Raw genomic sequence first — 144,179 nt, 5'->3', positions numbered from 1 at the left:
GAAAATAATATTCTTACAAGTATTATTGAGTGGTTTTCTAGAAATGAACTCAAATCTCAATTTAAAGAATACACAACATATTAAGTTCTGATACTTCACCAATTATAAGTGTACCATATGTTGAGGAAATAATAACTAGCATAGAAGCTTCAAAATTTTGAGATGTCTCTGTTGGTGACAATTTGAATTGGAAAAAACAGGGTTGTGGGATTCCTAAAACAACTTAGTTGATACGTTTTGCACCTAGAATCACCACAATTCTTGGAGAGAGACAAATCAGCAAATTGACTCATTTTGTATAGTATCGTTCCATTATGGAATAATGTTCTAGGGTAATTCATCTGTGAGAAATAAAGTCTTCATAGCTGAAAAACACAAATATGCAGTTCTTATCCAACAGCAACTTGTAGACATCTGTTTAAGGAGTTTGAGATTTTGATTACTGGTTCACAGTATATTAATTTCCTGGTAAAATTTGTTGTAAATAATCCGCTGCATTTCAAAAGGAATAATGAGGTACATAATTAAAAACCAGAAGAAAAATGACGTTAGTTATGTCAAATTACGGCTGTCTTTAGCACAAAAAGAGGTACATTACGCCGTCACCAAGTTTTGTGACCCCTTAGCCGTTGAAATAAAATGTCGGACAGGCAGTACAGGTAGATATGAAAATGAACTGAAAAAGACTGTTGTCGATAACTCCTTCTGTTTCGTAAAAGAGTTTCTATTTTTATAATGTGTAAAAGGTTGTGTACAGGAATTACTAACTCACAAGTGTATTAAAAAAGTCTTTTAAGTGGTCAGCATGTAGCTGAATTTACATACAGACATGTAACATGAATGTAAAATGAAATAAACTAATACTAATAAAACTAATATTAAACTCCTACTTTATTTTCAACTAATAATAATAATGATTTTGTATGGCTGAATGGCCTATTGGAAATCTTTCAATTCACCCCACTTCAGCGACTTGTCTGTCCATAAAATAGCCCTGTTCTCCAACTGAAAACCATGTGTCATTTCTGACTAATTTCCATATCATTGAGAGCTGACTATTAGATTGCAAGGCTGACTAAAAATGGTTGGTCCAACAGTGATTCGATCCCATTACATTTTGGTTTCCAGGCACACACTTTTCCACTAGATTGCCAAGCCCAAATTCTTTTCAAGTCGTATTTGACACTGTTACAATCTCTACAGACAACATGTGCATTATGTCGTCTTTATGACTGTTATTGTAAAGGCATTACAATATTTTTCCCAGCAGACAACAGTATGGTGGCATATTAACGACTTTTTAAGGCTTCAAACAATATATAAAAGTCATAAAAGTAAAGCAGCTCTTAGACCACATTGAATAATCTTGCTTCGTTACTTCTCCGGATTTTTGCAAATTACTTGGCCGACATATTGCATCTGGTGTAATACAATTCTTATTGTAAGGAAACTAATGGGTAAGTGAAGAGGCTGCAAACTCTGTTGGATACAGCATTGTACAGCTCTAGCCATGTCTAATTGTGACCTCCTTTTTCCTCCCCACTCCTCTTCTACACTCCCCTCTGTGCTTGGTGCACTAGACAGAAATGCTGTCAGAGTGCTCAAATCAACAGAGCCCAGTGTGAAGAGGCATGCAATAGTGGGGACTATTCACAGATATAATAAAAATATGGTAATTTGACAATTCAGTCTGGCATATTTCTTTTTAATGATATTTGTGGCTAACAGTAAACATTAATTTCACATGAACCAAGTTATAAGGTACCCAGAGTAGATATATACAGTATGACTTTTGATGTGTGTGCTACTAGTTTTATGTAGCTCACAAATGACAAGTTGGAAGAATGTAAAACTAATTTGTACATGAAATGATCAACTATAAAATTTTGTGGAGTTGTTTAATCTAAACAAAACACTTCGGTCCCAAGAAACACAAACACTTTTGTTAGAGAACCAAGAGAAAGGACGGCATAACTTGGGAAATACTCTACTACCACTAGGCCTGGAAAGAAGTGGTTCTTGGTGAATGTCATCGAGGGAATGTGGTATAGTTTCCATTGTATGTATCTTACATGTATTGTAAATACAATTCATGAAGTCTTCTGCCTGGGGCCTTGTTCTGAAGTTTTTATTTTAATTACCATCTAAATCGTTACCCAAATAAATAAATGAAAGATGAATTTCCATGTACATATTATATGTACATTCTGCAGGCGACATTTCTATATCTATCAAAAAAGCTCTGTAAAACTATGTGCAAACAGGCAACATGTATAATGCTGGAAATATAGTCATAGAGATATTAAAAGCCACATTAGGGTGTATTCATTAATAGTTGCTGTTGTTACTGAGTTTAAGTTACAGGTAACTGAAAATCGTTATCAATAATATATACAATGATCTATGCAGCAAAATAATAATATTTTTATAAACAAAATGTACCTAATGAGTTGAGTAAAATGAGTCAGATAACAGGTGGTCTAACAGATTCATATTAAACAGGAACTGCTTATAGGCAACGTGGATGTGGCTCAGGGGATTGCAGTAGGAGAACAGAATTTTTAAAATTGCAACAATCTAATCTACTTATTTTTCACATCAAATAGAAACATAGCTATCCCTTGCACAACTAACACAACTGCTGCTTCATGCTATATTACAAACATTAAGGGCCCATCCTGTGAGTGTCTCTGAAAAAAAAAACACTACTTCAAGTGGTAATACTCAAAAATAAAGTAAAATTTGGGGTAACTGCTGAAAATGGCCAACGCTAATCTCAGTAGCTGCATTACACCATGGTAACAGAAACGTCCCAAGGTCTCAAATGTGAAAGGATCTGATGTACAAAAAAACACATATATAGGGCTGTAATATGCAAACACACTTCAGTATCAACAGACATTCAATCAAAAGTTTCTTGATGTACCGCTGTGGAAGAAACTGGAGAGCAGTTAAATCAGTCAGTTACATGTACACTAAGCTCTGAATCATATTGTTATACCAATCGAGAGTTATGGTAGGAGCCTCACAAGAAGTGTCAATGTTTTACTTTGAGATGGGCAGACATCTTACTATGTTACAAGCACATCATCTAGTTAATGACTACAGTCACATATTCTAACAATTAGAGCAGCACATTGTGAAGGCAGATACAATTATCAATTCAAGTATGGCACAAGATGTAAGACTGGCTCCCTTGTATGTTTTGCATGTACACAACATTTTTAAGAAGATACTATGTGATAAGACTGTGAGATGATGCTTAGTGAAGCTAGGTAATAAACAAATAAAATTTAAATGAAGCAGAAATAACATGAAAAGATGTTTATAATTAAAAATAAGGACCATTTCCAAAATCATATTGAAAAAATCACAGTGGAGTAATTTTTGGAATGAGAGATTTCCTTTGAATCAAGAGACGTTTTTGAGGCAATCAGTCCTCTATCCCTATGTATTTCCCGACGAATTCGACAGTGCAAGAGTAAATAAACAAGTTGTTTATTCTAACAAAGTACAAGTGATTACCCTAGAGAGAAATAAGATTATTTAGTTTGAATTCGGGTAAGTGATGTATGTGGACATTAATCAGAGTCAGTAGTAAACACAAAGGATTCACTAATGAAGTGAAGACAGTTCCTGAATTATGGCATATCAGCATAGCTGATGTGAAAGAGCTATTACTTAGTAAATGAAACAGTGTGGTTATTGTATATTTAAAGTGAAGTGTTGAACACTCCATTTCCAGGCTCTCTTCTACACAAACCATAGCAGGGTTCCAGGTGTACTCCAGTTGGATTGCAATAGGCTGGAGCTCAGTGCATTGACACGTCACTGTCCAGCAAGTGCAGTCAACAGCGAACATGTCCTGCTTACTGCATGCCAGCTTTATAATGCGAAGGGGTGTGGTCTAGTTATTATCTGATGTGGCTTACTGATAAGCCATATCTCTAGTGTCAATTAAGGTGTGAATAGGAAACTCTCTTCTTAGCTTCCTTTGGCTATCTGTTATCACTGGCTGATGTGTTCTTGTTATATGTGCCACGGAGACTCGTGTTTTCCATATCTGCTGTTTCCATGACGTTATGCTCGGAGAAAAAATAACACTCTCCCTTCCCAGAACATGGCTCATATGGCTGGGACTACATTCGACGCTGTCAGCAGCTGTGGTATCCAGACAGGGTTGGGGAGAGATGTCTTCAGTGACTCGATCCATGAGGCTTCACTCTCGCCCATTCCAGTTATAGGCTTGTCGAGAAAAACCACTGGAGAAAGACTTGGCTCTGAGAGCTTGGCCGAAGGTAGATCCATTTCTTCATCTTTGGATGATGGCACCACTAATTTCTTCGAGTCGAGAGGGAGCTGCAGATGGGCATCAGCGAGATCAGTCATTCAATAATGAGCTCCCACCATCGACTTCAAAGTCAAATCCTCGGGGTGAGGGTTTGAAAAAAAGTCTACAAGAATCTGTGGATAGGCCTCAAAATCGGCTCAAATGCTAATACTCTCATGAGTTACAATAATTTGGATACTTGATTATCTGGACATTAACTAGAGTTACTAGAATAACTAGTAAACACAAAGGATTCACTAACACAGTGAAGACAGTGCACAGCACAGTTTCTGAATTGGGACATGTCAGCACAGCTAAAGTGAAAAAGTTATCACTTGGTACTGTCTTCCAATGAATCTTGTCTAGTAATCATAACTGCATTGTATTTAATATGATCTATTTCGTTTATTAGACATTCAATTCCCAATTAATTTTCTCCATTTTTCAGCTGAGTATTATAATATTGTTTTAAATTTAATTAAAAATTGGTAACATTTTACACTTTATTCTAATGCATGAACAGAGATCAAAATGTTCATTTGCATCTCACTTGTAAAGTATTATAGTCTCTAAGAACCAAATAAAACATTGTATTATGTTCAGAGTCGAGTAATATTTTTGGAGGAACTGGTTTCGTCTTTGACTGCCAGCTTTACATAAAAAATTACAACGAATATTTATGTAAGGTATCCATAAATACTATATGAAAATTCTTATTGTAAATTAGTTCAGACAGGAGTTTGTATTGTGGTAAGATATATTACCGTTTCCATCTTTGTTTCACAAAACTCAAATTCCAAGCAGAGCTATAACATGTACATTTGGTATATTTTCAGTTTCTCATGATCACTTTCTCTGGTACCACATAAGTTAAATGTTACGTGATTGTTGAGCAGCACTTGATACTGCATTGAGCTCAATGATGTGCGGAGGAAACTGATGTTCCTTCCAACCTCAGTAATTGTTTGCCCAGCCCTAGTATAATGGATCACGTTCTTTACTTTTTCAACAACAATAAACTGCAGGCAATTTTGAGATCAAAAATGTCTTAAGCTAAAACTGTGATATGTACTTACAAACTAAAACACCGAAAACATGAATTTTCAATATTGCAGTACTGCAGTGACTTATTTAGTAAACATAGCATTTGATATCAAAATCTACTGAGTAGTTCTAGAAACTCATTTTGAACTAATTCTTACCCAAATTAATTTTCATGTTGCTTGTCATCAAGGAAGTACACCAATGTGATTGTGTTGTATCAATGACATTTTGTAGGTGTACCTCTATTTCTGTGTTATCATTGTCTTTTATATGTGTTGTACATCTAAAGTTTATTTAGTTGAGTATGCTATGGTCTGTTTATACTAAAATGTATGTTTCAATTTGTACTGTGAATTATTGTGCCGAGTCCAGCAAAGATTCTGTTTTTTTTTTTAAACTGAAGTTGATTTTTATTGAAAAATATAGTTTTGTATGTTACATGATTCTGTATCATAATTATAACTCTACTATATAAGTATTCATTAGCAATTTAGAACGTTTCCACATGACAATATGAAATTCCCATAGTTGTGCCAATAAGTAACTTGTACAATATTATAATGAATTCATTTATACTCTCTACTTTATTATAAGAACATCTGTGCAAAAAAAAGTAATGTTGTGCTACTGATATTGCGATATCCAAACTAGGCTGAAAGACACCATGCTGATACATAGTCACCACATTCATTATGTCACAGGTTGAACAAGACATCCTGTATTACATCTCCAACTGACTCAGCTTTTATGTGAATCATCATGGTGCAGCATATTCAGAGATATTCAAAATAAAATGATGCTTATACCTGATGCATCAACTTTGGTTTTCACTAGCAGTCCAGATAAATACTGGAATGATAGTGTGAGCAATTTCCAGTCCCCTTCTCAATGAATCTAAGTGTGTTCTTTATCTCTATGTAAATATATTAAAAATCAACAATCATGACATTATTCAGCTAGTTACCTTAAAAGTAATTCACCAGACATGAGTGTTAGTGACTTCAGAAGATGTATCATGCTGTATTACTTGGAGGCAAGCCACTATATTGGGGGAGTGTGGCCGAGTGATTTTGCTCCTCTTATGGAGATAGGCTGTGTATAGGAACATATTTATGAGACTGGCATAGAGACAGCCAGTCACGTGTCAGTTGGTAGTGTGTATTTTCCATCATGTTCCACAAGGAGCACATTTCGAGAAGCAGCTTTTTCTTGTGAAAATTTTGGGAGAATTCGTTTGGGAATGCTGATTACGAGAATTGGTCCTTGGACGGTTTCGAGAGAGGATCGAAATAGCAGCAGACACCTAGGATGTAATGATAGTAGCAGAGTCCATTGCTCGAATCCATCTAGGGTGTACTAGGCATACACTTGCAGATTTCCGTTCCGCGAGTATGGAGTTACACACAAGAAGCAGATGTGTATCTTTGCAGCCTGGCATATTTGGAATTTTCCAGATATTCTATCACTCTCTGTAGCGTGTCCTTTTTTTCATTTGACGCTGTTTAGTTAATGCATGTAGTGTACTCTTACAGTTTAATGGTTCACACTCGCTGACACTCAGTACAGAATGAACAAGATAGTATTAATATTGATACTCAAAAAAGGGACAGCATCATGCAGAGAGTTCTAACCCTTCATGGAAACTTTGGGTTGGGTTGTTTGGGGAAGGAGACCCGACAGCGAGGTCATCAGTCTATGAAAACTTTACTAACCTCCTTAGTGCTTACCCGATTTTTGAGATAGCCATATCCATATGTGTTTTTGCTTCTGTGTTTAAAGTCAAATTAAATCCATTATTTATTCAATAAATCCATTGCCATGACAAATGACCTTTCATTTCGTATAAACTAGTATACCTTGATCAATTAACAGATTTTTTCTATGGGATATTAAACGTTATTTATTGCTTTCTCACAAGCATGCCAACAGTTGTGTTTCTTAAGGATGATTCTATGTCAAGGGTCATTCTGGGGCGGTACACTTACAAATGCATCGCAACTCATCTGCCCCACCTCTCACTCTCTCTTTGCGCCAATGGATAAACAGCAAAATTCTTACCAAAAAATTTTTCAGGCGACTGTCAAGAGCATTGATATACTGGAGAAATGCATGATACCAATGTGATGCCTTACAATAGATTTATTTATTCATAACCGTTTCCGATCATGGATCATCTTCGCAGTGCTGCACATGAATGAAAACAAAGTGAAAACTGTGAATATCAACATAAATTACATTTTCATGAGAATTATTGGTCAGAAGGATTAAGTGCTTGTTTAAACAGGTATTATAGCGTTAAGTATGTTTTTCTGATGTTTGCAAGTCGGCTATGGCATATAATTTTCTGATAAGAGTATATGACATGTGAAGTCGTCATAATACTGTAGATATTTTGGAAGTGCAGTTTATTTGTCTGAGTACTGACTCTCATGAAAATGTAATTTATATTGATATTCACAGTGTTCACTTTGTTTCCATTTTTGTGCCAGCACTGTGAAGATGATCGATGATCGAAAATGGTTGTGAATAAATATAGTTTAAGACAGCACAGTGTGCATCATGAATTTCTCCAATAAAATTCTTAGCCTCAGTGACAGTGGCCAGTCGTCCTATTTTCGGAAGTAGTTTCTGCAAGTATTTGCTTAGGTGTTTATAAGAGAATGAAAGCTAATGCACATTTATTGCTTCAGATCGCTTGAGCAAGATAATTTCAGCAATTTGCTGCAAGTACTTGCAGAAGTCTTTTCACAGGAGTCGCTTCGTGAGATGGAAAGCTTACAATGGCATGCGTAAAAACCACAGCAGCCACCAACATTGTTGCAATTATCATTAATATTCGAAAACAGTGAAGAAAAACAAAAAGTTCAGAAAAAATAAAAGTTTGGGTAATGAAATGCATACAGAGGCATATACATGTTTAAGTTTTCAAGAAGCACTATTGAATTAATTAACATCTGGGAACTTTAGTCAGATTAAAAACTCTCTGAATAGGAACCTCGTGAGTGTGAAGCCGCTAATGGCCAATAATGTCTACAGCATTTGGTGTCCCACACATTGTCTGACACACAACCACAATGTTGGCTGCTAATGGCAACGGGGGCTTAACTGGGGTATCCAATGGTGAATACAGCATGAGAATATGCAACGTAATTCAGCTGCCTAGTCGACGTATAACCCACAATAGCGCTAGTGAACTAGTGATGTTGATACAAAACAGAGGAATGGAAACGTTAAACAAAGAAAACATTACATAAAATCTACGACAGCAGGTTTCAAGCTGAAGTTTCGTTAGGAAGAAACCCAAGGACTTTTTCAGATTGAAAAAGATGTGGCAGATGAAACATTAGCGTTTCTGCAAGATGAGTCAGTGGAATGTGTGGTGTCGTATACGCTCGATCGTGCAAGCAATGTATATGAGGTGTAAAGTGATGACGATATGTGCTTAACAAATGAAAGTGATGTTGAAACAGGTGTGAAGCCACGTAGTTCATCATTCTTATCGGATAGGGAGCCACAAATCCCATCTCCATTGAAATGTAGTAAAGGCCAATCGTTGTTCAAGGAGTAGGTACTAAATATAATTACGTACACGGAAGATAGTCCACAGCATAGCAAAAAAACAACTATGAACAAATTTCAATAAGCCCACAGCAATTTGAGCGATAGTACATTAAAAAACCTACAGCTATTCAAGTGAGGTCAAGGTGCACTTGTTACAAAAACCGCTGTCTGTGCGTTTCAAATATACTCGATACAATTTACAGGAAATCCACGATAGTGACCTACTACATTATGGACATCAAACTGCGCACGACATAGATTACAGTGATTCCAAGGGAAGCAGAGTCAATACATAATTTCAAACAGTGCTACAGAATTGGAAGACATAAGATAACGAAATTTCAAAGAAAGAGTCAACTTGATACTGCACAGGAAACTGTGGAATTGGCCCGAAAATTATAGCTGGGATAAACAAATTTAAGCTATCGTTCAGTAAGGAATTTGTTTTCAATTCCGACCAATCTGGATTTGAAGAAGAAATACATATAAAAAGAACCCTGGAGATTAGAGGTTCCAAGAGAGTTGTATCAAGATCAGCTAACATCAATGCCTCTACATATTCAGGTACAATTTTGGCGACTGCTAATCTGGATGGTAAATTGGCCGGAAAGCTGTTTACTGTGCTGCAAGAAGTTGAAGGTCCTCTGCCCTTTACGTTTCTTTCTCGTGTGCGTGATTTTTCAAGGGCAGTGCGGCATATTTACGTCACAGCAAGCAAGAGTGGGGAAATGAGGGTCAGAGAACTACAACTGTGATATATGTACTGCTTTTGGCCGACAGCTGGTCAAAATAACTTGCTTTTGGTTGATTCCTGGTTTGCATATAAAAATTATACTCCTTTAGAGGAAACTGTCTGTCCTGAAAAGTGTGTGAATCTGCAGTTCATACCATCTGAAACCACTGGACAAATTCAGCCTCTGGATGTCTGGTTTTTTTTTCAGATTCTGTCAAACATATCGTTGCATTATCTGCAGTTGCACCTTACAGGTTAGCCAATTTAACAATAAACTTACGTCAGACTGTTTCGCATTTGGTTGGATGCCATCACATTCCATTAGTTCTCATCACCCCGTTACATTTATACGATTCTATATGCATGGTTTAAGAGTGGATACCTAGCTGCACATCCTGCACAGTTTGTAATTCTCATGAAGTTTGCCTTCTATCTTTATGCTGCAAAGCTTTGTGATCACTATGACGCGCCATTTTTTATTTGGTGTTCACGGTGCAAGATAACGGTTTGTTTTGAACTTTCTTGAGTGTCGACAATTTCCATTTTTTGAAATGTAATACATACATCACATAGAAGGTTGATCTCTACACCTACCTGACACTCATTTTCTGCCACCCTCCTGATGTTCACGCTGAGTCATTAGCAGCTAATATTTATCCTGTCATGTTTGGCAACACAATGTTTTCAAGCGAGCCTTATTGAAGATTGAACTTACAACCTTGCACCAAAGGGGTTTCTTATGATAATCTCATATGCACATTTGAACAAATCCATTGTAGAATCAAATATTCCAAAACAGTATAGAAAAATGTGGCAAGCTGCATCACCAAATAATCATTTTTTACTTCTTTTTGATTTTTAGTCATAAGTGAGAGAATAAGACAGTTATATATCACATAAGAGAAATATTTACTATACATAGTTGTGGGGTTGAGACAGTTCTGGGCCAATCTGAATTGTTGTTAAATTTTGCCACTCCCCATCATTAACAACATCATGCATTGTTGCCATATTTTTCCAATCCCCAATAGCCTAATTGTGATAGAGGTTTTTCATCCACACTGAGGAAGCAGAATATTTGCCCTATATTTAAATTTGGGGGAAATTAAAATATCCAAGACAGATAATTATCCTATTAAGAAACATATTTACAGAATGTGAATTTGAATTATTGACAGCCATTTGGTTTACTAGTCACATATGAAAATTTGTGTTGAGCTGGGACTAGAACCCTGATTTCCCAACATACGTGAGCAGTCTCTTAACTGCTTCAGCCTCAAACATCCATATTTCCTATTGTCAACATCCCACAGTGCTCACACGCCAATCATGTGATTCTCGCACAGGGAGAGACATTATTTTACTTGTCAAATTGGCTTGCTGTGGCATGAAATACAGTACGGTGGTGTCTCTATTTTACGGTGTCTGTGTAGTTCGATAAAATGCACCTTTGAACATCCGTATATGTCCAAAGGAACATGAAATCAAACTATAACCCATAACTCTGTTATACAGCCACAGAAGCCTTACTCTTGAATTCTTTTTTTATTTGCACAGCAATCATACCAAATGATACTTGGCAGTAGTAAAAGGACTGGTTGATTGGACACACACCCCTCCATTTATTTCCTTGCTTCCCTTGGCATAATGCCTCACTCCAGTCCTCATTTGGCAGAAATAGAGAGGAATTGGATGCTTTCAGTCAAATAGTATGTCTGATTCAGCACCTGCTTACCATCCTTTGAGATCCTACAGTAACCATTGCCGGTTTGAGAACTTTTCCCACACAGGCAATAGTAGCTGCCTTTTCTTCAGCTCTTTGCAGAAAATTTAAAAATAAATCTAAATGTAATGATTGTGTAAATGGGTTGTTTTTCTTTTATAATAAGTACTACATACGCAATCCTCTGTAACAAAAATAAATTTCTTAATCTTCTTCCATTGTTAAACAGCCCATTAAATAAGGAACAATTTCAATTTTAGGTAATTCATGAAATTATTAAAAGCTTTTAATGAAAGCAGAAAGAACTAGACTCGTCATATTGTTGGAGCTTCAGTAAACCCATCTATCTATCCAACTGAGTGTAAAGAATGCAAATAGAAATTTATATAATTTTTTTAGTTTAATAATGAAACTTTATAATCGTTCTGGCTTAGAGCTCATTGCTTTGCTCATGTAGATTGTATGGTATGCACAGCCTTTTCAGTTTTCCGTAATGCTCATGTGTAAATATACACATTATAAAAGAGTTAGTGATCCTCTACATGGCTTTGCATAATTAAAGTGTCCCAACGAGTTTAATAGGATTTCATAAAGCGAATTAAAGGATGAAAGACACAAATCAGATAAGAGGTTCTATAGTTATTAGTGCCAATCTTACACCTGGTACTGAATTCCTTCATCTCAAACAGATGCACATGAAATCGCATTTAAAAATGGTATCTATTTTAGCATCAGTAATGATTAGTTTTCATAGTAATTACAACAAAAATAGCTTTACAAACATATATTAGGTCTACTGAAAAATTAATGTATGAAAGATCTGTTTCTTTATAGTGCAGTTCCAACAAGGCTGACTTGTCATTGTCACTGTTAAGTAGCTTTCTTTGATTTAAATCACGAATTTCAACAACTTCACACTTTTCTTACTAATTAAGACCATAGAAATATGGTCTTTTGCAAATGTACTTCTGACCAGAAAGCGATTCTGCTTCCATAATGAAATATTTTAGTTTGGCACAAGCTACAACCACTTGCTGTCCACCCTACTGCAGCACCAGTACAACATAGTCTGCCCAACCATAATGGCGTTTGGCATGAAGCATGGCCACTAACTGGCCATCATACTGTAGCACCAGTAGAGTGTGGTCTACCTGACCACAATGGATTTTGGCATGAGCTATGGCCACTTGCTGGCTACCCTACTGCAGCGCCAGTACAATGCAGACTGCCCGAACACAATGGAGCTCACCACATGCTATAACCACTTTCTGGCCACACTACTAAAGCACCAATAGAACATGGTCTACCTGACTGCAATGGAATTCAGCACGAGCTATTACCACTTGCTGATCTTCTCACTACAGTACTCATCTGGTGTGAGCTACATTTTTTGTGTGACCTTTTCTCATATTTCCTGTCATATCCCTTAAACGTTAAATCTGTACCAAAAATGTGTTCCTATCGACTTAATATGTGTTACAGCTGGCATTACACATAATTAAGGAAGAGTACAGTGACTCGCATTGGCCTCCTTGTAACAGTTGCTTGTGCCAGTGTGGTGCTGCAGTTGGGGCCTTACATCTGTCCCTTGTGCCATGAAGCAGGTTATTAGCTTTCCTTTTGCCTTTAGATGTGTCGATAATAGCTATGGAGTTGTGCACCATTTGTCAAACTATACTTTATTTTAAAGACAACTTACAAGTCGACTATGTCCTAGCATATATTGACTGAATGAGTGCTCTACAATCTCTTAGTTAGCTGGTTAGTTACATGTTCCATCAGTCGAGCTCACAGTAACCATTATGATGTGGAACATGCCAAAAGCATAAGAAATGCACACATGAATCAACATTTTTTAAAAAAAAACGCAGAAAATTTTTATTACCTACCTCATTCCCTTAACTGGCACAAAATGCATAAATTATACAGGCATTTTATTTCATCTGGCAATTTATCAAAAATTTTTACAGCATCATATTTTATTTATTTCTGTGCCAAAGATAGGTTAAGTAGAGAATAGTATAAGCCTTTTGTTCTTCTGGTGTTATAATCATGAATCATGAATCATGAAGATAACTTATCTTTCCCCTTCCTGTTTAGGTGCAGGCCATGTGTAGTGTATCCCCACTTACCAACAGCATCAACTGGAACAACACTTATGTGAGATTTTGTCCATGTCTGGAGCATCCCATTCAGCTCAGTATTAACATGCTTTACAGCAGAGTTGACCCAGGGCCGATCATGGCGCTGAAAGACCTCCAAAAAAACCCACATTCGTATGGTCTGTTTCTGCTCCTATTTTATCCTATACCTAGGATTCATAGCCAGGCTGTTTCATGCTGCCCCAGTTATAATTACCTGATCTTCCTTCTCAAAGGCCCTGCATAGCTGAGCTAAGTTTTCTGTCACTTGGCTAAGGCTACCACTTCGTTTCACTAAACTTGTGACCTGGTACCATGCACCTAATTTCTCTACTGGCCTATAGCCCTCCCATGACTGCCACCTAGAAGCAGAATTCTTCTTTCCCTATTCTGATTTGATTACGACCTGCCTTATCAGGGCAGCTGAAGCAATAACTGACACTCGACATACGGGGAAGTCCCAGCCGAGCAAATGGGCTGCGTCAACGTATTCATCTTCAGTGGTTACTAGGATATAGAATTGAGGACAGCGAAAGTGCAGATCAGTTGACAAAAATGGTGCAGTATCTACTTCCCATCGACATACCTCTAACATTCAGTGATTTTCGTAGAAGACTCACCGGATAAGCAAAAACGGTATGGACAATGTTATTGTATATTGACTGTAACATCAAATCATGGAATCATGGAATTGAGCGATTCAGCAACAGATTCCATCCGCGCTCACGAGAAGAGAAATAGTTATGACTAACATCTGTTCATGGGAAGAGCACTAAAACGAGATATTTGTTAAAATTCATCCCTTCTTCAAACTGTGATTCGTGTCTCATTAACGAGGTCATTATACATGTATTCATACAATGTGATAAATACCATCACCCAAGAACAATTACACTATTTAAAAAATTAGGGTTATTTTTCTCTTAGCTTCCACTACTTCCATGAATACGACTGTTGCCAAATGTGTTTGCCATTTCACACGTCTTTGTAAAAGGAAGCTTAATATTTGAGGGTATATTTAGTGTTTCATTATTTACGTATAAATTTTATTTAATGATAAAATTTCATTGCTTTTGTTATAATGGCGCAGTCGGACTTACCTACTCTGTCGACTCATTATCTCATTTAATTATTTTTTATATTATGCAATGAAATCCGACCAATGCCTTGTTTGTGTCATTATGTGCAGTAATTGTATCTGATGAATCGGACTCTGCCTGAAACCAAATAAAATAAAAAAGTAAATTACCTGTATTTCGCGTGGGCAATGATTTCATCCGCAAAGCAAACGATGTGTCCAGCTTCAGCGAGATGTCCTAACAGTCATCAGGGAGTGTTTCAGATATCAGCGAAGAACCGTGATTGCTATTTCAGTTCGTAAGGACGAACGATAAATGATCATTTAGTACCGTTATTTCTCAGTCTTCTAGTATGTCTGGTGAATATAACAACATATTCATATGGTTTCTTCGGCAAATACCCAATCATTGTTCGGTCTGTCTGCGTGGAAAACAAAGTCTGATGAGCATGTGGACCGACTAAACCTATTCTTTGTCGCAAATTCACATATTGGTTGGAACATGATACTACGGTCCGCATTCTCCTAATCAATCTTAGCTCAATGCTTGTAATATTTCCGCAACTTTGCCGATTTTATGTTGGTTACTTATTTAGACCCTCACATATTTTTATTTTTGCTTATTAAAATGCAAGCATTCATAAACAAACTCTGAATTAATTTATTAAAAGCGTGGGCGCAAACAAAGAAACGGAGAAATCGTACTGGCGCGAGGATAAATCGCTTGTACGGACGGCCGGAATGTGCTGGCCTCTGTCGGGAAAAGCTGCAAGCGTTAGCTGACTCGCTCGTCGTGTCTTACCGGCCAACAAGGCAGTGTATTTAGTTTCTCTATAGGACTTTTCGGCCGAGAGGAACAGCACAGCATTCGTCAGGAACGACCTGAAGATGGCAGCGTGTATGTCTGCCGAAATATTGTGGAGAAATTACGACGGTACCCGGTCGGATACCTGAGAACTGTTCAAATTAGCACTCTACAAATGCTAGCAAGCCCTGAGTGGAAGGCGTTGATGCAGTCTAACAATAAAACTGTTGATGGCTAGAGAAATGCAGCAATTTTCTCGTCGTTCATGAGTTCGCCACCACAGTTACATGGCTTTACAATATGCTGTGAGTGACAGACAGCAGCAAGTTGACACCTTTATCAATCCAATATCTTTCTCACCACCACTACACAGGTCACTGACAATATCGTGTTCACAAATTAAACAATTATTAGCCATTGCTTATAGGAATGTATTTTATATAAAAGCTCACTTAACAGATGTAAATAAGCACTCACTTGATAAACTGAAAATAATAGCAGGAGCTCAGTGAAGTTATTTTGTTTAGTTACATAAGGGAACTGGCCAGGAAATGCTGGGGTGATACTGCCAGCCTGTAAACTGAACATCGACAGGTGCTCGTGGTGGGGTAAGTCGTCCGTCCCTGAAGAAAGCTGAAGTAGCCGAACAGGACGACTGAAAATCAATTTCTCCTGTTTTTCTTGTGTTCGTTTTGTTAGTAACTCGTATCTCTCTGCACTGTAGTGTTAACATACCGGGTGATCAAAAAGTCAGTATAAATTTGAAAACTTAATAAAGTTGACACACATGCTTGAAATGACATGGGGTTTTATTAGAACAAAAAAAAAAAAAAAAAAAAAAAAACACTCCATATTGCTAGACGCGTGAAAGATCTCTTGCGCGCCTCGTTTGGTGATGATCGTGTGCTCAGCCACCACTTTCGTCATGCTTGGCCTCCCAGGTCCCCAGACCTCAGTCTGCGTGATTATTGGCTTTGGGGTTACCTGAAGTCGCATAGAAGAATGCTGAGAAATAAACAATTACAATACAGAGAAAACAGATTGTGGGCATAATCACGTAAACCCATATTTCGAACGCAACCGTACATTATCACTTTTTTCACAACAGAAATGCCTAGAATCCTATTCTTCAGTTGACCTATATAGGTTAATGGAAGGGTACGGTACTGTGCTAACGAAAGCAAAAAAAGCGACGTACGTAATATTGGCATGGAGTGCGTCAGTTGACAAATACACAAACTTTACGTATCTCGGATTTTTCGCGTTCGATAGTACTAGTATCAGCTGAAGGATAGGATAATAGTACTAGCGGAGGCGGCAAAAGCGACGAAAGTGTAATGTAGGTCAACTGAAGTATAGGATACAACCATCGTACTTCAGCTGAGGTACGGGATGTCACTGTTACATACGTGTTTTTTTTTTCTTTTACTTTCATTAGTACTAGTATGTCCGGCACCACGTGACTATTGACGAGAGCCCCCCATGAACCATGGACGTTGCCGTTGGTGGGGAGGCTTGCGTGCCTCAGCGATACAGATAGCCGTACCGTAGGTGCAACCACAACGGAGGGGTATCTGTTGAGAGGCCAGACGAACGTGTGGTTCCTGAAGAGGGGCAGCAGCCTTTTCAGTAGTTGCAGGGGCAACAGTCTGGATGATTGACTGATTTGGCCTTGTAACACTAACCAAAACGGCCTTGCTGTGCTGGTACTGCGAACGGCTGAAAGCAAGGGGAAACTACGTCCGTAATTTTTCCCGAGGGCATGCAGCTTTACTGTATGGTTAAAGATGATGGCATCCTCTCGGGTAAAATATTCCGGAGGTAAAAAAGTCCCCCATTCGGATCTCCGGGCGGGGACTACTCAAGAGGACGTCGTTATCAAGAGAAAGAAAACCGGCATTCTACGGATCGGAGCGTGGAATGTCAGATCTCTTAATCGGACAGGTAGGTTAGAAAATATAAAAAGGGAAATGGATAGGTTAAAGTTAGATATAGTGGGAATTAGTGAAGTTCGGTGGCAGGAACAAAAAGACTTCTGGTCAGGTGAATACAGGGTTATAAATACAAAATCAAATAGGGGTAATGCAGGAGTAGGTTTAATAATGAATAAAAAATAGGAGTGCGGGTAAGCTACTACAAACAGCATAGTGAACGCATTATTGTGGCCACGATAGACACGAAGCCCACGCCTACTACAGTAGTACAAAATTATATGCCAACTAGCTCTGCAGATGACGAAATAATTGAAGAAATGTTTGATGAGATAAAAGAAATTATTCAGGTAGTGAAGGGAGACGAAAGTTTGATAGTCATGGGTGACTGGAATTCGACAGTAGGAAAAGGGAGAGAAGGAAATACAGTGGGTGAATATGGATTGGGGGAGGGAAATAAAGAGGAAGCTGTCTGGTAAAATTTTGCACAGAGCATAATTTAATCATAGCTAACACTTGCTTCAAGAATCATAAAAGAAGGTTGTATACACGGAAGAAGCTTGGAGATACTGGAAGGTATCAGATAGATTATATAATGGTAAGACAGAGATTTAGGAACCACGTTTTAAATTGTAAGACATTTCCAGGGGCAGATGTGGACTCTGACCACAATCTATTGGTTATGATCTGTAGATTAAAACTGATGAAACTGCAAAAAGGTGGGAATTTAAGGAGATGGGACCTGGCTAAACTGACTAAGCCAGTGGTTGTACAGAGTTTCAGGGAGAGCATAAGGGAACAGTTGACCGGAATGGGGGAAAGAAATACAGTAGAAGAATGGGTAGCTTTGAGGAATGAAATAGTGAAAGCAGCAGAGGATCAAGTAGGTAAAAAGACGAGGGCTAGTAGAAATCCTTGGGTCACAGAAGAGATACTGAATTTAATTGATGAAAGGAGAAAATACAAAAATGCAGTAGGTGAAGCAGGCAAAAGGAAATACAAACGTCTCAAAAATGAGATCGACAGGAAGTGCAAAATGGCTAAGCAGGGATGGCTACAGGACAAATGTAAGGATGTAGAGGCGTATCTCACTAGGGGTGAGATAGGTACTGCCCACAGGAAAATTAAAGAGACCTTTGGAGAAAAGAGAACCACTTGTATGAATATCAAGAGCTCAGATGGAAACCCAGTTCTAAGCAAGGAAGGGAAAGCAGAAAGGTGGAAGGAGTATATAGAGGGTCTATACTAGGCCGATGTACTTAAGGACATTATTATGGAAATGGAAGAGGATGTAGATGAAGATGAAATGGGAGATACGATACTGCGTGAAGAGTTTGACAGAGCACTGAAAGGCCTGAGTCGAACAAGGACACGGGAGTAGACAACATTCCATTGGAACTACTGACGGCCTTGGGAGAGCCAGTCCTGACAAAACTCCACCATCTGGTGAGCAAGATGTATGAGACAGGCGAAATTCCCTCAGACTTCAAGAAGAATATAATAATTCCAATCCCAAAGAAAGCAGGTATTAACAGATGTGAAAATTACCGAACTATCAGTTTAATAAATCACAGCTGCAAAATACTAGCGCGAATTCTTTACAGACAAATGGAAAAACTGTTAGAAGCCGACCTCGGCGAAGATCAGTTTGGATTCCGTAGAAATGTTGGAACACGTGAGGCAATACCGACCATACGACTTATCTTAGAAGAAAGATTAAGGAAATGCAAACCTACGTTTCTAGCATTTGTAGACTTAGAGAAAGCTTTTGACAATATTTACTGGAATACTCTCTTTCAAATTCTAAAGGTGTTAGGGATAAAATACAGGGAGCGAAACGGTATTTACAGTTTGTACAGAAACCAGATGGCAGTTATAAGAGTCGAGGGGCATGAAAGGGAAGCAGCGGTTGGGAAGGGAGTGAGACAGGGTTGTAGCCTATCCACCATGTTATTCAATCTGTATATTGAGCAAGCAGTAAAGAAAACGAAAGAAAAATTCGGAGTAGGTATTAAAGTCCATGGAGAAGAAATAAAAACGTTGAGGTTCGCCGATGACATTGTAATTCTGTGAGAGACAGCAAAGGACTTGGAAGAGCAGTTGAACGGAATGGACAGTGTCTTGAAAGGAGGATATAAGATGAACATCAACAAAAGCAAAACGAGGATAATGGAATGTAGTCGAATTAAGTCGGGTGATGCTGAGGGAATTAGATTAGGAAATGAGACACTTAAAGTAGTAAAGGAGATTTGCTATTTGGGGAGCAAAATAACTGATGGTGGTCGAAGTAGAGAGGATATAAAATGTAGACTGGCAACGGCAAGGAAAGTGTTTCTGAAGAAGAGAAATTTGTTAACATCGAGTATAGATTTAAGTGTCAGGTAGTCATTTCTGAAAGTATTTGTATGGAGTGTAGCCATGTATGGAAGTGAAACATGGACGATAAATAGTTTGGACAAGAAGAGAATAGAAACTTTCGAAATGTGGTGCTACAGAAGAATGCTGAAGATTAGGTGGGTAGATCATGTAACTAATGAGGATGTTTGAATAGAATTGGGGAGAAGAGGTGTTTGTGGCAGAACTTGAGAAGAAGAAGGGACCGGTTGGTAGGACATGTTCTGAGGCATCAAGAGATCACAAATTTAGCATTGGAGGCCAAAGTGGAGGGTAAAAATCGTACAGGGAGACCAAGAGGTGAATACACTAAGCAGATTCAGAAGGATGTAGGTTGCAGTAAGTACTGGGAGATGAAGAAGCTTGCACAGGATAGAGTAGCATGGAGAGCTGCATCAAACCAGTCTCAGGACTGAAGACCACAACGACAACTACAAGAACAACAGTACTAGTATCCTATTCTTCAGCTGACAGTACGAGATCAATTGCAGTGTGAACAGCAACTGGAACGAATCCATATGAGACAAAGATATAATTCACAACATGTGCACATATGATTTAAAATTACCACAAGCGACAAAAAGCGTACATATCTGTCTCGTAAGAACACATTCATTTATTTCTGTTTACGATACCTACTCTTCGATACGGAAGATAACCGAAAATAAACAAATTAATGTCTATGACTAAAATACATCACTGGTCAAAGCCGACGAATTGTATCCCATTCTACAGCTGACCCGTATTTTTGTTAAGTTGTTCATGACACTCCCCCTACCACTGTACAAGAATTTGTGACTTCATGAACTTTTTTCCCCCAATAGCCCTTTTTTGGTCCTTGTTAATCGCAGTAGTTGTGCACTAACCCGGATGGCCAATGTCGGCGAGTATGGCGGCTATCTGGGGAGAGCTCTCTGAACAACGTTTCAGAAAAGCAGAGCGGAGCTAGTCCTGCTGTCACGGTGTGGTGAATGATCGGGTATGACTTCAGGTCCCGTGTTCTCATGTGTTGTCTCTCACACGACTGTATCGTCGTGGCATTTGTTACCCGTACAATCCTCGCCCAGACATGGCACGTGGCTCTAACAGGCAGACCTCCAGATCTAAGGCTCTCTGGTCGGTACCAAACGCTGTATATCGATAGAGCATCAACAAAAACTGAGATTTAGTTCGAGCTGTGTGCTGTGGTCCAGCAGAACGAGCGTAAAGGTTAATTGAAAGTAACACCACAACCACGGAGCATATCAAAAGCGTAACTGTGAGTAGCTAACGCTTGTTGTCCCCGTGGGGAGGTTGGTAGAGCGTTAGATTCCCCCGCCCCTGGTCACGAGTTCAAGTGTCAATGACGACAAATTTTTTACCGTATGATGCTTGAAAGTACTTTATGGGACAACGTCTTTATGACATTTACAAGGGATGTTTGGAGTTTGCAACAATGTTCTCTTGACAGTGTGCTTTCACTTCGTTTATTTGAAAGTAGCAAACTTATATAGTACAAAAAATTTCAGTTTCACAGAATATACAACAGAACAGAAAATAAAGAAACAGCCAGGCCACATGCGCGGAAGTAATAGTGATAAAAATGATTAATAATAAACAAAATAATAAGATCAATGGGTACATAACGTTCAACTAACGAAGGGAAACCAGACTGCCAAAGGAACATTGTTACAAACTCCGGAAAGTCCTTTTACATGTCTGGAAAATGTTCTCCCGTATAACAGTTTCACGCGCGATTGGTTAAAAAAAATTGTCTGAACGCGGGGCCTTTATTACCTCACTGTAAGGCAGTCACTCACAGATACACTTTTCCTGTGCTCCGTAGCTCTGGTGGTAATTGTAATTACAGCTTACGCATGTTTTAAGGGGAGGTTTACTATCTTTTGGTTCAAAAAATAGAATTTTTTTTAAACAAATTGCAGTTTTGGATCCATAAAAGTGTTTGGAATCCACCCCTGTAACGATTTTTCCAAATACGGAACGGAAATGTTTGTTATTCGCGGTTGAACAAAAAAAAATGCACCTGCCTGAAATCGGCCTTTTTCACGCACCAGTTTTTTTCTTTCGGAGGACGAGTTATTGTACCGGTGCTCGGGAGGAAGCACACAAAATTCAAACGAAAGTCTGAAGGCGCGTGTTTGGAAGTTAAGCGTTTGCATTCTGGTGCGGAGACTGTGGAGACTGCGACTGCTGGACGCAGTTCGCCAAGCACTCGGACGAGCACCGGATTCAAGCGGCAGAAAACCGCTCGTCACCGGCCGTACGAGCGGCCCTGGAGCAGCACGGAACGGCCCAGATCGAGTAGAACGCCCGGAATAGCAGATTGAACGTAAATTGCATAATATTGCATTTATATGTAGTCAAAACTTCAAACGCACTTTTCTCGAAATGAGTTTCTTTTTATCGCGCGGTGTGGTAAATCTACTGAACCGACTGGCATGATTCTTTCTTTCTGACGGAGCTAACTAAATTCTCTAGTACCACTTTTATTCCGATCCATCAACTATAAATATTTTTACTTGGCCGACGAAGTCGAAAAATCGATGAAGAAAACCCTATTTTTCTTCAAATGGCCGTCATTTTGTTTCCTATGGTCCAAATAACTTAAGCGAGGCACAACTCCTAAAGAATCTTATATACTTCGCTAACGTCAACTCAATTTTGATTTCAGGCGAGCCGGCTGATCTGTGACATACCGCGCGTGGAGGTCTACATCGAAATTTTGTTTCGTTCCGACGGCACTTCCGCCTTTGCTCTTCGACATTTCCGGTCAAAAAAACTTCAGTTTGTAGAGAAAATACCGATAAACATTTTGACCAAATTTGACATTGATATCGAGGCCGGCCGCGGTGGTCTCGCGCTTCTAGGCGCTCAGTCCGGAACCGCGCGACTGCTACGGTCGCAGGTTCGAATCCTGTCTCGGGCATGGATGTGTATGATGTCCTTAGGTTAGTTAGGTTTACGTAGTTCTAAGTTCTAGGGGACTGATGACCACAGATGTTAAGTCCCATAGTGCTCAGAGCCATTTGAACCATTTTTGAACATTGACATCTGTAACACATTCCGAGAAAAAAGTTCTCAAAAAGCATGCCTTTTTCGGGCCAAAGATAGTAAAGGTCCCCTTAATGGACGACAACACACAGAACGAACTAAATCGGTGTTTTGGTTCATAGTCTACCGACATTGAATCTTTGATACCGATATGAGTGTCTGACATCTGGAGGTTTGGGTGTAAGAACTGCCTGCGTGTTGTTGACCGGCTAGATCGGCAGCCGAGGCCCCAATAGACCGTGTGCGGGACGTCAGCTCCGTCGCAGTGGCAGTACCCACGGCGTTAAGGACCAGTTACAGGAGTTATGGGCCAGTGTGTCTCAGGGGAGGACAGGACTTAGCATGAATCCAGGCCAGACGGCTTGCGTGTCGTTACGTTGATAAGTGGCCTCATACTGTAATCACTGAAATAACTTCACGCACCGTCTCAGTCCGTGAATCAAGTCTCCTCTTCTGGGTGTTTCATTCTTTTTTGTCAGGGAGTATACGCTGCTACCTTTGTTGTTCGTCCACCCCAAGGAAAGTTCATAATTTGGGAAAACAAGAAGTGAAAACTAACATAAAATGTATCGTAACGTTAACTAGCCGTCTGAAGGCGAACCTATAGGTCCGGAACCGGTAGCGGCGCTATTTAAATAAATAAATAGCATTGTCAAAAGTGGCTGGGTGCTGTTGTCTTCTGTGTAAGAGTCAACCTGTATTTTGTACACAGCCACGGGCTCAGAATGTCTGTTTCCGACAAATTAGAATTTCTCATTTTAATGTGACTGTCCCTTGTATATTCAGTCAACTTTTGTGACAAAGCAGGTTTGGCCCCCACCATCCTATCGTGTCTTTTATACTGCTAATTGCAATAGTTAGGATCTATACTACTTTTCTTCTTTTCTTGCTGTTATTATTTCCAAAATTGTTCACGATAGAATCTGTTATCGAAGCAAACATTACATGAATTTACTAACTAACGTAAATTAATTTCCCCTGTGAAACCTGTCTATTCAGATTATACAACTCGCTGTTCTGAACGTTTTGTATTAATTAGTTTTGCTTGAAATGATGTATTTCAAAAGTTATTGTACTTCAAGTTTTCGGTCTAGAAGGCACCTATAAAAGTCCAGTGAGCTAATAAGTAGATTGAGAAAAGTAGATTATCTATAAACTCTGGACCAAATTTTGCTCATGACAAAGACATGTTTATTTTAGCTCAAACATAATTAAGTCAGATGTAATTAATTTAAAATTTCAAGCAACTCAAACTCTCAACTCTTATTTTGACCAAACCATTATAAATTTCTGGAATATGTTAACATACTATTGATGGGCTAAATTTTCTGAACCCAACGACGCCAAGAACGAATATGTAAATGTCATAATTAAGAAGTGCGTAATATTTAATATCCAAATTTTAGTAATCAATATATCCCTGAAAGTCAGGAATTCCAAAAGCGTAAGCATAATTTGGTTCTGAATATTTTAATAGCTACTGCTCATGTAAGTAATCAGGTAAACAAAATCTGACGATAATTATTACATTTATTTAAAAAGGAATAATCTGACCATTTAAATAATAATCGAAAAACCAAAATCACATAATGTCCTAGCGCCCGTCTAATGACGAAACTCTCTCAGTTCCATTATTACGCTTCTAACTTTTCTTGGTGTTAAGACCTGGTCAGTATGTAACTTTCTCGCGATTTCAATATTCTGTACACTGTGTGCTTTAGTATCGTTGTTTGAACTAGCCTCGGGATTATTCGAAGATATGAGCAGTGACTTTTAGAATCACTTAACAAGTAGCATTAGTAAAAATTCTACTGTACTTTAGACAACTACTATCATCATTCCGTGTGCTTTGTAGACAATTTGTTGATATGCTATAGGAAAAATTACTTTGTGTGTCAATCAATTCGTGATTCTCATCCTTTTGACAGAATGTAATTTAAAGTTATCCATTAAATGTGAGAACAAGGAGAACTGCGTAAATATTTTTGATCTGTAGGAATCAAATTCAGAAATAAATATGCGAAGCGAGTTCGTGTGAAGGTTTGAAAAGAACTACTGAACTTGTATTTTTATTTATTAAGAGATACAGTTCTATCACGAACATTTTAAGCTAAAGGGCCAGTGACACAGCTACCGAGAGCCAGCATTAATGAGCAGGTGGGCCCCTCTTGTATTCTTACACTTTCTGCCTATCCGTTATGTGTTTATGGCTTTCCCCTTCTCCCTCATTCTTTACCGCTATTTAGCTGAGACACGGCTGCAGTTTAGATCTCCAATACTGCCACGCTCCAGGAGACAAAAGGTCTTCAGGTAAGCCGACTTCTAGCTGGAGAGAGGCATTGGCGAACAGTTAGTGAGGCAGTTTCAATTAATTCAACGTTTAATTTGGTTATCTGATTGAAGGCATTCTAATCAGACACATGTTTGTTATTTACATTAGTGAAGATAAATCTCTTTGCCAAGATCGCGAATAATAACCTTTATACTCGATAACGGGTTTCTATAATCAAAGTTCTTCTTTAGATGTCGACAGATAGGTTATTGCATGTGTCTTAAAATAGCAGTAAAAGTATTCTTTCTCATGAACTGACAGGTATGTAACAGACTAGAAGACCGATAAATCGATACATCAGAATTAAGACAACTAAATACACAGCTATTCACCACATACGCATATAGTTCTTTTAATTTTAACACGCTGTTGCGTCCATCAGTCTTCTAGTCTTTCACGTACCTGCCGATCTATGAGAAAGCGTACTTTTCCTGCTCTTTTAAGACATACGCATTAACCTGTCTATCCACATTTTGACTATCGAGATCGGTTATCGAGAGTAACCGTTATTATTGGCGATCTTGGCAAAGAAGTTTATTTTCACTAATGTGTTATCACATATCGCCCCTTGCTTCTCATACTGAGAAAACTAAAATTCTTATTTAGATATACATTTCTACATCCAAGTTTACCACGTCACAACACAAAAGCATACTTTTCGTTTGTTTTTGACATATATGTATAGGAGATTTTTTCTGGTTTTAATCAGTAGTAACTTCTGTAGTTTCATATTCCGTGGATCATTTTGCATGATACATCGTAATGATGTGGAACGAGTCATTTTACATTCCCTTCGCAAATGAATTTCTCCATATAGTTACTTTCTAAATATTGCTAAGTTTTTTATTACAAAAAGAAGAAAATGATGTACACATGTTGTCAGTAATTCCTATCCACCACCTTTCACATATTAAAGTAACAGAAATTCTTCTACGGAATAGAAAAAACACAGGAGAAACTTTCTCAGTTTGTTTTCAGATTTTACTTTGCTGTCTGTCAGATATTTTATAGCACGATGTCTAAGAGAAATTTTCTCCCCACCGGGTAAGTGACCAATTTTTGTTGTTGTTGAGGCATTGCACACCCCTTTTTGTGCTAAAGACAACCTTAATGTGGAGTAATGAATGCCGTTTTGCTTATGGTATTGTAATTATGTACATCATTGTTCCTTTTGACTGTAGTGAATTATTTACAACGAACTTCATGAGGGAATAAGCATACTGTGAAGCAGTAGTTAGAACGCCGAACTCCTTAAATAGATGTCTACAACATGATCGTGGGTGAGCACCCCATATTATACTCACAACACGTTTTTCGCAATGAAGACTTCCTTTCTTAAACATAAATAACCCAGAAGTTTATCCATATGACATTATTGAATGAAAATATGCTACAAACGTCAACACGGTGGAGAGAAATAATTACCTATTGATAATTGGTTATAAATTTTTGATAGTTAACTAATTTTCACAAAACAGAGATTCGGAGTTCGAATAGGACTCACGCATCGGGTGTTCTATACAAACTTAATTATGTACACAGATAGTTCATCCACCAAGAGAATCAAGAATTTCGGTAATTTTTGCATGTTACCGAATCGATGTTGGGAAGATGTCAGTATATGTCACATACGTAGCAGTATCTTCTGACTGAATTGACGTAGAAGCCTAAATTTTTTACAGCACTAAAGGTCCGTCGAATTTAGTATGTGACATAAATTCCAACTTGATATGGCAACCAGTTCCTGAGAGAAAGTGGTCTTAGAAGATGGAAGATAACAGTTGAGTAAGATGATGAAAAAAAGTGTTTTTTTGTGATATTATAAATCAACAATTTTCGGATTTTTTTCCTTTATTTGTGATGCAAAATCTTGCTTCTTGCAAAATTTCACGATTCTATATCAAAGGGAGCTGCCCTATGAGTTTCAGTGAGAGAGTTTCCAAACGTGACACCTCTGCCTGTTCATGAGGAAAAGGTGTCTTAACAGACGAGTGGACTGCAATGACGTAGAAAGCTTAAATCTTCTACATCGCCATGAGATCATAGACCTTAGTATGTAACAGAATTTTCAACTTAATATGTCCACCCGTTCCTGACAAAAAAGTGTCAAGAGACGGACTATAAAGTGATCCTACATGAGTTCATTTTTCACCGAGTGATGTACGGAAGCCAAAAAAAAATTTTTTGTTGCCTACCATGGTAGAATTTATTACATTACGTTCCATTTATGTCACTGCGCATATCAGTGGTGAACTATGGCGCAACCTTGAGTGAATTGGGCTCAGCTGGCATCTCAGTACGAAGTGTGGCGATCCGTGGTACAAGTACAGAGATGGTGACGAAGTGTGAAAGGACCTCATGCTTCGGTAGATTCAAAGACCATAGAGAGGTGCCAGTCGGACCTAATGGACATTGGTCGTGTATCAAATGTTAGGAGAATGGGTCGGAATTCAACATCCAGGACGGGGGAAATGTGCAAGCGGTCCAGGAAATGTTCACTCGAAGCCACCAGAAATCACAGAGACAGGCTTCTCGCGGAAGTGGCTTAACCCAAACCACAACCCGCACTGTTCTGAAGATAGAGCTGAATTGGCGTCCATGGAAATCACATTACTGCCGGGAATTATCGTCGGAAGACTCCTGAAATTTGAGGAGATGATGCTTGCTTGGTTTGAGGACTGGTCCCATATTTTCGCAAATATCCTGTGGTCAGATGAAGCCGAGTTTCATGTTGGGGTATTTGTTAACCGGAGCAGTTATTATTGTGTGAGTCCGTATCTTATTCACGGCGCAGTGAAAACAGAACGGTATCTCCATATGCTTGAAAACTATGTTTATGGAATTATATCGACATGAGGCCATTACTGAGACATAATCGCTATGCGAGATTGCGCCCCGCCTCACTTCGTAAATCCTGTGCGCGAGAAACTCGACACCAGTTTCCCAGGACACTGGTTGGGACGCCGAGGTTCCCTCGAATGGACAGCGAGGATCGCTGACCTAACACCCTGCGATTTCTTCCTCTGGACGTGAGCAAATGAGGCAGTTTATCGCACAGAACCAAAAACTCTCGATGGATTATAAGAGCGAACGAATTCGCCAAGTTCTTGGAGAAGTTCCGCCGAATTATCTGCAGAAGAGTGTGACAAACATACACATCCGTTTATGGAAACTAGTAGACAACTGTGTTGCTTATGTTGAATTTTAGCACTGCATACCAATTCTAACACCGTAAGGAACAAAATGTTTTTTTGTTTCGTGAAAATTGTTTAAATATTAAAAATTTTATAAACAATTTTTAATAGAGAGTTAATTCTCTCGAACTCTGCAGTGCTCAATATTGTAGTGCTTCTTTAGTTTTTAATCACCCTCATGTACGAGTATGTACACTGCTGGCCATCCAAAATGCAGTACCAGTAAGGACCGAAGGTGTCACAGCCAAACTGATTTGTGAGATAACACGTCGTACAAAGGTGACGTGATTGCAAATACAGCCCAATGTGAGCTGAGGAAATTGATGAAATCAGTACTGCTGGCTGCAAGTGCTGCTACAAGCCACCGCATTCTGTGAAAGAGGCTCTGGCTGCATCGCTGGGGTGCAGCAGCCCACGCTGCTCCCACATACTGCCAAAGATGATCTGCTGCAGCATCCCGGACCAGTCTTTCCGCAGTCACGGCACAGTGGTTGTCGGTAGGCGAGAGACAGGGAGAACAGGACCGGCGAAGAAGTCTTGAACATTGCGTGCCAGGTGTGGTCGCGCGTTGTACTGCTTCAATTTGGCCATCGTGACGCTCTGAAGTTATGGGAGGGCAGCGGGCTCCATTACTTCAGGGACATATCGCTGGCGTGTTAGTGTACCGGCCAAACGCACTAGGTGGGTGCGGCAATGGGAATCCAATACCACCCCAATCATAATACCGGGTGCAGGACCAGTATGGCGAGGCATAGGGCACAGTTTAACAGTCTCTCACCACTGTATCTCCAGACTCTAATCCGACGATAGTGGTAATGCAGGCAGGTTGGGGACTCGTCAGTAAAAAAAAAAAGGTAGTTGCGTTGGTTGTCCATGTCCGTCGTCCATCGTACCAATGCCGGCACAGACGCCTGTGGCGTTCACTCGGTGGTAACCGTAGCAATGGACGCCTGGCGGACAGTCCACTATACTGCAAACGACGTCGGATGGTCCGCGCGGACACTGCTTGTTGCGCGACAGACCGAATTTGTTGCGGTGTGGTTCGTGATATGGCAGACCGATCCATCACTGTCACTCGCACAGCAAGCCTGCCGCAACGAGGTGGGTGCAGCTGGTCCCGCCGGTCCGTCGTTCCCTCCCGCATCCAGCGATTACAGACCGGCATCACAGTTGCTTGGTTCCGTCCGACACGATCGCCGGTTTCTCTGAAGGATAATAAGCAATCGCTATGGGCAACCATTCTTCCTCGGTCGAACTCCGAAATGAGCTCGAAAGACTCTCTCTGTCTTCTACAAGACAAACTGAAGCTGCTTACGCAAAACAAACGCACGAAAGTTCAACGACAGTACGTCCACACGGCCGTCTGTTTCCCCTTTATACAGCGCTTGCAGGAGCCGCTACTGTTGGCCGCGATGAGCGCCTGCGCTGATATGCTAATCACGTGTATCTCTCGTCGCCGCAAAGGCATGCTGCACATGTCGCCCGATTTGAATGCTTCCTTGGGTATGCTGTATTTAGGGTGGCCAGCAGTGTAGATGTGCTTTTTGGAAATCTAGGAATATGGTACTTGCCTGTTGCTCTTCATCCGTAGTTTGCAGGATGTCACGTGAGGAAAGGGCAAGCTGAGTTCCGCACCAACGATGCTTTATAATGCCGTGCTGATTCGCGAACGGGAGCTTTTCCTTCTCAAAGAAATTTTTATATTCGAACTAGGAATATGTTCAAGACTTCTGCAGAAACCGATGTTAATGATTTTGTATGAAGGTGGTATCTGTTCTTCCGGACATGTCCGAAAGAACAGATTCCATATTCACATATGCCCTCATGCTCATAAATTAGGGATAATTGGAGAATGTTGTGCCACACAACGTGGCACTACACAAAACTGGCGCTAATAGCATAGGCACATAGGGAACACACACGACACAGATCTGTGGTATTGGCGATTAGTTGACAAAACCGTCCCGAAGCACTGTTTCCTGCGCACGTACTCCGACATCAATATGGGATATGATCACCATGCACACGTACACAGGCCGCGCAAAGGGTTGGCATACTCTGGATCAGTTGGTCGAGCAGCCGCTCGGGTATAGCCTCCCATTCTTGCACCACTGCATGTCGGAGCTCCTGAAGTGTCGTAGAGGTTTGAAGACGTCCAGCGATTCGTAGAACGAGAGCATCCCAGACGTGCTCGATGGGGTTTAGGTCTGGAGAACAGGCAGGCCACTCCACTCGCCTGGTATCTTCTGTTTTAAGGTACTCCTCCACGATGGCAGATCGGTGGGGCCGTGCGTTATCTTCCATCAGGAGGAAAGTGGACCCACTGCACCCCTGGAAAGGCGGACATACTGGTGCAAAATCACGTCCCGATACACCTGACCTGTTACAGTTCTTGTGTCAAAGACATGCAGGGGTGTACGTGCACCAATCATAATCCCACCCCATACCATCAAACCACGACCACCATACAGGTCCCTTTCAAGAACATTAAGGGGTTGGTCTCTGGTTCCTGGTTCACGCCAGATGAAAACCCGGCATGAACCACTGTTCAGACTTTACCTGGACTCGTCCGTGAACACATCCCGGGACCAGTGTTACAATGACCACTTACTGTGTTCTTGCCGAGCGGTTCTAGGCGCTTCAGTCCGGAACCGCGCTGCTGCTACGGTCGCAGGTTCGAATCCTGCTTGGGGCATGGATGTGTGTGAGCACCTTCGGTTCGTTAGGTTTAAGTAGTTCTAAGTCTAGGGGACTGATAACCTCAGATGTTAAGTCCCATAGTGCCCAGAGCCATTTTTGAACTGTGTTCTTGACACCAAGCTTTACGGGCTCTCCTGTGACCAGAAGCAAATGGATTGCACCTTGCAAGTCTCCGGGCGACGAAACCATGTCTGTTAAGTCATCTGTAGACTGTGTGTCTGGAGAGAACTGTTCCAGTGGCTGCAGCAAGGTCGCGAGCAAGGCTACCTGCAGTACTCCGTGGCCGTCTGCAGCCACTGATGGTGAGACATCTGTCTTCTTGTGGTGTTGTACACTGTGGACGTCCCGTACTGTAGCGCTTGGACACGTTTCCTGTCTGCTGGAATCGTTGCCGTAATCGTGAGATCACACTTTGTGGCACACGGAGGGCCCGTGCTGTGACCTGCTGTGTTTGACCAGCCTCCAGTCGCCCTAGAATTCTACCTGTCATAACACCATCAAAGTGTTCTTTGAGCCATTTTCAACACACAGCCACCATTAGCACGTCTGAAAACGTGTGCACACTTACTCGCTGCACCGTACTCTGACATGCACCAACACACCTCTGCGTATGTGGACTGCTGCCAGCGCCATCGTGCGACTACTGCAGGTCAAATGCACCGCTTGGTCATACCCCGAGGTGATTTAAGCCCGCAAACCGCCCACCAGAGCATTGTTTCACCATGTATCAGCATTATCGTTAATTTATGAGCATGAGTACAGTTAAGGCTAAGCGGCCATTTGCCTTCTTCTTCTGTGCTGGATGCACACGCATTGCCCTATCTCTTACGGGACTCGGTAAGACTGCTTGCAGCGAGTAATGAATGTAATGGGCAAGGCCACTACGAATGTAGTGTGTGGACATTAAGTTGGGAATGTGGGTCTCACGGGGAGCGTGCAAGGGATGAATCCCTGCAGTCGCGCTGTTCTCTGTGCTCTCCGTGGCTCAGATGGATAACCGGCACGGTAGCCCAGCGTGTTCGGTCAGAGAGCTGATTGGCCTCTGCAATAAAAAAAACTGAGTGGAAGGATCAACAAACGAACTTGAACGGATAAATGGTTCAAATGGCTCTGAGCACTATGGGACTTAACTTCTGAGGTCATCAGTCCCCTAGAACTTAGAACTACTTAAACCTAACCAACCTAAGGACATCACACACATCCATGCCCGAGGCAGAATTCGAACCTGCGACCGTAGTGGTAACGCGGTTCCAGACTGTAGCTCCTAGAACCGCTCGGTCACCCCGGCCGGCTGAACGGATATCATGTGACTTCCGTAACGACCAAACTCAACGATCAACAACGAACAAAATGAAAAAAAAGGAATGGATAGAGCGTCTGCCATCTAAGTAGGATATCCCGGGTTCGAGTCCCGGTCTGGGCACACATTTTCAGCTACCCCTTTGATGTATGTCAACGACTGTCGACAGCTTAGGGTTTTGATTTAATTATCACTTCGTTAATGATTTTGGTCTGTAATTTTGCGGTTTCATTCTTTTACACTTGTTACATACAACTGTCACTTCCGCTTTTTTGCAGTCGCTTGGGACACTGAACTTGGCAAGAGATTAGCGATGAATGCAAGATAAGGAAGGAGTCAGTGTCGTAGAGCAGTCTTTTGTAAACCGAATTGGGATCCCACCCGGACCGGGTGAATTATTTGTTTTCAGCTCTTTCAATTGGTTCTCTAAGTCAGGGATGCCTACTAGTACCCCTGTTATGTCCTCGTAATAGCGTCATATGAGTGAAGGGACAAATTAACAATAACGATTAATAATTGTTGCTTGAATAATTAAAAAATGAATCGATGAAATAATTGAAAGAAATTGGACGGTAATTTATAAATCTGTACACATATCCAGGGTGAAACTTTAACTGGTACTAATATCAACAGACCTTCAGCGTTAATACAATTAAGATCAATGTCCAGATTTTGGCGTTACGTACTGCTTCACATTAGTTCCATCGTGCGTAATGCCGATTGTGACATCGTCACTCCGCTGCTCGCGCAGACTCCTCTTGTCTTATAAATCACAAAGTGCAGCAATCAGTCGTCCTTTTGAGATCTTATTACGCAGATCCAGATTTCGGCTAGTAACTAGCCATTTTCAGTGCACTATTTTCTATTGTCAATGCATGTGTCTCTGTTGTTCGCGCGTCAGTCACAGTTCTTTCCTCTTGTCTGTTTCGAACATCCTGATGCAGGGTTCTCGTCGCGGGAGAAATGATGAACAGACAGGTAAATATATGAATAAACTTCAACTTCCTAATAACTTTTGTAGCACTTCTTAATATACCGTTGGAATACATATTTTTAAACAATACTGATGCGACGGGGCTAGTCATACATTTGCCCGCTACCACTTACAGCAATAAACAGTTGAAGATACTGCAACTGGGTTGTTTTTGGGGGAAGAGACCAAAAGCTAGGTCATCGGTCTCATCGGATTAGGGAAGGATGGGGAAGGAAGTCGGCCGTGCCCTTTCAAAGGAACCATCCCGGCACTTGCCTCGAGCTATTTAGGGAAATCACGGAAAACCTAAGTCAGGATGGTCGGAAAGATACTGGAACTAATCAACTGAAGGGCGTATCTCCTCCTTTTTGTATCAAAACATTATCTTGGCCACAAAATAACTTTACCGTTGACTTTACATATGTATATAACTTACACGTATAAAAAGAAAAGAACGAAGAAGGAAAGAAACAATAAATCGAGGTCATCAGATCGTCATACTTGAGTCTGTGCCACTGCCGAGCGTCGGTATTTCTTACGATCCTCCTGCGTGAACGATTTTTTAAACGAGAAATTCAAAACTTCAGCTTTCCCTTTGCTATCTTCTATTGCCACTCCAGATTGCTCAACGAGTGACTGGATTAAGGCCTTCCTTCGATCAGCTTAATGATTTTACGTGAGAGCAGGATTAACTCGGGTATTTGGCAAGATCTTTTACGGTGGTGGTAGTTGTTGCAAGCTTCGCGCATCGATATTTTTACAGACAGACGTATTCCTACTAATTTTTGCCTGTCGTCATTTGGGCTTTCTATTTCGAACGGAAGGTACAACAGTCTTTGCTTCCTCAGCATTTTCCGAATGTGATTGTTAAACCACAGTGAATTCCGTCCTCAGTCCACTATCTCGGTACGTACTTCCCCGTAGCGCAATTTACAATCCGTTTAAAGTCTGTCCATAATTGCTCTATGTCCATCGTCCTAGTACTAAATAATGTCCATTCATTGTGTAACTGGGATGATAACAACTGCTTACCTCCTGCTTATGCAATGGTTCTCTCTTAACCTTATTGACTGGCTTACTAACTGTATGCATCGTCGTTACTATAGTGACACACTGACGTCGTCATAAGGTCAGGCCTGCTTGCAGCTAGAAGGTCTAAAATATTTCCGTTGCGTGTAAGCTGACGACCTACCTGCTGAAGACAGTTTTCAGAAAAAGTGTTCAAGAGTGCTCGCAAGACTAGCTGCCCGCACCCACTCCAGTAAATCCGTACACATCCCAGTCTGTACTCGGCAGGTTAAAGTCGCCTCCAGCTAACATGGATGATCTCGGCACTTCAGAGCTACTGAGCGTAGGTTTTCTTTGAACGACTCTAAGACTCTCACAGCGGAATCACGTGCCCGGTAAAAAGATCTAGGAGTTAATCTGATTTCACCTAGACCTGTTACACGCTTCCGCGTAACTTCACAGTCGTATTCAAGTTCGACCTCAGTAGAGATAATATTTTTGTCGACTGTAATGAACATTCCTCCTCTTTCGGCGTCTTATCTGTGTTTCCATTTACGTTCCATGAGTGACACTTCAGGGCTGTCTACTACGGGTTTCAGCCGTGCCGTCTAGTCCAACCCAAGAGATTTGTGCAGCTACTTTGTTTAAAATGTCTCCGAGAGGTCCAGAAATATGCTGGAAGCACGCGTGAGAACTCGGTGCGCGTTTCAAAGCGCAGCGCATAAAAGTGGGGTTTTCCGGAGCCTATACCTCAAGTCCTGTTGGTGATACAAAGATAGGTTCAAGTGTTTGAATACTGAACATTTTCTCCAACTTTGTCAAATTGAGCAAATCGATTGGTTCTTTTTCTTTAGATGTTGTCTACGTGGGCGTTAAGGGGCTTATGGAGGCAGGATATAGTTCATGGGCGCTTCCTGAGGAAACCCGAAAACAGAATTTCTGCACCAGTTTTTGACCGTCAACAGTGTATGTCAAAAAAACTAACGCCAAAAAATTGCCCACATTTTAACAGTATATTCACTATGCCTTTGTGTATAGGTACCATCTTCTCGTTTCCAAAAATCTAACACGATATCAAGAAACACTCCAATAACATGGTTTTTGGGTACCAAACCCGAGCAGCGGACTCCATTCCTAAGATCGTGATCTCGAACAACCTTCAAAATTTTCTTGATATCTTAGTCATTCCCGTTATAAAGAGTTTCGAAGTTATACTTCTTGTACACGTAAAATACGAAAGTAAAATCAGTTGTGAAGCGAAAATGTGGTTTATAAAGTGACATAACATGCAGAAATATGCTGTAAAGTGTCTCTATTATCATCAGAAGGGTTATGGAACACCATATTATAGTACTAAAGCACATGCAACATTTTTGTGCACGCAATATCCCGTCTGAGGTGTAAAGTTAGTTTTAAGTTATTTCAGTTTCACATCAGTGAAGTATCAACATTTTGCCGACTCACGGAGTTCTTTTCATGTAAGTGACATGACGTCCTGCAGCAAGTAAAAGAAAGGAACCAGAGGAAAAACGTTGCTTTCGGAGCACAAGAAAGGCAAATATGCTCGGTTTTATTAAAAGACTGTAACTGAAAAGTGCGGTACTAGCTGTCTCATAGTTCCTTAGTCAGCACATCAAAAAAAATTTCCAAAAGTATTGAGTGTGAACTTTTTGCGCTTTTTTTTATAGTGAGAGAGAAGCAGACAGTGACAGCGCGAAAGAGACGGAAAAGTAATAAATACTGGAAGATATTAGATAGTGGTTGTCATATAAAAGGACTGAAAGAGACAGTGGCAGTGTGATAGAGGGACGCAGTGGCAGTGGGAGATGGTTGATAGCGACAGAACAGTGCTAGGAAAAAAGTGAAGGAGACAATAGCAATGGGAGGGGAATAAAGCAACGAGAAAGTGGAAGTGAGTGAGAACAAGTGATAATGAGAGGCAGAGTGTATGGTGTATGACATTGGCAACGAGGAAGAAAGGAACAGTGATAGAATAGACAGCCGCAGTGGGAAGGAAGGAATGAGATAGTAGTGGTAAGAGAGAGCAAGAGGGAGACAGTGAGAGCGAGAAGAGAGAATAGTAGTAGGACGGAACTCACAAGGGAACCTCCCCATTGTACCCCCATCAGATTTAGTTATAAGTTGGCACAGTGGATAGGCCTTGAAAAACTGAACACAGATCAATGGAGAAAACAGGAAGAAGTTGTGTGGGACCATGAAAAAAATAAGCAAAATATACAAACTGAGTAGTCCATGCGTAAGATAGGCAACACTGAGGACAATGTCAGCTCAGGAGCGCCGTGGTCTCGTGATTAGCGTGAGCAGCTGCAGATCGATAGGTGCTTGGTTCAAGTCTTCCCTCGAGTGAAAAGTTTGCTTTCTTTTTTTTTTTTGGGGGGGGGGGGGGGGGGGGAGGGCAAAGTTATGATCTGTCCGATCGTTCATTGACGTCTCTGTTCACTGTAATAAGTTTAGTGTTTGTGTTTTGCGACCGCACCGCAAAACCGTGCGATTAGTAGATGAAAGGACGTGCCTCTCCAATGGGAACCGAAAACATTTGATCGCAAGGTCATAGGTCAACCGATTCCTCCACAGGAAAACGCGTCTAATATATTCTATACGACAATGGTGCAATGGTGACTGCATGTGCGTCACATGATAGGAATATGTTGTCGACCCAGCTAACTTGTACACTTGGCGAATGGGTAAAAAGATTCTTCTACCTTGCCCGGTTTAGGTTTTCTTGTGGATGTGATAATCACTCCCAAATAAGTGATGAAACTCTCGTCCAAAGTAGCGGACAGTCAACTGCTAGCCAGGGAGCCTCGTTAGCAAGAATGTGCGCTGTAGTCGACTGACGTCGTCTGTTTAGATGTTTGTTTAGGTGTAGCGTCCTCATACTATGACGCAGTTACCTTGTAAGTAGGCTGTTTAGGTTTTTTTTTATTGGTAACGCACGTAGCGCTTAGTATGAAAATCACTGGCTGTGCTGTGTGCAGTCTGTGGCTGGTTTGCAATGTTGTTGCCTATTGTAGTGTTGGGCAGTTGGCTGTTAAGAGCGCGTAGCGTTGCGCAGTTGGAGGCGAGCCGCCAGCAGTGTTGGATGTGGGGAACTGAGATGGCGGATTTTTGAGAATGGATAATCTGCAGGTGTGTCCATCAGAGACAGTACATTTGTAAGAATGGATGTCATGAACTGCTATATATATTATGACTATTAAGGTAAGTACATTGTTTGTTCTCTATCAAAATCTTTCATTTGCTAACTATGCCTATCAGTAGTTAGTGACTTCCGTAGTTTGAATCTTTTATTTAGGTGGCAGTAGTGGCGCTCGCTGTATTGCAGTAGTTCGAGTAAAGAAGATTTTTGTGAGGTAAGTGATTTGTGAAACGTATAGGTTAATTTAGTCAGGGCCATTCTCTTGTAGGGATTACTGAAAAAAAAAACTTTACGCGAGGGAAGACTTGAACCAAGGACCTATCGATCCGCCGCTGCTCACGCTAACCACGGGACCACGGCGCTTCGACGCACACACTGTCCGTGATATTGCTTACATTTCGCATGGACTACTCAGTTTGAATATTTTGCTTATTTTTTTCATAGTTCCACACAACTTCTTCCTGTTTTCTCGATTGATGTGTGTTCAGTTTTTCAAGGCCTATCCACTGTGCCAACTTACAACTAAATCTGAGGGGGGTGCGATGGGGAGGTTCCTGTGGTGTCACCGCCAGACATCACACTTGCTAGGTGGTAGCCTTTCAATCGGCCGCAGTCCGTTAGTATACGTCGGACCCGCGTGTCGCCACTATCAGTGATTGCAGACCGAGCGCCGCCACACGGCACGTCTAGAGACACTTCTAGCACTCGCCCCAGTTGTACAGCCGACTTTCCTAGCGATGGTTCACTGACAAATTACGCTCTCATTTGCCGAGACGATAGTTAGCATAGCCTTCAGCTACGTCATTTGCTACGACCTAGCAAGCGGCCAGTATAGATACTATTGATATTGTGAATCATGTACCACAAAGAGCGAAGTTCTCCATTAATGGATTAAAGTTAAGTATTCCACCAGCTACGTCCGTTTTTCTCAATTCTAATTCCTTTGTCGTGTTCCAGATCTCACGCCAACCTGCGTGAGCTAAAACGCGTGCATTTCGGCCTCCTTTAGTAACCCTGTGTTGGCTCTCCTGCCAACCACAACATCGGCGACGAGAGTAAAAGTGTTCTTATCGATATTGCCCTGATTTACTTGTGTAATGGTTTCGCCACAATCTCCAGATATACTGTCCGAATTTTATCGCTTACAGAATCAGCAGACGCAGGCCTTACTGGATGCCCTTGGACAGCTCGTCCAGCGTCAACGTGCAATGCAAAACGATGCGGGAGAAGTCGCTTCACCGCTAACGCAGCCGCAACACGCTGTTGCATCCACTTTTCGACCTTTTGATGCTGCACTGGAAAGCTGGACGGAGTGGTCACGCCAATTTGGATTCCATCTCGCCGCCTACAGAATTCAAGGTAACGAGCGGCAGCCTTTTCTCCTTTCTTCAGTAGGTTTGACTACGTACCGTGTGATAGTCAAATTTTTTCCCCGACGCGACGTCGCAACTCTGCCCTACGAAGAAATTTTGTCTGCATTAGATGCATATTTCAAAGAATCAGTCAATGTACACTCCTGGAAATTGAAATAAGAACACCGTGAATTCATTGTCCCAGGAAGGGGAAACTTTATTGGCACATTCCTGGGGTCAGATACATCACATGATCACACTGACAGAACCACAGGCACATAGACACAGGCAACAGAGCATGCACAATGTCGGCACTAGTACAGTGTATATCCATCTTTCGCAGCAATGCAGGCTGCTATTCTCCCATGGAGACGATCGTAGAGATGCTGGATGTAGTCCTGTGGAACGGCTTGCCATGCCATTTCCACCTGGCGCCTCAGTTGGACCAGCGTTCGTGCTGGACGTGCAGACCGCGTGAGACGACGCTTCATCCAGTCCCAAACATGCTCAATGGGGGACAGATCCGGAGATCTTGCTGGCCAGGGTAGTTGACTTACACCTTCTAGAGCACGTTGGGTGGCACGGGATACATGCGGACGTGCATTGTCCTGTTGGAACAGCAAGTTCCCTTGCCGGTCTAGGAATGGTAGAACGATGGGTTCGATGACGGTTTGGATGTACTGTGCACTATTCAGTGTCCCCTCGACGATCACCAGAGGTGTACGGCCAGTGTAGGAGATCGCTCCCCACACCATGATGCCGGGTGTTGGCCCTGTGTGCCTCGGTCGTATGCAGTCCTGATTGTGGCGCTCACCTGCACGGCGCCAAACACGCATACGACCATCATTGGCACCAAGGCAGAAGCGACTCTCATCGCTGAAGACGACACGTCTCCATTCGTCCCTCCATTCACGCCTGTCGCGACACCACTGGAGGCGGGTTGCACGATGTTGGGGCGTGAGCGGAAGACGGCCTAACGGTGTGCGGGACCGTAGCCCAGCTTCATGGAGACGGTTGCGAATGGTCCTCGCCGATACCCCAGGAGCAACAGTGTTGCTGGGAAGTGGCGGTGCGGTCCCCTACGGCACTGCGTAGGATTCTACGGTCTTGGCGTCATCCGTGCGTCGCTGCGGTCCGGTCCCAGGTCGACGGGCACGTGCACCTTCGGCCGACCACTGGCGACAACATCGATGTACTGTGGAGACCTCACGCCCCACGTGTTGAGCAATTCGGCGGTACGTCCACCCGGCCTCCCGCATGCCCACTATACGCCCTCGCTCAAAGTCCGTCAACTGCACATACGGTTCACGTCCACGCTGTCGCGGCATGCTAGCAGTGTTAAAGACTGCGATGGAGCTCCGTATGCCACGGCAAACTGGCTGACACTGACGGCGGCGGTGCACAAATGCTGCGCAGCTAGCGCCATTCGACGGCCAACACCGCGGTTCCTGGTGTGTCCGCTGTGCCGTGCGTGTGATCATTGCTTGTACAGCCTCGCCGGCATGCAAATGCAGTGATCAAATCATGCCCGCGGTGTGCTACTAAACATTCGCGTGACAATTGCCCGTCACGCCAAGCTATTTGCTTTTATTGTAATAAAAAAGGAAATGTTCAGAGTGTTTGCCAGAAAAAGTTCAGATCGGAAGCTCAAAACCGTTCCAGGCCCTTTGCTTCGCGCCGGAATCGGAATCGAACCAAGGATACTCAGGCTCGAGAAACTTCGCCCATGGAAATTCATGTAGTTCATTCCACTCCACCCAGTGCCACTCTCTCTAACAGTGACTGTGTTCGTCCCAAAAATAGTGTGCGTCGACATCGCCGGAACTCCCGTCAAGTCGCAAGTGACTATGTACCAGTGTCAGTTCACGTTGCACGAGACAGTCGCTCTTGTCGTCAGCAGGACAATAAAATTTTTGTAGACTTGGACATTAACGGCAAAGTGATACCATTCCAGCTCGATACCGGAGCTGCAGTTTCACTGATCAATCAAGGCACTTACAAACTGCTGTGCACACCTCCGTTGCGTTCAGCAAATGTTAAGCTAAGCAGCTATTCCGGTCAAGATATCCCTGTGTTAGGACAGTGCAGCCTTCTTGCAGCATATAAAGGACAAACAAAACTTGTGTCATTTTACGTCCTTCGTTCTTCTTCTGCAGTGAACTTGTTTGGTTTCGATTTATTTCAGTTGTTTAACTTGTCTATAGTAAATCAGGTGCTATCAGTGAACCAGACTGTGCCTTCAGACAGTGCTAAGAACTATAAAGCACATTTGGAACTGAAAGTAAACGCGCAACCGAAATTTTTCAAAGCGCGCAATGTTCCCCACACATTGCGTGATGAGGTCCCAAACACATTACACGATTTGGAATCACAAGGTGTAATTGAACGTGTGCAGGCTTCTCTCTGGGCACCACCCTTAGTAATTTTGCCAAAATCTTCCGGAAAGTTGAGACTTTGTGTGGACTTCAAGGCAACAGTGAATCCACAACTAGTGATTACAACTTTTCCTTTACCCCGCCCGGAAGATCTTTTTGACAAACTGTGGCCGGGTAAATATTTTTTGAAGTTGGACCTAGCAGATGCGTACTTGCAAATACCGGTGGACGAAGAATCCCAGCGCGTTTTGGTGGTTAACACGCATCTTGGTTTGTATCAATTCAAACGACTGCCATTCGGGTGTGCATCCGCCCCTGCATTGTTTCAGCAATATCTACAAACTGTTTGTGCGTCCGTCCCTACTGCAGCAAATTATCTGGACGATATTGTGATCTCCGGAAAGACGGAAGAAGAACATTTGGCCAATCTCAGAACATTATTTCAGGTCTTGCGACAAAATGGTCTTCGCTTGCGGAAGGACAAATGTGTGTTTTTTGCTCGGGACTTGCCATACTTGGAACATGTACTCAATGCCCAAGGCATACATCCCAGTCCAACGCACTTCCGTGCTATACAAGACCTGCCTTCGCCGCAGAATTTGAAGCAGCTACAGTGAGCTGGGAAAAATCAACTATTATCATAAATATGTGCCGCATGCCTCTTCCATTTCAGCTCCGCTTCATCGCATACGCCGTAAAGGTGTTCCGTTCGTCTGGACGACGGAATGCGAACGCGCCTTTCGCCAGCTGAAATCGGCGTTGCTTTCAAATACTTGCCTTACGCCATTCGATCCCCAGAAGCCTCTCTTGTTGATGGTGGATGCATCGGATTTCGGGATCGGTGCTGTGCTTGCGCACAAAGATGGATCGCACGATCGCCCTATTGCCTTTGCGTCCAAATTGCTCTCGTCTGCGCAAAGAAATTATTCACAGATCGAGAAAGAAGAATTGGCTCTAGTATTTGGTGTTAATAAGTTTCATGATTTCTTGTATGGTCGTCACTTTACCATAATCACAGACCACAAACCTTTGACATCGCTTTTTCATCCGACCAAGCCTGTACCGCCACGTACAGCGCAGAAATTCATTCGCTGATCTATTTTCCTCTCGCAGTACCGCTACGATATCTTGTATCGGTCCACTGCTAAGCACGGAAACACCGATGCGTTGTCCCGCTTGCCTGTTGCTGAGGATAGGCCATTCGATTCCTCCGAAATTGCTTGCATGTTCATTGATGCGGAAACCGATGACGTGGTCGAATCGTTTCCGATTGATTTTCGTCGTGTAGCTACAGCCACAGCTGCCGACCCTGTCCTTGCTCCCGTTCTGCGTTTTGTTGCTACGTAATGGCCCTTGTCAAAGTTACGGATCGGGGAGCAGTTGGTTCGCCGATTTTTTGCTCACAAGGAGAGACTATTTGTTCGACGTGGTGTTTTGCTGTTGCGTTCTGATAGTGATCAGTCCAGGGTCGTGGTACCACCTTCGTTACAGTCCTCTGTCTTACAGCTTCTCCACAAAGGACATTGGGGTATAGTGAGAACGAAACAACTTGCTCGTCGGCACTGTACTTGGTTCGGAATCGATGCCGCGATTACGAATATGTGCTCTTCTTGCATGGTGTGTGCCGAACAACAATCAGCACCACCGCGGAAATTCTTTGCATCGCCAAAAGCCACTTACCCTTGGCAACGCTTACACATCGATTTTGCTGGTCCATTCTGGAATGCTCGATAGTTGGTTGTGGTAGATTCATTCAGTAATTTTCCTTTTGTTGTCCGGATGTCTTCGACGACGTCATCTGGCACCATCCAAGCGTTATCTGCTATCTTTTGCATTGAAGGTCTTCCACAGACTATTGTTTCCGAGAATGTCCCACAATTCATGTCAGCAGAATTTCAGTCATTCTGCAGGGCCACTGGTATTCAACATCTGACGTCCGCGCCGTTTTCGCCACAGTCAAACGGTGCCGCTGAACGATTGGCCAGGACTTTCAAGTCACAGATGTTGAAGTTGAAGCATTCTCGGGAGGACGCGTTGTAAATAGCTGCAACATAATATTGTATCAATCTATGACCCACTAATTAAATTAGGAAGTCGGTTATTATGTATAAATATAATGAACTGGAGGACGCGTTATTGCTCTTTTTGTCCTCGTATGGCTCTCAGCCCCGAGATGGTCGCTCGCCGGCTGAGTTGCTCCACGGTCGCCCTCATCGAACCTTGATGTCTTTGCTACATCCGCCGCATCAGGTGCTTGTGCAGCGGCAGACACCTGCTTTTGCTCCCGGCGACGTTGTCTACTATCGCCACTATCGAGGTTCACGGCGTTGACTCGAAGGGTGCATTCTTCGCTGCCTCGGACGCGCTATGTACCTGGTTTTGGGGGCCTCTGGTGAGGTGCGCCGGCATCTCAACCAGCTGCGCCTCTGTCGTCGCACGGGATCTGCCGCTCGCCGTCTGCTTTCTGCGACGGTGCCGTCCGGTCAGCGCCCCGGGGACCCATCTATGGCTCGCCTCAGCCCCAGGTGTTACCGACGTTGCCTTCCATTTTGCCCTATGGCGACGCGCCGCCGCCGACATCACCGCCGCCGCCGCCGCCGCCGCCGCCTGTTCTCCCGCCGGCGACGCCCACAGTGGACGCGTCGCTGCAACCGCCGGGCGCCTCCCTGGGTCACGCGCCGCCGATCGCTTCCCGTGACCAGTTGTCCTCCGACATGGAACTCTTGCCCGCTCCGGACCATATGTCGTCTTCGCCCGTCGGGTGCCCCGGCCCGATGGAGGTCGACCCATCGGCCCCTCCTGTCTCTCTACGGGCGCATACACCACATGTTGACGTGCACCCTGGAGCAGGTTTTCAGGCGTTTCCTACCTTCCCGCGGTCCGAATGGCAGGGTGCGGGTGGCACAGCCTCGCCTGTCGTTAGGCTCCCCACCTCGTCGCATACGTCAACATGCGGTCCTCCCCACGGCGGGCGGCAGCCTTATGCCACAACCGTCCGCCGATTTGCGGGAGAGGAATGTGGTGTCACCGCCAGACATCACACTTGCTAGGTGGTAGCCTTTAAATCGGCCGCAGTCCGTTAGTATACGTCGGACCCGCGTGTCGCCACTATCAATGATTGCAGACCGAGCGCCGCCACACGGCACGTCTAGAGACACTTCCTAGCACTCGCCCCAGTTGTACAGCCGACTTTGCTAGCGATGGTTCACTGACAAAATACGCTCTCATTTGCCGAGACGATAGTTAGCATAGCCTTCAGCTACGTCATTTGCTACGACCTAGCAAGCCACCAGTATAGGTACTATTGATATTGTGAATCATGTACCATAAAGAGCGACGTTCTCCATTAATGGATTAAAGTTAAGTATTCCACCAGCTACGTCCGTTTTACTCAATTCTAATTCCCTTGCCATGTTCCAGATCTCACGCCAGCCTGCGTGAGCTAAAACGCGTGCATTTCGGCCTCCTTTAGTAACCCTGTGTTGGCTCTCCTGCCAACCACAACAGTTTCCTTGTAAGAAGACTGGACAGGAGGCAATGGCAGAGAGACGTAAAGATATTACGGCAATGATTTGGGCTGACTGAGTGAGAATGGGCAAGTTGGTGTGTATGGGTATGAGTGATTTGCAGCGAGTGAGCGAGCTGCAGTTATGGGGTGAGCTGCACGTTAAAAATAGCGCGAATATGTTCGCATGCAAAAAATTTCGGGATAATTTTTAAAGGTGCCGGAGAAGATAGAATGAGACAGCTGGTACCCTACTTTTAGTCAGAGATTTTTAAACAGCAGCATATTCGCCATCTTTGCGCTCAAGTAGCAGCACTTTTCCGTTGGTACATACATACAAGCGTCTTTGTATATCTGGATGTGGTCGGGCCATGTAGAATGTATGCAACTCATCACGGTACTACTGTAGGTGTTGGTGAAAAAATGTCTTACCGTAATGTCTCGTAGTTTACATCACGTGCTACAGCCTGTCGGTAAACTGAAGAGCGAGCGAGCCAGTCCCCACTCTGCTACGTCACGAGGCGCTTCTACAGGCTGTTTCGCAACGTAGTACCGACCCTGCCCCGGCGGGCGCTTTAAATCTGTGGCGACGTCGTGTTCAGATACGTCTCGGCTGCGTTCATTTTTCGGCAAATGCATTAAGACAATGAGGAATACAAAAAACGTCAGCTTTCTTCGGGAACACAACATTATAGAGTAAATAATATTAACATAAGAATGGAAGACAGGATTGTACTACAAACATAGACCGAATGCTTGTTCATGTGAATGTATTGTATGTTCCTCTGTTGCTATTCGTAAAACGAACGCCACATAATGCAGTGAATCTGTCGAATCTGAGGCTTGTTTTTACTTTGTGTTTCTACTAAAAGGTAGAAGCTTTTTGAAAGAATGCACTGAAACTTAACAATTTTTGCAACACGAAGAGTTTTTAAAAAGTAAGCAAAAATTTATAATTTAGGTGTGTTGTGTTAGTCCGATTGCAACTAATTTTTTGTCACTTTCTTCGTAAACATGTCTCAAAAGTATGTGTGCAATATTATGCATATTGGGTATTTACTCTGTTGCCAGCTGTCAAAAAGGTTACATGTGTTCTGGTAGCATCAACGATTATCAGATCAGATCAGAGAATCTGTATTAAATTTTGTTGTAGAAATGGAATAAAGTGTATGAAATTTTTAGAAATGTTAAATATTGTTTTTGGGGCGTCTGTTCTGAGTGAACCAAGGGCATACAACTAGTATAAACATTTCGAAGCAGGCCTTAAAGGACAGCGATTTTACAGCCATGGATGAGATTAAAAATGCACAGTTAAGAGACCTATAAACTATCCCGAAGAAACAGTTCCTTAAGAATTCCGGGAATTGGAAAAAGCTCTGGCACGAGTGTATAGTAAGTAATGGGAAATTTTTTTAAGAGGAAACATTTTGTAGATAACGTTATTATCAAACAATACAAATTAATATATGAACGCACATCGTATGTCAGGCTTTTTGCTTAGATGTCCAGAATCGATGCACATGTTTCAAAGAAAATTTCAGCAGTGCTTGGAATAGCTAATGCGCACAAATTTCAAGCAATATGTCTCAGAATGAGGTGAACAGTGACCGAGATGGAAATTTAGTGTTCCATAAGCATCAAAGGTCTTACGTGATATTGAAACTGTCTATAATGATCGGTTTTCTCCCAAGATTAGTAGTTTTCCTTCGTGACGATTCCACTAAACCATGCAGCGTTCCTTCCTTATGCATCCTATCGAACGTGGCTGACGTTTGCATAAATTGCAGTCCTTTGACTGGGACTGGTAATATTAGCCAACAGTTCTTTTTGGGTCGCCTCTATAATATACTCTGTAATAAGATTAGAGACGATCGAACGCTCGTTACTCCGCAAATACCTCCTCTTCCTCATATTCTGCACATTATCTTGCAATGCTAGACGATTATCCATCACTTCCGGATATCGAAGTATATCAGTAAGTATACAAAGTTAAGTGACTGACCCTGCCAACTAAGATCCCACGAACAGAAACGACGTATATCAGTGCACGCCGGTCTACATTGCTACACAGGTAACGGGCAACAGATTTTGGGTGCCCCTGTAGGCCGGTGGCAGCGTTCTTCCGGGAAAGGCCACTTCCCCCACCAAAAGCGCTGTTCGCTCTTGAGTTTACATCACGTACTATACGCGCAATACTTGTGAAAGCCGGCGTCAGCTGCGACGCGACGCCGGTCCGAGGCCAGGCGCCGCCGAATTGCGTCACAGCCAGCCGGACTGCTGTTTAGTCGCGACGGCTACAAGGAGGGCGACGAGCGAAGCACAAAACGCGGCGGCCGCTTACCTAACGGACACCCAAACAGGATGGCGCACCGGCTGCAGAGGCGCCGCTGACGGACACAAGCCGTGGAGCGCGGCTCAGCGCCACCTCCACCGAGGTACGAGCGCAAGGGATAGGTTGCCAGATACGTGAGGGGCTCGGAGGATTCTCGAATAAAACGAACTGCTAGTTTTTCATAAGAGACAAGGGTATTGTCAGGAGTGTTTCGGAGGAGTGTGGTCACTAGAGATGGGCAGTTCGCGAACGAACGGGTGCAAAGGAACGGTTCACCAAGATGAACGAAAGGACCGAGGAACGAATTCCAAGGAACGATCGGTTCATAGTTCACTTCGGTCGCGGCGGTCTACTTATAGTTCCCGAGAGCGAGGAACGATCGGTTCACAGTTCTCTAGTTCACTTCGGTCGCGGCGGTCACTTGGGCAGTCCTCGTTCCAGCCTCGGTCGCTGCTCGTCTCAGCCTCGGCCTCCCTCGGCCGCACTCGTCGTTCTTCGCACGACCACCTGTCTCAGTTCCACTGCCGACTGCTCCTAGTTAGTTCAGTATCCAGTTGCTCGTTTCGTTCACTGCGCTCGCCTATTTTACATGTGTTCCAAACTGTTCTTCCATTTGGGTGTAGCTATTCAGCGTCCACCACCAGTAATCAAAAGGTGTTTTACAGTTACGTAAATTACATAAAAATTAAGTTTTATGTAATACGTACGTCTTTTCTGGTAAGAAAAGGGCATATCAGCTCCCTTCATTATATCGATGAACAGCAGAAGACATAACAACGCAAGTTTTTTTTATTCATATATTTTTTGGTTTATCGACTTGATTTAGCAACTAACTTTCAATAATTTGCTTAATTTTTAGTGTAAGAAAATTCATATAAAAAGATGTTCGTGTATCTTTCATATAAAGAACATTACATTTAGGAAGGCTCTTATTATTTTTATGTTCGGTTGTTTCCAATTTGCATTACCTGCTAGTTTGGTTTCTCTGAAAAAAAAGTGGGTTGTGGTTCATTTTGGCTCAGTAGGAAAAGCGGTGCCTCTCCATTTGAAAAGACGAAGATTGACATAAAATCGTATTTACTTATTATCTCAAAAACATTTGTTCAGAACGAGCTTTCAAAACAAAAACTTTATTACTGCGAACTTGATTATTATTGTTATTGCTGCATTAACTTTAATAATGCAACATGAAAACCTAATTTTTACTAAGCATGTGACGCAAGTATGATGAGAAAACCACATTTTATTTTATGCTTCCATAAAGTCTCTACTTCGCCTACGAACTCAGAGACAACGTGAAGTATATGTAGGGTGTAAACGATTACTGTTTACAACGTAGCATAGCTATGTAGTGGAAGTCGAAACGAAGAATTTTATACAAGACACTTGTGCTCTATTAAGTTGGGAAACAGCCACCAACAGGTTTACAAGGCTACATGAGCTATGGTACATGCGCGTCGCGTGAGATTTTCATGTCCTCTTCTCCAGCTCTCTACACATCGTCATCGATTGTTTCGCAATTGTTGCTTGCATTAGCTTGTTATTTCTTCACTGCCTAATTATTACATTTTTGTCTGTTTGTTGTATCTACTCGTAACGGGCAACACATCGTCAGTAATTGGCGAGCAGTCTGTACTTGGGGCCGGTTTTCCGTGCGCCACCCTATATTATTTCCCTGCCATCAGGCACAGAACGCTACGCTTGGCTAAACGGGAGGTTCTGCAGAATCACAGTAATTATTTCTAAAAGTGTATAAGAATTCTGTAATGAATAGAAACTCTATACTTCAGGGGGGAGGCAAATACCCCCTCTTGGTGCCCTCCATCCTTCAGTCTCCTACACTACTAGTTTTCAGTTTTTCATAAGAACCATATACCGAGCACAAATGAACGGTGAACGAGTAAAAATGAACGGTTCCCAAAAAAGAACGGTCAGCAGTGAACTGGTTCCCAAGGATGAACGAGTCTGCCCATATCTAGTGGACAGCATTGCTGCTATTCTCTGCATACATAAATGATCAGACGGACAGGATGAGCAGCAAATGTGCGGTTGTTTGCTGATGGTGCTGTGGTGTACGGAAGTTGTCGTTGTCGAATGGCTGCAGGAGGATACTAGGTGACTAACAAAAATTTGTAGTTGGTGTGATGAATGGCACCTCATCCTAAATGTAGAAAAATGTAAGTTATTGCAGATGAGTAGGAAAATCAATGCTGTAATGTACGAATACAGCGCCAAAAGTGTGCTGCTTGAACGGTCTTGACGTTTTAAATATCTAGGAGTAACGCTGCAAAGCGATATGATACGAGACGAGCATGCAGCGCTAGTTGGGAAGGCGAGTAGTCGACTTCGCTTTATTGGGAGAATTTTGAGAAAGTACGGTTCTCTGTAAAGGAGACCGTGTATAGAATACCACTGGGACCCATTCTTCTGGACTGCGCGAGTGTTGGCGGTCCCCATCAGGTCGGATTAAAGGAAGACATCGAAGCAATTCAGAGGCGGGCTGCTGGATTTGTTACCCGTAGGTTCGACCAACACGCAAGCATTCGGGAACTCAAATGGGACCCCTGAAGGGAAGGCGACGTTCTTTCCGAGGAACGCTATTGAGAAAATATAGGGAATCGACAGGGTGCAGAACGATACTGTTTCTGCCGACGTCCGTTTCGGGTACGGACCACGGAGAAAAGGTAAGAGAAATTGCTGCCCGTACGGAGACATGTAGCAGGTGTTTTTCCCTCGATCTGTTTGCAAGTGAAACAGCAAGGCAAGTGATTAGTAGTGGTACCATGTTCCCTCCACCACGAACCATACAGTGGCTTGTGGAGTATAAATATAGATGTAGATGTGATAACATTCTTCATAATTCCATAATATCTGGAGTTACTACACGAACACGTGGCGTCCACATTACTTACTATCTTGGACGAAATACCGTGGGACTACGCTACGATCTAAAGGGTGAGAAGTATTGAACTATATGAAATAAAATCGTCATAACTTCTGAACGCTATGCGTTATATCGTTAAAACTGCACGGTTAGCTGTGGGGCATGATGGGAATTAGTGTGCGCCGTATAATTTGGTTTAACGAAGAAGCCAACTTTCATTTGGATGGGTTCGTCAATTGGCAAAATTGGTGCATTTGGGGGACTGAGAATCCGCATTTCGAGATCGAGAAGTCTCTTCACCCTCAACGGGTGACTGTGTGATGTGCAATGACCAGTCACGGAATAATCGGTGCGATATTCCTTCATGGCAGAGTGAATACCGAAAGAAACGTGAATGTTTTGGAAGGTGACTTCATCCCCACTGTCTAAAGTGACACCGATTTCGACAAGATATGGTTCATGCAAGACGGAGCTCTATCCAATCGAAGCAGGAGAGTGTTTGATGTCCTGGAGGAGCACTTTGGGGACCGCATTCTAGCTCTCGGGTACGCAGAAGCCACTGGCATGGGTCTCCATTGGCCGTCATATTCTCCGGATCTGAACACATGAGGCCTCCTTTTTCTGCAGCAATAACATCAAAACCATTGCTAAGCTGAAAACAGCCATTCAGGAGGTCATCGACAGCATCTATGTTCCGACACTTCAGCGGTCATGCAGAATTTCGCTACTCGTCTGCGCCAAATATGCCAGGCATATCGAACATGTCATAACCTGAATGAGATTTGCACTTTTCAGCGGAGTGAGCGCTGATATAAAACTTCCTGGCAGATTAAAACTGTGTTCCGGACCGAGACTCGAACTCGGGATCTTTTCCCTTCGCGGGCAAGTGCTCTACCATTTGAGCTACCGAAGCACGACTCACGCCCGGCCTCACAGCTTTACTTCTGCCAGTACCCCGTCTCCCACCATCCAAACTTCACAGAATCTCTCCTGCGAAACTTGCAGAACTAGCACTCCTGAAAGAAAGTATATTGTGGAGACATGGCTTAGCCACAGCCTGGAGAATGTTTCCAGAATGAGATTTTCACTCTGCAGCGGAGTGTACGCTGATATGGAACTTCCTGGCAGATTAAAACTGTGTGCCGGACCGCGACTCGAACTAGGGACCTTTGCCTTTCGCGGGCGAGTGCTCATACGTCATAACCTAAATCGAATATCTGTAGTGACGTTTACATGTTGAATAAAGTGTGTGTACGTCGTAGTTTGTAACTAATTTTTTAACTAATTTAAGTTTTTTCCGTATAGTTCACTAATTGTCACCCTGTAAATTCGCTGACACTAAGGCTTAAGGTCGGAAGCAGCGACATTTCGCGACAAGTAATACTTGTCGGCAGCCGCCTCCGCAGTCAAGAAAAATCTGAAACTGTCGTGAGGTGTGTACTGTATCTCTGTAGTGTTTCTACGACTGGCAAAAATATGTTATTAATTTGAATTGGGGCCAAAGTTGCGTTATTTGTTCTAAATAACCGAAAATTCCCCTTTCAGGGACACAGTTTACGACATATCACATGTTATCACGTAAGCTATTGAAATCCATGAAATTTTTTTGTTCTCATTGACTACAGGAATACCTCGCTCGGCATCAGATCTTTCCAGAGATTCGTATAATTTTGCGATTCTTTAGTGTAGCCTGCGGAAGACGGCGCTTTTTTTTTTCTACAGTGATGTCACTATGTTATTCGAAACTGAAACGTGAAGCTTTGTTTGATTACGTTTCACTCTATTACTTCCGCTTTGGGGCAACTCTGTGTTATTACAAATAATGTTCTTAGCCCAGAAGTGTGAACCCCGCGAAGGTCATTGTTCAAGTGTCTAGCAATTCGAGCTCTGCCATCATACACATACACTCCCTTTTGGGATTTATTGTTAATAATACGGATTCATTTAAAAGTGAATGCCACATTGACTCGGTGGCAACTGAAAGAGAAAAGGATATGTACTTAGGTGGTGGTGGTGGTTAGTGTTTAACGTCCCGTCGACAACGAGGTCATTAGAGACGGAGCGCAAGCTCGGGTTAGGGAAGGATTGGGAAGGAAATCGGCCGTGCCCTTTCAAAGGAACCATCCCGGCATTTGCCTGAAACGATTTAGGGAAATCACGGAAAACCTAAATCAGGATGACCGGAGACGGGATTGAACCGTCGTCCTCCCGAATGCGAGTCCAGTGTGCTAACCACTGCGCCACCTCGCTCGGTTATGTACTTAGGTAACACTTGTTTAATCATTAGTAAAATAAGGCGATTCATTGTCAGGTGATTCCGAGCAGAGCTGAAACATTTAAGTTTTAAAATAACATTTAAGATTTAAAATAATTATTAAAAGTAATCTTAGTGGCACGCTAGATTTTTTCGCACAGAAATTCCTCGAATGGAATAGAGCCTCTTTTTAATATCTATAGTTTTACAGTTTGTTTTTGAAATATTTTATCAACTTGTTATGAATGTTCGGGTGCGACTCGTTCCATGACCACATAACTTTCACTAATGTAGTGTCATAGAACCTGATGAATTAAATTAAATTAAAATGAGAAAGAGGCGAACTCCTTGCGACAAAACATCTAGGATAATTCGAAACACACTTATACAGGTATATTCACGTCGCCGTTGTTTCTTTCGTTCACGAAAATCGATTAAGATCGGGAACAATTTAACTAGACGTCTTTGTCGTACTCGTGTTAATATAATCTCTGAAAATCAACTCCAAACAAATGACGGGCAGTTGTTTTAGGTGTTTATTTTGGCTGTTTTTGTACAATTCATAAGAAAATTATTACGTGACTTTACTATTCAACTCTTGGCTTTTGGAATAACAGCGAACACAATTTTCACGAACACACCCTGGAAGCTGGAGTCCAGTGGGTGCTATATACCATATTATGAGAACGGAAAAGCATGGTTGTGCGAAGCGCTTGCCATGCTCGCAAGCATGGCAACCTGGATTTACGCCCTCGCACTGATATGTATCGCTTTTCTACTATGCGGAAGTGGTGAGTTATAGCAGTTAACACATGGTGTTGCTAAGTATGTCATCGTGATTTTTCACAGTCTACGAGTATAAGAACTCTTTGGAATGTATAATTAACAGGGAGAAAGGCATCGTATACTATTGCATTGTATTTAGTTGGGAGGACTGGGCTTTATACTATGGTGCACGAGGGAAATTCCTCGTGAGCCAACAGTTGATTCCTATGTAATTCCTATGTAAGATTCTTCCCAAGCGGCTATGGAGCTTGTTTATGCTGTCATTATCATAGGCATTGTGTACCTTCTGGAGTAGCGATTCTCAGTTATCTGTATTATCTATTACAATTTCTCCTTTCGGTACTCATCCATCACTGGTCCGTTTATTATTAGACAAACTGGTTCCTATCTCAAGAAACTGTTCATTTCTCTTCTATATTTTTTGTGTCTTTCGTAGCATTCTATATCTTAGAATTCTTCGTAAGATAATTTCAATAGCCATTTATAGTTCTTGTAACACCGAGTGTCTTAAGTATCAGGCTTTTCCCTGTCGTCCAAAAACTGACACAACGGTATTCGGACATAAACCCATAATTAGTGGCATCTGATACGGAGAATAAACGAACAAATGTATGCATTTTGATGTCGATATCACAGAATATTTTGTATACACTAAAGTAGGAACATAAGGTTACTAATATAGGCTGCTGTGTGCGCTTACATAAACCGACTAGTCTGTGAAGTATGGCACCTTTATGATGGTTAAAACGATGTGGATCTGGAAAACATAGAACCCCATGAATATTTAAAATCTAATTATAGCCCCGTATATAAGTACGCTTATCCCTACAGTATCCAGATCGTGAAGGATGTTACTGTGAAACGCTAAAAGGCCACACTTCCGGTCGTAACGGACACTACTCCCACGTGGAACTGGTGGTCAGGGCAAAGACTTTCACCTTTTTCTACCTATGACATTATTACCTACAAAGATCTATGGCATGTACTCTCTGTTTACATTGAATAGGCCTACAGCTTTTGGACAAATAACATATGTTAGTAAAATATGTAGAGGGGCAATACTAATGTTAGCTGTTATGAACAACTTACAGAGCATGGCAGATATATGTGCCATGAAGTAAGTTTCTGCTATATAACCTCGTTATATAATAGACGTAGATTTTACTACATTTATCTAATTATATCTGTGTCTATTGTATAGTGAAGTTATGTAGTAGACATATATTTCATTATATTCATTTAATAAAATCTTTGTCTACTATACAAGGTGTTAGGGCTATAGATGCAGATATTATTCGTGATTACTGATGACACTATACTGAACAACATTACATCAGTATTTACTTCATTTGTAGGCTAATAATTGTTGTCGTTACGAGAAGCATGTTTTAGGTTGATTAGTACCTCCGAGTACGCAATGCCAAAGTAAGCCATTAACGTTTATTTTCGCTGGGCTGCAGGTCAGGTATTAAAGTGTGGATGCTTGAACGCAAAGCGAAAAGTCCGTACTGACAGGTGTAGTCCACGTCTTGTAGCAGTTACGACCATGTAGAAAACATCAGGTAGTAAATTACGTGTAGTTTCTGCAGTTAGGCTGTTAGGCATAGACGGAAAACAACTAACACACTGAAGTGGGCACATGACCACAGTATCTGAACCAATACCCTGGCAACCTGTGTATTGAGGTTATGGTTATAGTAGACACCCACTTTTTTGCATTTACCTCTGTCTTGCTCAGTGTGTTATTCATAACAGTTGGCACCAATAAATTATCTCGTTACACATGGTGAATCACCAAAAACTTGCAGTGCAAATACTCCGGAAATGAAAAATGTTGTTGGGGTGCGGTTTTCACAGCTCGTATTGTTAGCCCATCAACAGATTCTAATAATCCTTGTGGTTGTTGTGGTCTTCAGTCCTGAGACTGGTTTGATGCAGCACTCCTTGCTACTCTATCCCGTGCCAGCTTCTTCATCTCCAAGTACTTACTGCAACCTACATCCTTCTGAATCTCTTGGTCTCCCTCTACGATTTTTACCCTCCACGCTGCCCCCCCCCCCCCCCCCAGCACTAAATTGGTGATCCCTTGATGCCTCAGAACATGTTCTACCAACCGATCTCTTATTCTAGTCAAGTTCTGCCACAAACTCCTCTTCTCCCCAATTCTGTTCAGTACCTCCTCATTATTTATGTGATCTACCCATCTAATCTTCAGCATTCTTCTGTAACACCACATTTCGAAAGCTCCTATTCTCTTCTGGTCCAAACTAATTATCGTCCATGTTTCACTTCCGTACAAGGCTACACTCCATATGAATACTTTCACAAACGACTTCCTTACACTTAAATTTATTCTCGATGTTAACAAACGTCTTTTCTTCAGAAACGCTTTCCTTGCCATTGCCAGTCTAGATTTTATATCCTCTCTACTTCGACCATCATCAGTTATTTTGCCCCTCAAATAGTAAAACTCCTTTACTACTTGAAGTGTCTCATTTCCTAATGTAATTCCCTCAACATCACCCGATTTAATTCGGCTACATTCCATTATCCTCGTTTTGCTTTTGTTGATGTTCATTTTAAATCCACCTTTTCAGACACTGTCCATTCCGTTCAGCTGCTCTTTCACGTCCTTTGATGTCTCTCACAGAATCACAATGTCATCGGCGAACCTCAAGATTTTTATTTCTTCTCCGTGGATTTTAATTCCTACTCCCAATTTTTCTTTTGTTTCCTTTACTGCTTGCTCAATATACAGATTGAATAACATCAGGGATAGGCTATAACCCTGTCTCACTCCCTTGCCAACTACTGCTTCCCTTTCATGCCCCTCAACTCTTATAACTGCCATCTGGTTTCTGTACAAATTGTAAATAGCATTTCGCTCCCTGTATTTGATCCCTGCCACCTTCAGAATGTGAAAGACAGTATTCCAGTCAACATTGTCAAAAGATTTCTCTATGTCTGAAAATGCTAGAAATGTAAGTTTGCCTTTTCTTAATCTATTTTCTAAGATAAGTCGTAGGGTCAGTATTGCTTCACGTGTTCCAATATTTCAGCGGAATCCAAACTGATCTTCGCCGAGGTCGGCTTCTACCAGTTTTTCCATTCGTCTGTAAATAATTCGTGTTAGATTTTGCAGCAGTGGCTTATTAAACTGATAGTTCGGTAATTTTCACATCTGTCAACACCTGCTTTCTTTGGGATTGGAATTATTATATTCTTCTTGAAGTCCGAGGGTATTTCTCCTGTCTCATACATCTTGCTCACCAGATGGTAGAGTTTTGTCAGGGCTGGCTCTCCCAAGGCTATCAGTGGTTCTAACGGAATGTTGTCTACTCCCGGGGCCTTGTTACGACTTAGGTCTTTCAGTTCTCCGTCAAACTCTTCACGCAGTTTCATATCTCCCATTTCATCTTCATCTTCATCTACATCCTCTTCCATTTCCATAATATTGTCCTCAAGTACATCACCCTTGTATAAACCTTCTATATACTCCTTCCACCTTTCTGCCTTCCCTTCTTTGCTTAGAACTGGGTTGCCATCTGAGCTCTTGATATTCATACACGTGGTTCTCTTCTCTCCAAAGGTCTCTTTAATTTTCCTGTAGGCAGTATCTATCTTACCCCTAGTGAGATAAGCTTCTACATCCTTACATTTGTCCTCTAGCCATCCCTGTTTAGCCATTTTGCACTTCCTGTTGATCTCATTTTTTAGACGTTTGTATTCCTTTTTGCCTGCTTCATTTACTGCATTTTTATATTTTCTCCTTTCATCGATTAAATTCAATATTTCTTCTGTTACCCAAGGATTTCTAGCAGCCCTCATCTTTTTACCTACTTTATCCTCTGCTGCCTTCACTACTTCATCCCTCAGAGCTACCCATTCTTCTTCTACTGTATTTCTTTCCCCTATTCCTGTCAATTGTTCCCTTATGCTCTCCCTGAAACTCTGTACAACCTCTGGTTTAGTCAGTTTATCCAGGTCCCATCTCCTTAAATTCCCACCATTTTGCAGTTTCTTCAGTTTTAATCTACAGTTCATAACCAATAGATTGTGGTCAGAGTCCACATCTGCCCCTGGAAAAGTCTTAGAATTTAAAACCTGGTTCCTAAATCTGTCTTACCATTATATAATCTATCTGATAGCTTTTAGTATCTCCAGGGTTCTTCCATGTATACAACCTTCTTTTATGATTCTTGCACCAAGTGTTGGCTATGATTAAGTTATGCTCTGCTCAAAATTCTACCAGGCGGCTTCCTCTTTCATTTCTTAGCCCCAATCCATATTCACCTACTATATTCCCTTCTCTCCCTTTTCCTACTGACGAATTCCAGTCACCCATGACTATTAAATTTTTGTCTCCCTTCTGTACCTGAATAATTTCTTTTATCTCATCATACATTTCATCAATTTCTTCGTGTGTGGGCTTCGTATCTATCTTGGCCACAATAATGCATTCACTATGCTGTTTGTAGTAGCTTACCCGCATTCCTATATTCCTATTCATTATTAAACCTACTCCTGCATTACCCCTATTTGATTTTGTATTTATAACCCTGTATTCACCTGACCAGAAGTCTTGTTCCTCCAGCCACCGAACTTCACTAATTCCCACTATAGCTAACTTTAACCTACCCATTTCCCTGTTTAAATTTTCTAACCTACCTGCCCGATTAAGGGATCTGACATTCCACTTTCCGATCCGTAGAAAGCCAGTTTCCTTTCTCCTGATCAATATCAAAACACATCATAATAACACTGATACACTATGAAGTCTGTTACAATCTAGGAAATCGACGTATGTCTCTGAAATTACATGTCAGGCCTCCTGACAGCACACACGACGACTGCCGAGACGTTCTAGGAGCTACACTTGAATAGTGGAGAGCCACGTTGCAAGTAGGGCCTGTAAGGGTCAATTAAATAAGCAGGCAGAGACGAGTAGTGAGATGAAAGCTGACAAAATGATTTAAAAGTAAAAGTGCAAAGCAAACTGAAATTTAAATGACTGACAAGGGTGCTTAATACAAAGAAGTATAGAAAGTATTATTACGAAAGGAGGGAGCACAGCAGACGACAGTCAGAGACCCTATGATGAACGAAATGTCGATTGGAAACCAACGATAGTAAACAAAAGGAAGCCACAAACGATATCTCTGCATGCAAACACGATACGGCAAGTAGCCGTCATAAACTGAGAATAGGCCTGTTGAACTATTTAATGAGATTTAACAATGCTTAAATCATTAATTTCAATACATCGAACACATCGGATGGCATCCAGCAAAATATTTTTCAGCCTCTCTTGTCCGTCGAGTTATTGTGGTACGTATTGTTGTAGATTTGAATTTCCTCAGAAATAACCATACGGCTACCTTTCTCCATTTTATGCAAAAGTGTGTAGTTATTGGCAATGTTAACGATAATGTGTCACTTTGAAATTACGTAAGCAGCTACGGTAGATTATGTCTTCTGCACTATTCATCTCTGCTTCTATATCCTCTTTGAATGTAGATTTAAAGTTTCTATCTATTTGGTCAATATAAAAGGAGTTACAAGCAGCACAACAGATTTTATAAAAGCGTGCAACTATTTTTTTTCTTTTTTCGTGTTCTGTACAGGTAGCTGATCTTGGGTGTTATCGGTTATGAAGGTGAGTCTAGCATTAAATCTGCGAAGCAAAGCACTGAGTTTATGAGAAACGTCCCCATAAAAGGAATACGAGATGAATCGTATATTTTCGGCCGCATCACCGCTAACACCGTAACCTCTGTTTTGAAGAATCTCCAGCTACTGAAAGATGGTAGCCATTTTTGGAGGCAATTTGGAGCAATATATTCAGTTCTTTGTTAATATTTGCATTATTAAGGCGTCGCTGGAGAAATCTGCTTACCATTGATTGGAAAGAGGCTTTCTTTTGCTGCTCTGTGTGAAAAGAGTTCTACGAAATAGTTACATCAATTGTTATAGGCAAGCGATAAATGTCAAGCGAAAGACTTCGATTGACTTTAGTAATGCATTAATAGATAAAAATTAATGGACGTATTTTGCTGATGTTCTACAGGAAAGTGAATATTAGGATGAAGTTCGTTCGTCTAACTAGCTAACAGATCAGTGTTATTCACAGATCCTAGATACAAATGTCGCCTGAATATCTTTTGTAGTCTGTAATAAATACGGGATCGTTTCTTCCAAATTCCTTGGTTTGCTTTGCGGGTTTAATGTCAGATTTAACATAAAAAAGGATAATACACTAGGTCAGCTAATTATACACAACATTAAAACTAAAAACAATAAATTTACAACTGCAGACATTTATAAAATCTGCTGCACTGATTGTATTACCTTTCATATTTGCCAGACGGGCAGAAACTTTAAAACTAGGTTCAAAGAGCATGCAGAAACAGGAATGAAAAGGCACAAGACAAATATAACTATGCTTCTCAATTCAGAACGAGACAGTGTCACTAATATTGCCAATAACCTCGCAGTTGTACCCTATGAACATTTACGAGGAAACTGAAATCTACAATCTACGTCTACATCTGCATCTACACCCATACTCCGCAAGCCACCTGACGGTGTGTGGCGGAGGGTACCCTGAGTAACTCTATCGGTTCTCCCTTCTATTCCAGTCTCGTATTGTTCGTGGAAAGAAGGACTGTCGGTATGCTTCTGTGTGGGCTCTAATCTCTCTGATTTTATCCTCACGGTCTCTTCGCGGGATATACGTAGGAGGGAGCAATATACTGCTTGACTCTTCGGTGAAGGTATGTTCTCGAAACTTTAACAAAAGCCCGTACCGAGCTACTGAGCGTCTCTCCTGCAGAGTCTTCCACTGGAGTTTATCTATCATCTCCGTAACGCTTTCGCGATTACTAAATGATCCTGTAACGAAGCGCGCTGCTCTCCGTTGGATCTTTTCTATCTCTTCTATCAACCCTATCTGGTACGGATACCACACTGCTGAACAGTATTCAAGCAGTGGGCGAACAAGCGTACTGTAACCTACTTCCTTTGTTTTCGGATTGCATTTCCTTAGGATTCTTCCAATGAGTCTCAGTCTGGCATCTGCTTTACCGACGATCAACTTTATATGATCATCCCATTTTAAATCACTCCTAATGCCTACTCCCAGATAATTTATGGAATTAACTGCTTCCAGTTGCTGACCTGTTATAGTGTAACTAAATGATAAAGGATTTTTCTTTCTATGTATTCGCAGCACATTACACATCTCTACACTGAGACTCAATTGCCATTCCCTGCACCATTCGTCAATTCGCTGCAGATCCTCCTGCATTTCAGTACAATTTTTCATTGTTGCAACCTCTCGATACACCACAGCATCATCTGCAAAAAGCCTCAGTGAACTTCCGATGTTATTCACCAGGTCATTTATGTATATTGTGAATAGCAACGGTCCTATGCCACTCCCCTGCGACACACCTGAAATCACTCTTACTTCGGAAGACTTCTCTCCATTGAGAATGACATGCTGCGTTCTGTTATCTAGGAACTCCTCAATCCAATCACACAATTGGTCTGATAGTCCGTATGCTCTTAATTTGTTCGTTAAAAGAGTGTGGGGAACTGTGTCAAACGCCTTTCGGAAGTCAAGAAAAACGGCATTTACCTGTGAACCCTTGTCTAAGGCCCTCTGAGTCTCGTGGACGAATAACGCGAGCTGGGTTTCACACGACCGTCTTTTTCGAAACTCATTCTGATACCTACAGAGTAGATTTCTAGTCTCCAGAAAAGTCATTATACTCGAACATAATACGTGTTCCAAAATTCTACAACTGATCGAAGTTAGAGATATAGGTCTATAGTTCTGCACATCTGTTCGACGTCCCTTCTTGAAAACGGGTGTGACCTGTGCCCTTTTCGAATCCTATGGAACGCTTCGCTCTTCTAGAGACCTACGGTACACCGCTGCAAGAAGGGGGGCAAGTTCCTTCGCGTACTCTATGTAAAATCGAACTGGTATCCCATCAGGTCCAGCGGCCTTTCCTGTTTTGAGCGATTTTAATTGTTTCTCTATCCCTCTGTAGTCTAATTCGATATCTACCATTTTGTCATCTGTGCGACAATCTAGAGAAGGAACTACAGTGCAGTCTTCCTCTGTGATACAGCTTTGGAAGAAAACATTTAGTATTTCGGTCTTTAGTCTGTCATCCTCTGTTTCAGTACCATTTTGGTCACAGAGTGTCTGGACATTTTGTTTTGATCCACCTACCCCTTTGACATAAGACCAAAATTTCTTAGGATTTTTCTGCCAAGTCAGTACATAGAACTTTACTTTCGAATTCACTGAACGCCTCTCGCATAGCCCTCCTCACACTACATTTGGCTTCGTGTAATTTTTGTTTTCTGGAAGGCTTTGGCTATGTTTATATTTGCTGTGAAGTTCCCTTTGCTTCCGCAGCAGTTTTCTAACTCGGTTGTTGTACCTCGGTGGCTCTTTTCCATCTCTTACGATCTTGCTTGGCACATACTCATCTAACGCATATTGTACGATGGTTTTGAACTTTGTCCACTGATCCTCAACACTATCTGTACTTGAGACAAAACTTTTGTGTTGAGCCATCAAGTACTCTGAAATCTGCTTTTTGTCACTTTTGCTAAAGAGAAAAATCTTCCTACCTTTTTTTAATATTTCTATTTACGGATGAAATCATCGATGCAGTAACCGCTTTATGATCGCTGATTCCCTGTTCTGCATTAACTGATTCAAATAGTTCGGGTCTGTTTGTCACCAGAAGGTCTAATATGTTATCGCCACGAGTCGGTTCTCTGCTTAACTGCTCAAGGTAGCTTTCATATAAAGCACTTACAAAAATTTCACTGGATTCTTTTTCCCTGCCGCCCGTTATAAACGTTTGAGTCTCCCAGTCTGTATCCGGCAAATTAAAATCTCCACCCAGAACTATAACATGGTGGGGAAATCTACTCGAAATATTTTCCAAATTATTCTTCAGGTGCTCAGCCACAACAGCTGCTGAGCCCGGGGGCCTATAGAGACATCCAATTACCATGTCTGAGCCTGCTTTAACCGTGACCTTCACCCAAATCATTTCATAATTCGGACCTCCGTGAATATCCTTCGATACTATTGCACTTCTTATCGCCATAAACACGCCTCCCCCTTCACTGTCCAGCCTGTCTCTGCGGTATACATTCCAATCTGAGTTTAGGATTTCATTACTGTTTACGTATGATTTCACAATAAGAGTGATGTTCTGCACTAACGATATAGCCTGAAAAACATTGTTTTCCTTTATGTCTTTTTTATTATGCATGCTTGTCAGTCTCTCAGATTTCCTTTGTTTTGTACTTCATTTAAATTTTCAAGTACTCTTTCAGCTTTTATTTAATTACTTACCTGTACTGCTTAACTACCTGCTCCCGACAGCCTGTGCTTCTAACCTGTCTCTCTCCTACTCAAATGCCTCTCCTGACACGTCTAGGCAGTTGTCCTGTGACCTCGAGACACCTGACTTGTAAGTTCAGGAGACATAAGTCAATTTCCTAGGTTGTAATCGACATTGTAGTATACCTGAGATATTACGGTGTTTTTATGATGTTTCGTAACACGTTGTTTTTCAGCATTACTTAGATTATGTAACATCTATCCATTTTAATAGGAGACAAGTTCGCACTGGGTTGGTTTTTAATTTATTGCCTTTATAAAGTGCGTGGACGAGTTATTTGAACATTTATGTATTTGATTTGTTGTTGATGTTTATTGCTACAGGTTTCACCATTTGACTAGTTCTGCTGTACTCTCTTGTTTGATATTACGTATAAACTGCTAGACAATAGCCTTGAAGGTCTAAGCCGGTTGTGTCGAAAATGAAAAGTGCAACTGGTGCTGACATTTTCTTCAAAACCACTGCGATCGTTGTGAAATCGTCACCAAAATGTCCTACACTCTGTAAAAGAAATTATTCGTTTGGAGCACATTTCAAAAGCTTCTTCTGTTCTCTTGTCCGAATTGTCTATTGCCCACGTTTCACTTCCATATAAGGCTACCCTCTACATAAAAACCTTCAGAAAATTAATGAATTTTATCCATAGTCGATTCTGTTGAACTCCGTGACTGTTCCTTGACAGGGTGTAGAAAAATTTACAATATAAACATGTACCTGAATGTATAAACACCTGAGGATGGGCGCAAGCCCGAAACCGGTCGTATGACAAATAACCTTTTATTGTGACTGGTAGTGGAAACTTTTCTACACCCTGCTTCAGAAAATAATTCCTAACACTTAAATTTCTATTCGGTATTAATAAATTTCTGTTTTTCAGCAACACTTTTCTTCTCACTGGGAATTTATTATATCCCTTGTGCTTGTTTCATCGTCAGTTACCTTGCATCTCCTGATTTAATTTGACTACATTTATTTACCCTTGTTTTACTACTGTGATATTCACTTTATAATGTCTCCTCGAGACACTACCATTCCATTTAACTGTTGTTGCAAGCCTCTGCCGTCGCTGACAGCACTGCAACGTCGTCAGCAAAACAGCAAAATACAGTCACTGAATACATTTCCATTTCAAGATCGTGAACAGTTTAGTAGATGCCGTTGTAGAGGGTGCTCGTGAATTTATGCACACTAAACACGTCGAAGTGGGCCCCTTGTTGCGACGAGAGGAGCCGGTGTAGCGTGCTGAAGTATTTTGAGTGCCGGCACTCCGGCGTTGCAGCGCGTGTGGCCGAGATGCCTGCGGCGGAAGCGACGCGGCCGTCAGCGGCTCGTAAGCGGTGCGCAGCACGCACGCCCTGCGTGCACGCAGTGGCTTGCGCTGACGGCCCGCTGCTTCCCACATCCTGTACACGGCCGACCCGTTTGGAGGAGCATACTGGCCGCCGTCGGTCGCTGGTGAGCGCCTGTCTCCAGAGGCGACTACCCGTGTACCACGCCGACGGTCCAACAGTCGCACTGCCCAAGTTTTCCGGGAAAAACTAACCCTTAGCGGCACCGAAGTGAAAATAATACTAATGAAAAGCACCAGTTTGCTTTTGTTCTACAATATGTTACGTTAATATGAAAATAATAATACTGTTTAGGATTAGGCGTGCGTGATATATACATTGCTCTGCAAACGTTAAGGCCAGAAAAATAACGTAACACAACGTACTAAACTCCAGACGTTGAACCTGCAATTGTTGAACCACTTCATATAAAGATGGCAAGAAAGACTTAAAGAATTATCGTCCAACTTCATTATTGACATCATTTTCCAGAACATTCGAAAAAGTTATGTACTGGAGAGTAGTAGCACACTTAAGTGAAAACAATTTACTTTGCTGGACTGAGAATACTATTTATACATTCACTCATCAAATTGTACAAGCCTTAAAATAATAATGTGTCGCCAGTTGGTATTTTTTGTGATATTTCCTAGGCCTTTTGATTGTATAAATCATGTTATTCTCTTAGAAAAATTCAAATTTTATGGAACTAATAGCTTTATGAACAGCTGGTCTCAATCATACTTAAGAGACAGAACGCAGGAGATTATGTTGAATAATTCAGACAGTGTAGGAGAGGTGGAAAGTTTTAGTGACTGGGTGGGGGGGGAAGGGGGGGAGGGGGGGAATGTCAGACAGCTAGTCCCGCAGGGTTCAAGTTTTGGACCGCCACTGTTTCTCATATATGTGAATGACCTTCCACTTAACATACAACATGCAAAACGGGAACTTCTTGCAGACGATACTATAATAAATTCCATTAGAGAGAAAGTAACAGAAGAGTTGGCGAATGATATTTTCCAAAAAAGTGTTAAGTGGTTCTCTGAAAATGGCCTCTCCCTGGATTAAAAAAATAGCACTCTACATCCTTATCGAACACTACATTTCGTTATGTAAAACAAATATGAATGATGTAAATTGATGTAGCACATGCGTCTGAGTCACTAAATACGGTAGAATGTGAAACGTCCCCTTAGAAAAATTATACATGACTGTGCTTAAACTGTCACACAATATTTTTGCCGCAACGCAATCTGACTTTCAAAAATCCCTACAAAAGGAAAGGCCCTGACTAACATTAACCTATACGTTTCACAAATCACTTGCCTCACAAAAATCTTCGTTACTCGAACTACTGCAATACAGCGAGTGCCACTACTGCCAGCTAAGCGAAAGATTCAAACTACTAAAGGCACTAACTACTGATAGGCATAGTTAGCAAATGAAAGATTTTGATAGAGAACAAACAATGTATTTACCTTAATAGTGTTCAAAAGTCATAATATATATAGCAGTTCATGACATCCAGTCTTAGAAATTTCAAAACTCCGCCATTTCTCTCCCCACATCCACCACTGCCGGCGGCTCACCTCCAACTGCGCAACGCTACGCGCTGTTAACAGCCAACTGCCCAACACTACAATGGCAAATTCCAACAATGCCACCCAGCCACAGACTGCACACAGCACAGCCAGTGATTTTCATACGGAGCGCTACGTGGCGTTACCATTAAAAAAACCTAAACAGCCTACTTAAAAATGCTCCAAACTTATGGGTGTAGATATTGATGAAAACTTGGAGTGGAAGAAGCATATTAATGAGCTTCTCAAACAAGTATGTTCGGCTACTTTTACTCTTCCCATAATTGCTAATCTTGGAAAGAAACGTATCAATTTCCTGAGATATTTTCCAAATTTCCACTCAGTAATGTCGTACGGAATAATTTTGTGGGGTTACTCAACACTTAGAAAGGAAGAGTTGATTGCATAAAAGCGATCACTGGGAATAATGTGTGTTCACCCACAGACGTCACGCCTCATCAAGGGATTTTATCTGCACCGCCACACTACATATACTCGCCAATGAAGATAACAATAATCCATCACAATATGGGCAGAATAGTGACGTCCATACCTACAACACTCATTATTAAAGCTGCCAGTGGCTCAAAAAGGAGTTCAATATGCAGCAACAAAATTTTTTTATCAATTTCCCAATAACATAAAATGCCTGACAGGTAGCGAAGCAAGTTTTAAATCTAATTTAAAATCATTTCTCCAGGACGACTTCATTAACTGATATCTACTTACAAAGTGGTAACCAGTAACAAAAGGGTAGTTGCATGAGTAGTGTTTATTAACGTTAACAGTAATTGTGTTTACGTACCTTGTAAACTGATTGGTTCCACATCATTTGAATAAGAGAATCGTTCAGATGTAACTAACTAACAATTCGATGGAAATGAATGAAACTGTAAGAGCATTTGCCAGAGGTCTGGCAGTCGTGCACAGAAAACTGGGTGTCACACCCCTCAGGTCAGTGTGATTATAGCGCTAAACGGGACTGTCCACGCAAGACAGTGTGAGTCTGTCAGCTGGTAGTTACCGTGCACTGTCGAGCTGGTGGCCTTCATCACGACATTGCCCGAAGGCAACACTTGGATGCCTTCATATGGGTAAGAGCCATCTGGAAACTGGAAGAAGGACGAATTGTTTCACATGCATCGCCAACCACAGGCACTGCTGGCCAAGCGAGAAGGTGGCCGACCACAGCCAATCACAGCAACAGACGACTGTAACATTTTTCAACAAGCAGGAAGCGACCCATGCGAAAAAGCGCCTGTAACTGCAACCAAATTTAAAGACAAGCAGTAGACAAGCAGTCTAACGCTCCACAATGGCACGGCGACTGCATGGGGGTAATATCTTTGCCAAACAACCAGTGCGCTGTGTCCCGTTGACAGTCGCACGTCGGCGGCACCCTTTGCGGAGGTGTCGGGAGCAAAGAGAGTGGACCAGTGAGATGTGGGGTCACGTGCTCTTCTAAATGATTCTGGACTTACCCACGTATGGCGAGAGATGGGAACACGTTATGCAGCCAGGGACATCGTCGAACATGATCGTTTTGGTGGTCCAGTTGTTATGCTGCGTGGAGGCGTAATGTTGCGTGGAAGTACTGACCTCCAAATCTTTGAAAACAGTGAATGCACCATACAATAATATTGTGACGCTGTTTTCTTCCAAAAGTGCCTCTTTTCAGTGGTGCATTCGGCACTGACTTCATTTTTATAGATGATAACGTGCGATCGTATCGAACTGCGCAGGTAGAGGATCTCTTGGAACGAGAGGATATTCGACGAATGGACTGCTCTGGCCCCTCCCTCGACTTAAATCCCATCGAGAACCTGTGGGATGCGTTGCGGTGTCGTACACCAACACGTCCAGATGCACCTGCGACCGTCCAGCAGTTGCCAAACGCGCTGGCAGAGGAATGGAACGCCCTGCCACGAGACCCCTTACCAAATGAGTGGCCAGGGTGGTAGCAACGTGCAGAGAATGCATTGCCATCGGTGGTCATGACACACACCATATCTAGCCTTTCCTGATGTCCAGGGCACCACCATACACCGCGGCGACCTCAGTGTAATTATTGCCTTTGAAGGGAAACATCATTTCTATTAGTCTCATTGGGAATTTCTTTTGGTCACCTTCTGTAATATTCCTTCTGTGTGTGGTCCAAAGTTCATCGCGCTGTGTTACTTGGAAGTGACCAATCATGCGAAATCTACTTTCGTCTTTAAGTTTTGCACTCCACTGTAGTATCTTTAAAGCAATGGGGTGAGTAGGTGCTAGACAAAAAATTCTCCTTTTTTTCGAACGTTCGAAAAATTCAGTATTAGTAATTCTACCTCGTTAAACCACATTTTATGCATTAAAATTGGCACAATTGTTTTGTTTACATGTTGTTGTTGTTGTTGTTGTTGTGGTCTTCAGTCCAGAGACTGCTTTGATGCAGCTCTCCATGCTACCCTATCCTGTGCAAGCTTCTTCATCTCCCAGTACTTACTGCAACCTACATCCTTCTGAATCTGCTTAGTGTATTCATCTCTTGGTTTCCCTCTACGATTTTCACCCTCCACGCTGCCCCCCAATGCTAAATTTGTGATACCTTGATGCCTCAGAACATGTCCTACCAACCGGTCCCTTTTTCTTGTCAAGTTGCGCCACAAACTCCTCTTGTCCCCAATTCTATTCAATACCTCCTCATTAGTTATGTGATCAACCAATCTAATCTTCAGCATTCTTGTGTAGCACCACATTTCGAAAGCTTCTATTCTCTTCTTGTACAAACTATTTACATGTTGTATTCTATTATGGTGTGCTGTGCCTTTTATAAACTTGTGACAGTAATTTACTTTCCACTGCTAAGAAAGCTCCTCTAAAATAATTTGTTGATATAGTCTCGTACCAAATGACGCATGACGTTAAGTGTAATGCTTGGATAACCCAAATTCTCCCAAAATCTGACAGTTATTTGTATGGATTGAGGTTAGTGATGATATAGCTCATCTAGTGTCAATTTGGGGCATTGTTTGCGGAAAGTATGTTTGTCTTTCACTTCCAAATTTTTCGTGTATTCTTTAATGTTAACCTATTCAGATACGGGCCGCAGTGGTAACACCGGTCCCCGTCAGATCACCGGAGTTAAGCGCTGTCGGGCTGGGCTAGCACTTGGATGGGTGACCATCCGGTCTGTCGAGTGCTGTTGGCAAGGGGTGCACTGAGCCCTTGTGAGCCACACTGAGGAGCTACTCGATTGAGAAGTAGCGGCTCCGGTCTCGGAAATTGACATGGGCCAGGAGAGCGGTGTGCTGGTCACACGCCCCTCCATATCCGCATCCAGCGACGCTTGTGGGATCCGGATGACACGGCGGCTGGTCGGTGCCGTTATGCCTTCATAGCCTGTTCGGAAGGAGTTTTGGAGTTATTCAGATACGCCAGTGTCCGTATTTTACTCTGCGGAAAGTTGCAGTGTTGTTTGCAGCAGAACGTATAGTTCGTTTTTCCCGCCCCGTCACTCACCCCACGGTTGCCCACGTGTTGGGCTTTGGCAGGTGGAGCCTACTTCCTCCACTGCCGGTCCCCCCTCCACACCCTGCCGTCATCACCCGTCCTCCGTCCCCTGACTTGGTCAGCATGTGGCGAAAAATCTATAGTTTAGGCATTCCCAATTGATGTATCGTACCGTTTTACTGACTGGCATAGTCCAATGCGCGAAATTTTGTCCTATTGCGAGTTCTAAACTTAATAAATTTATACTAGGCGGTCATTTCACGCTCCAAGCTGAAGTAAGTCATGGGAGTGAAGTTGTTTGTATGTACGAGTCGAATGTACGGAATCGCCGAAGTGATATAAATATGGAGACATAGGAATGGCTGGGAGGAGGTATCGTGCTTGGACGTGCCCGTGACCGAAGTTGCCCGATCTGTTGGTGCATCAACGCTGGCCGCCCAATGCGTGAGCTAGAAATAGAAACTATATAACAGCGCGTAAGAACATTGCTCCTAAGAAGGTCCTAACCAAAGGGAACCGAAGGCTGTTGTCGTACCTTGTCAGTGACAGTCGGTTTAAAACCGGATGGTTCAAAGGTTCAAATGGCTCTGAGGACTATGGGACTAAACATTAGAGGTCATCAGTTCCCTAGAACTTAGGACTACTTAAACCTAACTAACCTAAGGACGTCACACACATCCATGCCCGAGGCAGGATTCGAACCTGCGACCGTAGCGGTCACGCGGTTCCAGAATGAAGCGCCTAGAACCGCTCGGCCACACTGGCCGGCAAACCAGATGGGAATTACTGATCTCAGTGAATGAACATCTCAACCAATTTCGCGAGCGACCTTTGAGAAAGTGAACGATAGGGGTCGGGAATCTCGAAAAAGGTCGTGGTTCACAGCGGCACATTAAGCTGCACGTCTGTAGTGGGCCAAACAGTACAGAAACTGGAAAGCAGCTGACTGGAGGCGTGTAGTGTGGTTCGACGACTCGCTGGTTTGCTTCTTTTCAAACTGCCCAAGGCGTCGAGTGCACAGACAGCTCAATGGCGTGTTTAACAGTGTGGCCCAAAACATTTATACATTTTTTAATCATCCTTAAATTCCAAATTAATTGACAGAAACGTCTCATTTTTGATACTTTAAAAGTTAATTTTTCTGGCAGTTGCCACATACGAGTTGTTTTGTTTTGTTACGTGACAATCGCCACTCAAGCGTTCTTACAGGCAGTTCCACAAGAAAGTATACACCGTTGTCTGTATGAAATAAAAGACACTTTTATAAACATACGTTTACATGAAAATACATGTTGTTACTAATTGCACGACAGAGTGAGGTGGCGTAGTGGTTAGCACACTGGACTCGCATTCGGGAGGAATACAGTTCAATCCCGCTCCCGGCCATCCTGATTTAGGTTTTCCGTGATTTCCCTAAATCGATCCAGCCAAATGCCGCGATGGTTCCTTTTAAAGGGCACGGCCAATTTCCTTCTCCGTGCTTTCCTAATCCGATGAGACCGATGACCTCGCTGTCTGGTCTCCTCCCCTACAACAACCCAACCAACCTATTGCACAATTACCTAATAGTTAATCCAATCGTCGCTATTATCTATTATAGCTTGACACCTTTTTGGCATGGTTTTCACGAGATTTTCTGCATATTCTCTCGGTAACGATCTCCACATCGTCCTGACTTTATATGAAAGCTGCTTCAAAGCATATATTGGCTTTCCTTTAAGCTTTATACGACCAAACATTTGCGATCGGATTTGCATCCGGAGACATTACAGGCCAATCCATCGTGGAAACCCTATTTTCTTATTTCCACGCTGTACGGAGACTGCTGCGATGTTTGGGATCGTTATCCTCTTTAAGCACCCAGTTTGTCTCGTTCGAACCAAATAGCTTCTTAACGGACCTCAGAAGGCATTTTTTATAAATATTGTAAATTTTATCTGCGTTTAAATTGGCTATAAATGAGTGCAAAGAGTCACATCGCGCACGTTAGCCCTCATCCACGCTTTCAAGCTCTAAATATCGTTTCAGCCACTTTGCAATGAATATCTTTGGTTTTCTAAGAAGTTTATCGGCGGCTGTATATGAAAGCATTGGTCCCTTTGGATGATTTACAAAGAACACTGACTCGTGACGTTTCAGACACTTTGGTCTCATTATAAACTGCAATCGAGAAAACGAAACATTCAACTCTCGCACTGTTTGTCTATACGCTGTGCATAAGCTCATTGATTACGGATTCGAGACCACTACCAGAGATGTCGCTGCGGAAGTTACATTTAAAATTATGGCTACACTTTCTTGTGGAACGGAATGTATGTCATAGTCGCCACATAAGCGTTTCTTCTTTTCTTTGGGTTGCGTAACAGTAGCCAAATAAGCGTTGGTTGGTTTTACTGTCAGTTACGTGAGTAAACGTGGATGGTGCAACGCTAACATTCGATGAAAGTAAGGCAGTTTTGAAGAGCTACATTAAGTGCGACAACGTTGATGAGATTAAACGCTAATCACCAAATGAGATCCAGAGCCACAGGCACGTGTGACAAGTGCGCGCGTTCGAGACAAATGTGAAGTTAGAGGCAGTGTTTAAGATGACACGAATGTTTTGCACGATCTGTGACGGCAACAAGTCCAGCGAGCTCCGGCGCTATGTTACAACAATTCGCACGCTCGACACAGAAATCTGCGAGGCAGTGTGGCCGTGAAACCAGGGTGAGTCCCTCAAGTATTCAGCGCATGTTGGAGGACGATACAGACCGTAGAACGTAATATTACATGTGGTTTACTGGCCTAATGGACAACAATAAATTTTTTGCAGAGATGATTTTGTTGTCTGATTTTTGCCAATTTAGCTCGATGGTACAGTAAAAGAGAGCCGTGAATTTATCGGGAGTGAATGTATGATGTGGGTTAATCAAGGCCGTTCTTCCTTGTAGGTAGAGTTACCGGTGAGGTGTACCTACAGAAGCTTCAGACATCCATTTTACCTGCCATCTGTGAGTTGTATAAGAACGAAAGATTTTACTTTAAACAAGATGGAGCCCTACCGTACTGCCATAATCATGACAGGGAGTACCGCAACGAAAGTCTACACCCAAAGTGGATAGACCGAAGAGAGGTTGTCGAGCCACCACAATGTTCTCCAGACTTAACGCCTCTGGACCTTCATCTACGAGAAAGCCTATAGGACGTAATTTTCGACAACAACCGGACACACTGGGTGAACTTAAAGTATGCATCGAACTTCCCTGTGCAGGTAACCGACTGGACAGGTTTCAGGCGGGAGTTTGTGCAGCAGTTCAGTAGTATAGCTTGTGTATGGATGTTAATCGCGACCAAGTCAAATACCTAGACTGATTTCAATAACTTGATCTACATGATTTCAACGAAGATGAAACGTTTCTGTTAGTTAGTTCCAAAGGCATCAGCACCCAAGCGGCGCATACATTTTTTTGGGCCACTCTGTATTTGGAGATGGTTCTGTGATATCTTGTACCATGGAGTGGCTCATTCATTCTGGTTAACGTGAACATGAACCTGGATGTTTATTTCAAGGCTCTTGGTGACTAAGTACTGCCTTGGCTCCTATGATGTTCACGATGAGTATGCTACGGATACTTTTGTCTTCCAAGATGACAACAGCCGTGCTTACGTGGCTGCAGGCATACGCCCCTGGTTTGACAAACACCGAGACAACCTGTCGCACTCGACTATCCGGCTAAATCACGCGATCTTAATTCCCTGAGATGCGTTTACGTCTGTGCAATTTCCCGCGCGCAGTAGATGCGTGCAGCTGTCGCACGAAGAGGCAAAGAGGCCGACACACTGGTGGCTCGCACCTGTGCGCAGGAGTCTCGCCGTTCCGGGGCAGACACGCGCATCTGTGGTGCGCTCTTTGTCTCACTGCGTCTCACCGGCAAAGGGTTCAGGTTTTCGCACGCATTCTAATTTCTCATGGTGTTAGGACACTGGTCGAGTAGCCCAACGAAAAAAAAAAGCAATGTGAACGGTGTTATCGGCTAGCTGATTCTGTGGATTATGAAGGATAGAATGAAGTTAAATAAGTCTCTACAGTTCCTCAGCAACAAGATGAGTCCGTAAACAACAACGGCAAACCTGAACAAAATAAAACCCTTCGTCCGTACTTCGGATGAATGACTGCTGAAGAGGAGGGGCTCTGGGATCCTTGATGCGCCGAAGCCATCCTACATCCTTTACGAGCCGCTTTGATTCATGAATTGTTTGCGTCGATAGAGGAAATAAAGACCAAAACCTCTGCTAGAAATGTACATCAATAAGGTAGTTTTTGTTTTGCAAAAGTAATCGGAAATCGTACATCTAATGCCTGGCATTTGTTGTTGGCCGCCGGCCAGTCGTCGTACGTCGTAAATTCACTGCAGAAGCTGATCCCCACTGCGATTCACAAAAGTCAACTGGCAACACATCCGGCTTGGCCAGTGAATAGAATTCGTCAGAGCTACGGCTCTAATTCATTGCTTCACCCAATGTCATTATCGTAGATAAAAGTGAGACTCAATATGTCTCAGGAACATCAACGGTATATGATCAACAATAAAATGTCAAGAGTTTTCAGACTCCTTCTAATGCTTAAGACTGCGAGATCTCGAAGTATATAAAAAATATGCATTCATTCTAGAAAGACTTGATATGATAATTGTTACCTTTTTTCTTAATTTAAATTTTTGTCGTGTTTAGAATTTATCATTACGATTACAAGTTTTGAGAGATAAATAAAATACACAAACTTGCAAATTTTGATCCGTTCATTGCAGATGTCAATAATGTAGGAAATGTTTTGTAGCTCACAGTAAGCCTTAAAAGGAATGTTGGCAAACAAACCACCAGGCCTCAGGACAGTCCGTCAGGCGGACTTAACCAGCATCTGCAGTTCGATGACTGGGGTGGCCTGTGCGATTCTGTGTAGGAATGAACGGGATCTGTCGTGCCCGCACGTTGAGGAAGAGTGCTTCTACTTAGGTGTGGGGCAAGGCAAAGAGGCGCAACACCCGGGGGTGTAAAGGCACATGTATAAAATGTCTGCGCTATTTATAACAGCGAGTGAAGATTAGCACACATCATTTCGGAAAAAAAAAAACGTTTTGTCTATGGAGTGCGTGATTGATTCTCTTGTAATTTTTTTGTTCATTTACAGACGCAATCACATGTTTATGACTCAGTCATAACCGGTTTCGGCCGTACGACGACCGTCTTCAGATTCTAAAGGCGGCATTCACTCAACAGAGATTCATGCGTTCTCAACCTAATCATCAGTGCGTGGCTTCCCCTTGATATGGTATTTCTGAAGAAACTTGTGGCCTCCCTTCATCGTAGAACTGAGACCGTTATGAGAGCGAGATGCGTGAAGTATCCTGCGGATGACTGTCTTCTTGGTGACAGCTGTGATGCGTGGTGTTTCAGGCGCGGCAGACAGCGGCAAGGCGGCCCCCTGCCCGGAGCCGCTGTACGAGTGCCCCAGCGCTAACGTCACCTACCACCTCTACATGCCCGGGTGAGTCGCGCTCCCCACCACTTTGTGGTCTCATTACTTCCTGGATTCATCTTCTGATTCGTTCTTTGTAATTTTATACAACCGGGTTCCGTCTTGATGTTACAAACTTCGAGGGCCGATGGAGAAGGGTAAATGTATCGATGTGAGATTAGGGGCCCTGGTCCAGAAACGAGCCGGTCGAAAGTGAGACACTAAAATCGTTCTGTTGTACAGTTTGAGACGATCAACAATCGTATTAAATTAAGAATCAACTCCTAAATTGCGACTGTGTTTCCGTATCAGCCGTAGAATATTTGGAAACAAATTTGTGCAGACGTTGATCTCCAACCTGGTTGCCCGGTTGTCGCGAGCTTCCGGCTTAACTACATGGGCTCTCGGTGCACGCGTGCAGGAGGGGTGCGAGCACAAGGCAGTGGAGGCATCAGGGCAGATGGAGAACTGGGCGGAGCTGCTCGGATAAAACAAGGCTCGCGATCCGGCACAGATTTTCATTTGCTAACGCGAAGCCACAACCGCAATTTTCGAATTCATTCTCGAGAAAATCGTTGTGATAACTTGACACTGGAATACGTGTGGTGGTTACTACCCAGGTCCCTGGAACGTATCCCACCTGCTATCTGTCAACGGTTCCAACATGATGGACTCCCACTTCACTTTGGACTGAGGTTTAGTGAACACCTGGGTCAGATATCTAATGAAAAGTGGGTAGACTGGAGGGTCCTGTTTCGTGGCCAGCACGCTCACCTGATCTCACACCGCTTTTTATTCCTTCGTGGGGCCGCGCGGAAAGCCTTGTGTGCGAGGCGCCTACCGAGACTGAAGAGCATCTTCTGGCAAGAATTCTCGCTGCCTGCGACACCTTCGAAATGACAACAGGGAATGAGAAGGTTGAGACTAACCTTTGTACGATGCTACGACTGCGCTGACGTTGGGAACGCCATTTAGAATAACTGATGTAAATGTAGCAGCTTGTGAAGCTTGTGCAGGTATCCAAGCCTTCCGTTTACTCTCTCATGGCTCCGTCTGCTGTTGAAACTGAAAGCAGAAAATAGAGTGGAGAAATGTTAAAGTTCTAATTTGAAAATGTATTCACAAATGGGCAAACTACTAGACTCAAGAATGAGAGATGTTTATGTAAGCATACTCAGCACTGGAAAAAAGTTGAGACTACTTAGAGAAAAGAAGTGTCCAGGGCCTGGCGGAATCCCAGTTAGATTTTATGTGGAATAATATGTGGTACCAGCCTCTACCTGAGCTCGTACCGTGTAACTGAAAAAAAGCGCTGCTAGCTCCTGTCTACAGAAAGGGTGAAAGAACGGATGTACAGAATTACTGACCAATACCGCTGATGCCTGTCTGTGGTACATTTCAGAGACCAAATATTGTTCCTGTAGAAACAAGGAGATTTACTTGAGCAGTCAGCAGGGATGCAAGAAAAGATCCATTCATGTGAAACGCAATTTGCTTTATTCACACTGGATGTCTTCCTGAGGGTAGCAACATGTGAAGAGAGAGAGTCCCACTTCTGTAGATTCCAGAGAGCCGGCTGACACTGCTCCACATCGCCAGTTAGTACGAAGATACCACAATACGGTGTGTTCACACAAATACGATTGCACCGACGAATATGCGACGACTAATGCAATGCAGTACATAATACTGGAGGGGGTTTGTTCAACAGAGACAGAGTGAGGCCCAAGGAAGCGTGACAGCAACTCCAACGTTATCGAGATGCATACACAACTTATCAATCTGGATCGGGAGCACTATCAGTTTGTTCGTTGCAGTTACTAATAACTACAGGCACGTATCGCCGTTTGTAGGTGGTAAGAAAGGCTTGCACAAAATTTTCAAGCAGTGTAATGAATGGAAATTCTCTTAAAACGTGGATAAATGCAAGAGTATGTCTCTAGAATCAAGAAAGATCCCGATAGCACACTATTACAAACTAAGTGGCGAACAAGTGGAGCACATAATGTCGTATAAATACGCTATAAATACACTATAAAAAAGGTTTACCACTAAGGAATTATCCGAATGGGACGGAAATCGGTATATGTTATGTATATGTACAGGCACACAAATGAGTACGATTAGAGAAGAATGGAATGAGATATTGAAGAGGAAGAGTTTCACTAAGTGAGCAAATGAATAATGCGTTGGTGCAGCTTTGGCTCCTATGCAAGCAATTATTCGGCTTGACACTGATTGATACAGTTTTTCGATTTCCTCCTGAGGGATATCGTGCCAAATTCTGCCCAACTGAAGCGTTAGATCGTCAAAACTCCGAGGTGGTTGGAGGGCTCTAGCCATAATGCTCCAAATGTTCTTAATTGCGGAGAGATCCCGCTACCTTGTTGGCCACCACTGCGCGAAGAGAAGCAGTAAAAACTCTCGCTGCAGGCAGGCAGGCATTTTGTTGAAATGCGAGCCCAGGATCGCTCGCTATGAAGGGCAACGAAACGTTGCGCAGAATATCGTCGAGGCACCGCTGTGCTGTGTGGGTGCCACAGATGACAACCGAGGGGGTCTTGCTGTGTAAACAAATGCCAGCGCAGACCTCCACTTCTGGCTGTCGGACCGTATGCCGCATGGCGGAAGACAGTCAGGTTGCTATCGCACAGGTTTACGGGTCGCCTCCAGACACGTCTTCGCTGGTGATCGGGGTTCCGTTGGAAGCAGGACTCACCATTGAAGATAGTTCTACACCAGTCAATCAGATAGTTCTTTCGTGGTGCGTGTTTCTTTGTCTTAAAGCGTCCTGGTATTAGAGTAAGTCGTTTTGTTTTGCATTCTCGTACAAGCCACATCATACAAACTTTTCAACAACGAAGGTAAAGTGATGAGATATCCCACTTTCTCCACGTGCTTCCATAACGTACATCTGTTCGTGTACCTCAGTACAGTCTCAAAGCCTTTTCAAGGATTACAAATGCAGTGAGAGTTTCCAGTTGGCATTCTTTCCTCTTTCCATTCATCTAAAAAAATAAAATTATTATCCCGTTATGAATATAGAATTGATAAATGTAATGCTAGGACTAGAACGGTCAAAGCGTAAGGTAAGTGACGTGAGTTTAATTATTAGCGGTAAATGAGGCGCTGGCTCGTGCAGGAATCCGGACCGGCCCCCGAAGGAGGTGGACGAGTCTACGGCGGGCTCGGTGCGGCTGTACGGGCTGGCGCTCAAGGTGCTGGTGCATGACTTCGGCGGCGGGCCGGACGACACCTTCAACAGGATGCTGCGCAGCGGTGAGTGCCACAGAGACAGCCGGCAGGAGCGTAGCCAGCTGGAAATGTGCGTCTGCCCGCCGATGTCTGTCAGCCAGTAGCGGGTTGCATCACTCCTGCTCGATGGCTGGGGATTCAAACAACCACTACTATGAACGTCCAAGAAAGTGTGTAATGTTCCACAGGTCTGCCGCCGACACCATTTCCATCGTCATCATTATGAGAATTTCTGGTAAACATCTACTGAGTTACTAGCTCGTGTCATAAACCCATTCTAGAATACTAAGCATTTCAGCCACTCTGCTGGACCTCCTTTTAGGATTCTTCTGGTGTTTCCCCGTGGCTGAACACTGTCGGAAAAACAGCTGAAAGTCGCGAGCTCTTTCTTCTTATCTCCTGTTTTCTACAGAAAATCTCGTGCTTGTACTCTTGTTAACTTTACTATTACAGACATCGCCTAAACTTTATTATTTTTCCAATTGGTCTTGTGCGCAACAAATAACTTACTTGGTCTTCCTGCTGCCACTGCTTGATCTGCTGCATTCCATCATTTAAAAAAAACCTATTATTCATGCTGAGTGCGATGCACGTTCTGTATGGCGGCTCCTGCTGTTGCTGCGGCTGCTGCTGCTTACTGCAACTACACATCATTCAAGAGAAAGTGTTTGGTCAAATCTAAAATCGATAAATGATAACCCAAACAAGTAATTCTTTTTTCCCAAAACTATATTCTGAAAGCGATTCTTTCTCATTCAATTAACAAAACGCTAGAAGCTCTTTGAACAATCGCTTCGTTTGTAAATCTACCTCCAGTGGCATTAAAGCAATATTACAAATTAATCAAGCTCTTAGACTGAAATACTTCTTAGTTAAATGCATAGTGAAACAATTCCCTGACGATTACAAAAGAAATCAATGACAAAAACCAATACTTAATCTAACAATGCTTTCCCTTAAGAATTCAACTCCTATCATTATCAAAATTACCGTCTGCTGCTACGCACATACACAAACCCTTTCCTTTAAATTAATAAGCGCGCTGCAAATTATAAAAAATATCAACGCAGTACGAAATCGTGTGTCGCTGCTGGCGGACACGGCAGTACGGCAGCTCGGCGACGACCCCTCGCCAAACACGTGCGCACCCCAGCAGGCGGGCTCCTACACTGGCCTCCAAACTGCCGCTAACTAATCCGTGCACTGCGAAGCGAGACAACAATATCTTACATTCCACAGCTTGTGTATGCTCAAATCCTAAGAGAGTATTGCCAACTCTCACAGTGTCGCCTCCACTTAAAAAAAAAAAAAAAACTGCTTTCTTGCGCTTTCTTGGAGAATCACAGTTAATGGCCTCTCCACTGGCGGGTTGCGGTCATTGGGTAGCTGATAAGAGGAAACGAGAGACATGGGGAATGTTATGAAACTATTATTTATGGCTCTGAGCACTATAGGACTTAACTTCTGAGGTCATCAGTCCCCTAGAACGTAGAACTACCTAAACCTAACTAACCTAAGGACATCACACACATCCGTGCCCGAGGCGCAGCGGTCCCGCGGTTCCACACTGTAGCCCCTAGAGCCGCTCGGCCACCGCGGCCGGGAAATGTTATTGATGTCGTGTTCCTGAGGTTCTTTTCCGGCAGTTGCTTAATTCCGCGCTTGGTGTGGCTGCGAATTTGTTTCCTCGACAGCGGCTAGCCACGAAGCAGGAAGGTAGTAGCCGTCGTCTCAGTTGCAGTTGTCCAAATTTTTTTGAGATTCCGAAGACCTCTCGGGCTTTCCTTCTATGCATATTACTCTCTTTGACTAACACCCAAACTCTTCTTGGTGCTTCACTACCACAGAGTTTGGTGCCGTTCGTGCCTTCTAACGTGTTTTTATTGTTCTCCTCGCATCTCCTATACATACTTTGCCACAAGCACACGTCACTTCATAGACTCCTGCAATGTGTAGGAGATGGGCCACGTCAGTTGTAGGTTGGAGAAAGTCTCTTATTTCGTATTGCCTTATGAATGTATTGTTTATACCACTTTTCTGAAGGAGGTTTTTGTCCATTCTGCCAGTTAGCGTGGTAACAAACGTTAACTTAACAAAGGTAGTTTCTTCGGTCTTCTTGTTTGCATTACAATTACTGCTTCGGGCGAAGGTCCTATTTATGGAAAGGCCATCACAGCCGTCGGCCATCAACATTTCCCTCTGACTGGTGTCTCTTATTGTCTGTAATGCAGAATGAATCCGAAGACAGTGTTCAGGACTGTGTGGTGGTGCGAAGTGAAGTCTAAAATACATTGCCTCACAGAAAAATGAAGCACGCAGGAGGGGTGGAGGAAACGAGACGAAACTTCATCGCTCGAGAGCGCATGCCATGCTGTTTCGGTCATTACGAAATCCACCTGTGCCGTCAGCGTTGTGGCTTATTCTCTACCAGCCGAGACATGGAGTCATACCCGATGGCTCCCCACACCGTGGCAGCAGGGGGTCAGCACCGCTGTGCCTCTGCAAAGCACTGGAAGAATGGGTCGTCTGCTCAGGTCACCGACGGTGGTTATCTAGGGTGGTGAAGGACGACGATTCATCACTAAACACGGTGTGGCATCAGCCGTGCTGCCTGGTCACGGCAGCACCGTAACGGCAGCCTACGCCTGGGATGACATTTTCCTAGTCCGGCTGATGTACGGTGCAGGATGACACAGAATGTTGCTGGCAGTCCATTACCTGATCCCTGATGGCTGAGGGCGCTACGACGTGCTCGGTGCACAGCGTGGCGGTCATCATTTACGATGGTCAGATTTTGTCCAACAGAAGCCTGAGGACGAGTATGTGTGCCCTCACCATTCGATTCTGTCCGGCATCGGGCTGCTGCCATATTCGAATGCCCCACGAATCTGGATATTGCAGTATTAGACGGGACAGCCAAATCGGGACCCACGATGAGGCCAGCCTTCGAACTGTGCCAAATGCTGATAACGCTGTCTCACACGAGTAAGTGGCATCTCTGTGTCTTTCACACCTCACGCTGTTCATGCGGCTTACATATCATTCCATGCCCGGTAACAACACTAAACACGAACAACGCTAATTCTGTGTTCGTTCTACATGTGACAGAGAACTGAAACTCTAATCACTTACACAGCTGCCGCTGGCGTGCACGAGTCGAAGTTATACTGATAATTCTGGGTGCTTCGCATTTTTTGTCAGATGACATACTTGTGTATGTTGGTAAACTTCCTGAAAGCTCTGTAGCTTAGGGTATTGTCCGGACTTCTATAGATTGACACATACAGGAACGGGAAGCTAATCTCATTATCCCCACTCCGAAGTTGAATTTCAGATGAGTTGTTTAGGAAGTGGTAAAATCTATGTAGCTTTTCTTTACTGTGTGACTATACAACAAACGTGTCATACACGTACCGATGCCACGAAAGCCAGCAGACTTCTGCATCATGATTTCCAGCATCACCATCAAAATCATGAATATGATCATCGTCAACAGTAGCATAAGCAGCTGCTTCTGTCATTCGACATGCACTGGCGGTCTTCGACAGATTACGATGTTTATGTTTTAGTATCCATGTCACTACTGCATATTTTCCAGTTTCCTCCAGCCCCCTTACATTAGCTCGTGGTCTCTGTCTTTTGATACCTGTTGTAATCCAGTTGACAACTTCCGTGGACTACTTAGCGCACACTCGCCTGGCTACAAGTACCCCTCACCTTCATTTCAGTTTCATTCCTGTTGTGCTTGTTATATACTCCACCCGAGTCTGTTCCCAGATCCATTTCATTTGTTTTCCTATCTGTTCTTGGTATTTCCAAGATGCATCACTCAGCAGCATTCAATAACTTTGGAAGTGTTCTCGCGTTAAATGTCCGAGCGTCACTGCTAGAACGCCAATTTTACTCTTCCGTTCATTTGTTTTGCTGTCCATCCAGTCATCTTTTTTATCTGCCCTCAATAAATAAGCAAATCTACTGGTGCTTTGACTCAATTATTACAGAGTAATACTTTGTTTCCAAAACATCCCTTATACATTATTTCAGTTTATTTGTAATTGCTTTGCAGGCATATTTCCCAACTAGCTCTATTAATTTCTTCCATTATACGACGTTAATCTGCAGCACAGTCAGGCAATCCAAGGTGGCCATCTACTGAGACGCACATAGAGTGTAATTCTCATTAACGCTTAAAGATCCCCGAAGAGACATAGATAACGCCGAGACAAGTAATTTGATGTGAAACACGTGGAGCCGCAAATGTCGGGAAATACCCCAAAGGTGGATGACAAATCTTGAACTTGTGCCGTCACCAGATGAAGTACCGCCCCACACGTGCAGCGCTTGGGCTTGTCGATTTAGACCTCGCTGTTACGGGGCACTGCTGTACGTTCCTCCGCTAGGCTACTCTTTCTTCAAACACCTTTTGTAAATATCGTCTGTTGTAAACGTACAAGTTGCAGAAGTATTATACTCGCTGCAACCAAGCAAAAGCTGTTCTTATTTCGTGTTTCTTTCCTTTTGTCCCTTCTTTTGTCTACGGATTTTATTTAGTAAATAAGACGTAGGTAATTTACTGATAGCGATGAATTTCTGAAGCTTACATCCATTTAATTGAGACGCAATATGCTACGTTTTTGTTGCAGTGTATTTCGCAATAAACCGTGGAGATTGTAAATGAAACAGTAAATCTTATCTCAATGTAAAAACATAATGTCCTAACGCAATGAAAAAGCAAGTACTCTCCGCAAGACGCAAGACTCAAACCCTGAGCACCACGGGCTGAAGTCGCTCACGACGGCCCAGGGCAGCACCGACGTCAATTCCAGACTTGGTTCTGAACAATCAGATGCGGCACAACGATAGCCTCAAGCATTGCACGTGAGGCGAGGTACGTCATCTGATGACATCACATGCTTGACATTTGTCATCTACTTTTGGGATATTTCCCGACATTTGTGGACCTGTAGGTCTTATATCAAATTATTTCTCTCGGCGTCATCTACGTTGTTTCAGGGGTTTTTAAACGTTAATAAGAATCACCCTGAAGGCAGGGCGTCCCAGTAGAAATGGACAATATTCTGGAATATGACAGGAACGATCATTGAAAACAAAAAAGAGTTTAGTGAAGATCGCCTCTAAAATGCATAGCTTAAGAATTGTGAACACTTCTTCAGTAGAAGAGACGTACGATGGCTATTCGGAAACTAAGTTCCGATTGGTCGCGAAATGGAAAGCATAGTGAAAATGAAAAATGTTTGACTTGCAACAATTAGCTATCCCTCCCATCCACTTCTCTACATAGTCATCGCTCCGACTTAGACATTTCTCGTACCAACTTTCCAATACCCTCGTCATAGAAGGCAGCCGCTTGTTCTTCTTTGCAAATTCTCTACGCAGATCTACAGCTCGTTGTCTGTGCCAAAACAGTGTCATTATAGCCAGCAGTTCATGTGAGCACAGATGAAGCTCAGCAGGAGGCTATTAATTGATGTATTGTCGGTGATCAAACGCTTTCTTCATTGCCTCGCAGAATGCGGCCGAGGGTTGTCACGAAGGAGGAACGGTGTGACAGTTATGTGTCCTGCACAACAGGCGTAATCTCTCACCAGGCCCCTCTCACGTGGCGGGAGAGACTATCATATTTAAGTGCTCACTGTTCACTCAAAACTAAAAAGAGCGGCTCGATACGGTCGACGGAGGCACACTAGAGACACTGCCCAACACATCTGTGCAAAGCGTAATCGGAGTTTCACTGTGGTTTGCATTTCGCTCGTGATCGGATCCTACTTCCCGAATTGTCAGTAGCGAAGATGAACAAGTGCTCATAGCTCTTAAGGTAAGAACTTCAGTGGACATTTTTGTCTTATTTTAGTCCATATTACCGCCTCTCAAAATATTTAAAGCAAAAGACTTTCTGTAGAAGAGATTTGTTTCACAGTATGGAAGATGAAAGAGAGCTCTTAGCTCTTAAGGTTTGTATAGTAGACCTTTTTGCTCTGTATAACAGTCCCTCTCATACCTGTGAATACTGACCACTTCTCCTGAGACACCCTGTTCAGGCTACAGGAAAAACTACATATCGGTATTTGTATACATAGCCTGCACCTTGTATATCTCGCAGAAAAAGTAGTCATTTAAGAGTAAACAGAGTTTAATTTTGAGTTGAATACTTCCTGTAGCGTCTATTCTTGTTATAAAAGTGAACACTAAACGTTTTCTTCTTCTTAGTTTCACCCTTTTTTTGCGGTAAGCTGGATCAATCATTTCTTTGTGCGTTGTTATTTTCTTAGGGCCCAGTATTTCTTCATTCTTTCTGATCTTCTTCTCTCTCTTCCGAGATGAAGGGTTTGGACTTTTGTGTGGATTTGTCTTGGGACCTCATGTTTTCATCTTTAGTAATTAATTTAACTGTTCGATCAATAAGTGAATTTTCTGATATCTTTAATTCTACTAGGTCTTTCTCAGTTTCTTTAAAGCAATTGGGCTTCGTTTTTCGGTTACGGAAGAAGTCAAACATTTGTTGGTTAATCTGTTGGAATTCATTCTGAGAAGATGACTATAAGAATTTATTCTCCTTTTTCGCATAGAATCTGAAAGTTTTTCAATTTTCTTGTAGAGAGTTTCATTTTTGATGTATATAATCTTATTGTCTTGAAATTTTGGCCCAATGATTTTTCTTAAAATTTTTCTTTCCTTTAGCTCAAGTTTCTCCATCTTGCCTCTGAAATTCATGTTAAGTGTTTTTGCTGCATACAGTGCTTCTGGCTTAATCACTATCTTGTAATATGTAATTTTGGACCCCCATGAAAGGAATTTTTTGTTGTATGTATTTTTTGTTAGTTGGAAGGCCAATTCAAGTTTATTTTTTCTGGATTCCATTGCTACGCTTTCCCCAGCATTCCAACTACTCCGTTCTCCGAGATATTTGAATTCTTTTACTATTTCAATCTTCTGTTCTTGAACTTTGAGGTATTTACATGTGTGCTTGATGTTTGTGAATATCTTAGTTTTTTCAAAGGAGATGAGAAGACCTATTTTAGGTGCTTGTTTCTTTAGTTCAAGCATTTGCTCCCGTGCTTCTTCCATTGTTTCAGCAAACAGGGCCATATCATCTGCAAAAGCAGTGCAATTTACTTCGTTCTTCTTTTTGCAACCCAGTGTTACACCACTCTTAATATTTGTGTTCCATTGTCTAACTACTTTCTCAAGCGCACAATTGAACAGCAACAGTGAGAGCCCATCCCCCTGTCGCACTCCCGTTTTTATTTCAAAGGGTTCCGATAGTTCGCCCATAAATTTAACTTTCGAAAATGTATTTGTAAGGGTCGCTTTTATAATATTAGTTGTTTTCTTATCCAAACCCATTTCTTCCAGGACTGCTAATAGAGATTCTCTATCAGTCGAATCATATGCTTTTTTGAAATCAATGAAGGATATTACGTATGTCTTCGCCCTTGATTTTTGGTATGCCATAATGTTTTTGAGGTTTAGTATTTGTTCCGAACATGATCTACCCTCTCTAAAACCTCCCTGGTATTCCCCGATTTGCAGGTCCAATCGCGGCTCTGACCTGTTCAAAAGGACTTTAGAAAGAATCTTGCACGTTATATCCAGCAGTGATATTCCTCTGTAATCTTCAAACCTTTCTTGTGAATAGGGTGGATGAGAGCTGTTCTCCATTCTGCGGGGGTCTCTTCTTCTTTCCAGATTTTATCGAAAACACACTTAAGAGACGTAACTGCATTTTTGTCAGCCTTTTTTATAGTTCGGCCACTATTTGATTTTCTCCGGACGCCTTGTCGTTTTTAAGTTCTGAAATGACCTTCTGTAGTTCTTCAGTCGTCGGTGGTTCTGAATCCGGCTTCTCGTGGTTGTTTGTGATAGATTCAAATTTTTGAAGGATGGGTTCACAATTCAAGAGTTTCTCAAAGTAGCCTGCTAGTATTTTGCAATTTGCCGTGTTATTGTGAGCGATGGTTCCATGTACATCTCGAAATTGGAGGGTGGGTGCTTTGTATCTTGATAACCTTTGTTTGAAAGTTCAGTAAAAGCTTCTTGTGTTTTTTTTATTAAATTGTTCATCAATGTGGAGGAGAGTTTTGTTTTCACGTGTCTTTCTAATCCTTTCTATATTTTTATCTACCAGTTTTCTAACTCTAATGTAATTCAATCTGCTTTCTTCTGTTTTCTGTGATTGCCAGTTTTTCCATGTCTGTTTTCTTGTTTCAATGAGGGCATCACATTGCAGTGACCACCAGGCATGTTTTTTTTTTACTTTTTATGTTAATTGCTATCCGTTCGGCTGTAGTAATGAAGTTTTCCTTGATATCCCCCCCCCCCCCCCCCCCAGCTTTGTGTCTGAATGGTTTCTGTTGCTTTTGTGAATTCATCTGACTTTAATACATTTTCTGTGCTATACTTCCGACCCTTAATTTGTTTCATGCTGCGTTTCCTGTTTGGGATGACTTTCAACTTAATTTTAGAAAGGTAGTGGTCTGAATCCAAGTTTGCACCCCTGAGTACCCTAACATTCGTAATTTCTTAGCTAGAAATCTTCTTGATTGCCACATGATCAACTTGAAATTCCCCAAGGTTAGGATTTGGAGATATCCATGTCTTTTGTCTTCGTGGTATTTTCTTTAAAGCCGTGGATTTAAGAATTAAATTGTGTGCGTGGCAAAGTTCTATTAGCCTCACACCATTTCTGTTTGTTCTCTTGTGTGCAGTATTTTCTTGTATCTTTTTTCTTTACCAATCTGTGCATTAAAATCTCCCAGAAGAGTGATGATGTTTTTATCTGGATTTTCTGAATAATGACAGCTAGATGATTCCAAAAGGCCTCCACTTTTTCTTTGTTTTCCTGTTATTCTCATTTATAGGGGCATGTGCATTGATAATTGTGTAGATTTTGTTTGTGCTTGGGAATGTAACGTTTTATAGTACGTATTCTTAAAGATAACGCGTTATTTGAAATCCCGATAGTCACGATCTCGTCTGAAGTTTTGATGTATTGTTAACGTATAAAAGCCAACGACCTTGCCGCAGTGGTAACGCCGGTTCCCGTCAGATCATCTACATTAAGCGCTGTCGGGCTTGGCTAGCACTGGGATGGGTGACCGTCAGGGTCTGGCGAACGCTGTTGGCAAGCGGGCTGGACTCGGCCCTTGTGAGGACAGTTGAAGAGACACTCGGCTGAGCAGTTGCGGCCCCCGTCACGAAAAAGCAACGATCGGCAGAGCAATGGGCTGAAAAGGCCTCTCCGTATCCACATGAGAGGAGTGTGCTGACCACAGGCCTATCCAGTAACACCTGTCGGCCGAGGATGACGCGGCGGCCGGTCGGTACCGCCGGAGTCGGAGAAACGCATAAAAACCTAACAAATAATATTTTGTGACACGAATTCGCTCAAAACGAAGCGACTAATAACTCATTCTTTTGTCAGTATACCCGAAAATCAGTTCTAAAACAGCGGCATCAACTAAAAACATGTTAGTGTCGTTCAGTCGCATACAGCCAAACTCGAGCCCATCAAAAACTTTCTACAGTCTTTCAAGTTACACTTATTCGTAATTTTTTCAAAATTACTTCGACTATCAGTGAGGAATGTGCGACCTGTGATAGGATAGTGAGTAGGGGGATTATATGTCAGTCTTATAGGAAGTATTTTGATTGGCGGGGGAGGGGCGGGGTAGTGCTTCAGTGCTGTGAGCAGCCCCGCGTTCACCGTGGCAAAGGAGGGCATGCGTCTTTGACAGAATCAGCACGCTGGAGAAAGAATGCTGAGTTCAGCGAGCTCACCGTGACCTCAGCAGCTGGCGAATATAAATGCAGATGTCGATCTGCACGACAAACCGCCCACACAAATGGCATGTCCCCTACGATAACATCGTAATGTTGTGCAATAACAACGAGGCACCTCCACGGGGGAGCCCTTTGTCTAGAGCTGATGGACATGTATCACCTTGAGCAGCTACGGAAAATTTTTTGGTAGGACGCCAAACTATGAATCTTTGGGAACGGTGATGTCCATTAGGGTGGTAATTGCAAGTTACGGGAAAGGGGAGTTCGAAAAGGTCGGCGTTCAGAATGTTCCAAAAGATTCGACACAGGACCTTCCAGAACGAAAGTGGTAGGATATTTCGGATTGTTTAGATAAAGTACGCAGTCTCAGATTGGCCAAAATGGCAGTTTCGGCGTGCTCACGCCGAGAAGGAGCAGGAAAGTATCAGACACTTCCTCTCTGGGAGCCACGGTAAGCACTTCTTCGCTGGGATCCATAGTAGATGGACTTGATCACCGAGAGGCGCAGAGAACGGTCCTGTTCATCGTGAGTGGAGAAGGAGATTCGCGAGCAGGTGGGCTTTGCCATGCTAGCGTCCGACCCTCCGTGCGATCTCACTATACTTCGTATCACGCAAATGATATACCGGGTGATCAAAGAGTCAGTATAAATTTGAAAACTGAATAAATCACGGAATAATGTAGATAGAGAGGTACAAATTGATACACATGCTTGGAATGACATGGGGTTTCATTAGAACCAAAAAAATACAAACGTTCAAAAAATATCCGACAGATGGCGCTTCATCTGATCAGAATAGCAATAATTAGCATAACAAAGTAAGACAAAGCAAAGATGATGTTCTTTATACGATATGCTTAATATGTCCACTACAATAGCTTTAGTCGAGGAATAATGTTGTGATCAGCACTGTGAAGCATGTCCGGAGTTATGGTGAGGCATTGGCGTTGGATGTTGTCTTTCAGCATCTCTAGAGATGTCTGTCGATCACGAAACACTTGCGACTTCAGGTAAGGCGAAAGCCAATAATCGCACGGACTGAGGTCTGGGGACCTGGGAGGCCAAGCATGACGAATGTGGCGGCTGAGCACTCGATCATCACCAAACGACGAGCACAAGAGATCTTTCACGCGTCTAGCAGTACTTTGTTTTTGTTCTAATAAAGCCCCATGTCATTCCAAGCATGTGTGTCAATTTTTACCTATCTATCTACATTATTCCGTGGTTTATTACGTTTTCAAATTTATACCGACTTTTTGATCACCCGGTAAGTATCGCGGCCAAAGCGTACGAAATTCGTACTGGGTGGTAGGTGTGTTGGTTCAGATTGATTAATCAGTGACAATGTGGTGACCTTCCGGCCAGGATTTTTCTCTCTGGGGTTCTGTTCCTCTTTACTCACTAGTCTTCAGATACAATCATCACCAACGCTTCATTTCCGCGATTACCAGTCGGTTAACACGATTTCTTGTTTGTTCAGTCAGTTTTATGAAAATTTTCCCGTTCTTTCCGTCTGAGAGACTCACAATTATCCTATGCTTATGTGTGTGTATGCGCTCATCATCCTGTAATGACTATTTGACCCTAGTTTGTTCTGCGCAGTCATTGAAGTCATAGCAATAAAAGTACGTAATTTGTAACCCTTGTGTTATTACAGTAGCTGCTAATTCCTGTCACTACTTAGTAATCGTTAATGTTTAATCAGGGCACACAACTACAGTTCACCTCACAAGCTGCGACATCGTCGCGAATAAAACAGTGACCCGTATATACAATAAGTTTCCTTTAATTTACGTGGTGACAAACATTTTGTTCAGAGGCTACTGGTTTCGGTCTATAATGAGCGTCATCAGATCTGCATCAAAAAATGGGAAAAAACATAAATACACTCGCAGATTGTCTACAGCTTAAAACAATACATGGACCATAATGAAAAGTACTACTGACAATATATGCATTTGTGCGCTTTAAGTATGAAGAGGCATACCTGTTTCATTAAAGCAAAGTCCTTATGTACTGCAGCGATAGTCAAATTTTAAATGCAGAATCAGCACCAGCATCGTGTGTTGTATGTTCACCAGATGTCGCTAATGTCGGCATACACTAGTTCTCAATAATTAATTGAACAGCGAAAATAAAGGGGGATACAATAGTTGAAGTCTGTAATGAGCTTATAACGTATAAAAGGCATTACACTATAAAAACAATAAAAAGAACACGACAAAAGTAAGATTGTTAAAAAGAGGAAGAGTTAAGAAACAGTAGTTGACATATGCTCCAGTGCCAATATTGTAGATAATGACATAAATATTAAACACCTTTGATAGTGCACCGGATAAATTTAACCAACCATAAAACAAATCGCTAAAGGAGCCACAAGTGAAAGAAAGCATAGTGGTGCAGATCACCAGCGCCCTCTGTTAACATACTGGAGCCATGCGTAAAACGTACGAAAGCGAAGTAAATATGTGAAGTAAATATTCTGCACAGACTGGAGAAGGGCCGTGATCTTAATTTGTTGGAGGAGCTCGGAATTTATAAAGCAAAAAATAAAGTAAAACTAAACGGCTTAACTGGCAGAGTGACTTTGTTCGCAGTGCCTACTTTGCTTTATTTGACAATGTTTTACGCTAATCGATGCACGCCTGTGTAATGTATAGTTTGTTGATAATTTCACCTAGTATTGAATGCCCCAGATATTTACTTCGTTTTCGTATGTTTTACGCATGACTCTAGTATGTTCTTGTTCCTTCTCTGTTCATTTCATAGACTGCATTAACCAGATAATGTGGATCATCCACTGAATTTTATCATTCTTGTCCCCTTTTTAACAATCTTACTTTTGTCGTGCTATTTTTATTGTTTTTTTATTACTGTAATGCCTTTTATACGTTATAAGCTCATTACAGACTTCAACTATTGTATCCCCCTTTATTTTCGCTGTTCAATTAATTATTGAAAACTAGTGTATGCCGATATTAGCTACATCTGGTGAACGAACAACACACGATGCTGGTGCTGACTCTGTATTTAAAATTTGACTATCGCTGCAGTACATTAGGACTTTGCTTTTATGAAACAGGTATGCTTCTTCATACTTAAAGCGCGCAAATGCACATATTGTCAGTAGTACTTTTAATTATGATCTATGTATTGTTTTTAAGCTGTAGACAATCTGCGAGTGTATTTACGTTTTTTACCATATTTTGCTGCATATCTGATGACGGTCATTATAGACCGAAACCGGTAATCTGTTAACAAAAAGTTTGTGACGATTGACGTAAGTTAAAGGAAACCTACAGTTCACCTGTTAGGGCAACCCTTTCCTTCCGTTTCTGCGCACTGAATTCCTTTACACACGCCAGGACTGTAAGCACAGGACTTGCACCTTGAGAGGGGATACTCAGTGTATATTAGTGGCAACGCAGATCGACTACAGCCTTACCCCAGTGGCACTTTGCACCATTCTCACTTGTTTGAACTTTTCTGCTCCCGTCCGGTTCCTAATCCATTACTTACGGACACATTTCTGTACGTCATTCTTGCATTCGCAGCGCCATATTTGCACCTGGTGGCCGAAATTGGAACAATTTTTTTTCAACCGTAAACCATTTCCGCACCAACACTTTGCAGTGTCTACGAAGTTTCGGTGCCGTACAACATTTACAGCCGTCAGCGGACCTCCCAGAGTGTCGGCACTTCCATTACGACCACCTGGTATGTCCGATGCGCGGGGCGAGTTCCCGACTGCTGCCGTTGCCCGCAGCGTACCTGTCCCGCGGCGGCACGGCGGTCCTCACGGTGGACTGGTCGTCGCTGGCGGCGCACCGCTGCGGCCGCAAGTTCGCCGAGGCGCAGGCGGAGCTGGTGGGGGCGTGCACGGCACGCCTGCTGTCGGCGGGGGCGGAGGCGGGGGCGCTGCCGCCCGCGGAGCGGCTGCACGCGCTGGGCGCCGGGCTGGGGGCGCACGTGGCCGCGGTCGCCGCCGCCTGCCTGCCCGGCGGACACGTCGGCAGGCTCACGGCGAGTCTCTCTCCGCCTCGCGCTCACTGCCACAGAGGAAACTGCTCTGTCTGCTACATACCCCACCAGTCCAAAAAGTTTCCAGACTATATTAATTAAAATGGGGGGAGAAAGCTTTCGAAGTGTACCTAATGGGAACACAGGGATAATAGTGACCATGTCTTAACAAGTTTATTGACAACGAAATATGTGTGCTTCGACGGAAAGTTCAAAAGACACAAATTACAGGATTGGTACAGAGGCTTGACAGCATTACTGTCTGACTGCTTCCACTTTCTAATAGCACCGCTAGGAGCTTCACAGGAAAATGCACTTGCAGGGAAGTTATCCAAGTTCTGAGAATGCCCTCCTGATTCGTTCCAACATAGGCACGGAAAAGTCTATGCTCAATGCAGAGAAAACAACGAATAAAGCTGAGAACAGCAGCGTCGGTCCCTACGATGATCTCGGAGAGCGTCGAGAGATGGTCACGTGAGTAGCACCCGACCGGAGGCCAGGAGAGGCTGGTGCACTTTTTTTTCTTTTTTTCTATATTGCGATTTCATTTCCCTGTCCAATATGGGTGGGGGAGGACTGTCAGCGGCACTATCCGCCGCTCTTCAGCCGAGTGACACGACCACTAAAATAAGAATAAAATGTGAAAAACAAGGGGAACAGAAAACAGAGTAAAAGGAGATAAAAATAGACTGACATGCACACCTTCATGGGGGACAGTTAAAAAAGTCACCAGAAAGTTAAAAATCACAGTTGGCGATTCTTAAAGCACAGGGAAGACACTGAATGGACATGCACAGGTTAAAAGTCGGCCACAGTATTAAAAACATGTAGAACAACACACTTAAAACCCACTTGTAGCACCCACGGCGAAGACTAAAACTGCCAGGTGGGACCTTCCGAGGGAAAGGTCAGAGAGGATGGAAAAGGAGAGGAGAGCAAGGGGCAGCAGGCGAAGCGGCGGGATGAAGAGAGTAGGGGCGTCAGTGGGTACACAAAGAGGCAGGAGACATGTGGGGCGGGAGATGAAGAGGGAAGACAGGGCAGGAGGGAGTACAGAAACACTGATAGGGGGCACAAGAGAGGGATGGGGAGTAGGAGGGGGAAGCCGCTCAGGAGGAGGGAGGGGGAGGAGAGGGAGCCCTGAGGAAGAGGCAGGAAGATGGGGTTAAAGTTGGTAGGAAGGGTAGGTGTCGGGGCGAAGCTCGTCATCCGGGAGGGGTAGACGGTGGAAGTTGTGTTGGGAAAGGAGATGGAGGGTGTGGAGATGGAGAGTGGGTGGGACACAACAGTAAAGGTGCAGCAACTGGTTGGGGTGGAGAGGAAGGGAGAAACCAGGGGGTGAGGGGGATCAAGGCAGCGGACAATATATAGTGTGCGGATGTGTTCAAGGAAAAGGAGAAGGTGGGGGAAGGGGATGAGGTCATAGAGGATGCGCATGGGGGGCGGAAGGCAGATGCAGAAGGTGAGGTGGAGTGCATGGCGTTCGAGGATTTGGAGGGATTTATAGAACCGGGGAGGGGCGGAAATCCAAGCTACGCTGGCGTAACAGAGGATGAGGCGGATCAAGGATTTGTGGAAGGATGCAGACTCCATGTCCGGTGGGACAGGAGTTTCAGGAGGCGGAGGCGGTTGTGAGCTTTGTTGTGGATGCTAAGGAGATGGGGAGCCCGGGTTAGGTGGCGGTCGAGTGTGAGGCCAAGGTATTTGAGGGTAGGAGTGAGGTGGATAGGACAGCCATAAATGTTGAGGTAGAAATCATGGAGGTGGAAGGAGTGGCTGGTGCGGCCTATGATGATCGCCTGGGTGTCGGAGGGATTGATATGGAGGAACCACTGGTTGCACCAAGTGGTGAATTGGTCAAGGTGGGTTTGGAGGGTACGTTGGGAACGTTGAAGGGTAGGATAAAGGTCTAGGAAGATGGTGTCGTCAGAAAACTGGAGAAGATGAACAGGTGGGGGAGGTTTGCGCATAACAGCAGTGTACAGGAGATAGAGGAGAGGGGAAAGGACAGAACCTTGGGGCACGCCAGCGGGGGGATAGAAAGTACGGGAGTTGGAATTGTGGACGGTCACATAGGATGGACGATGGGAGAGGAAGGAAGCAACAAGACGGACAAAGTTGATGGGGAGAGCATAGGTCTGGAGTTTGAAGAGGAGCCCGGGATGCCAGACACGTTCATAGGCGTTCTGGAGATCGAGGCAAACAAACATAACGGAGCGACGGGAGTTAAGTTGGAGGGAAAGAAGATTGGTAAGGTTAAGTAGCTGGTCGTCGGCGGAGAAGGAAGGCCGGAAGCCATATTGGGTAAGGGGAAGGAGGTTGGCTGGTGCACTCCGTGCGCCGGCCTTTGTAGCTGCCGGCGGCGGAATACTCGCCATACTACTTCCTTGTCACGTGTTGTGCGGACGCGAATTGGTCCCTCGGAAGTGTCGGCCTCTGCCGGCACTGGTACCGCCTGCTGTCTGTCCGTGACTGCGATATGCAGAGCTCGCGATACTGAGGCGTGCAGGGGACATGTTGGCGACACGCGTGCCCGAGAAGTTGCCGATATAACAGTTGACATAGTGGTTTTAACACTTTACGTGTTCTACACTGTCTCCCCCACTTGACAACACCGCCTACAACGTTCCTACAACCGTGTGAAACTTTCAGGAAAGTCTTTCTTTGAGATGTTGTTTAACTCACGCGTCATACTGGCTCGAATGTCGATTGCATCGTCAAAGCGTTCACCCTTCATACGAACATCGCACTTTTTCATTTTGCGATAGATTCGTATTGATAACACTAACTCTTGTCACCCGTAGTGATTTTTTTCCGGGCGTTCATGCATCGTTGTTTTTGTTCGGCAGGCGAGGTAGCCACGAGAAACTTTTCACGAACTTTTCTCTTTTTCAAAAAAATTATGGATAATCTGAATGCTCGAATAAGAGATGTTGCTCCATTGCAATATGTGACACAACAACGACGACACACTATAGCTGCACGACCGTTTCTGCCAGCTCACACCTGTCTCTGTATCTGCATACCTGTTGCTTACAGTTGTCAGTTGAAGCTGCCGCCGTAATTGCCGCAGTGACGGCGCTTATACGGCAGGAATAAAATGAGTCTCGGAACTTTTTGGAGCGATGGTGGAGATATCTTTAGTGCTTTGAAGCATGGAAAAAATCAGTTCTTCTCTTGAATCAGTGATAGAGTTATGGTTTTTCTGAACATAGGCTAAATTTTTGCACCTGGAGAAGTTTTGTGCTTGGAAACTGACAGGCACAATACTTTGTGCAGCCAGATGTGGGGAGCCAAAACTACCAGGCTCCCTCAGATGTTGCTGGAGGGAGCAGTCCGCCCCACTAGACGTCAGCTCGCAAACACAGAGTGGTCTATAGGTATGGAACAATCCTTCTAAAACAAAAACACATCGATACACAAAAATTTAAAACCAAGCAGTATGAGATAGGGGAGGGGTAAAAACGATGAAGCTATGTTTGCATCATGGTGGCTATTTTGGAGACACCATCTTGCATGAAAGGGTGTCGTAGGACATATCAAACAGACTGATAGTTACACGAGTGCGTAGCAGCAGTTATTCTTGTCTTACGTTACATTTTGTACAGCACAAAACAAATCGTCAGGTGTCCACATCGTCAGAAAAAAATTACACTTAAATCGTACACAAACTACAGGAAAAAGTATGTGCTGTTACCAGATAGGGCGTGAGTCAAACAGTTGTATTTGAGTAACTATAAATTTGACTTACATTTTAGTAACATTGGCTGTAAGATATTTTGTATTTATTCGTAAATTTACTTTGCCTCCAATTGTCACTTTACAACGCAGCATAATGTTCCATAGTGAGTACTAACAACAGCCCTGAAAGAGAACGTGGGCTTTAGATCTTCAAAGCGTTTGTTACATCTACAAGACCGCTTAGAAGCGGAAACAGTAATTGAATGTACCGAATTAGCCGCGGAGTGTAGACTCAAAATATATTCCAATGCCTCAACATCTGGCTGTTGCGATTGAGACTTACCCATATCTCCTCCCAGTTTCTGCTCTATCCATCCTCTTGCTATCTTTCAGTTAGATGTCCTCAGTACACCTGCATAGTTTGTACATTGCAGATTAAGTACTAACAGTCTGCACTAACAGCTAACAAGAACTATAATTCTCCGAATTATTATTATACTATCAAACAACATTGTATACACATATTGTGAAAGAATGCGATGACTGTATATCATTTCATTCTTCTAATAGTGATTGTTACTTGGGTAATTAAGAAATATAGAGGTCATGGTAGTATCCAGATGGTGAACCGTAAAATTCATGCACCCAATAAATAAATAAATATTGTCAGCAGTCGCCTTAACTATTAGGCTACTTGAGTACGATTTCAAGCATGGTTGAAACTATCGCCGTCACTAATGTTTCAATGTTTGATTTCAGAGTACTACTATTGTGTTTCGCCCACTTGTCTAAGGTAGGGAGCCTAGGAAGCTGTTTTCTCCGATCGCTAGACAATAATTCAAGCAAATCGTATTAATGGAGTTTATTAGACGAAATTGAACTGACAATAGTTCTTGGCGTATTCACAAAGGTATGCCTCCAGCAAATGGAGACATGCAAATAATGAACGTCCTTCGCTATATACAATTTCATTACAAGCAAAACAGCACAGTTCATAAGTCATTGCTGTAGCGTTTGTATGACGGCTCGTCTTCCACCCCTCCCGCGGCGCTTATATTCTCTGCGCGAAGAGGCCGCTCCTGTCTTGGTGCCGTCCTAGGGAGGGGTTCGTCAGCGTGCTATCAGCTGCAGTCGTCTCGCAGCCCCCTCTGCTCCTCCGTCCTCGATCGTCGTAACGCCGGAACAACTACAGCCAGACGCTGGCCCAGGGGGTATGTGGGAATAGCCTCACTGGTTTACCGGAGTCGGTGGTTAAACGGTACTTACCTTGCTATTAAAGACGTACACTGCCGCACCAAAATAGTGAGGCACCCAAACGACATGCCGCACGTTTGTGTAACTTCGTACACGTACACAACACTGACTGATGTCGTATGTAGCTAAAGTTGCAATTGTCTGTAACAGAACAGCCGCGAGAATGTATTAGTGTTGCTCATGTTTAGTGTCGTTGCTTGGCGCGAGCAGCGTCAGATGCTGAGTGATCACGCTGAAGGACACTGGCATCTGACCGAGTCCAAAAGGTTCTCCATTCGGCCGTTAGCCGAATAATCAGGTGTGTGAGGCATTTGGATGTGATAGCGGCCCGACGTTCGTCTGTATGGGAAGATGTGGGCAGCCATACTTGCCCTAAAGGTGTTTGTCGACAATGTGTGACCACCACCACTAGAGGAGATCGCCATGCTGTGCGCCACGCACATCTTAATCCCTACACATCAGGGCCTGCCACCTGAGAACAGACACTGGGCTCCCTGCAACATTCTGTCGTTGGCTGGAGACTAAGAGCAGTCGGCCTAGGGAGCTGCAGCGCCGTGGACAGGCTGCCATTAACAGCACAACACAGACAGCTGCGTTTCGAGTGGTACCGCCACTGGGAAGTGTGGACTGCTGATGGGCATGTGGCACCGTGTTGAGCGGCGAATTGCGGTTCTGCACTGTCCCAGATAACCACCATGGCGGCGGCCTCTGGGGAGATCCCATTCTGCCAGCGTTTTGGAGACAGACAGCTGTGTTAGTCCCGGCGATATAGTGTGGTGATCCATTGGGTGTGACTTGAGGTCACGGCTAGCACCGACTGAGGGTAATCTGACAGCTCAACGTTACATTACGGACATCGTTCGTCCACATTTGTTACCGCCTCAAGTGGCAGGATTGTAGTGATTTTTCAACAGGACAGCGTTCCCCCACACGTGGTACGTGGCTCTACGAAGTGTGTGGGCGATGACGAGGCGCTCGTATGGCCGTCGACCAGTCCCCGATAGGACGTGTGGAAAACCACCACGGAGCTCAGGGTTAGTGACCAGGATATCAAGCACCAGTTACAGCAGTTGTGGGCCTCTTTGCCTCAGGAGAGCATACAATGTCTTTATGAAACCCTTGCCAACCGAACTAGGGAATCCCTCTGGGGGCACAGGGGATGCGAAATCATACTGATATGTAGGCTTTGTAATCACTTAAATAACATCACATACCCTCTCAATCCATGTGGTTTCATTTCGTTTTCCTTACTCTTTTGAGTGTTCTCTTTTTATGACAGGCAGCGTATCGGAAGCAAATTAAATTCTCTGAAGTGAAAGGAATGGAGGAAACGTCAGTGACAATGAAAACTGGTGTTGCCTCTGGATACATACTCGGACAGCCCTTTGGTTAAGGCGACTGTTGGTGGCGAGCAGGAGGTATTTTCAACTATCACTCTGCGTTCATTAGACAGCAATTTAGTCTTATCTCAGCGGTTTGCGCTGATCATTGAATGTTCATTGTTTTCAACCCCATCGATTTACTGATTTCATTTCAGTTCATTTAGTCACGTAATAGCTTATGGCATTGTCACTTTGGCGTCATTATCGGAAGTCACTTTCCTCAATAACTGCGTTAGTCAACATTGTTTTTAACGCTTCAGTGACACGCTCACCATCAGCTTAGGCTAACCCACTGTCGCTGAACCGAGGCAAATAGTCTCTTACGCGGAAATGAATAAAGTGCTTCTTCTAAACCACTGCATTCTTGACTACAACCTCGGTGTATTTGGCTAAAGACGTCTCTTTATGAGCTCTATTAAAATAAATTGGCACAAATGAAGTACCGGAAGACAGAAGGAAGATTAAAGGTCCAATATGTGAGGAGGTCGTCACTGACAGAGCTCTAGGTCGGATTACGGAATGATGGGGAAGGAAATCGGCTCTTCCCTTTAAAAAGGGAAGTGATTTAGGAAATAGTGGAAAATCTAAATGTAAATAGCCAGACAGAGGACCGAACCACGTCCCGCCCGAGTACGAATCCACTGCTGTACCACATTCAGTATACAATAAAAAAGCGCTAACTCTGTGATGGACCTCTCACGTAAGTCTGTTCACGTTGTAGCAAATGCTCCAATTCGTTTCAGTATTATAAATCAGTTATGGACAGATGACATGTTGCTTGATAAGAATATGCGTGTAACAACTGCAGCTTCACATTAGTGTGCGACTAACAAGGCAGCTGTGCAATATGTTCTGTGAAAACACACACACACACACACACACACACACACACACACGCGCGCGCGCGCGCGCGCGCGCACACAAACAGAGTGAGAGAGAAAGAGAGAGAAAGAGAGAGAGAGAGAGAGAGAGAGAGAGAGAGAGAGAGAGAAATACTTTGCAGAGTCACCACTGTGCTGTCACTGCCTAGATGTTGCATACCCTGGCAACTGGCAAGGATGGGGTAAACACCATGATAGGCCCCCGTTTCTGATTTTGAGTCTCTGTACAACAATTTATACGCTCGGAAATCTGTAGCTACCGCTTGCAAAGGGATTATTTGCCATGTTTGTTTCATACCATCCATAATGAACATTTCAGTGGCTAAATTCATATGCAAATCAAAGCTCAATGCTGTACGCGCACCCCCCAGTCTCGCCCTACAGATAGACCCAGTGGAATGGCGGTGCTGGCTGGATCGCGACGTGGTGCATTGCCCCACATCCACCTTCCTCCGTGCGCGACACTACACAGTGTGTCCCAGATCCGTTAGGACTGTGGCTCCGAAAAATAAAAGTCACGGCATTTATGGAAAATAATCTCTCCCTGAATCAAGACACTGATGAAATCGTTTCAAAACTGCTTTGAAATGGTCTCTGTAGCCTTTTTCTGGAATTATTTAATTTTATTGGACGCCTTAATTGCGTCTTAACGGTGTCCTTTCATTGCCAGTACCAATTTCGAGAGCAACCAGAAGTAGGCTGGGACCAAATCCAGCGAATATGGCGGGTGATCCGGAATGTGATCTCTTTGCTGGCCAAAACTTTGTGGCTTCTTGGGCTGGGAAGTTGTCGTGGTGGAGCGACCAGGAACTTGCCTCTCAGTATTCGGGTCGAATTCGACGAATTCTTGCCGACAAACGCTGGAGGACTCAAAAAACTTGTGTTGCCTCCCTGCTCCATTGCCATTTTCCAAGAGTCAGGCACATACTACACTGAAGCACCAAAGAAACTGGTAGAGACATGCGTATTCAAATACAGAGATATTTTAACAGGCTTAATACGGCGCAGCTGTCGGCAACGCCTATATAAGACAACGAGTGTCTTCGCGCATTTGTTAGATCGGTTACCGCAGTTACAACGGCAGGTTATCAGGATTTAAGCGAGTTTTAACGTGGTGTTATAGTCGGCGCACGAGCGATGGGGCACAGCATCTCCGAAGTAACGATAAAGTGGGGATTTTCCGGTACGACCATTTCGCGAGTGTACCCTGCATATCAGCAATATGGTAAAACATCAGATCTCCGACATTGCTGCGCCCGTAAAAAGTTCCTGCAAGAACGGGACCAACAATGACTGAAGAGAATCGTTAGACGTGACAGAAGTGTAACCCTGCAGATTTCAGTGCTGGATCATCAATAAGTGTCAACGTGCGAACCATGCAACTAACCATCATAGCATAATAGATATGGGCTTTTGGAGCCGAAGGCCAACTGGTGTACCCTTGATGACTGCACGACACAAAGCGTTAAGCCTCGCCTTGACCGGTCAACACCGACTTTGGAGTGTCGATAACTGGAAACATCTTACCTTGTCGGACGAGTCTCGTTTCAAATTATATCGAGCGGATGGATGTGTACGGATATGGAGACAACCTCATGAATCCATGGACCCTGCATGTCAGCAGGGGACTCTTCAAGCTGGTGGAGGCTCTGTAATGGTATGGGGCATGGGCAGGTGGAATGATATGGGACCCCTGATATGTCTAGATACGACACTGGTGACACGCACGAAAGGATCCTGTCAGATCACCTGAATCCACTCACGTCCATTGCGGATTCCAAGGGACTTGGGCAATTCCAGTAGGAAAATGCGACACCCCAAACGTCCAGAATTGCAACAGAGTAGCTCCAGGATCACTCTTCTGAGTTTAAACACTTCCGCTGGCCAGCTAAGACCCCAAGCAGAACATAATCTAGCGTATCTGGGATGCCTTCCAATGTGCTGTTGAGAAGAGATGTCCACCACGCGCTAGCTCTCTCGGCGAGGTCAGGGATTTTCTCTGCCTCGTGATGACTGGGTGTTGTGTGATGTACTTAGGTTAGTTAGGTTTAAGTAGTTCTACGTTCTAGGGGACTGATGACCACAGATGTTAAGTCCCATAGTGCTCAGAGCCATTTTTTGCTACTCTCTTAGGGATTTATGGGAAGCCCTGCAGGATTCATAGTGTCAGTTGGCTCCAGCACTACTTCAGACATTAGCCGAGTCCATGGCATGTCGTGTTGCGGTAGTTCTGCGTGCTCGCGGGGGCCCCACATGTTAGCCAGGTGTACCAGTTTGTCTCTTCAGTGTATTACATTCCCAGCCAGGACGCCTTCTGAGGCCTTCCGTATAGCTGTTATCGAAGCTTCAAGGAGCGTAATGCCGCAACTCGCCAAGAGATAGCATTAAATGTGATTCTTCAATTTCTCCAGGTGTGTTTTATGACGAAATAAATCACGGGTGAACAGGTTGGTATGATTGTGAATAGGACACAATATTTCGGCGATCGACCACGTTGCCATCATCAGGTGCGTGGATGTACTGACCGGCGGTGGGCCGGCGCCATGTATATATAGGACAATCCCCCTCCCGCTCCTCCCTCAGGCGCTTCCTATGAGTCGGTGCGGTCGGCACCCCGCGCGCGGTCTAGGTACAGGGTCCGTTCTCTCGCCGTCTGGGCGCTGTGTCTTAGGTCTTCTCATTCTGGATGGGCTGCCGGCACTGGTCTCGTTATTCTTCCCTCCTCCTCCGAAGTGGGTACACTCTGGGAAATATCCTTTTTCTTCTTAATCTGGGTGATCCCAGAAATTTGACAAAGAGACCACCAACCTTTTCAGATATGTTCTGACATCAGCTTACTTCTTATTTGACGGTGAATACTACGAGCAGACAGAAGGAGTAGCCATGGAGAGTCCTCTCTCACCTGTTGTCGCAAATATGTACATGGAACATTTCGAGGAGGAAGCTCTTGAATCAGCACGTATAAAACCCATCTGTTTCTATAGATATGTGGATGATACCTTCGTTATCTGGCCACATGGGAGAGATAAACTGGCAGGCTTCCCCACACACCTCAACCCCACACACGAGAATATTGAGTTCACCATGGAGATCAGAACAGATGGGATGTTCCCGTTCCCAGATGTTTTGATTGGAAGACGAGCTGACGACACTTTGTGTCACAGCATATATAGGAAGGAGACGCACACCAATTCGTGCCTACATGCAGATAGCTGCCACCACCTGGCACAAAAGAATGATGTGCTCAAAACTCTTGTACACAGAGCTCATACCATCTCCAACAGGGACAGTCTCCAACAAGAATTGGACCATCTGAAGACCGTGTTTCGGAGGAACGGTTACAAGGAAGGGCCAATTCGGAAGGCTCTACGTCCCACACCTGCAGCACCGGCGGAAACTGAGGATGAATGTCAAGAGGAGGTGGACTTGGATATTATTCCATTTTGTGGGGCCTTATCCGGAAACATTGTACACATTTTACGTAAACAGCAAGTGAAAACCATCTTCCGTCCTCAAAGCAAAACCGAGAGCCCTCTTGGTAGTGCCACGGACAACCTCGGTCTATTTAAGTCAGGGGTTTATCAGTTACCTTGCCAATGCGGGAGTGTATACATAGGTCAGACCATTTGTACTGTTGAGGACCTATGCCGAGAACACCGACGGCACACTAGATTGCTACAGCCCAGTAAGTTAGCAATCATTGCCTGTTGGAACTCCACAGCATGGATTATGACCAAACCAAAGTCCTGACACAGATTTCCAAATACTGGGACTGTGTCATCAAAGAAGCCATAGAGATCAGAGTAAGGGAGCCACAACTAAATCGTGACAGCAGTTACATCCTTAGCAAGGTGTGGGAACCCGCGATCACCCGGATTAGGAAGAAAAAGGATATTTCCCAGAGTGTACCGACTTTGGGGGAGGAGGGAAGAATAACGAGAGCGGCACCGGCAGACCCTCACGAACGAGAAGACCTAGAAAGCAGCGCCCAGACGGCAGGAGAACGGAAGCTGTACCTTGACGGAGCACGGGGCGTGGACTGCTCCGACTCGTAGGAAACGCCTGAGGGAGGAACGGGAGGGGGATTTTCCTACATATACATGGCACCGGCCCACCGCCCGTCAGTACATCGGCGCACCTGATGATGGTAACGTGGTCGATTGCCAAAATATTGTTTCCTATGCACACTCATACCAGGGTGTTCACCCAAGATTTATTTCGTGATAGCCTTACAGTTTGGAATGTGACACACACGTTCGTAACGGACACAGTGTGTGCGAATTGGCGGGTGTTGCCAGCAGGCGCTGGACCCGACGCCGGCGCCGGCGCTGCGCTCGCAGGAGGCCGGGGACGGCGCGGCGCTGGTGTCGGCGCCGCTGCTGGACGTGGGGGCGGCGCTGCTGGTGGACGTGCTGCACACGACGGCGCTGGCCGCCGGCGTCGGCGGCGTCGGCGACCCGCGGCCCGCCGGCCACGTCGACATCTACGTCAGCTGCGGCCTGCCCGTGCAGCCGTTCTGCCACCGCAGCTCAGGTGCGGCCCCCAGCAGGAGCGGTGGTCAGACGAGAACCATCTAAACCCTCTAATGTGCACACCTTAAGAGTTATCGGCTCCTCGTCATCGACGGAAGGAGGTAGTATGGAGCAAAACGAGAAAAATATGTCCAGTAAACGTGGACTCTAAAAGTGCATACATCAGGAGCTATAAGAACTTGTTCACTAGAATAGATTTGTTTCACAATAGTGAAGATCAACAAGTGCCTATGGCTCTAAAGGTATGCATCCTACAGCCCGTGTTTGTTAGACTTTTTTACTTCGAATGATAGTTCCTGTTACGTCTCTGAATGTTGACCATTCCTTCTGAGTCATCCAGTAAAAGCTGTTCAACTATTCGTGCCGTAAGTAACACACATACTACGATGGAGGCAATAACAGATGCACGGTGCGAGACAAAGGAGTGAAGCACACAGACTGGCAGGAGGAAACGAAATGAAACTTGATGGGTTGAAAGTGTGTGTTCTGTATTTAAGTGGTTGTAAAATCAGTACAAATTTATAAAGGACTTGGCATTATGAGCCAAATTATAAATACGATGTCGCATCCCTCTAGCATCCACGCATCCAGTGATTCGGATGGGAAAGGCATCACGAAGGAGTTGTGCCCTCTCCTGAGATGAGCTGGCCCACACCTGTAGAAACTGGTGCTTGATGTCTGGGACACTCGTACTGGGACGGAGTTGGCGTCCGACCGGTCCCACACGCGTTCGTTCGGAAACAGATCTGAGAATCTTTCTGGCCACAGAATTTCTTCAACATCACGCAGGCAACTCGTAGAGACAAGTGTTATGTGTGGACGAACGTTACACTGTTGAAGAATGACACGACGGCACAATGACATGAGCTGTAGGACATCCGTGACGTACCACTGTGCTGTCTGAATTGCCTCACTCACTATCAGCCATTACGTCAAGTCGTACCGGATGGGTCCTCCTCCCCCCCCCCCCCCATCACACCAGGTATATCACCGCTGTGCCTCTCCAAAACATTCGAAAAATCGAACTTCTTCTGTCGTCGCCAACATATTATCTAACGATGGCCATTCGAGGAAGTGCAGAACCCTGACTCATCGCTAAACGCAATTCATCAGCAATAGATGCTTCCCAGTCAGAGGACCATGTCAGCCGGAGTGATTTGGTGATGAATATGACAGTCCTCATGTTCCAGGCAGTCCAACATTCGGTCACTCTCACGTCCCAATTCCTCACGAATCTAGATATCGTACTATTCGACCAGTCAGCACTATGGCTGCTGTGGACTATGTCAGCATTATTGCGGACCTCTTCCATTCCTTTACTCCCGATGTCTTCCCTGACGGAGAGGGCATCATCCTGCAGGACTACTGTCCGCACCACAAGGCCAAAACCGTGCTACAGTGGACTCAGGTGCCTGATTATGAACTCACGTTGATGTCTTGCCTACCATTTTCACCTGATCTGACGTCGATCGGACACATCTGTGATGCTAAGCGGGCCAACTTCGAGGCCCGTAGTTAACGGGAACTTCCTGACCTATATGTATACATGTAGTCCCACATACGGAAGGTGGACAAAGGAAATGGAAGTACTGCGAGACATGCAAGCTTGAACATGAATGTCGATGCTAGCCAAGCCTGCAGGTTGCACTGTTGCATTTGACCAAAAACGGCATCTGTGCAATGTCCTCAATACTTTGTAAGGTTCAGTCATGGTCAGAACACTACTCTGTGTAGTTTTGAGTGCATTATGCTGGATCTAAGTGAACTCGAAAGTGGGCAAATCATTGGCCCTCATATAGTGGGTTCTTCTGTAACCAAAGGAGCCGAAGTGTTTGGTGTTTGAAGAGGCAACGTTCAGATGATTTACAGCCCATACAGGTAAAGTGGAAGGGCATCACCCAGTGAGGCATAACGCAGTCGAAAGTGTCTCTCGACTAATCGTGTTAGCACACTAGACTCGCATTCAGTAGCACTACAGTTCAATCCCGTCTCCGGCCATCCTGATTTATATTTTCCGTGATTTCCCTAAATCGCTTCAGGCAAATGCCAGGATGGGTCCTTTAAAAGGGCACTGCCAATTTCCTTCCCCATCCTTCCCTCACCCGAGCTTGCGCTCCGTCTGTAATGACCTCGTTGTCGACGGGACGTTAAACACTAATCTCCTCCTCCTCCTCGAGTAATCGTGACGGACAGTCGTTGAAGAGGATTGCGACGAAAAGTAAGAGGACGGCAGCTGGAAAAGCCACTACATAACATAATATCTGACTCACGAACGCAGTCGCACCAAAACAACTCTAATGGAGGTTCATAAGCAGCGAATTGCAGGGCGAGCTGGAACTGCAAAGCTACTCGTCACCGATGCAAATGCCTGTATGAAAGTGGTGCCGAACTCATAAAACCTGGGCTAAGGAGCAACAGAGGAAAGCCATGTGGTCAGATGGGTCTCGTTCCACACAGTTTCCAACTTCTCGCCGAGTTTACGTCAGGAGAGTGTGGGTGATGATTTGGGCAGCGTTATCGTGGTGTTGCACTGACTCCACGACTACTCTGCAAGGTCCGACTATTGCCAAGGGTCTGGTTACTATTTCAGCTGATCAGGTCTACTGCATGCTACAATTTTTGTTCCTCAGTGGTGACAGTGTGTTACAAGAAGATAGGGAGCCTGTTTAAACAGTACACATCGTCCAGGACTGGTTTTGTCAGCACAAGGATGAAGTGTCGCAACCCTCCTGTCCATCATTTACCAGATCCCGATATTACTGGGCCTTTCTGGTCTACTTTAGAGATAAGGCTATGTGATCGTTATCCACCTCCATCATCGTTACCGGAACTTTCCAGTATTTTACAGGAAGAATGGTGTAAGATCCCCTTGATTCCCATACAGGACCGCATTTATCGATTCCGAGACGACTGGAAGCTGTTTCGAATGCTAACTGTTTTCCTACGAAGGTAATCTGTTTCGGTTTTGGTGTATCCATATTTTTGTCCTACTCATATGCCTCGAGAATCGAGCAAGGGCTTGAACAATCCATGGTTAACATAAAACTGCTGTATTGCGTTTCAAATATGGACCAACATCCTGTTTAGCAATTTCTTTATTTTCGTATCATATACATATTTTATACAGTCATGACACTATTACTTTCTTCCAAAACTTGGCCACTTCCAATGCATTTTCTGCTACTCAATGGAGTTAATCTTCTATGTAGGAGGCTTAATGTAGTCACCAGTGAAGCATGTGATGAACAACCTGTTCAATTATACTGAATATCATCTTGTTCAGTGTAGCCCCATCTTGCCAAATTAACCTTTGATCTGTCAACTCCAGATCTCAGTGTGTCCAGGGACTTCCGAGTCGTCCATTTCTCACGGTAGCCATTAGGTAAGGTTTCTGAAACTCTGTTGCATCCAGAGAGAGGGTAAGGCCTCCATAGATGCAACCTAGCTTTGTCAGCAGTGATTCCGGGTTCTGTCGGTGTTCTTAGGAAACTCATCTTTGACTTCAGTCGTTGCAGATGTGGTTCATGCGCATAAAGAGAATGTGTTGTTTTCTGCTTCTTTCTTTCCTTGTTCACGGCTGTTTCTCTTCGAACAGGAGGTGGTGCTACCCCAGTCAGGTTGTGGCGGTCGTGCTCGCCCCAGGATTCTTCCATGAGACGTCGTTTGGGGCGACTGCACACCTGTCTGATAGATTGCCTCCATGACCCACTTCGTGGAGCCTGGAGTTGACAATCCTCACGCTCTGTTTATATTATACAAGAATTTTGTAATGGGGAATAATCATTAACACTTCATGCTGTAACTCTCGGGTTGATTCCCTTTGAGGTATTCTATTTTATTTAATCTTCCCTTATCCAGACACACAAGTCCTTCAGTAAGGACCCTCGCTTTTTCTAACCGTCACACACCTTTCCCCCACACAGTACAAGGATTATTACTAGAATATTACATCTACTAGTCTACTAACATCTTTACAATAACTACCGATGAGGCTACTAAGCTGTGGTGATCTTTCTGGATTTAATCATGGCAATTATCCTTAATCCTTCAATTTGGAGCATTTGAAACTTTCACGCAGTTGCTCTGCTCACTGATTTTTACCCACAGCGTAGCATCCGGAAGTTGCAAGTACAGTACCTTGTAGTGTCTTCCGATCCCACCAGCTCGGTGGCATCCACAGTTGTCAGTTCTGAGTAACTATCGGCAGCGAAATTCTCTGCGTCAGTGCGACTGCCGATGCTCCTCTCGACCTGTTGTGACTCCATGACTTGTACCCAAGCCTTGTACCAGGTGGTCGACTCAGGTTAGCTCTGAAGTAACATTCACTGGAACCACTATTTGGGGTAAACACTGATTTAGTACTCTTTCACTTGTAGAACAAGTTACACTGGGAAAACAAATACTTCTTTTTGTCTTTGTTCTACGGTGCGGTTTCGCACTTGCAATTGCTCACGGTGCTGGGAGCGTCTTATATTCACGATTTTGACCCAACACAGCGCACGTAACAACTTTCTTCTTTACCGTTGCCTCTGTATATACCATAGCGGAGTCGGAAGCCGTGGGTATAACTGGTTGCCATCGTCATTGCAGTACTGCACAATAACGCCCTTATCAGTGAAATATACTTCGCGTCGTTCTGCAACCCTTTTTAACATGTATATGCCACTGCTCCACTCCACACGACGTCGTCTCGGCGCTGTCTTTTATAATAATTAACAAAGTTAGTGCACTGCGTACTTAGGCCTCGCCCGCTCTCGTGCGAAACGTCCGCTGCCGTTACCGTGAGCCACCTCGACTTGAGTCCTGTGCATTGTTCTTTTTCCTGGCTACCGGCTACGCTGTTTCATCCGCGTAACCTATTGGGGGGGGGGGGGAGGGGGGGAGAAACTCCGTTTGTTATTCTTGTAAAATTACTGGTTCATTTACTTATAGTCTATTTAGATTCATCTATTATTCTTCCAACAGTAGAGTTTAATTATTATTTTTACTCATTTGCTTGTTATCTATTTTCATTACACACTATTTACATTTTCAAAGGGGGAGTACTGCCCACAGGTAAGGCTGGCAGGACCGTTTGTTTTTTAAGGCGCTAGATGCCTCTGCTGGCTGTCTCCATTTCCTGCTGCCCTCTCTCCACTTTATTTAATGTTAATACTACAACTTAGCGTCACCTTTTTGCCGCTAGATGGCTCGCGCTGGCTGACTCCAGCTATAGTACTGTAGCGTCACAAGGTGCTAAAGGCATTGGACTAGAGCGGATTTCAAGCAAAGAGTTACTTGAGAGCAGTTGGTGTTTGGGAGCACCTGTGTGTTGGAGAGAGGTGCAGGGAGACGGTGTGGCGTGTTGCGCAGACCCCGGCAAGTGCTCGCACGAGCTGGCGGCGGCGTACTTCGCCGAGGGCGTGTGGCCGGGCCCCGGGCTGCGAGCCGCTCCCTGCGGCGACGCCTGCCGCCGCAACATCTCGCTGCCCGAGCTGCCGCCTTCGGAGGCGGCGCGCCTCGCCTCCTACACCGTACCCGTCGGCGAGGACCTGCCCTTCACGTGAGTGGAGCCGCCTCCGATGTGCTGCCCCTCTGGCGACACCCGGGCGGGCTCGGGGACTGCCGGCGACATTGCTTACATGAAACCCTCAGCTGCCGACAGGTGTTGTTGATCCACCTCGATGTGGACAGCTGAAAGTGTGTGCCGCGACCGGGACTCGAACCCGGGATCTCCTGTTTACATGGCTCTTTGGAGAACAGTTACTGTCTTCGTATGTATAGACATTGCTTACACTTTGGCAGACTCGATGCTGGCGCTCGCAGCAAACACGCTACGTCTGAGACAGCCCGTACGCGGAGAGAAAGTCCCCAGAGCCGCTCGTACACCTGCTACACCAATCACTGGCGCCAGCGTAGCATTCCAATATTAGAGGCGTGTATTTGCTTTTAAGTAAGCCATAAAAAGTATAGAAAAGATATGAAATTATGCTTAAAGTTTTTTCAAAGTCACTAAATCCTCTCATTATTAAGGACTATATGACTATAAACTGGGTAGTTTCTGCTCATTTTAAACAAAAGGTAGTACTTCACGCCTCTCAATGTCTATAACGTCATAATTATACCCTGAACTGTGTGTTGTACAACAATATAATTTTCAAGGCACATTCAGCGATATGTGTGGATACCGTGTGCAACCTGTGTTACGACTGGAGTTAGTAGTAAAACATCATGCTAGGTGTTGGACGTCTGACTTCACGAACAGCGAAAACGTATTAAACGGTAACCTTTTTTCCCTTCGTCGTTTTACACAGAGAGAAAACTTCATAAAGCCTCGAAATTACTTGAAAACTATGTAGGAAGTCCCTAAGTGATCTCATTCTCAAATACAGTATGAATGAATGCCGTATATTTGTGCTCCATCAGTTACAGTACCTCAAGATATACATACAATTTTTGATGTGGCAGTTAACAGTACTTTTGTTAGATGATTTAGTACTTTGTTTCAATACGGTAATAAATCCTTCTTACATATGTTACAGTGGCATCTTAGCCAATGGTTAGTACTTCTGCATTTTAAATTTGTGCATTTAATGTGTAATTACTCAGTCACACAAACAATTAATATATGAGTAGTTACCAGTACGTCACTACCTTAAAGTGATTACTTATTGACTGCTGGATTAATTAATAATTAATTAAGTTTGAGTTAATAATAGTCAATGATTAACATAATAAATGTGCTTCATTTCTAAATGTTAATATTTTTAGATTTTCATCCAAATTTCACAAGTGCTTTAAAATAAAGCCAAAAGCACCCGGTGTAAAAAAACTTTTAATACAGTCGCGAAAGACGGAATATTTCTCAATATTACATATGTCACCTATGTGGTACTTAAATTAAATGAGATATTGTTATACAGTGAATTTTTTACGAAATTTAGGTATCTTGTCCACATTTCATTCTCAACATTGTGGCAACTAAAATCGACCATACAGAAAGTATACGCTATGGAATTTTTTCCTCTGCAAACTCTTCAAAATTTCGTGCAATGGATTACTCCATTTAATGCTGCACAATAACTGCATTGAACATCGAAACAAAATTTAGTCATTTATGGGGAGAAGGTATCAGTCAAGAAGATGTGTAAAAATCAAATTTTTGGGCCAAATAGTTTTTGTGAAAACGAATGATAAGAGTGTCAAAGCAGTCGGAACACCATGTGTCTGCACAGGCGGTAAGCAGTGCAGTGATGACAAAATCGCGTACAGCGTTGAATGCGGGGAGCACGCCTCTGTAGCAGCGAAAGGGTTAATGAAGAGAGAAAGCACAAGAAATTTCAAAAAATTACATTCAAACGAATAAAATTCATGAAGTAAGACACTTCGATATTGTTTTTTAAATAAAGAAAATATTAAGCACCACACAGGGTTTGAACTCATAAACTTTCACTTAGCAGCCCAACACTTATTTTTTGAAAAAAAAAATCGCTTTTGTTCGTTGTATCTGCTCGGGGCGGACGTCGCAAGACATCCGTTTAAGTTCGTTGTTGATCGATTAACTCAGCTTTTTTTTTTTCTTTTATTAGAGGGCAGCTAACTCTCTGACCGAACACAACTCCTTGAGGTCTCTAAAACGTCACGCAAAATACTGACAAACACTGTTGGTAATGGTATGATTATGAATTACTCAAGCTTCGTCAAAGTGCAATAGGAAATAAACAATTACCACTGTTCTTTATTGCGAAAAAGCGGTTCGTGCGATTGATAGAAGCACCTTTCCTTGGTATCGCTTGAATTAGGATGCTTATTGCTTGTTTGATTTAATTAATTAATAGAATATGAAGCAATTGGTATAAGGAACGCTTTTCCCAAACTTTCTTTAAAAGAAAGTCTGCTATCAAGACATTGCTTTTGTTCTATTACTTTATTTATGACTGAATGTTTCTAAAACTGAAGACACTCGTCCGTGCTCTGCACTGCAGTTGAGATCTGGCAACGTCGTTCTCTGCTCATTGGCTGACAGTGTTTCGTGACGTCAGATGCGCAGAACGAACCTAAGCTCGGCCGCCAACATAATTGACGCGCACTGTAGTCAGAATTCTGTTATGTCATAGTTCTGTTATCTTCGAGCTTGAGTATTCTTGCTCTCAGAACTGGTACGTGCGCTTCTGGTGCTTCGTTTTGGCAGAAGAACCGGGAATAGTAGCATTTTATTACTTAGTGATTCTCTGACGTAGTGTATTTCTGCCGCTTATGGGTTTTTTTTCGTTTTGTTCCTATAGCCCACTTCTCCCTGTCTTCCCAAGTTCCTCGGTAACCGACATGGTCCCTTCTATTCTGGAGTACGACAAAGCCTGTATAGCTTCATTTGGCGTTTATTTATCAGCTGATTGAAATAGGCTGGATGCACTTAGACCTGCTCCTCAACTGCGAACTCCCCAGCGTGACTGAACTTGACAGCAGTTCAGACAACAGCTGGCACAACTTTTCACTGCAGCACTCAGGCAATGCCACAACGTCAAGGTGGCACTTGTGCAGCATGAACATTAATATAACCGACAAACAGCATAAGGCGCTGCAGTCATGGACTGTGCGGCTGGTCCCGGCGGAGGTTCGAGTCCTCCCCCAGGCATGGGTGTGCGTGTGTTTGTCCTTAAGGTAATTTAGGTTAGGTAGTGTGTAAAGTTAGGGACTGATGACCTTAGCAGTTAAGTCCCATAAGATTTCACACACATCTGAACATTTTTTACAAACAGCAGGGACCGATTCCTGACTGCAAATGGAGGAAAAAGGTTCCTGCGAAAATGAGTCCAGGAATGTATCATTGCCACGTTAGATGGTGCTGATGAATGGCTCTGACCACGTGCCGTGTGTTCCTTGTGTGTTGAGGGCTGTGTGATTGACACAGCAGAACGATCTGGTATTTATACCGGGAACAAGCTGAGATAGTGTTTATGTGCGGCCATGCTGATGGAAACGATCGAGAGGCAGCACGACTATGCCAAAACAAGTACCCTAAATGACACCACCACATCATACAAAATTTCAGGAAAATGAAAGAAACTTTTGGAAAATAGAGAGCCACTTGCATGAATATCAAGAGCTCAGATGGAAACCCAGTTCTAAGCAAAGAAGGGAAAGCAGAAAGGTGGAAGGACGATATAGAGGATCTACACAAGGGCGATGTACTTGAAGACAATATTATGGAAATGGAAGAGGATGTAGATGAAGATGAATTGGAAGATACGATATTGCGTGAAGAGTTTGATAGAGTACTGAAAGACCTGGGTCGAAACAAGGCCCCAGGAGTAGACAACATTCCATTGGAACTAATGACGGCCTTGAGAGAGCCAGTCCTGACAAAACTCTACCATCTGGTGAGCAAGATGTATGAGACCGATGAAATACCCCCAGACTTGAAGAAGAATACAATAATTCCAATCTCAAAGAAATCAGGTGACGACAGATGTGAAATTACCGAACTATTAGTTTAATAAGTCACAGCTGCAAAATACTAACGCGAATTCTTTACAGACAAATGGAATGGTAGAAGCTGACCTCGGGGAAGATGAGTTTGGAGTCCGCAGAAATGTTGGAACACGTTGGGCAATACTGACGTTACGTCTTATCTTAGAAAATAGATTAAGGAAAGGCAAACCTACATTTCTAGCATGTGTGGACTTAGAGAAAGCTTTTGACAATGGTGACTGGAATACTCTCTTTCAAATTATGAAGGTGGCAGGGATAAAATACAGGGAGCGAAAGGCTATTTACAATTTGTCCAGAGAGCAGATGGCAGTTATACGAGTCGAGGGTCATGAAAGGGAAGCAGTGGTTGGGAAGGGAGTGAGACAGGATTGTAGCCTATCCCCAATGTTATTCAATCTGTATATTGAGCAAGCAATAAAGCAAACAAAAGAAAAGTTCGGAGTAGAAATTAAAATCCATGGAGAAGAAATAAAAACTTTGAGGTTCGCCGATGACATTGTAATTCTATCAGAGACTGCAGAGGACTTGGAAGAGCAGTTGAACGGAATGGACAGTGTCTTGAAAGGAGGGTATAAGATGAACATCAACAAAAACAAAACGAGGATAATGGAATGTAGTCGAATTAAGTCGGGTGATGCTGAGGGAACTAGATTAGGAAATGACACTTAAAGTAGTAAAGGAGATTTGCTATTTGGGGAGCAAAGTAACTGATAATGGTCGAAGTAGAGAGGACATAAAATGTACCCTGGCAATGGCAAGGAAAGCGTTTCTGAAGAAGAGAGATTTGTTAACATCGAGTATAGATTTAAATGTCAGGAAGTCGTTTCTGAAAGTATATGTATGGAGTGTTGCCATGTATGGAAGTGAAACATGTTCAATAACTAGTTTGGACAAGAAGAGAATAGAAGCTTTCGAAATGTGGTGCTACAGAAGAATGCTGGAGATTAGATGGGTAGAGCACATAACTAATGAGGAAGTATTGAATAGGATTGGGCAGAAGAGAAGTTTGTGGCACAACTTGACCAGAAGAAGGGATCGGTTGGTAGGACATGTTCTGAGGCATCAAGGGATCACCAATTTAGTATTGGAGGGCAGCGTGGAGGGTAAAAATCGTAGAGGGAGACCAAGAAATGAATACACTTAAGCAGATTCAGAAGGATGTAGGCTGCAGTAGGTACTGGGAGATGAAGAAGCTTGCTGAGGATAGAGTAGCATGGAGAGCTGCATCAAACCAGTCTCAGGACATAAGACGACAACAACAACAACTCGCATATGACGCAGAACGCAACTACATTCATACACCATTGTAGGACACATAGTTGAAGACGTATGACGTCATAAAGACTGAGATGCGTGAGAAAACTGCCGCATCGCACATGAAGTTTTGATACATTTATCCCTCACTATTAAGACACTCCTGCAGCCGACTCAGCTTAAGGAAATCTCTGACACCTGGCTGCACTTTTGACAGCTTTAAGCTGCGAAGTGCAAAGGACTGTAGCAGAAAACTGTCGCCATCTATAGAGCTATGAACAGGCATTGCCATGGAAACGTTTACAAAATCGCGTTGTAAATACGGGAAGCAGCTACGCCCAATGTACAGAAGCTGTCCGCGACATTACTCTACAAATACCGTTAATTTTTGTTTTCATTTCTAATAAAAATTGGCATAATGAATACTCGGGCAAAGCCGGATTTTTCAGCCAGTGTATATTACTGAAACTGACTGCAATCGCGAAGTGTGTCTTCCTCGACCTTGAAGCCCTATCTTGTAATCTTGGCTTTCGCTTCAGCCACTCTGCGTTTCCTGCGCATAGCCAACTTAGTGTTCTCCAAGACTGCCCCTGAACTTTAATGCCAGAGGGTTTATCTTCTTTAAGTAGGAACCAAGTTGGAGGTTCTGTGCTAAGCTGTAAAATGGGAATCATCCTAAATTCAGTGTTGTGGTACACTGCATGCCTCCTCTATTCCTTGTGTGACATGCGTCTTGTAGAGAATGTATTTGAATTTCTCATTACATTCGTGATCTACTTGTCACAAGACATCTGCTGTCTTCGTGTCGGCAGATGAGTTCCAGACCGTGCAGGCTGCACAGAGCAAAAGAGAATTTGCACCCCATTAAGGAGTTCTTGTTGTCACTCTCTTGAATGTATGCTCACAATTGTATTCGTAGGAGTGAGATTTATCTTAAGATAACGATCAGCGGCATTTGTAAGTTTATCTTCTACTTGTTCAAATGTTGGATATTGTGTGAAGTGGCCGAGAGCAAGTGTACAAAAAGTCTAGTATTTTGGTGACCTAGGTGAATAGTGTTGGAGGCTAACACAATACGTTGTGCGAAACGACTCTTTTGATATCTCCATTCGTTCTTTTAGTCACCAAACCCAACGTATCATCATTTATTAGAAATTACAAATTGAAATATACAAACCTAGGGACAGTTGAAGGAATTTCTGTACAGTTCTGTAAACAAAATTTGGTGTTTTACAATGCCTGATTCCAACTTTTGGTCTATCGCTGAAACACAAGTGACTGGTTCATTCTGGAAACCTTCCTCGACCTGAAACTTCCCAGCAAATTAAAGCCGTGTCCCGCACCGAGACTTGGTCTTGGGATCTTTCCCTTTCGCGGGCAAGTGCTCTACCGATTGAGCTACCTAAGCTATCCAAGAATGACCCATCCTCGCACCTTTACTTCCTCCAGTGCCAAATCTCCTACCTTCTATAGGAAAGGTAGAGCTCGGTAGAGCACTTATCCGCGAAAGGCTAAGGTCCTGAGTTGGAGTCTCGGTCTGGTACCCAGGTCTAATCTGCCGTGAAGTTTCAAATTAGTGCACACTCCGCTAAAGAGGGAAAATCTCGTTCTGGAAACTTCTTCTATGTGTTTCGTAAGGTTAGGAGCCTATGTACGATAGCATATCCGGAGCTGAACCTAGCCTCCTGCGGTCTTGGTTGGGACTCAACAAGGGTCAGATTGTTTCCAGCAGTAACTTGAGGTGGCACAGGTGAGCTATAGGGCTGTAATTGCCTGCCGTGTTGTAGTATTTACCTAGCTTCAGTGAGACATTTACTTTACGGTTACTCGCCGTGTGACGTGCTGTGTTGTGTTGTGTGTGCCGGCAGGGCGTCGGGGCTCCTCTGCGCAGAGGCCTACTCGCGACCGCCGTTTGGGAGGCAGAAGGGCCAGGCTGGAGGCCTCTTCGGCGGTGGCGGCGGCCACCTGTGTTGGGCGATGAGCGGCGCACTGCTGCTCTACCTGCTGTCCAGGGCGCTGGCCGGCCGGGCCGAGCAGCACCAGAACTAAACCCCTGTGTTGTACTTGCAATAAACACCTGTCATCTGCCCCACAGTGCCTGTTTACGCCTCATTTCCACCACGTGTGTTAGGCGGCGAGTGCCAACTCAGTACACTGCACGGGGCTGAGACACTGGTTGCGTGGTCAGAGGTGTAGCTGGGCTGAATGCGCCGCCACATCCGTGCTGTACTTGCAATGAACACTTCTCATCTGCTCCCCAATGCCAATTGTCACATTATTTCCACCACTTGCGCTAGGCACCTAGCGCCACTTCACTGCTCTGCCTGTGGACAAAGAGACTAGCCGGATAGTCCAAATAACAGCTGGATTGAGTGTCCAGGCGCATATGCTGTGTCACCTGTCGCCCACTGTTTACATGTAGTTTCGAACGTCTGTGGCAGGTGCCGAAGCCGTGACCTCGCTGCACCATCTGATCGCCAAAGGTAAGCCAAGGCACAGTTGAGCTGAGTGTGCCCTCACACTTGTGCTATACTCGCAATAAATACCTATCACCTGAACTCGTATCTATCCTTACAGGTCATTTTCACCACCTCGCTGCTCCATTTACTGGCCAATCAGGCAGAAGTACATCCCAGTTAGACACACTGACACACTTGTGCTGTACTTGCAGTATACATCTATCACCTATGTGTTTGTTCGCACGTCTTTTACCAACTGCATTCTTTGTTGGAAGTAGATACGTGTACTGCAATTTCCGAGATAGCCATATATATATACATATATTGCCACGCTGATTGCAGTACATCCCACTTCTTTTGAAGACTAAATACATCCCCCTTCTTTTGAACACTTCGTAGTACCCATTATACACTATACATACACTCAGACTTCAATAAGAACGTAATAATTTCAGTTCCAAAGAAGGCCGGTCCTTACAGGCTTGATTATTACCGAATTATTAATCTATAATCATCATTTCAAACACTAATACGAATGATATACAGAAAAATTGAAAAACTGGTGGAAACCAAACTCACAGATTCTCAGTTTGCGTTCTGGAGAAATGTGGGAAGACGCTTGATTTAGATAAAGCTTTTGACAATAGTCAGTGGAATACACACTTTGAAATTATGACGGTAGCAGTAATAAAATACGAGAAGCTAAAAGTTATCTACAACTTGTATAGAAACCAAACTGCAGTTGCAATAGTCGAAGTATTTGAAAGGGAAGCAATGGTTGAGAAAGGACTGAGACAGAGTTGTGGCGTATCACCGATGTTATTCGATCGGTACACTGAGCAAGCGGTAAAGGAAACGAAACAAAAATTCGGAATAGGAATTATAGAGGCAGAAGAAATTAAAAAACTTTGCGATTTGCCAAAGACACTGTAATTTTGTCAAAGACGACACAGGACTTGGAAAAGCAGCTGAAAGAAATTGATAGTTTCCTGAAAAGAGGTCATAAGATGGCCATGAACACCAGTGAATCAAGAGTAATGTAATACAGTCGAATTACATAGCTTGATGCTGAAGGTGTTGTATTAAGAAATGATATGCTGATAATAGTAAATGACTTTTAGTGGTTGGACCGCAAAATAACTGATGATGGTCAAATCAGAGAGGGTATAAAATGCAGGATGGCAATAACGAGAAAAGCGTTTCTGAAAAACGGAAATATATTAAATTAAGTGTTAAGTAGTCTTTTCTGAAGATGTTTGCTAGAATGTACGCTGATAAGGAACTGATACGTGGACGATAAGAAGTTTAGACAGGAAGAGAATTAAAGCTTTTGAAACGCGGTGCTGCGGAAGAATGTTAAAGATAAGATAGGCAGATCGAGAAACTAATGAGGAAGCACTGAATATAACTGGGGATAAAAGAAAGTTATTGCATAGTTTGAATAAAAGAAGAATATAGTTAACAGGATCAATCCTGAGGCATGAAGGAATAATCAGTGTTGTAGTGGAGGGAAGTGTAGACGCAAAAATTTTATGGGAAGACCTAACCATGAATGAAGAAAGTTAGTCCAAATGGATGTAGGAGGCATTAGTTATTTGGAGATCAAATGGCTTGCAAAGTATACAACAGCGGAGAACTGCATCAAGCAATCCATCACATTGAATGTACCAACAACAGCACAACAAGTTGAACAGCGACAATATGTGATATCCATCCGACGGTGCACTAACCTACTCGATACTAATGTTTGGGAGCTAATAACAAATATGAGGGTTGTTCCGAAAGTAATGCCTCCCACGTTTTGTAGTGACTTTGGATGTCCCCGCCAGATGTAATTGGTGTAGTGCCAATGCCTCAACCTTCGTCTTTCATTCGCAGGTGGTTCTGGTGTTCTGCGATAGTTGGCGCCAGCAGAGGAGCCTTCCAAAATAACAGTCTGATACAGAAGCCTGTATCAAAGAGCGATGTGTGATTTAATTCCTCACTACTGAAAAAACTGCGCCCATTGAAATACATCGACGCTTGCTAAAGGTGTATGGAGACGATACGACAGGTGTGAGCAATATGAGGCGACAGGTACGGCATTTTCACTGCGCAGCAGTCACCCCTCGCAATGAAGAGCGTCTTGATCAACTCATTCGTGCTGACCGGCGGATAACGACCAGACAATTGCGTGCAAAGCTGAATGTCGGCCATAATGCGTTGGAAACAATTTTGGAACATCTTGGATATCGCAAAGACTGTGCAAGATGGGTGCAGCGGATGCTTGCAGAAGGACAAAAAACTCATCGGATGGAAATTTTTCGGGACCTGCCGCACCAATATGGAGCTGAAGGTGACAATTTTCTAAATACCTTCGTAACCGGAGATGAGACGTGGGATCACCACTACCAGCCGGAATCACAAATTCAAGTCAGAGCCGTCTGCGGGCAAAGTGCACGGTCTTCTGGGATATCAAGGTGTGGTTCTTTTGGATGTCCTGGAGCCTGGAGAAACTGTCAGTTCAGCACGCTACAAGACAACACTGACTAAGCTGAAAGCCCGAATTTACAGGGTAAGGCCAGAGAAGAAGACCAACTTTCAGCTGCAGCATGACAACTCATTGCAAATTCGGCTGGACTGTGTTACAAGATGCACCGTACAGTCCCGATTTACCGCCTAGAGACCTCCATCTCCTTGGGCCTATGAAAGATGGACTGTGCGGCCAACATTTTCAAGACTCGGACGAAGTTGTCAAAGCCGTAAGGAAGTGGTTAGCCTCAGCTTGTTTTTCAGCTTGTTCCGGCATAGAGGCTCTGGTTCGTCGTTGGAAAAAGTGGATAACGAATGGTGGTGACTGTGTAGAAAAATGAGTCTGTAGCTAAAATATTGCTTTATTTAGATGTGCTGTTGTGATTTGTGTATATTTTGTAATTTCCATGAAAAAAAATAGGTGGCATTACTATCGGAACGACCCTCGTACCTTCATCGTTCGGCTGGAATCGGATGTCTTCTCCTACGGACGGTGCAGTCACTGGATCCCACCCTTATGGATTTTCTTTCATATAGATCATTTGTATGAAATCCCTGTATAAACCGAGGAGTATGTGACTCGTGGCTCATTAGCTACCAGTCTGATTACACAAAGTTGAAAATTAATTGTCAGTCACTAATTCCTTACCTCACTACAGTCAGTTCAGAGGTCTCTACGACCTACATAACTTTGACCCTAAGTGCATTTGAAACTTCTGTACATCCAGACCTTGTTTGACTTCATCCCACGAAGTTTGACATGTGTTGTAAATAGGTGTGTGGTGTCACGCTCCCAAAAGACAGGAAACTCACAGAGCAGGTACAGCAGTGTAATGTTAATGATTTGTATATCTTGTGCCGAACCTTTAGTATAAAGTTCATTTTGGTCATGTGTATTAGTAGAATGACTGTAGTGGCTCCATTGCAGTTCGTTTACATGGTTGACGTCACTTACCGGCTGATGACGTCACAGACCACGCCATTTATAATGATGTCACCATCGTGATGTCACAAGCCACGTGTGCTGTCTGTGACAGCCAATCACAATGTAGGCCCAGACGTGCCATCTTGGCTGTGCTCAAAATTGCCTGAAAGATATGAATTGGACGCCATGTTCTAAAGAATTATATTACTTCTAAAAGTACATAAAGACAACAATAAACCTGATGTAACTTGGGACTAATGTTCTAACTTACAATTGTTGCAACATGTACTAACGATCTTTGATTAATTTAGCACACTTGGTGTAAGGCACAATGAATGTATCTACACACACACACACACACACACACACACACACACACACACACACACACAAAATGGTTTCACGCGCGCGCACACACACACACACACACACACACACACACACAAAATGGTTTTGTCACGTGTCAAGATGTTATTTTGATACAAAAAATATGTCAAAAAGTGTAAAGGGTGTTGGCAGTTTGTTCTTAAGCATGCTTGAGGGCGTATCACTGGTAATATAAAGCTTTAACTATGGTCACCTGACATTCCTGAACGTTTTTCGCTAATGTTTCACTTCACCAACCACAATGATAGGGGGGAAGAAGATAATTATCATAGTCTAGACTAGAAAAAAATAATTGATGTTCGTGACTGGCTGATATTGATTTTTATTGGTTTCGATTTGTACTTTTCACGGCTTCGCCTTTCTGGTGTTCTTTTCTATTGTGTTAGTAACTGAATAAATACTCTTCCACCCGATTTGAGACATATTTTTGGTGTCTTGCGACGCTTCGTGCAGTCACCATTATGACAATATCCCTCTGTCGTGATTATGACATTTTGCTACATTGCTTGCTTGAGCGCTCAGCCCATTCAGGGCGTCGCAGTAGCCCCTGTGTTTGCTGCTACTTCGTCAGCGTTTCTCCAGCTGGCACTCTGCTTGGCATTTAACATTGTCTACGGAGAACTTTAACAATTTTTTAATATTCGTCCAGAATATTATTCATGGGTGCAACTACTATTCCATCAAAGTGATACCTTTTGTACTGTAAGATGAATTTTATACCCTAGCAGAAGGATCACAAAAATGTTTGGGTGGTCTGATATCGGATTTAGCCACACTAAGAAGAGTTTTTGACAATTTTTAGGGATTGTTGAGATGTGGTAATAACATTGTTTACTTTGGTACAAAGACCTAACTGGTCTATTCAACTAGTCCACTTTGAGCTGCAAGTTAAATTAGCTGTTTTTTGTAATGTTATAGAACTAATTTTCATCTATTTTGATAAATAATGCAGATAATTTTGATTCCTTTAATGGATGGTACAAAGATTTAATGGAGATCATTGACAAGTGCTCCTCAACCTGTAATTTAGATTAGTAGTGCTACTATATGAACCATGTGTATTTTTTAAAAAGTTACAGAATAATTAGGTAATGCCACATGTGTTTTATACTAAAAACTAAAATATTTTGATAAATAAATTTATTGTGTTTAAAGATCGAATCTTCGTTCATGACCAGTTATCTCTAATTATACTTGCACATATAACAGGCGATCTGCATGTGTTTTGGACATATTTTGATAAATAGTTTCACTTTTGTACAAAGATTCCATTTTAGGTATTTCGAAATTTCCTTTCTGTGTGTGGGAACTTGTTACATCACTATCTATGGCCATATTGCATTCTGTTTATATTTCACATTTTGTGCATTATGAAGTTCGCCTTGGATTTTACGGAATTATGTAGTTTAATTGATACAGTGCATTAAACATTTCGTCAAAATACATAATTTTTAATATTGTTTGTAGTACTAGAGTTTCAAAGAAATTAACATTAGTGGATACACATGTTACGAAAGATATATCTCAGATCACATGTAACAAAAATCAACATTAGCCACCCAATAGTATTTATTAGATTTGCTGCTGTAGAATGGTACTTGATGAAATGACCAATTTCTGAAAAATTTCTAAAAATATTAGGTGATGATAGATCGCTCTTTGGACCACAATTAACATACTTTCAATTAGGCTTATGAAGTAAATGGCAATACCCTTTACATAATGCTTTGATGGACGTTGTGACACTTGTTATCTTGTTCCCCCCTAAAGTGGTGGTTGCTCTGGATCATCTTGGTGCATATTCTCGTTAAGGCCTAGGATGAAATGACAAACATCTGCTTAATATGTTGTTTTAGCAGAGAACAAGCTTCTGTACAGTTACAGAACATTTTAGTTGTCATTCTACTGGAAGTTAACCCTTTACTTATTTTGACAGATATTACATACATGAAAGTAACATTGTAACAGATGATATAAGTATTGTGAGTGTGTGTGTGTGTGTCTGTCTGTCTGTGTGTGTGTGTCTCTGTGTGTGTATGTTTGTGTGTGTATATTTAATCTGAGGTCAGATTACTAGTGCTAAGTTGCATCAGTCTTGTCAACATTTTTACGTATTTTTGCTAAATAATCGAATGGTTTTGAGCATGACATAAAATTCAGATCGTTCAGATACTTTCGATCATGGCCTAGATGGTGGCTCTGGGGTTATGTTGTGATCGGCAGTTTCGTTTTAATGGCCATTAAAATACTGGGATTCGATTGTTTGTTTCATTTTGATGGCCGGTAAAATTCACAGAAAAGTTGGCATGGCTTGTGGCATCATGATAAGGACGTCATAAATAATGGGTCCATCGCCTGTGACATGAAGAGTAGGCCACTAACCTGCACAAGGTATGTGGGCAAATGTAAACAAAATGTGCTGGAGTAGCTATAGCCATTCTAATTGTATCCTTACTGATGCTGCAATTTTCACAAATATTATTGTAAAGCAGAATCCTAAGCCCCGGAACGAAGTACTTTCTACATGCAAAACAGCATGGGTTCCGAAAGCATCAGTTATGTGGAACTTAACACACACTCTTAATAAATGGTATACACAGAGCCATGGATATATGAAGTCAAGTCAATTCGGCGATAGTACAAAGGCTGAGTAAGGAGGAAAGATACAGGCTTCGACGAGTGATGGTGCTGGAGATGCCAAACAAAATAACTTTCAAATGAAGATAAGCCATTTTGTTAAGTGTCTCAAACATTCAGGTGTTTGGAAACCACGGGCGTCAGCCGCATTCACATGCGAATACAACCAAAGCGATGCTGAACTACAGTCTGTTGTCTTTACTGACCATTTCAATGTGCCAGTGACAGTACCTCATTAAAACGTATCCTGAGCATTGAATCGTTTGCTGTTGAGTCATTTCTTGGCCACTGAGGCCATCCGCTCTTACTCCATTTGATTACGGTTTGTGGGGCTGGCTTAAGAGCGAAGTCTACAAGTTCCGGGTGGACACTGAGGAGGAACTTCTGGCTCGTATTTTATTTAACATGCATGTGCCTAACGAAGACCAGCAACATAGTACATAGTAGCTGTCAACAACAGCTGCAAAACGCAATAGGTTGACAATGGACTTTAACATATTTTGTGAGGAAATGTACAAAATGAAGTAAAACGTTTGATCACAATGTTTCGTTTACTATCACCTACATTTGTCCAGTTTCCTATTGTTTTCATTAGTTTCCTCGGAATATGTTCATACGACTTTTTTGTTCTCAATCATTATCACTCGTCAAAGCTTGTACTTTTCCTCCTAACTGTATTTTCGCAGTTTTTTCGCTCATTATTCAATCGACAATTTCTGAAGAAAATAGTTTATAAAACAACTAACTAGACTTGTTACCGGATCGAAAATTTCCGGACACGCATGACACACAACTTCACCCTTTCTAGAGAGACATCTGCAGAAACTGAAGTAATATCTAGTGAGCGCCAGGGGAGTGTAGTAGAACCGCTACTGTTCATGTTATACTATATTAATGACGTAGGGGAGTGTATTATGTGAAATCTCTGGCTTTTCAAAGATGATTCGGCTAACCACGAGTAAAATCGTAGACGGTACAAATTAAGCAATATCATGTAACATCTCGAAAAAATACCGGCATGATGTAAAGAGCAGCAGTTGTAGCGAACTACAAGGTTCTTAACTTCACGAAATTTAAGCTGATGGCTCGCTTTCGCAACAGGATTAATCAGCGGACACAAGCCATCGAGCGTATACAACGAAGGGTAGTGCGAGTTGGCAGTAACTGGTGAGGACATGATTATAAATTCTCAAAAACCGTCATTCAGGGCAGAAACTATGAATATTCTTCAGACTGTGCTTATCTAAGCTGTATAAACTATACAGGTAAAATTAGGCAAATAATAACTCGTACATATGTTATCATTTCATAATCGATCATCAAAACAAAGTTAATCGTGACACCTAACAACAAATTGTTTGAACCTAACCAAAATTTATATCCAATGACTTCTAAAATAACAATAGAAACCATTGCTGGTCGCTTGCTGATTACACAGACCCATATAATCCTTCCAAAATGGTATTTTAGGATTCATGTATGAAATTCATATTTCGAATATAGAAACCATTTTAATATGTTATCCCATGTTTTCCTAACATTGAGCGTCTGTAACAACAGAGAGCAATAATAGGGCAATAGGATAACTAATGAGGAGGCACTGAGTAGGATTGGGGAGAAGAGAAATTTGCGGCACAGCCTGACTAGAAGAAGGGATCGGTTGGTGGTACACGATAAAGTAGCATGGAGAGCTCCATCAGTCTTCGGACTGAAGACCACCACCATCACAACAATAACAACAACAGGATTATTGAGGGACCAACTCATTTGGCTATAAAAATTTTATAACATATGAACAAAGGAAAATGTCGCCTAACATTCAGTTAAAATAAATAACATTTAATCATCGGATGCTGAAGTACAAAAGATCATGTTTTACAAACAAAACCGTGATCCAAACGCATGAGTGGAAGAATATTACAAAAATATAAGTCAGAATATTAAGTGTTCTAAAGCTTCGAAAATATAGCACACTCGCAAAATCGTAGAGAAAATTATTTAGGAATCGACACAATAAATCCTTTAAGATGATATATTTTACAGATAAATTGTAAGATGTTTTAAATTTGCAAAGAAATTCATTTATTTTATTTTGTTAAGATGACAGATATGTTTATGAAATTAATAGTGGACTCAAATATGTTTGCTACCACATCAATATACATTCAAACAAATTTATTAAACAACAGAAAACTCTCTTAAGTTATTACTAATATAAATTAAAATATAAATAGCCACAAGGCAGCTTAATTCCAATATTGAAAACATTTTTATACTTGGTTTCCTGAAATCGGTAACGGCCGTGGCGCAGTGGATACGAAGGTTCCCGTGAGATCACTGAAGTTAAGCGCTGTCGGGCGTGGCCAGCACTTAGATGGGTGACCATCCGGGCCGCCGTGAACTGTTGCCCTTTTTAGGGGTGCACTCAGCCTCGTGATGTCAACTGAGTAGCTACTGGACCGAATAGTAGCGGCTCCGGTCAAAGAAAACCATCATAACGACCTGGAAAGTGATGTGCTGACCGTACGCCCCTCCTATACGCATCCTAGGCCGAAGATGACACAGCGGTCGGATGGTCCCTATGGGCCACTTGTGACCTGAAGACGGAGTACTTTTACTTTACTTTGTGAAATCACATCCCTTAACATACTGGAGAGTTGGACATTGGTAAATATATTTTTGACAAGCGCCAAGCGTCACTTCAGAGTAATCAGGTGTTGTGGTAAGGCAGGTAGACCTGAAATGTTTTTAATTTTTTAGAACACTAACAACATGTAGGTTTGAAACAAGGTATACCTGTGTCCGAAGTGTGCCATGTGGGACCTCAGTCAGTTGTTTACAGAACAAAAGGGGAAATATGAAGGCGTTGATCTACATGACATATAGCTACAAAAACCAGACAGCACAAGTGAAGTTCGGGAAGAGAGAACTGAACTCGACTGCAACCATCAAATTCACCACAATACACTGATGAAATCTACAAGCTGTATTTGAGGCGCTCTTTATCGAATGGAATCTCAGAGTTTATGCAAGCACCCATTCTCCCGCCTTCCAAGCGTGAATGGACGAGGAAGAATCCCTCCGCCCTGCACTACAAAGCGATTCGCAGAGCACAGATGTGGAGGAATGCCTGCCCACCCACAGCCAGCTGCCGATCGTCCAAACAGCGGCGCATCCGGCGTCGATTGTCGCTTCCGCCGGCGCGCTCTTCCACGGCCGATCGAAGCACCCTCCACCCCTCCTCCCCGCTAGACACATCCGTCTCTGAGAACTCGGTCTAATTTAAGAACAATGGCCACCAAATCTGATGTGCCGCGACTGCGGTCTAAAGGTAGTCTCGCCGTAGGCTTAACTCTACCAGGTGCCGATTTGGTCAGACGCACTTATTTGCTTTTCTATACATGTGTAACGTTAATATGACGTCTTGTCAAAAGCCTGAATAACCACCTTTTGCAGGGCGTACAGCCGTGAGAGGTGGAGAAAGAGAGTAAGGTTCTGGAAAGTACTCAGATAGGTATGTGGAGCGCGCTAGGTTTCTCGTTGAATGTCCATGACGCGAAAATCACGATCGAGGTGGTCCCATTTAAATTCGGGGAGTCTGGTGGTCTGGGGAGTAGGGTAAACTCATCTTGGTGCTCTTCGAACCACACACACTTGCACAGCCTGACACACTACACTGTCCTGCCAGTAGATGCAATCGTGCAGAGGGTTGCGTTGCTTGGGGGAAGAGACCAAACAGCGAGGTCATGGGTCTCATCGGATTACGGAAGGACGGGGAAGGAAGTCGACCGTGCCCTTTCAAAGGAACCATCCCGGCGATTTAGGGAAATCACGGGAAACCTGAATCAGGATAGCCGGACGCGGGATTGAACCGTCGTCCTCCCGAATACAAGTCCAGTGTGCTAACGACTGCGCCACCTCGCTCGGTCAATCGTACCGAGGAAAACAAACTACATCTAGGTGTGGATGTAGTCCCCAAGGGTAGATGTATACATCTGTTCATCCGTAGTGCCTTCCAGGATGACGAGACCACCCAAGGGATTAAACGAAAACTTTGCCCAGGGCATAACGCTCCCTTCTCTGGCCTGGACGCTTCCGACAATTGTTTAAAGGTGTTTTCTTTCAGGTGTTTCACTCCGTACACGGAAACGGCCATTTCTACGATGAAGCATAGAGCATGATTCATCTGAAAAGGCCACCTATCGCCACTCAATGGACATCCGGTTCCGTTACTGGCGTGCAGATTCTAGCCTTCGTCGCCGAAGAACAGCACTCAACGTGGGTGCACGAAGCAGGCGCCTCCTGTGGAGACCCATCCGCAGCAACGTTTGCTGAACGCTCGTTGAGGAGACGTCATGGTTGCCCTCGGTTCATCTGGGTGAACAGTTACTCAACAGTTGTAGTCAATTTGCCAGTACACATCTCCGCAGCCATCGTCCATCTGTATCATCTATGGCCCATGATGCACCACTGTTGTCTCGGCGCCTGTTTTGGGTATTAGCATTTTGCCACACTTGGTATGCTTTAACCACGGCGATACGCCAACATTGAACAAACGTGGCCGTTTTGGAAAAGGTTCTATCTTTGGACCGAAGACCAATGATCGTGCCCTTCTGGACGTCAGATAAATCGCTCAGTTTCCACATTACGACAGCTACTGCACTGTTTTCCTTATCCCCCTGGCACACTAATAGTGCTGCCACCTGCTTTCTGCGCACGCTGACGTCGAACGTAGTGGGTATCTCCATTAATGTGACTGGACCGTGTATATTTTTTTTTTGTCGGCTCTTGGCACACACGCTATACAGGTGCCATGATACTTCTATTATTAGCGTGCAGTCCTGAAGAATGTTTTGAAAACAGGCTCTAATGTCCTCTTATCTTTTCTTGCACGCCCAAAAGCTTCCACTTTGCTCTGTGGCTCTACCTTCTAGCATATCAAATGAAAAGATATAATGCACTGTGACTCTCATGCATGGGGTGTGCATAGACCATGACACGCCAGCAGCCGGAGAATTGAAAGGAGGTTAGATTTTTAGCGACTGATGAACAACGAGGTCATCGGAGACGGAATACAGACTCGAATTACGGAAAGATGAAGGAGAAAATAGACCGTGCCATTCTGACATTTACCTTGTGCGATTTAGGGAAATGATGGGAAACTTAAATCTGGATGGCCGGACGGGGATCTGAACCGTCGTCATCCTGAACGCATTTCCACAGAGTTAACCACTGTGCCAAATCGCCCGGTGTCGGCAATCGAATGTTTATTGATATTCAGGAATATTGTTCCCATGTCCTTTTGGAAGACTGGCACGATTTGGTGGCGTGTGGCGATTTTTCACCGTACACTACCTGATCAAAAGTATTTAGACACTCTTACGTAATGTGGACTTAATCAGTAGACATCCGCAGCTCGTGGTCGTGCGGTAGCGTTCAGTCAGGGATTTTCTCTGCCGCGTGATGATTGAGTCTTGTGTGCTGTCCTTAGGTTAGTTAGGGTTAAGTAGTTCTAAGTTGTAGGGGGCTGATGACCAGAGATGCTAAGTCCCATAGTGCTCAGAGCCATTTTTTTGACCAGTAGACGTCACGAGAGATGGACGCGCCAGTGTAAAAAGAGGGGGAGAGTGTTGTGTCGTGAGCATTGACAATAGAACAGATTGATCAGGAGAACTCAGGAACTTTGGATGTGGAGTAGTCATTGGATAACAGCTGGATAACAAATCCATCATGGATTTTTCAAGCCTTGTAAAGCTGACAGCTTGCGATGCTATTGTGAAGTAGAAACGTGAAGAAACAATCACAGCTAAATCAAGCCCACGTACTATCAAACGGATACATTGCTCACGGTGAGTGTAAAAAATTGTACCAAATCATTAAAAGGAACAAACGGTGAGTTCCATACTAGTAGCACCAGTCCAGCCAGCTAGCACAATGACTGCATATGGGGTACACTGGTCAAGCAGCTCCTCATACGCTATAGAGGCTTGAGACCGTGAAAAGACGTAAGCCACTGGACTAGAGATGGCTGCAAACGAGTCATTCAGAGTGATGCATCACGGTATACCCTGCGCCAGTCCGATGGGAGAATTTTGGTTTGGTAGGTTCCTGTAGACCGTTAAGAGCAGGTGGTGCTACGGTACTGTTTGTTTTCGTGGGTAGTCAGTGGTCCCTTATTGCGCTTACGAAAAGGCTAAAAGCGATGAATATGAAGATATTTTTCAGCGTAGAGCAGAGGAACAGTTTGGAGACGACGACTGTTTGTACCAATATGAAAAACAACCTGCCAGAAGCTATTTTATGTACGGCAACACAAGAGCACATATGGCTAATACGACCATGTCAGTATTATCAGGTGTATTTGGCAGTAGAAACCATCATCGCTATAAACACAACAGTATGTGGTGCTAAATGTGCAACTGTTTCCTCGGACTTCTTTACAAGGCAGATTTTATGTCGTCAGTGTGGAGTAAAACGTGTAGTTCGGCTGCGAAATTCGTGCTAGTGAAGCGGACGGTACACACGGCGACCAGGGACTGCCACCGTGCAACGCCGGACATGGGGCTTGCATCTCACCTGACCCACCCGGTGGCGTGAGCATTTTATACGAGTAAAAGGATGAAATCATTTCGTTTTCCACTTAGGCTGCTGTAATCTTGAGAAAGGGTAGTCTTTTATTTCGTCACGACTAGCTAGTTGCAGTCTTGTAGCCAATTTCAAGTGATCTCTTTCACACACATTGTACAAGATACATAATCATTCGAGTACGTACACCACAGCATTGCATTGCCAACAAAAGTAATTAAGAGTTGTGGGAGCAGGTGCATGAGTCACTTTGTAGCGTCATTTATGTAACAGACTGAATCACGTTATGCATACTCGCGACAAATGCTGAGTTGGAGAAAATGGCCAGGACGTTATACAGTAGAACGGAAACTGTATTAATAACATGAGCAGGGTGGTGGTTGGGGAGGGAGGGGAGGGGAGGAAGGAATGGCGAGAGGAAGGGCATGTGGCCACCCTGTGCCAGTAGAATTGCCGAATCCAGATTAGTCCTCTTAGCTGCCTGCACTTACGTTTCTCCCAGGAGTCTGTAGACTGTGATCCTACTGTGAATCAGCACAGACAACCATTGATTTTGTCTGGAAGACGTTACACATACAGTTCAAAACCCGGAGGCACAAAATCCGAACTATGAGACGGCAGTGGTGGGACAGGTCAGTCACTCTTTTGCGATGCACACTGTCGTGGCGAAACTCTTAAATGGTCTGGTGTTATACTGTCAGGAGAGTTAGATTACAGACACCTACCCAGGACAACGAACTAATGACGGTAGCGGCGTGTCGCAGCTTAGGTTTCACCAGGAGCCCTGCAGGAGCGCGACCACTCAGTCGCCGGTCGCGACCTCCTGAGACTGGTGAGTGCTGCGACCGAGGCTCGCACGTCTCATTTGTAGGCGTCCCGCATGTGTTCAGCACAGCGAGGCTGCGTGACATGGTGGCTAAGCAACGATCCTCATGTCGGTGGAGTGTACCTCAACCCATTTTAATAATTCCTCAGAGATTAAAAAGAAAATTTTTATGTTTTAGGGCGCACAGCTGCAGTGGTCATTAGCGGCCAGACTGAGTCATGAATGCACTGCGAGGCACAATGTTAAAACAGCAACTAAAAAGGACAACACTAGAAAAGGCACATTAATAGCCAAGGCATTAAAAGAAAACAGCACAATCAAATGTCCTTAGACAGGTTTGTCAAGTGGATAAAACGAAGAACGCGATCAGCTGCTCCTAGGTCATCCGTTAAAATGACATCCAGAGTACATGGCCGGCCAAGATCAATGCGATGTGTATTAAAATTCGGACAGGACGTTAAAATGTGGTGTACCGCCAGCAATTGCCCACACGGGCAGAACGGCGCCGGCGCAGCCGTCAGCAGATGGCTATGGCTGTACCGACAGTGTCCAATCCGTAACTGGCCAAAACGACCTCCTCCCGCCGAGAAGGGCGTGAAGGGCATGAAGAGGACGCCCAAGCCGTGGGGAGAGGTTTCAAGGCCCGAAGCTTGTTTTCAGTAAGTGTAGACCAATCGGCATGCCACAGCGATAAAATGCGCCGACAAATGACCGTGCTACAATCTGATGAAGGGACACAACAAGAAGCCGTCCGAGGCTGGAGGACCGCAGCCTTGGCCGCGGCATTTGCAGCTTCGTTCCCAGGGATACCGACATGGCCAGGAACCCACATAAAGGCAACCGGAGAACCGTCGTCCGCCAGCTGCTGAAGGGAGCGTCGGATCCGGTGCACGAAAGGGTGAACCGGATACGGATCACTGAGGCTCTGGGTGGCGCTCAGGGAATCGGAGCAGATGACACAAGCAGAATGTCGGTGACAGCAGATGTAAAGAACAGCCTGGTAGAGGGCAAATAGCTCAGCTGTGAAGACCGAAAAATGGCCATGGAGCCGCTATTTGAAACTGTGTGCCCCGACAATAAAAGAACACCCAACCCCGTCATTGGTCTTAGAGCCATCTGTATAAATGAAGATCAGATTAATGAACTTCTTGTCCTTCCCCGGCTTAGGAATCGGGACAATAGATTCGCGCGAGCATGTGGAAACATGACCCTCAATCCAGATGCGATTATAAGTATGAAGAAGGAAACCTTTACCCGCAGGAGAAAGGTTCTTCAGCATCGGAATATGAATAGAATCAGGCCCTGGAGCGGAGGACCGTGACCGGGCAAGTGCATTTTCTAGTTCCCGCATGGTAAATGGGGCAGTATGACTTTCATGATTCGAGGAGCGGAAGTTAGGTGGCCTTGCCTCCTCTGCCTGTTTTCGGGGGAGGAAGGCAGGGTGGTAATGGGCGGAACTCGAAACCTCTGCGAAAAAGCGGCCGAAGGCACTGGAGACATCCTCAGGGGCCACAAGGACGTCAGGGGGAGGTGCATTGTCTTGTTGAAGGTATAGAATGTCAACTGAGTGCTGGCTGCAAAGAAACGTACGGTTCGACATTAGGTTCCTGTGTTATTCCCCGACTACAGACACTGAGCCCTGCAAACATTTTTCAAACGAGATTGCGCTCGCTTCTCCCTGAACGGTGGTGTGGTCGGTAAATGAGATGCCCTAGGTGTACAGCAAATCATCAGTGCATACCACATTTCCCTGCTCTTCCACGGTAACCTCTGAGACCTGTCGCGAACAGAGGTACAAGTGTGCGACAGTGGCTTCTGTACTGCACAGTTAGGAAATGGTTCTGAATGATGTGGCTGTTCACCAATCCCCGTTTCCATCACTGAACTGGCAACTGATTTACTGTTCTTGGATTCATCTTCTTTGTGTTACAACCTACGGTTTGTGGTCGATGGAGGCCACTGTCATCAAAACGTTATTTTTCACAGTTGTTGACACTGGTAAAGGCGTTTTTCCTTAAACTGGTCATTCTCGGCATACTCTTGACACAGTGGGACTTTAAAAACCCAAAATATTTGGACGAACAAGGAGTGCACCTTGTAACAGGTATGCACGGTCTGGACGCGATTAAATGCATTGATATCACGTATATTGCCCACCACGGCCTGAAGTGTGACGCTGACGGCCAGCTAGCTGCAGGCATCACGTCATGTGAGTCACGTGAGACGTCGAAGTATTCCATTTGCCGTGCGAACAGGAGGGCAGTCTGTGGAATACAGCAACTACGTCTCGTCATATTGATCTCGATTGCAATTTTTTCGTGGTTTGTCTCGAAGTTCGGACTGCACGTTCTCACAGCGTTCTGAATTCATAAGCTGCAGAAGATGCAAAAGAATAACATACATTTGCCTCCTCCTAAGAAGACTGGAAATTGATTTGTCAGGAATACCCGTTATATCAATGTTGAAATGCACAACTCCACGCTTTTTTTTTCCACTGATGTTGGCTGTATTACCGTTGTCTATGTTTTGCTGATATATGCAGATGTCTATAGTGCCAGTTTAGACGGAGTAAGTTAGAGATCCAGTGCGCTACTAATATTTATGTCTCTCGTGTCAACAAAAGGACATTAGCGGCTAGTTACAACGTTCACTAAATTACGAACTGTTTGTAACTGACACGTTACGCGTAAAAATAAATTAATAAAAGTGGGACGCAATATCTTCCGAACAACAACTTACATCTAAAAATGGCTCAAATGGCTCTGAGCACTATGGGACTTAACATCTGAGGTCATCTGTCCCCTAGAACTTACAACTACTTAAAGCTAGCTAACCTAAGGACATCACACAAATCGATGCCCGAGGCAGGATTCGAACCTACAGTCGCGGGTTTCCTAACTGAAGCGCCTAGAACCGCTCGGCCACCGCGGCCGGCCAACCTACATCTACATCTTTACTCTAAAAGACATCTTATTGCATTTGCGGAGGGTACTTCTCGTACAGTTATCACAGCCGATAGAACGTGAGGACGGAGCAATCGTCAGAGAGGCACGCAGAGCCACGGAAGCATTATCATCGATCCGACGTGAAACTGGTGCTTGAGTCACCAGAAGGACCACTAACAGGTGTCTGACAGGGTGCCGGTTGAGCTCACGGCACCCCTTGCAGCGACTCCCACTCCGTACACCAACAAGCCGGTCTGCAATGTTGTCGGGCACACTCGGCCTCGAATCTCATTGCATGGAGTAGACTTGTCTTCACTGATGAGTCCCGCTTCGAACTGAACCCTGATGAACAGCGAAGAGCTATCTGGAGACGCGCTGGACAGCGTTCGGATACCAACCTGAATGTCGCCCATAGTACCGCCGGACGGATAGGAACGATGTTCTGGGTTCCCATCTCATCTCATAGCAGGAACCCCGTGGTTGTTACAGCGGAGTGGTAAGTCGACACATCTTGTTTCGTTGCCGTTCATAGTAAGACTTCTTGCGCTTACATTTTAGCAAGATAACGCCCGCACACGGAGAGAGTTTCTAGGCTTGTCTTCATGCTTGTCAAATCGTACCTTTGGGAACAAGGTCGCCGGCTCTCTCGCCAACTGAGAACATTTGGAGCGTTCTGGGAAGGTCACTCCGACCAGCTAGGGATTCTGACGGACTACCGTGCCAATTGCACACATTTAGGCACGATATCACTCAGGAAGACCTCCAACAACTCAATGAATGCCACGCCGAACAACTCCTTGCGTAAGGGTGACAGGTGGATCAACACCTTACTGACTTGCTCAATTTGCGAAGAGATTTCCCTTCGATAAAGCATCCAATTTTTTTGATATTGTAATCATTTCCTTGTCTGTACATGTAAGGTCACATCTACCGATTTCCGTCCCATTCGAATAATTTTTCGCAGTACGTCTTCTTTTTCTCTGAGTGTATTTGGGAAGGATTAACATGTCGTCTGACTGATCTTGGAAGGTACGTTCTCGTAATTCTCCGTAACGCACAATACCTCTCTCACAGAGTCTGAGACGATCTCAAACACCCTGAGCCCGCGACGAAATGTGTCGCTATTTTTTGGGTCTTCTGCATATTCTCTATGATACCTGTTAAGGATCCTAGACTAACAAGCAGTACTTAGGAATAAGTCGAACAAGTTATTTAGAAGCTACTTCTTTCCAAAATGATTTTTTTTCTTTAGGATTCTTCCAATGATCACAGGGTAGCGTATGTTTTTTCTGTAATGCATTTAATAGGTCCATCAACTGTAGGTCACTCCATACGGATCCTAGATACCTTAAGGTGGTTGTTCTTTCCAGTTATGTCTCACCAATACCATAATGAAATAATAATGGATAACTTCTCCTATTTACGAGCAATGCGTTACATTTCTCTACGTTTAGGGTCAACTGCCTGCCTCTCGCTGTTTTTCTGTAAATATGGAATTATTTGTGTCAGGTAAGTAACTATTGTGAAACTCGTGTTCGTATTTTGTTTGCTTACTTTCCTTTCCGCACTGTTTAGAGACATGCCATCTCTTCACGGCATAGGATCCTCAGGTATATGTGTGTTCTTCTCATTCGAGCTCCCTTCTGTAAGCGTGAAGTAATTTTAAATAGTATATTAAGGCTCTTCGTGATATTCATCAAACCATCAAACGCAGACGAAATGAGATTTCGTAATGTAAGGTGTCAGGTAAATCCAACACCTTCCATGAAAACCCTGACATGATAAGCAAATCCAGTAGTATGTCACATAGCTCCGAATAAATCGTGACATTAAATTAACCAAAGTAATACAAGTAACGAGTGAGCAAATGGAATACCACAGACTAACACAAGAATGCCTAAATGCATGTCGTACCTTCCCACCGTGAGACCGACGCAGTCCCGAGGGGAGAAACGAGAACAGAAGCCGAGAGCAGAGCCGCGTTAAGCTAGAAGGCCCTACGATAAGGGACGGACTGGACACCCACGTCGCCAGCTAACCACTAGAGCCACACAACCCGCACGTTTTAGCGTGAGACTGTTTCGTGTCTCTGTTACATCAAGGACCACCCCCCAGCCCATGTTAAAAGCGAGAGCCCTCCAGAAAAACAGTATAGATCTTACGATAACACAAAAAGGGCCACTACCACCCGCAAGTTTTAGCGTGAGCCTTTTCTCGTGTTTGTTACATTAGGACCACTCCCCAGCCCATGTTAAAAGATAGAGCCCTCCAGAAGAACAGTATAGATCTTACGATAACGCTAAAAGGACCACACCAGCTGCAGGTTTTAGCGTGAGACTTTTTCGCGTCTCTGTTACGTTGCAAACTTTAAAAACATTGCCCCACCACGAAAAGTATAACGTTCCTCATTGGATAGACAGAATTTTTGTAGGTGGAGCTTAAGGTTAACATTGAGACCCTGATTGGTCAGATGGAAACACAGCCAGATAGTTTTTGTTAAACCAACTTCGTTAAATGTAGTAAGGAGAAGTTAGAGGAGAGTTGCTTCCGAGATGGTGAGGTGATCGGAGCTGTGCTGCCCGCCGCTGCCCTGACGCTGCCTGAACACCGACAAGGTAATGAACACACGCGATGCCGCGTTTTTGAGCGCATAAGGCTTCACTCAGAACTGCAGAAGTCTCATCTGTTACACCCCCTTTTTGCGTAATACTAGTGTTGATCGTTAATTAAAACTCATGGTGTTCACATTTGCCACTTGAAGTAAAAATCTGAAACGCGATAATTTTTCCTTTATATAGTTATTGAGAAGCCACATCAGCCACTGTAATTTACGACAAGTTAGATAAGTAATTAAAGATAATTGAGGGTCACTGTAGACCATTTTGATAGTTTTCTCTTTTGTGAAACTTAATTTAAAACTAAATTATAGATGTGATATGGCATAGGTCAACCTTCGATCCATTGTAGAACTTGGAAACGCATACAGGGAATATTCGTTCACATTTTTGTTGAATGTAGTTTGTTTTTACCATACTGTATTAAAACATTTCCTTTTATCAATAGTGCAATTTATAAACGATGTTTTGTGAGTAGAATAAAATTTCCAATGGTAAACTTAACTGCTTTTTCGACGTTATTTTGCCAGCTAACTAAAAATAGGAAAGCCTTGAACCCCTTCCACTAAATTTAGTTAGTATTAAGATTCTTTTACATGGAGTGCAATGGAGCTGACGCTGAGATCATTTAGTAGTTGGTTATATCATCGCTAGTCTCACTGAACTCTTCTGAATTCTACGTGTCATGTGTGGTCTGGCGTCTCCTTACCAGCAACAGGTCCCAGGTTCAAAATAGTCAATTCCCTAAAAAACACGCTCACAGCGTCGTTGCGCGTACGTGGTAGGGAGACACGATATAAAACAATCAGACACCACCATGAATGTTTAGAAAACCATCAAACGCAGACGAAATGAGATTTCGTAATGCTCCGAAACACTTTTGTTCGTGGTTCACCTTAAGCACTTCCGTTACAGCGGGACCTCTTAAAAATCCTAATTAACTATCCCTAACTGTCGTACCTGATGTGGGAACGTATCTTCAAATTTTAATGGGGCTACATTCACACAGTTAATAAAATGTTGCGGTCTATTATGCCGTGGTCGAATTGATTTCGCCTTAAAACCCAACGTTTCGTGCCCATCTGCGGAGGACATTTTTAAGGGGGAATTTAGCTTCTTTGAATGTCCGATCCACACCCTGGTTCTACATCTGCATCTACACCCATACTCAGCAAGCTACCTGACGGTGTGTGGCGGAGGGTACCCTGAGTACCTGTATCGGTTCTCCCTTCTATTCCAGTCTCGTATCATTCGTGGAAAGACGGATTGTCGGTATGCCTCTGAGTGGGCTCTAATCTCCCGGATTTTATCCTCACGGTAGGAGGATAGATATACGTAGGAGGGAGCAATATACTGCTTGACTCTCCGGTGCAGGAATGTTCTAGAAACTTTAACAAAAGCCCGTACCGAGCTACTGAGCGTCTCTCCTGCAGAGTCTTCCACTGGAGTTTATGTATCATCTCCGTAACGCTTTCGCGATTACTAAATGATCCTGTAACGAAGCGCTCTGCACCCTGTTGGATCTTCTCTATCTCTTCTATCAACCCTATCTGGTACGCATCCCACACTGCTGAGCAGTATTCAAGCAGTGGGCGAACAAGCGTACTGTAACCTACTTCCTTTGTTGTCGGATTGCATTTCCTTAGGATTCTTCCAATGAATCTCACTCTTGCATCTGCTTTACCGACGATCAACTTTATATGACCATTCCATTATGCTCGCTACTGATTACAGCGAAATTCCGATTCGGCGTGCTTCCACGCAGTGTAGTGGTCTCGTATGTCCTGACTCGAGGCCTACGAGAGAGGCAGGCCGCGGCGTACGTCACGGGTGTAGGCTTGGGTTTGCCCGCCCGCCGGCTCAACTCTGCACACAAACGACGTTTCTAACCTTTTAACTCGGCCGGCCAGAGTGGCCGAGCGGTTCTAGGCGCTACAGTCTGCAACCGCCCGACCGCTACGGTCGCAGGTTCGAATCCTGCCTCGGGCATGGATGTGTGTGATGTCCTTAGATTAGTTAGGTTTAAGTAGTTCTAAATTCTAGGGGACTGAAGACCTCAGCTGTTAAGTCCCATAGTGCTCAGAGCCATTTGAACCATTTGTTCACTGGTAACTGGTTGTTTACGTACAAACGAGAATTGCGTCTTCTACTGGAATCAGCTTTTATGGAGTCTTGCTGTTATTAGTCCCACAATGATCGCAAGTCCATAGGCCTGTTACGGCTGTACTGGGGCACAATAAAATTAAAATAAAGCCAAAACGATCATCAGCTGCATAAGGCAGCATTTCTTGTATGAAATGAGGGATATTAAGCTCAAATGGTTCAAATGGCTCTAAGCGCTATGGGTCATAATCCATGCTGTGGAGTTCCGACAGGCAATGGTCGGCGATTGCCGAATTACTGGGCTGTTGAAGTCTAGTGTGCCGTCGGTGTTCTCGGCATCGCTCCTCAATGGTACGAATGGTCTGACCTATGTATACACTCCCACATTGGCAACGTATCTGATAAACCCCTGATTTCCGTAGACCGAGGTTGTCCTTGACACTACCGAGAAGGTTCTTGTTTTTGCTAGGATTTTTTTTGTTTAGAGGTGGAGCCCCTCCACGCCCACACCGGCATGATGGCCAACTCAAAAGATCTAGTGCCATCTCTGCATAAGGGTTAGTATTCACTAATGTGAGGTGTCGCAGGATGTGGGTACTGCGATGTGTGCGTACGTCTGGTTATGGTTAACCATTAATACGCGCTCATCTGGAGATAGATCGGGTCGAAAAGCGAACGAAGGGTAGCGGTTTGAAGGGCACAGGAAAAAAAGTGCCAAGGCAATGGAGCCATGGGAAAAAAACCTCTGCGATAGTTAGGTCGGGTGGTAAGAGCAGTAGCGGTTGTCTTGCTGCCTGCGATAGGTCGTGCAAGGGTAGGCTTTGTTAGTAGTGGGTATCATGCTTGTCGATACCTTTACGTAGTGCGTTGCTGCTGCTCGGCGGCTGCCGCTGGTGGCTGCGTTGGGCTCTTGCTCAGCGTCAGCAACCTGCAACAGTTAGGTTTGTCATCATTTTGTGTCCGATATGTCATATATCGCATGCACAGTGTTGGGTGATGCTGGCGATTGTTTGTGCGTCAGTGGGCGAGCTCGTCGGTTTCCCTGCGATAGCCTGTTTGCCGGCTTTGATAGCAGCTGGTACTTCCAGTCAATGTTGCTGATAAACAGGGGCTTACCGAAGTTTTGTCGCTTGTTCTTGCCATAGGTGGTTATGCCCTACCTAGGAGTGTTTTTGGCCGTTTATGCTTCCACCTACGGTTGTGATCGTAGTTACCCAGAGTGAGGATGAAAGGATTGTTCGAGTGTCTCGAGTTCCTGTATAGTCGTGTGGCGTGTTTTTTGAATACTTCCTTGAGGGTATCAAGGCGGTATTCTTAGTGAAGATCCACGGTGCGTGTGTAGCGTGGAGCGTTGCTACTGATTCGTAGCACCTTGTTCTGTATGATCTGCAGGCGGCGCAGTCGAGTAGGAGCTGCATATCCCCAGGCTGGAGCTGCGCACGTCATCAGCGGTCTAACCAGTGTCACGTACATGGACCTCGACACCCTACTATTCCGTGCGCTTTCCCTGTTGAGCATTGGGTAGAGTTGTTTGAGCCTCGCGGGCGCTCTGTTGGCAACGTATTCAATGTGGTCCCCCCATGTAAGTTTCCGGTCCAGCCAGACACCAAGGTACCTGACTTTCTCTCGGAAACGTATTGGGCGTGCATGTAGTGTTATTTGTCTACAGTGTTGGTGTTTGCGCGGTAGTTTTGGTCTGCGTGTAAACAGAACTGCTTCGCACTTGTCGACGTTTACTTTAATACGCCATCCCTCCAACCAAGGCTCCGCAGTTCTGAGTGCTATCTGTATTCGTGGGTTGTTCGACGGTTTCCAATCTTGCGCAAGGATGGCTGTGTCATCCGCGTAGATGGCTAGCGTCGTGTTATGTGTTGCTGGGGAGTCGTTAATGTACTGGTTGAACCACATGGGCCCCAGGATGCTTCCCTGGGGTACTCCAGCTTGGATACCGTGTTGTGTTGATTGTTTGCCCTGTACGTCAGTGTTGAAACATCTGTTAGTGAGGTATGAGTGTATGAGACGCACGAGTCCGTCTGGGAAACCAGCTTCGCTTAGTTTGCGTATGAGGCCGTTGTGCCATAGACGATCGAGAGCCTTCTCGATGTCCAGGAACACCGCACCGGTTGCTTTGTTCATGTTGTAACCGTGTGTTATGTGTTCGACTACGCGTAGGAGTTGTTGTGTTGTCGAGTGGTGATTCCTAAAGCCGAATTGCTCCGGTCTTAGGGTGTCATTGGTGATGCATTGCCTAGTGATGCGTTTTAAAATCACCTTCTCAACAATCTTGCTGAGCGAGCACACCAGACAGGTGGGTCGGTAATTTTGTGGGAGGGAGTGGTCTTTCCCTGGCTTCCTGAACATCAGGACCTTGGCCGCCTTCCAAAAGTCAGGGAAGTGTTGGTGTTTTAGGATGGCATTCGTTATGTGTGTAAGGTATTCTACGGCTCTATCCGTGAACTCCTGGAGGACACGGTTTTGAATGCCATCAGGCCCAGGGGCTTTCCTAGCGTTGGCATGCTTGATAGCCCATGTGACTTCGTTTGTGCTAGTGCGTCTAATGTCGTCGCGCGTGGGCTGGGCTACAAGTCGTGTAACCTCCCGGTCCGTTTCAAGTGTGAATGCTGGGTCTGAAGGAACCAGATTCGGCATGAAAGACGCTGCATGTGTGGTGGCCATAAGCTCTGCTTACTCCGTCACGGAGTAGGCTGGGCCGTCTGGTCCCTGTAGCGTTGGAGGACGGAAGATGGTTTTCACTTGGTGTTTACATAAAATGCGTACAATTTTTCCGGATAACGCCCCACAAAACTGAATAATAGCCAAGACCGCCTCCTCCTGAGGTTCAAAAAATGGCTCTGAGCACTATGCGACTTAACATCTAGGGGTCATAAGTCCCCTAGAACTTCGAACTACTTCAATCTAACTAACCTAAGGACATCACACACATCCATGCCCAATGCAGGATTCGAACCTGCGACCGTAGCAGCAGCGAGGTTCTGGACTGAAGCGCCTAGCACCGCTCGGCCACAGCGGCCGGCAGCAACGAATACAAATGTAGTTCATGCATCATGGCACACCAGCACTCTTTGGTCACAAGTGCGCGGAATCCTCTATACAGTTCAGATTCAGCAGCGTCTGACTTACATCTGTTCCCCATAATGAAAGACGAACTGCGGGGACATCATTATGTTCCTGATGAAGACGTTGAGATAACTATGAGGCTGTGGTTGCGGGAACAGAGTGTAGACTTCTTCCGTGACGGCTTCAGAAAACTTATTCAGCGTTGGTAGAAAGGCATCCAGTTGGCTGGTGATTATGTGGAAAAGTGAATTAAAGATCACATTGTAAGGATTATTCCTGCGTTTGATTTATTAAAATATTCCCATCCAAACCCAATTAACGAAAGTGGAGGCTTTACTTTTCATTCAACCCTCCTACAACGAGGTGACCAAAGTCATCGAATAGCGCTATGCACGTATGGAGACGGCACTAGTATCCCGTACACAAGGTATGAAAGGGCTGTGCGTTGGTGGAGCTGTCATTTGTACTCAGGTGATCCACATGAAAAGGTTTACGACGTGAGTACGGACGCTCGACGGGAATTAGCAGACTTTGAGGGATAGGAAAACAATTGAAATCGCTCAAACGAGCAACGGACGCTGGACCTGATGGGATACCAGTTCGATTTTACACAGGGTACGCGAAGGAACTTGCGCCCCTTCTTGCAGCGGTGTACCGTAGGTCTCTAGAAGAGCGCAGCGTTCCAAAGGATTGGAAAAGTTCACAGGTCATCCCCGTTTTCAAGAAGGGTCATCGAACAGATGTGCGGAACTATAGACCTATATCTCCACCGTCTATCAGTTGTAGAATTTTGGAGCACGTATTATGTTATAGTACAATGACTTTTCTGGAGACTAGAAATCTACTCTGTAGGAGTCAGCATGGGTTTCGAAAAAGACGATAGTGTGAAACCCAGCTCGCGTTATTCGTCCACGAGGCTCAGAGAGCCATAGACACGGGTTCCCAGGAAGATGCCGTGTTTCTTGACTTCCGCAAGGCGTTTGATACAGTTCCCCACAGTCGTTTTATGAACAGAGTAAGAGCATACGGACTATTAGACCAATTGTGTGATTTGATTGAAGAGTTCCTAAATAACAGAACGCAGCATGTCATTCTCAATGAAGAGAAGTCTTCCGAAGTAAGAGTGATTTCAGGTGTGTCGCAGGGGAGTGTCGTAGGACCGTTGGTATTCACAATATACTTAAATGACCTTGTGGATAACATCGGAAGGTCACTGAGGCTTTTTGCGTATGATGCTGTAGTATATCGTGAGGTTTTAACAATGGAAAATTGTACTGAAATGCAAGAGGATCTGCAACGAATTGACTTATGGTGCAAGGAATGGCAATTGAATCTTGATGTAGACAAGTGTAATGTGCTGCGAATACACAGAAAGAGAGATCTCTTATCATTTAGCTACAAAATATCAGGTCAGCAACTGGAAGAAGTTAATTCCATATATTATCCGGTAGTAGGCATTAGGAGTGATTTAAAATGGAATGACCATATAAGATTAATCGTCGGTAAAGCAGATGCCAGACTGAGAGTCATTGAAAGAATCCTAAGGAAATGCAGCCCGAAAACAAAGGAAGTAGGTTACAGTACACTTGTTCTCCCACAGCTTGAATATTGCTCAGCAGTGTGGGACCCGTACCAGTAAGGGTGATAGAAGAGATAGAGAAGATCCAACGGAGAGCAGCGCGCTTCGTTACAGGATCATTTAGTAATCGCGAAAGCGTTACGGAGATGATAGATAAACTCCAGTGCAAGACTCTGCAAGAGAGACGCTCAGTAGCTCGGTAAGGGCTTTTGCTAAAGTTTCGATAACATAACTTCACCGAAGAGTCAAGCAGTATATTGCTCCCTCCTACATATATCTATCCTCCTACCGTGAGGATAAAATCCGGGAGATTAGAGCCCACTCAGAGGCATACCGACAATCTTTCTTTCCACGAACAATACGAGACTGGAATAGAAGGGAGAACCGATAGAGGAACTCAAAAGTACCCTCCGCCACACACCTTCAAGTGGCTTGCATAGTATGGATGTAGATGTAGATGTAGAATGGTAGTTGGAGCTAGACGAGTAGGACATTTCATTTCGGCAATCCTTAGGTAATTCGATATTCCGAGATCATCAATGTGAAGAGAGTGTAAGAGGTCCATAATTAGAGAACTTGTTGCTAGCGCACTCGAGCTGATGTAATTTCGATGTATTGCTCACGCGTTGCCTGCGATATGTAAGCTAGAAGAGAATCTGAGACCAAAGAGCAGTATTGACTGCAGTAGGAACTGCTTAGCAGTAGGAGTAAGTTGTTGCTAGCGAGCAGTCGTGTCTGGTGTATCGTGTTGGCTGGGCCGGTCGTGTGCAGCGATGGCAGAGCCTGAGCGTTATAGGATAAGGTAAAAGCAGCCTCGCGCATATGTAGTATTGTTACATCAAGTCCCATGTAAATGTTTTTAAAAAACAAATCTGTTAATAATAATCTTTCTCATAAAAAGTAACTTTTGACATTTATCTCAATTTAAAGAATTCACTAATTTCTCCAATCCTTGGCAATCCCGATTATTGAAAAGAAAAGTCAGTTCTTTCCTTTTTTATAAGACAAATCTATCGGCCAGCATTGCACTTAGCTGCGCCAGGAAAATTTCTTATAGGAGCAGATATATATACGCGTTATCCGGCGACCTAATTAAGGTAAGATTTTTCAGCTTATTCAGAATGATGTATCAGGGCCATGACGCAGCATTGCTGACGTCCAAAATTTACCAGGTTAACTTGACTGTCAATTATTGAAAGGTTATAGATTTGTCACATTGTATTATATTTTCACTGTTGGGTAGTTACGCTAAATGAGAGTATTATTCATAATATTTTATTTTGTGGGGAGGTTACACTTGACGACAACCGGCCAGCATCGTATTTTTGTGAATTTCTGAGAAGTGGTCAGCTATATATCTGCTCTTATTTACTTAATATTAAAAGTAGTTTGCATCTGGCGCAACGCATTTACTAATTTGTCACCTTTTCTTTCACAGATCATCGGCAATTTATTGCTCTTTGTTGTAATTGTATTTGTTTCATTTTTGCTTCGTCTTTGTTTGATTTTGTGCTTAACTTTGAGTTGTGAAAATGCCACGAAAAATTGCTCACAGTACATTGCAAGTCGTAATGAGTGAAAAAGCCGACTTTAATAATTTGACTGATAATACTAGCGACACTCAGTGTCTTGATGATAATCTTCCAGTTACAGACAATCAGTGCGTACCGATCACTAGTAATGATTTTAATGCTAATGATGAGCAAAGAAATTCAAT

At 43.6% G+C, this 144,179-nt stretch overlaps 1 protein-coding gene across 1 annotated transcript; it reads left to right on the top strand.

Annotated features, from left to right (window-relative positions):
• The first annotated feature begins 52,690 nt into the window (after positions 1–52,690).
• LOC126285274 (uncharacterized) lies at positions 52,691–115,898 on the top strand. The gene is made up of 6 exons (XM_049984564.1): positions 52,691–52,951; positions 74,220–74,310; positions 77,423–77,559; positions 91,104–91,302; positions 108,273–108,629; positions 115,681–115,898. The coding sequence occupies exons 1-6, from the start codon at positions 52,879–52,881 to the stop codon at positions 115,859–115,861; spliced, it is 1,038 nt and encodes a 345-aa protein (XP_049840521.1). The 5' UTR covers positions 52,691–52,878; the 3' UTR covers positions 115,862–115,898.
• Positions 115,899–144,179: the final 28,281 nt, after the last annotated feature.

Source organism: Schistocerca gregaria, chromosome 8 (genome assembly GCF_023897955.1).
Source record: "Schistocerca gregaria isolate iqSchGreg1 chromosome 8, iqSchGreg1.2, whole genome shotgun sequence".
In the NCBI taxonomy this organism is placed as follows: Eukaryota; Metazoa; Arthropoda; class Insecta; order Orthoptera; family Acrididae; genus Schistocerca; species Schistocerca gregaria.
The sequence above is the reverse complement of the archived record's forward strand: the minus strand, read 5'-3'. Positions and strand labels throughout refer to the sequence as shown.

Excerpts from the sequence above, each read along its gene's own strand:
- LOC126285274 (XM_049984564.1), top strand. The coding sequence starts at position 52,879 with ATGCTCGCAAGCATGGCAACCTGGATTTACGCCCTCGCACTGATATGT. Across the intron at positions 74,311-77,422 it reads TACCACCTCTACATGCCCGG|GAATCCGGACCGGCCCCCGA; the intron begins GTGAGTCGCGCT and ends TGGCTCGTGCAG. Across the intron at positions 91,303-108,272 it reads CTGGGCGCCGGGCTGGGGGC|ATGGCTCGCGCTGGCTGACT; the intron begins GCACGTGGCCGC and ends TTTTGCCGCTAG.